Source organism: Lepidochelys kempii, chromosome 1 (assembly GCF_965140265.1).
Source record: "Lepidochelys kempii isolate rLepKem1 chromosome 1, rLepKem1.hap2, whole genome shotgun sequence".
In the NCBI taxonomy this organism is placed as follows: Eukaryota; Metazoa; Chordata; order Testudines; family Cheloniidae; genus Lepidochelys; species Lepidochelys kempii.
In genome coordinates, this window is record NC_133256.1 from 303073566 (window position 1) to 303217744 (window position 144179).

The following is a 144179-nucleotide window of genomic DNA, read 5'->3' on the forward strand; positions in this document are numbered from 1 at the left end:
TATCAGTGCCTCCTTTCCTGGTCTTCTGGGGGGCTTCCGCGTCGGATGGATGCAGCGGAGCTCGAGCCTTTCGCTTCCCCTGGACTAGGGTCCAGCCCTCCATAGCGTCATCTGGGGGTTGGTTAGCAGGGGTTGTGTTGGGGGGCGGAGGCGATGGTTCAGGGGTGCGGGGGGGTTGTGGTGAGGCAGCATGAGGGGCGGGGGTTTCTCCTTGGGGCGGGCCCTCTCCTATACCCGGTAATATCCTTGCCACACCCTCCTCCATAGGCTCTGCTGGATTGGTAATAGCAAGGGTGGAACTCCCTTGCTCGCCCGGGCATTGTAGGGAAGGTATCTCGTGGGCCCGAACTGGAGCAGCGATGGATCGAGTAGGAGGAGGGTTGGTTTCAGGTGCCGGGCAGCCAGGGGCATCGGCAGCGAGGGGGCCAATGTCCTGCCGGGTCTCGGGGGTTTCGGGTGCCCCTCCCCCCCGGGCCAAAGGGCAGTCTCTGCGGACATGCCCCGCTGAGCGGCAGAGGTAGCACCGGGCCTCTCCGGTGGAGTAAAAGACCCGATAGCGGGCTCCCTGGTAAGGGACTAGGAAAGACTCCTCGAGCGCCTCTCTGTCACGCGCCCCTGCCGGCGGTAGAAGCTGCACTTGCCAGCGGAACGAAAAAACGTGATGGAGGGTGGGGTCCTTGCAGCCCAACGGGAGAGGGCTGATGACAGAGACAAGTTTCCCCAGAGTGGAGAGAGCGGTTAACAGGGCAACATTGGGTAAGAAGGGAGGAACGGAGTAATGTTTACTGGGGTTTCTCACCTTCCCTCTCCTAACTCCTTAGTTTTGTCTTGCTAGAAGGTAGCTCCCTACCTCCTGAAGAAATTAAACAGCTACATCTGCCACAATGAGACAGCAGAATTTCAACAACTTTATACAGGCTTCTAACACCTAACAGGATGGGCTGACAGAAGATCCCTGCTACCCAATTACAATGGCAGTAGGAATATAAACCATAAATTATATGCCAAAGTATGTGAGTTCACTCTTCAGTCTCATCACTCCAATTCTACACAGGTAATCCCCCCACGATTATTTGTTTTTTAGCCTAAGCCTTGAAGAGAATGACATTCACTTTTTGAATTACCACATGTACTTCACTTAAACCTTGCTCTCCGTGTCATATCTTAAGCAGCAACTGCATCACAGAACTTTCAAACGTTCACCTATCTAGAAAAATATTATTCCCCCCCCTTACATTGTTTCTTAAATCTAATTCTGCCTTCCTGGTTCATAGGAATAATGTTTATGGGGTTGGAATAGTCTAGCAATAAATAGCTCTTGCAGTTACCAATGCCTCAGTTCTACTTCAGCATTTAATCACCCTCAAACTCCATAATTGCCTCATATACACCACCACCCTGAATGTTATCCCTTAATCAAACTGGATTAATAAGTTTTAGAGACATTACACATTTACATACATTTGGTGGGTCATGAGAGTGATGAGCCAGATGTAGTGGTGATGTAAATGGTGGCATAAGTTAGACATCAATTAAGTTGCTGTAACTCTTATGAAAGCTGAGAGGAAAGGCAGACATGTCTGTAGCAGGAAAAACTATTAACAGGATTGTTCAAGCTATGTTTATTTTATACCACCATTTAAATTTGGCCCAATGTATTTATTCTGATTCAAGAGCTAAGGTTATTTCTTGCCCCAAATAATAGCTATGGAAAAATTGAGTGTTTTTAAATATGGACTTTCTTGATACTGTATCATAGTTATCTATATTTTACATCAAGTTGTGATATCTATCAAAAATAGTATTTAGCCTAACCAAAAGTTATAGGGTTAATGCAGGAATTAGTGGTGAAATGTTATGATCTGTATTATGCAGTTGTTCAACTACATGATCATATGGTCCCATCTGGCCTTCACATTTATGAATCTATTAATGTTGTAAGTGTTTTACTTATTGAGATGTAAATAAACTAACACCAAAAGATGCTTATAGTGGGCTGTAGGTGCCCAGGCTATTAATTAAAACAAATTAAATACAAAAATCATTACAACTCAAACAGGAGCACAAGCCTCTCCCCACTTCCCTGTTATACAACATAGCACCAGTCCTGAAATGTATTACAAATCAAAATTACCCACCCTCACCTTCCCCAAACTGTCTGAGCCATCCCCACATGCCTGCTGAGCAGAAAAGTTCTACAGTGTGCCTGAAAGGTCACAGACTTTGGCAATTTACAAACAACATGGGTGGGGACCAGGGTTTGAATTCTGAAGCTGATGAGCCCATAGAGATGTTCTGTGAGAATCTCTCTCTCATATATGCACCCACGTATATCAAAGGCTTCTGCTGATCACAGCCGTGTCAGTATGGCTTATGCCATACTAATTTACACTGATGACTGGTGCAACACTGCTCATAAAGAGAAAACTAAAAGCTTTTTTTCTGTAAGTGTATTCAGTGTTTGTGAAAGGTGCTGGAGAGACAGTGCTGGGAACTGAAGTCTTCTGTTTTTGCACAGAATATAACAGAAGCAGCAGCCGTGCAACCATACTACATGACCAAAGTTCCTTTACCTGAATCTGCCCGACTATCAATCCCCTAAGCCACACATGCCTCACAAAAAAGTAATGGTTTGCAAACATTAGTCATTTTATATCGGTTTATTTTTGAATGTATAAGTCATATGCACATTTTTAAAATGTAACCAAAAGCCAAAGAAGGGAAAAGTCAACTTTTTTTTACTGGTAGAGTGAAAAAAATCTGACAAATTATTTAATTTCATTATTTTCTACCTCATCAATAAAAAAGTTTGCAGCACTGTTTGCAATTCTCAGTGTACAGTGCCACCTTATTATTTTCATTCTGTCAACCTTAACTTACCACTTTCACATGTTTACAGTGGTTCTAGCTCCTGTCATCTGAACTGTCATCTGTCACATTGGTGAAGTTAGGTGACAATTATAGTTCTTTGATGCTACATTGGGGTTGAAATAAGTACCCCTCTCACAGAACTCTTTTTAACTATTGTGTAACAAGAACTTCAGCTCTTCAGCTAATGTTTTCCTTTCAAAAGCCTTTTCCTTTTTAGTACTATAGGTTTGCCTTACTATTACCCTGTCTCCCCTCAGATTGATGAGGATAAAATACATTATCCTTTGCCTCTCATGAGTGCTAGCCATTCACCTTCAAAAATGAGGATAAATATATAATCTCATGTCCTACTGTACATAAGAACATAAGAATGGCCCTACTAGGTCAGACCAAAGGTCCATCTAGCCCAGTATCCTGTCTTTCAACAGTAGCCAGTGCCAGGTGCTCCAGAGGGAATGAACAGACCAGGTAATCATCCAGTGATCCATCCCCTGTCGCTCATTCCCAGCTTCTGGCAAACAGAGGCTAGGGACACCATTCCTACCCACCCTGGCTAATAGCCATTGATGGACCTATCCTCCATGAATTTATCTCGTTCTTTTTTGAGCCCTGTTATGGTCTTGGCTTCACAACATCCTCTGACAAGGAGTTCCACAGGTTGACTGTGCGTTGCCTGAAGAAATACTTCCTTTTATTTGTTTTAAACCTGCTGCCTGTTAATTTCATTTGATGACCCCTAGTTCTTGTGTTATGAGTAGTAATCAACACTTCCTTATCTACTTTCTCTACACCAGTCATGATTTTATCGATCTCAATCATATCTCCCCTTAGCCGTCTCTTTTCCAAGCTGAAAAGTCCCAGTCTTATGAATCTCTCCTCATACGGCAGCCGTTCCATATCCCTAATGATTTTTGTTGCCCTTTTCTGAACCTTTTCCAATATATCTTTTTTGAGATGGGGTGACCACATCTGCAAACAGTATTCAAGATGCGGGTGCGCCATGGATTTATATAGAGGCAATATGATATTTTCTGTCTTGTTGTCTATCCCTTTCTTTATGATTCCCAAAATTCTGATCGCTTTTTTGACTGCTGCCACACACTGAGTGGATGTTTTCAGAGAACTATCCACAATGGCGCCAAGATCTCTTTCTTGAGTGGTAACAGCTAATTTAGACCCCATCATTTTATATGTATAGTTGGGATTATGCTTTCTAATGTGCATTACTTTGCATTTATCAGCATAAATTTCAGCTGCCATTTTGTTGCCCAGTCACCCAGTTTTGAGAGATCCTTTTGTAGCTCTTTGCAGTCTGCTTGGATCTTAACTGTCTTTAGTAATTTTCTATCATCTGCAAATTTTGTCACCTCACTGTTTACCCCTTTTTTGAGATCATTTATAAATATGTTGAATAGGACTGGTCCCAGAATAGTAGCATATCTAAAAATGGGTGTCTAGACAGATATCTAGATAAACATTTGTGTATATGTATGGTAGTCTGTAGGAATACAACATTTCAAATATTGCTAGTTGCATGGTTCAAGATTCTGATCTCATTTATACCACTGTAAAGCCAAATAACTGTGACTTCAGGACTGGTATAAATTAGATCAGAATTTGTTCTACTATCATTTAAAAAAATAATAAACAGCCTCCACTGCTGCTGATACCTTCTGCAGATGACCATTGTTCAAATATGCATCAGCAGATGTCACAGGAAAGAGGAATTTAAGCCAGTTCTTTCCTGGGGGAAACCATATTTTTGGAACTTTTAGTGGGGGCGAGGGGTGAGAGAGAGAGAGAGTGATGCAGGACAGAATCTGGGCCACCACCTTACTCTATTGTAAAATAAAAATCCTTTACAATATACATTAAGTCTTATAATGTGAGAATATTGTAAGTATCAGAAAATGCTAAAGAACTTTACTTGTGTAAGGTTTTTTCTTTAGCCTGTAAAAATATTGGGTCAGATGTTTGAACCGTCCTTATGTGCTCTCAAGTGTTTCAGAACAACCTTTCAATCACTGACTCAGACCACTTCAGTTAACTCTCTCCAACTTTGTAGGACTCTTTTTATTTCCTTTGGTTGTGTCATTGATAAGAAAATATAATAAAGGTAACCTGGAGTCATAAAGGAGACTTTAGATATTTTGATACAGAAATTCACATTTTTCATGCTTACAAAAATCTGCTATTCTTTTTCTTTTTAACTGTAGAGGTATAAAGAAAATCTGGTTAATGATAATTTAGATATTTCTGAAATTTGATTTTTGTGCTAATTCTTCCCAAATTTCATTAAGACTTTTTTTATAACCGATATAGGATAATTTTGCATACCTTCAGACAATATTTAAATTGCTTTTCTTTTATCATTGTCTGATTTTCGTGTGGATGTTTTGTATCAATTACTCTTTTTATTTTTAACTTATGTGCATTTCTGAAAATTTAAATAAAATGAAGAAAACATTATAGCTTTTGGAGGCTGTCTTGATGGATTTACCCCTCTTTACCTCCTTTCCCCAGTTTCTTAGGACAGTTTTTCCTTTGCTATTGATTAAGGACATACACTATGGATATTTGTGTTGAAGCACAAGATGTTGGTTGATTAGTCCATGTTTGTACAGTGCATTGAAAATTTAAACACTATTTAACTGCTTGGTATTATTTTTATTTCTGAAGTAAAAAATACAGGATAAATCACAGAGTGGGGAACGAGCCATCATAATGGTTGCTACCTACCACTCACTGTGACCAACATCTTGTAACCAATGAGCTCTACCTTTCCCCCCAGTAGCTCCTCATAGTTTCCTAAATTCTTAGGACCAGAAGGATGAAAACAGAAGCTTTTTTATGTTAGTCTGTTTTTTCTCTGTGAATTGATTAATAGGGGTTACTGCTGGCTAAACACAGTAGTTACCGCATTCTTGGGTCAAAGTGTATCTCTTCTTTGCGACATAATTGGAGCCCAGTTTTGCTCCCATTTAAGTCAATGGTTAAACTCCTATTGGCTTCAATGGGAAGAAGATCATGCATTTATTTCTGGCCTGAACTCTGACTGTATCCTGGAACCCCAGGCTTTTGAATAGCTGTGGAAACACTATGGCTGGAAGACACAATTCATAGATTTTTTTTTTATTAGTACACCTGCTTCACCAGGAGTGACATTTCTAGATACAAATTGGCTCTTTTGTTATATAACATACAATCCCAGCATGCTTTGCTTTTTAAGAGGCCCTACATCATCCTTTCCCAACTTTTAGTCCAAAGGCTGATCTTCCTGAATCCAATGGGAGTAGGATTGAGCCGCAAATGTTTTTAACAAAATGTAGGCTATAATGCTGTAGCTCTTATACAGAAAATTCTCCAATTGATTTATTTTCTGTTATGTAAACTAATTAAATGTACCAAAATCTATTCTAATCTGACTCCATAACTGCAGTCTGAGCACCTGCCAAGGTTAGGAAGTTAAACCAAAAGACTGTCTGTCTATAGGAATCATGCTGTAACCCCAATTTCTGAATTGCCTGAGGCAAGAGTTAGAGGATTTTCAGCCATCTGCTTTTTGGGCCAAGTGATCTTTTAAAACTCTTTGCCCCCACTACTGTACAGTCAGGTAGGCTGTGCACAAATTCAGGGCCCTTTTTAGTAGTGAAGATTAGGCCATAGACAGTATATGACAGCATTTTTTGGGGCCAGGCCATTTCCACTGGCATAATCAGGTTGCACTGTAGTTGTCTGCTCTGTGCTTGGCTGTAGCTTGTGTTCTGCAGATCTTTACTTTTATTACCATCAAATAACCAATAATAATTCAAAATCAAAATAATTTTGTATGTATTTTTAAAGACCAATGCTGCTAGGATCAACCCTGGAAGGCCACAGAGGAGTATTTTATTTTGTTGGTTGCTGATATTTAAGGTAATTTGAAAATGACTAGAATTTTAAGCATATATGTTCTTCAAGAAAATGAGACACAATAGCTGTGGTGTTGGATTCTTACTAAGTAATCAAATACTATCTTTTTTAATTTGCCTGTTTAAAAAAAAGCCCACCTCAAACCCCCAAATAGCTGCTTGTATAAGTTTACATAAAGCTGTTTATAAGGCTTGATAACATAAAGTTAAATAAAATGATACTTTAACATTACAACTTTTACAGCATTTTCATTAATACTTCAAAAATGGTAAGAATAAAATATATTAGATATAGAGGAAGAGAGAAATGAATGAATTTGTACAATGTAATAACCTTGCCCACTAAACTGTAATGGTAACCATTTACTTTATAAAGGAGAAAACACTAAAATTTCAGTGGTTTTTTTTTCTCCACTGTAACTTTGATAAATAATGATGTCATGACATTTACTTGCTCAGTCTACTATGCAGGATTACCCTCCCCCACATTAACTTAATTTCACTGTTCCTGCTGTATTTGGGGGACTTTCTTGGTTCTAGTTTCTATGTTATGACCTCTTAATTTTCCAGCTGAGGCACTATTACATTTACGTGTGGTTTTATAAACATCTTAGGTTGTTGATATTTGATACTTGCTAGGAATTATTTGAGAGAATGTTAAAACATATTCGAGATACTGTCTCAAAAGTAATATTAAAATTATACAATAGCTTATGGACTACGTATGAAATACTTGTTAATAATAATGCTTATTAAAGTAATACATCTGAACATACTTTGAAACTTCTGCCTGTCAGTGAGGTCACGCTCATGTTAACATGCCCAGTAAACGTACAATTCTAGTTGATTGATTTTATTGTTTGTTACCTTATTTTTAAATTACATTGCCTAATAATAATACTAATAGGGCAATCATCATAATCATCTCCTTTTTCCAACACTAGGGTTGGGCTGGGCCAATCCTATGAGCAGATTCCATTCACATCTGTTTTGATCCACCTGTGGAGCTTGTTGGGGGGTTGCCCAGATAGTTTTGTATACTGTATTATACCACTATCTTCTTGGACATCCACGGCCTCTCTCACCATGCACTCTTACATAGAGAACAATTTTAGACAGTTGGTATGGGAACAGTCTAGCTATGTGGTTGAACCATTGTAGTTACCACCTTTTGATGATTGCAGGCATTCATTGCATTTTCAGTCTTCCATGAATGTCATCATTCCTTAGTTTGTCTAGCCTTGTGAAATCTAGGATATGATGCAAGAACCTCATTTCAAATGCTCCTTTTGCTTCACACGCTTTGTCAGGACACATGTTTTGCATTGTATATAATCTGGTTTAAGATTCCAAATGTTTTTATTCGGGCACAGGCATGTTCTGCTGGCAGCAAGTATGTGCTTGTCAATAGAAGTTGCATGTGTTATGATGGAGCCCAAGTAGCAAAAGCTGTCTGCTTGTTCAATATCTATACAGTTAGATACATGACTACTTTAGCCTCTTTCTTGATATTTGATATTACTATTAATTTGGTGGTTTTGTTCATTCAATTTTAATCCTGTTCTCTGGCTGTAGTGTACAGGTTAATTGCTGCTTCTTGGTTGTAGTGCTTCATTGTCATTATCATTAGGATATGATCTGCAAAGTCAAGGTGACTGATAATTTGCTCTGATATCATGCAGCCTCCATCAATATTCCTAAGGAAGGCGGACAAGATGTTTTCTAAGTATACAGCAGTATGCATCCCTGTTTGACTCCAGTTTTCACTTCAAATCACTCTGTCATCTGTCCATTGATTCTTACTGCATGCCAAGCTGTGCTACACAGACCGCAATATTTGAATCAGTTTGCTGCTAAAAGCATACCACTTGAGCATTTGCCACAGATTTTCTCTGTTAATGGAGTCAAATGCTTTCCTCAAGTGAATGAATCTACAAAACAGGAGTTTGTTGAACTCTGTCGCTATAAGATTTGACGAAAAGCATATTTCTGATCTGGAACATCTAGATCTAAAGCCAGTTTGTGACTCAGAAAAGATTTCTTCTGGTCTTCATACTTCAAAATTTGCTCAAAAACAACAATAAAAACACAAGAGAGTTTATAGTTTGAAGTTTTGAAAAATACAGACACTATGGTGATTTTTTTAGAATACAATTGGTGAACACTTTGCTCCACTTTAGACCTAGAGGGCACCATAGTGGAACAATTCTGGCAGAGGGCATATCACGAATAAGGAGGTTTTAGTGATAGGGTCGAATCCAAAAAAGAAATATTGGGTGACACCAGAGATCAAAAATCTGTGAAGAAGAAAAAAGGAAGCGTATCAAGAACATGTGAAAGTGGAAGACTGTCCTGAGGTAAAAAACAAATAAATACAGCTCAAGAACTAAAAAGAAGACTCAAAAAGGCTAAGAAAGACCGTCTTCAGAGAGAAGGCAAAAAGTTTGAAAGACAATTTCCAAAAAGCAATGCAACAGGCTTTTTCAGAAAGCTTCATTACTATCAAAGAAATTAACACCTGTAGCAAGTCATCTATGTGACACTCAGGGGAATAATATAGCAGAAAAAGGATCAGAAGCTCAAAAGGTGGAAAGAATATTTTCCTCGGCTATTGAACGTGCATAATCTATTTAACTCAGCTATCCTTGAGGCCATCAACTGCAAAGGCAACAATGAAGAAGAACAACACATACTGGAAGCAGAAACTGAAACTGCAATCAAATCCCTGAAAAACAACAATGCACTTGGTCCAGATGGTATACTCCCTGAAGTGTTAAAACATGGTGGAAGAGGAATGGTTATGCTTCTTTGCAAACTGTTTAATCTCATTTAGTTGAAGGATGTAGTACATGGAGAATGACAATGCTACCACTCTAAGAAAGGTGATCCGACAGATTCCTGTAACTACGAATGAATAAGTCTGAATAAGCAGCTATGCTGCTGCAATGCCCCTCTGCCATATATATTGGCCAAACCGGACAGTCTCTATGAAAAAGAATAAATGGACACAAATCAGACATCAAGAAATGTAACATTAAAAAACCACTAGGAGAGCACTTCAATCTCCCTGGACACTCAGTAAGAGACTTAAAAATGGCAATTCTTCAACAAAAAAACTTCAAAAACAGACTTCAACAAGAAACTGCAGAACTGGAATTAATTTGCAAACTGGACACCATCAAATTAGGACTGAATAAAGACTGGGAGTGGATGGGTCACTACAAAAAGTAATTATCCCTCTTGATATTCACCCCTTCTTGTCAACTGTTGAGAATAGGCCACTTCCACCTTAATTTAATTAGCCTTATTAGCACTGACACCCCACTTGGTAAGGCAACTCTCATCTTTTCATATGCTGTGATATATATATATATATACAGCTTACTGTATTTTTCACTCCATGCATCTGATGAACTGGGTTTTAGCCCATGAAAGCTTATGCCCAAATGTGTTAGTCTCTAAAGTGCCACATGGACTCCTCATTTTTTTTTTATGGAGACAGTGATGCAAATACTATGCATTATTTGCACAAGTTTATCATGCTATTCATCTATCAATATAGTAATACTGTCACCTAATTGATCAAAATATTGTATTAGTGTCATACAATTTTATGCTGTAAGAGACGAATTTCACCCAAATGACAGAGCTGGAGTATGAATGCCAGGAGAGAGACAGAGAGAATGTACAGAGAGAGAGAGAGAGCGTGGAAAAATGTTAAGTATGTTTTGCAAATAATTTTGAAATAAATAATCATTACATTCAAAATTTTCCAGTGCATTTTTTATTCTGTTGAAAAGTTGGGTGATTTTTTTGGCTGGTTGGTTGTTGTTGGGTTGGTTTGCTTTTTTACAAAAAATGTTTTGATGAGGTCTATTTATATATGACTTTAATATGAGCTTCTGGCTGCTCTGCACTTTTGAGAAATCAGAACACTTGGGTGCCAAAATACAAACTCAGGAACACAGTTCAGGCATCCATTTTTAAAATCTTGGTCATGGTTATCCCAGGGTGAGAGCAAGAGAGAGAAATGACTGTCTGAAATATCTTGCAGTAAGAAAATAGTTCATTGAATTGTTACAATTCAGAACTGGTTTCAGAGTAGCAGCCGTGTTAGTCTGTATTCGCAAAAAAGAAAAGGAGTACTTGTGGCACCTTAGAGACTAAGGTGCCACAAGTACTCCTTTTCAATTCAGAACTAGTTTTCCTCAACAGTTGCACAGACATAAATAAGAAACAACTCCACAAAATGGCAGAGGTGTCTGAGTGAAAAGCATGAGTGACCAGCTTCTATGTGTATGTATAGTAACTACTTTTTATAAAAGATTTTACTATGCATTCAATATTACGGACTCATAATATGCAAATGCATTCTACTGTTAATACGTATTCACAGCATACACATTAATGGTTCCAAAGGAGCTGTTACAAGATATGCTCTGAATATGTATTAGGAATAATACGCAATATGTAACTAAGAGTATTCTATATTATGAATCCATAATACTGAATGCATAGTATTGTTAATATCCATTCATACCATACACTGTAACAGCTCAGAAGGAGACATTATGGTGTATGTTATGAATGCATATTAAGAATAACACACAAAAAACTTGACTAAATTTTTATGGGTCCCTTGATGTGATATCCTGATGTAACATAGTAATATACCGTACAGTATTCTGTTCCAATGCATTCATTATTCATTCTATTTGTATAATAGGCATATTTTTGATATTTTTCATTTTAATATTTTGAAAGGGTTGCAGAGTCTTTTTTACATGGAAATCTTTGTGTGTGGAGGAGTGTGTGTGTGTGTGTGTAATTCTCTGTATTGTATTTTTACTAGCTTTACTTGATGGTGACAAATTATTAGTATGATACTGTTACAAAACTGTAATGTAAGTACTTATTAAAATTACAATTGTATATGTAAAATATAAATAGTGAGTGACACTGCATCCAAATATCTACTGAATTACAAAAGAGAAAGGAGCACAGTCAACTTGAGAATCACATTTGTCTCAAATTTCTTTTACCTGTTATAGATACAAGTAACACCAAAGATTACTATAACTGGAAGACGTAGGTGAGGAAAAAATTATTTATTCAGTTTGTTTACTTGGTGCATGTGACAGTGCTCTGTGTACAGTCAGTACTCTGTTATGAACTTCCTATCCCATTCACTAGCAATTTTGTGTTGTTGACCATTTGCTCTTCTTTCTGAGAAGATTCTTATAAACATCAGGGGAGCAGAAAAACCTTTAAAAATGTTATGAAGGGATTTAATAAAAAATCAATATACTGTACTGGAAGGGTGCTCTTTCAAAAACCTGAACGTTTATTGAAATTAATGATTCTTATTGATAGGCTCTCTTTAAGGTTGTATTGTAGTGTGAAAAGTTGAATGCTGAGAATATGCTGCAAATAAATTAATTGTTGCAACCCAACTCACCTACTTTTGCTTGATTCTTGAATAATTCTTCTTGACTTATTTGTGGGAATATAGTGAATTGCTCGTTGACCATTTGTTGTGATGAAATGTCAGTTTGCATGCTTCAATATATGATCTATTCCTTTTTTACATCTATTACCTCCTTGAGTAAACTACCTGCTTGAGCTTGCTCAGAAATAACTGAAACTACCATAAACAATGCCATATGTCTGATCTACTTTGCTAGACATGGGATAAAGTTTCTTGAGCCAAATTCATCTCTGGTGTAAATTCTTTGACTTCATTGGAATTGCATCTGCAATGAATTTGTCTCATAATATTTTATTTTGCTTTACAGAGTAAGTTACATTCCTTACATTATAACGTTGCAGAACATGTTATAAGTATTTCTAACCTTCGCTGAAGAAACAAAGATCACTTTATTAAATGTAGAAAAGGGAATGATAAAAAATTATTTTTCAATAAAACTTATTGAAAAGGCCCAGTTTTCCATTCTTATTTACATTGGGTTCAATCCTCCTCCACTGACCTGAGACAGCAAAAAGCATGCAGAAAACTGCCTTAAATGGGTAGCCAAGGATTCCCCCATGAGAGAGCAATCCTCCGGTGGTATCGAGCCATCACAGTCTGCTCTATGCTACCTGCTCCTCCCCTCAGAGGAGCCATGTTGGGGGCAGGGAAAGGCCAAGCCAGCCCAGGCCGAGGTGGCATGTGGTGCCTAGTCCTCAGTCATTACAGTGGGCCTTTGTGGGACTACTTCAGCTAACACAACTTAGAGCAGCCTATAGGCTGCTTTAGGTCACACCTGGTTATTTCAACTGAATAGAAGCCTAGGAAAGGATAGTTTAGGGCCCTCACCATTCTTCACAGCTGCACCAATTGTAATTTCAATGCAGGTGAGGAATGAACCCATTGCATAACTCAATGGAGGTGAAGATTGGGGAATTAGAACTACAGGGCAACACTAATAAGATTACACAGTTTTTTGGCCAAGTCTAGTGGGTGTCATAATTGAATAAAAATGTGGTACCACCACAAGTGGGTCTACACATTCTCATGACATTATTAGGAGTACAGCAGAGATCAACTGCCTCACTTAAATGGAACATATATGATTGCACTGCACTTGTAGCAATGAAATGACTTTATTTTAAATTTTTTCAAGTTAATGTCAGTAATCCATGGGTTGACTGGCTTTGCTGTGTTTTGATTCACTCTGGAGTATGGCAATTTAGGGCAAAGAGCCTTTTAAACAAGCCCTAGAAAAATTTCAGACCATTTGGGGTGGGGAAAAAAAACAAAACAAAAAGCTATGTTGTGGAAACAAGGCCTTGAATACCAAGAGCCAATGGCATCCCACTACCACTGTACCAAGCACCCTTATTCTCCTTCAAATTCCTGTTCAATACCCACTTCTTTTACCTTGCTTTTTCACTGTTGATCTCCACTTATGTGCTGTATACTCCCTATCTCGTACTGAATTTAAAAGAATAAAACATCAGAATGTATAAATTTCACTTGCAACATCATATTCTTTTACAGAATAACATTCTTTGCTTTAATTCTCATCTGTCTATCTCTCTTCCTTACCTCCCCTTTTTTATTTGTACTATTATTTTGCTACATTTGGCTGTTGGTACACTATAAAATTCCCAAGGTGGAGACTACATCCTTATTTTGTTTACGTTTTGTTTTCTTATACTTGAAATAGGGCTGTCTATTAATCACAGTTAACTCACGCGATTAACTCAAAAAATTAATTGTGATTCATCTCAGTTTTAATCGCACTGTTAAACAATAGAATACAGATTTAAATTTTATTAAACATTTTTGGATGTTTTTCTACATTTTCAAATATTTTGATTTCAGTTACAACACAGAATAAAAAGTGTACACTGCTCACTTTATATTATTGTATTACTAATATTTGCACTGTAAAAATTAACAAAAGAAATAGTATTTTTCAATTCACCTCATACAAGAACTGTAGTGCAATCTCTTTATCCTGAAAGTGCAACTTACAACAGTAGATTTTTTTTGTTACATAACTGCACTGAAAAATAAAATAATGCAAAACTTTAGAGCCTACAAGTCCACTCAGTCCTACTTCTTGTTTAGCCAATCACAAAGACAAAGAAGTTTGTTTACATTTATGGGAGATAATGCTGCACAATTCTTATTTACAATGTCACCAGAAAGTGAGAACAGGCATTTGCATGGCACTATTGTAGCCGGCATTGCAAGGTATTCACATGCCAGATATGCTAAACATTCATATGTCCCTTCATGCTTTGGCCACCATTCCAGAGGACATGCTTCCATGCTGATGGTGCTTGTTAAAAAAATAATGTGTTAATTAAATTTGTGATTGAACTCCTTGGGAGAGAATTGTATGTCTCTTGCTCTGTTTTACCTGCATTCTGCCATATATTTTATGTTATAGTAGTCTTGGATGATGGCTCAGCAATCTTGTTCATTTTGAGAACACTTTTGCTGCAGTTTGACAAAACGCAAAGAAGATAGCAATATGAGATTTCTAAAGATAGCTACAGCACTCGACCCAAGGTTTAAGAATCTGAAGTGCCTTCCAAAATCTGAGAAGGATGAGGTATGGAGCATGCTTTCAGAAGTCTTAAAAGAGCAACACTCCAATGCAGAAACTACAATACCTGAACCACCAAAGAAGAAAATGAGCAGAACCTGTCATCAGCATGGATACATGTCCTCTGGAATGGTGGATGAAGCATGAAGACACACATGAATCTTTAGTGCATCTGGCATGTAAATATCTTGCGACGCCAGCTGCAACAGTGTCATGTGAATGCCTGTTCTCACTTTCAGGTTACATTGTGAACAAGAGGCAGGCAGCATTATTTCCTGCAAATGTAAACAAACTTGTTTGTCTGAGTGATTGGCTGAAGAAGAAATAGGACTGAGTGGACCTGAAGGCTCTAAAGTTTTGCATTGTTTTATTTTTGAATGCAATTATTTTTTGTACATAATTCTACATTTGTAAGTTCAACTTTCATGATAAACACTGCACTACAGTACTTGTATTAGGTGAATTTAAAAATACCAATTTTGTTTTTTACAGTGCAAATATTTGTAATAAAAATAAATATAAAGTGAGCACTGTACACTTCATATTTTGTGTTGTAATTGAAATAAATATATTTGAAAGTGTAGAAAACATCCAATAATATTTAAATAAATGGTATTCTATTATTCTTAACAGTGCAATTAATCACAATTAATTTTATCACATGATTAATCATGATTAATTTTTTTATTGTGCGATTAATTGTGATTAATTTTTTTAATCATTTGACAGCCCTAATTTGAAACCAACCAGGGTACGGTTATGCATAAATATCTTAAGAGCACTGTAGTAAATTGTTTTACTGCTACCTAAATCTACCTTTCAAAAAACAAACAAACACCAATATCCAGTAAGGTTCAGTGGCTAGAAGTTGAAGCTTGACAAAGTCAACATAGGAATAAGGCACAATTTTTAACAGTGTGGGTGATGAACCATTAGAACAACTTAATATGAGACATGGTGGATTTACTTGAAATCTTTAAATCAACACAGGATGTCTTTCTAAAAGATATGCTCTAGTTTGACCACACGTTATTGGGCTTGATTCAATGGTGATTCTATAGTCTGTCTTCTGCAGGAAGTCAGACTTGATTATCATAGTGGTCTACTCTAGCCTTAAAGTCCTTGAATAACAAAAAGGAATTCTGTATCTTTTACAGTTTTCACAGAAAAAGGAAATTGATGAAACTCATATAATGCCTCAAAAAAATTGCCTCCTTTCCCAAATTCATCATCTTGATATCAGTGGTAGACTACATCTTTTACACCAGATCTCTATGAGACACAGGCCACTATCTCTGTAATAGTGTCCCCCCATCCCCACCCTCCAGCTGCTGTCTCGATCTGAACAACGATCATGCCCACCTTCCATCTAATCTCTTGAAAACATTTTAAATTCCCCTTCCTACCCATGTCATAGACTGCCATTATGGGCTGCAAGAGTATGCAGGGATTTTATTATCACATAATGAAAGAACATATTGAAATATATATGTGCAACAGCCCAGAGCTAAGGTTGCTGTGGTAACAGGAGTGGGATGGAGGACTTTGTCATATCTCTGCGTCTCATACCATATGTGAAGCATGGTACAGATAGGGAGGTTGATGTTAGAACCTTAACTGAGAACTTCCTGACTATGAAGTACTGCAAATGCTTAATATAACATTTTAGAATTTTTTTTTACTCTACCGTCTACCTTAATTTACATGAACTATGTTTTTATTAGAAGAATTATAGTGTGATGTTACTGAATAGTTCCATTCCCCTTATGTGTCTTATTGCAGTGTCTTTACTTATCCTTGACATATCCCATCAATGATGGCCACAATTGAACCCACTGGGCTCCAGGATTCTTTGTTAATTTCTTGCTGCACTTTCTAGTAAATACCGCACTGAGCTGAATAGGAACTTTTTGCACCCTTGAATTTTAATTATCTTGCTCACCAGGCAAATTTCTTAAAGCTATATCACAGATCAATTAATTACAATATGGCAATCTCAACTGAAAATGTTTTTTGCTTTTGTTCATTTGTTTCAAACTGTTGTAATGGATCCAATCTAAAATATGTAGACTCCCTGCTATCTGAAACTTGGCAGAGTAAACTCATACTATCATCCATGAAGTTTATTGTGAGCATCTTCCAGATAAGACTTGAAAAATTAATGTCTGCTCCACATTGACATTTATGATTCAATGGCATGTTTTGAAGAAGTAGTTTGCCGCAGTGCACTTGGCTAAAATTTTCCTTCACCCACTGTTTTATAGTGTGTGTACTGGAAGAATGAGCATAAACTAGGAGTCAAGAAGCTTTGAGTTCTAATCCCTGCTTTGCCACTGACTTGCTGTGTAGCCTTAGCTAAGTCATTTTACTTTTCTGTCTCAATTTCCTTGTCTGTGAAATGGGGATAACAATACTTTCCCATCTACTTCACAGGAATGTTCGAAGTAATATTTCTACACGATGCTTGTTAGAGGGCTCGTTCCTTCACCCTCCCACTTTCCTGGTCCTTCTCGCGTGAATAGAGAGCAACAATACCTGAAGTCCAAAGGTGCAAACAATTCAATGTTTATTGGGGTGAACTTCCAGCAAGCTTAAATCCAAGTTCCTTTTTTCTTATTTTTGAATCCCAACTTACTTCCTGTTTGCCCCTAATTTATACAGTAATATTCTCAGCTATACCTTAACCAATCATTTTACTGAAATTTACCTAACCAATCCTAACATATTGTAACATGATTAGCTAACCAATTATATCCCACCACTTAATTAGTTTACACCCAGCAAAATTAATTATACAACAGATAGAAACAATCACAGAACCAGACAGAGACCAGGCAAATAAACAATAGAAAAATGGGAACTATAATGACAAAACAATACAGAAGTGAGGATTTCACAACTACATCTATAAAGACATAAGGGTTTCCCAACTAAGTCTATTGATAAGTGAGTTCTTACCAAACAGAAAGCTATCAAACTAAATTTCCTTTTACATCTTCTAGGCTCTTCCCTTTATCTGGAGGTGTCATAAATATAAAGGAAAGGATAACCACCTTTCTGTATACAGTGCTATAAAATCCCTCCTGGCCAGAGGCAAAATCCTTTCACCTGTAAAGGGTTAAGAAGCTAAGGTAACCTCGCTGGCACCTGATCCAAAATGGCCAACGAGGGGACAAGATTCTTTCAAATCTGGAGGGTGGGGGAGGGACAAAGGGTTTGGTCTGTCTGTGTGATGCTTTTGCCGGGAACAGATCAGGAATGCAAGCCTTACAACTCCTGTAAAGTTAGTAAGTAATCTAGCTAGAAAATGCATTAGATTTTCTTTCTTTAATGGCCTGTAAAATAAGCTGTGCTGGAGGGAATGGATGTTCCTGCTTTTGTGTCTTTTTATAACTTAAGGTTTTGCCAAGAGGGATTCTCTGTGTTTTGAATCTGATTACCCTGTAAGGTATTTACCATCCTGATTTTACAGAGGTGATTCTTTTACCTTTTCTTTCATTAAAATTCTTCTTTTAAGAACCTGATTGATTTTTCATTGTTCTTAAGATCCAAGGGTTTGGGTCTGTGTTCACCTGTACCAATTGGTGAGGATTATTATCAAGCCCTCCCCAGGAAAGGAGGTGTAGGGCTTGGGGGGGATATTTTGGGGGAAGACGTCTCCAAGTGGTCTCTTTCCCTGTTCTTTGTTTAAAATGCTTGGTGGTAGCAGCATACTGTTCAAGGACAAGGCAAAGTTTGTACCTTGGGGAAGTTTTTATCCTAAGCTGGTAAGAATAAGCTTAGGTCTTTCATGCAGGTCCCCACATCTGTACCCTAGAGTTCAGAGTGGGGAAGGAACCTTGACAGGAGGTGATAGATTGGATCACCTTTCTAAGAGCCCCAGATTGCCTTATTTCCATGTGACTAGTTTGGAATGTGCGGATGTTACCATAGGCTTCCCAGCTTATGGCTGCCTCTGCTGCTTAGCCAAAGGCCTTAGCCAAAGAACAGGGCCTCAGACTGTCACAGTAAGAGAAGGCCCTCACACAGGCAGACAGTGATTTCGATTCTTTCTTTTATATCTCTAGAACTAGCTAAATGATAAACATATACCTAAATTCTTAAAGTATAGACCTTTACAGACAGGCCTGAATATCTATATCAGAGGTGGACAAACTACAGCCCGCAGGACCCTCCTGCCCAGCTCCTGAGCTCCTGGCCCGGGAGGCTAGCCCTGGTCCCTCCCCTGCTCTTCCCCCTCCCCCGCAGCCTCAGCTCACTGTGCCACCGGCACAATGCTCTGGGTGGCGGGACTGCGAGCTCTTGCCAGGCCACAGCTCTGCAGCTGCGCTGCCCGACCCAGTGCTCTGTGCTGTGCTGCGCGGTGGCGGGGCTGGCTCCAGTCGGGCGGTGCAACTGCCTGTCCCGGTGCGCTGGGTGGTGCAGCTGTAGCACCGCCAGCCACCGGTGCTCCAGGCAGCACGGTAATGGGGTGGGAGCAGGGCAGGGTTGGATAGAGGGCAGGGGAGTTTGGGGTGGTGGTCAGGGGGCGGGGGTGTGGATGGGGTCGGGGCAGTCAGAGGGCAGGGAACAGAGGGGTTGAATGGGCACAGGGGTTCCGGGGGGGCAGTCAGGAAGAAACAAGAGAGGGGGTTGGATGGGGTGGTGGGGGGCAGTCAGGGGCAGGAGTTCTGGGGGCAGACAGGGAGAAGGGGTCGTTGGATGGGGCAGGGGTCCCAGGGGGAAGTCAGGAATGGGAGGAGGGGTTGGATGGGGCAGCGGGGGGCTGTCAGGGGACAGGGAGGGAGGGGTGGATGGGGCAGGGGTCCCAGGGGGGCCGTCAGGGGACAGGGAACGGGGGGGTTGGATGGGGCAGGAGTCCCAGGGGGGCCGTCAGGGGGCAAGAAGCAAGGGGGGTCAGATGGGGGGCAGGGGCTGGGCCACGCCATGCCTGGCTGTTTGGGGAGGCACAGGCTCCCCCAACCAGCCCTCCATACAATTCTGGAAACTCGATGTGGCCCTCAGGCCAAAATGTTTGCCTGCCCCGATCTCTATCCTAAAACTCCATCCCCCCACTTCCCCTTTTTTTTCTTTTGGGATTTTTCTGCCTTGGCCTTTACAGACAGGCCTGAATATGCTGTATAGATATGAAGTTTTATATACTATGCACCAGTTGGCTGGTATCCACTGTCTAGCAGCTGGAAGAAAGTATAAAAGAGGGGAAGTGACATCATCACTTGGACTTCCCCTTCCCCTCCCCATCTCACCTGGAAAAATATTTGTAAGAAAAAGGGTTTGAACTGGGGAAGTTTGGTCCCAGGCTGGAAAGTGGTCTAGTCTGTGTACTGAGGAACTGGAACCTGCTTGTACCATCTGTTAGGGTGAGACATTGCTTGATTCGAATCTTGCTTAGTCTGTTTAAGTAAGAATTTAGGCTGCGTTTCTATTTTCGTTTCTTAGGTAACCAACTTTGATCTATGCCTGCTACTTATAATCACTTAAAATCTATCTTTCTGTAGTTAATAAATCTGTTTTATATTTTACCTGAAACTGTGTGTTTTGGTGAAAGATCTTGGGAAATCTCAGCTCAGATTACAAAGGCTGGTGAATATCCACTTTCTGGTGAACAAGTGGCGAACTAGGTAATGAGCTTACAGGGGCCACGCCTCTGACCAGTGCAAGACGCTACAGTTCTTGGGTGCAATATTGGGGAGTTAGGGGGAATTGGCTGGATCCTCTCTATTGATGGTTCATGAGTGACCAGGAGATCAACTCAATTGTGTGTGTCCCTGCCTGTGGATGGCTGTGTAAGTGCAGTACCAGTCAGAGGCTTGTAGCTTGACATCAGCATCACAGTGTGAGAGGCAGCCCAGGTTGTTGCGTTTGGAGGGCTCAGCAGTCCCACAGTCAAGGTTGTACCCTGGGAATCCCATCACACCCACTGTCCCAAAGGTGACTTTATACATATAGTTTCTGAAGTGCTTTGGGATGCTTCAGGATAAAAGATTCTGCCACATAAATGTAAAATATTATCTGGATTGCTTTAATAAAGTTATACAAATAATTCCATTAAAACTGTATGTATGCAAATGATTATAGAATAGAACATAAATATAAAGAATATCTTTGTAGAAAAACAAAAAAACATGTTAAGAACATAAAAATGGCCATACTGGGTCAGACCAAAGTTCCATCTAGCCCAATATCCTGTCTTCTGACAGTGGCCACTGCCAGGTGCCCCAGAGGGAACGAACAGGTAATAATCATGAAGTGATCCATTTCCTGTCGCTCATTCCCAGCTTCTGTCAACATACTTAACTTCTTATGCATACACCTTTTCAGTTCAGTCATTTTGTTATGAAAAGCTTTAAACAGATATTGTGGGATTGTTAAATCTACTTGAAATTATTAAAATTGAAAGAAAATTGTATACAATCGAATTTAAATTTCACTCGCTGTAGTTTTTCCTTTTTTATTTCTCATCTTGTCAATAAACAATAGAGCGATCAATTTCTCTTTAGTAAGTTTCACTTTCAAGTTCTTTTGCACTAGCGCTATTAATTATTACTTATAGTGGTTGTCATTAAAATGTCTGTATTTTCCAGGAGATACTACAATTAAGTTATTTCCTATTCAAAGAGAGAGAGAGAGAGAGAAATTGTGATGTCTTGGATACCAGTGTGAGGCAACTGATTGCACATGCTATCTTTTCAGTTATGACAATGAATATACAATAGCATCATAGGAATGCAATCTTGTTTTAACTGAAATCAACTGCAAAACTTCCATTTATTTCCACTGAAATAAGGTTGGGCCCCAAAGCTGCACGATACTTTGCAGGCAAATAAGGATGGCTCCTAACCCCAGGAATTTACAATCTACAATGGCTGGTTTGCAAACACTGCAGAGAAATGTTTCTTTAAAATGAAAAAAGAAAAGGAGTACTTGTGGCACCTTAGAGACTAACCAATTTATTTGAGCATGAGCTTTCGTGAGCTACAGCTCACTTCATCGGATGCATGCCGTGGAGCATGTTTCCACGGCATGCATCCGATGAAGTGAGCTGTAGCTCACGAAAGCTCATGCTCAAATAAATTGGTTAGTCTCTAAGGTGCCACAAGTACTCCTTTTCTTTTTGCGAATACAGACTAACACGGCTGTTACTCTGAAACCTTTAAAATGAAACTTCTCTCTAGAACACTTGAGCCATGTCTTTTAGTGCTTACAGTATCAAAACTAGCATCCACCTCTCACCTGCTCTCAAAATTTTATTACTTAGACTATTTTGTCCTTAGTCACATTTTTCCTACTTAGTTGTGTTTTTTCAGTCTCTCAGAGAGAGAGGTGAAAATATGCTTTGATGAAAGATAAGGTTCAAATATGGGGACTGAACCATGGTGTATGATCTGCTAGTGAGTTTAAAGGAAATTACAATTAAATCATACAAATTGCTTTTGTTTTAGAAGTTTGAAATGCTGACATAGAGGAGATTGCTTTATAGGAGCATATTAAGGCCCCCTATCCTGCAAACACTTAATACATGTGCTTCATTTAACTATCAAGCATGGTCCCACTGCAGTCAATGGAATGCTCATGGTAATAAAGCTAAGCACATGCCGAATCAGGGCCTAAGGGCTAGTCTATACTAGAAACGCTACAGCGGTGAAGCACTGCTCGTGCAGATGCTCTATGCCCAACAGGAGAGAGCTCTCCCGTCAGCATAATTTCTCAACCTGCCCAAGCAGCGGTAGCTACGCTGGTGGGACTGCTTCTTCTGCCGACATCGCGCATCCACACCACTGCTTAAGTTGGTGTGTAATTGAGATCACTCAAGGGTGTCTCTTTTCCCACAGTGACTTATACCAAAGTAAGCGCTGGTGTGTACAAGCCCTAAAACTGACAAGAATGTTTTTTCTATATGGATGAAAACAGACCTGCAAGTGAGAGGTGCATGAGATTACAGAAGAGGTGCTGGTGGAAGGAAGTGGTTTAGCTTTCTAGGTATCTGCTCTGTAAAATCTTTGCTCCTTCCTTCTTTATTTATATATCGTACCTGTGCAATCATATGTAAATGTTGCATTGATTTTTTTAAAGTAAATCTCTGCTGTTGATGAAAGGCTTTAGGGCCTACTGCATCTCTGACTTTTGTAAATCAGCCACCTCAACCAGGTTGCTATTTGCAAACTGGTTGAACCTGAAAAGTAGCCTACGTTTTTCAAACCAAAGTGAATAATGTCAGAGTTAGAGGTTAACCCTATTAAAGTGCTACTCTCACCTAGCCCTATGCTACAGCTGCAAGCAATGCTCAGGCATGAAAGCCTCCTTTTTGGAAGTGGAAAGGAGTACTTGTGGCACCTTAGAGACTAACAATCTGTCTCTAAGGTGCCACACGTACGCCTTTTCTTTTTGCTGATTACAGACTAACAGGGCTACTCTGAAACCTGTCATTATTTTTGGAAGTGGTGGCCCCCTTCCCCCCCATTTGCTCAGGGCACTTGCAGGGTTACAAGCCCAGCATGGCCCATACCCAACCCCAGCCACCTGGTAGGAGGATGCTCCCAGTTTGGGCCTGGCTGGTGTCCATGACCTTCTTCTGGCCCAGCCTCCCTGCCCCAGCCTCTGGGGAACGGGTCGGGCAGCGGGACCTGGGGAGCCGCCGCCCCCACGCCTCGATCGCTGCCAGCCACAGCTGGCTGTTTCCAGTCTCCGGAAATGATGAAAAACGAAGAAGCTTTGGGGCGGGGGAGAGAGAGACGAAAAAAGTCCCCGTTTGGTGTGTGCAGCGCGCTGGCTGTAGAGGGCGAGGGCCCGCGCGGCAGCGGGGCGGGGTGCCAGGGGCTGCAGCCGTAGGAGCCCGGGGGCTGCACAGGAGGGAGGAGGCAGCCGCCGCAGCTGGAGAGGGGAGGCGAAGAGGCGGCCGCGCCGCCAGGGGAGATGCTGCTGCTGCTTTGGGAGCCTCGGTAAGTTTCCCTTGCCGGGGCGGAGGAAAGGGACATCCCGCCACAGGAGGTGGAGGAGGGGAGCGTGCCGGGGCCGAGCAGAAGGCAATGCCAAGGTATGGCGGGTGGCTCCAGTTGGCTATGGGGCGCTGAGCATCCCCCGAGCCCCCCAACGCTCAGGCACCCCGGGGGCTGTGCTCCGCCCTGAGCTGCCCGCCAGCACTTTGCGCCTGTGCATCTAAAGGCGCCCTCCGCATGCAGCGGGGAGGACAGGGGCGGAGGGACGCGCCTGCCGCGGAGTTGCAAAGTTGTTGCTTCTTTGGGGCCGGCCCCTCTCCAAGCCCCAGCCCCGGAGCCGTGAGTGTGCGGGGGAGCAACGCACTCGAACGGCCTCTCGTGTGTTTGTCCCTTCAGGGTGGCGTGTTAGGCTGGTCGGGGGGTGGAAGCTCCTAGGACGCGGGGAGAGAGCTGGCAGATGTCCCAAGCGAGGGAACCTCTTCCTCCGGGGCCTGAAGGGCCAGCGCCTGCAGCTCGGACCGAACGCAGCCTTCTGCTCTCGCTGCCTGGCGGTGAGTTGCTTTAAAGTTTCTCTCCAATTGTTGCGCCTCTGATTGGAATGGTACATTCGCTGGTTCATTCGGTGTGGGTAAGGAGGGGGGTGTTGAGCCCTGGTCTCTGCTGTTCCTCTGGACTCCGCTTGTTACTGAAAATGTGTCTCTGCAGTCAACAGAAAAAAAGTAGGTGGGTCTCACCCCTCCCCCCCACCACCCAAGTTCCCTCTTTTTAAAAAACAAGGGGCTTTCAGAGAGCCCCATCATGCTGTGCCTTAAACGCTCCCTTTCTTTCGCTTCTTAGCCTTGTGGTTTTGTTTGTAAGCACGTCTCTGTAATGCCTCTCAAATTCCCAGCGTGTCCTCCGAGCAGATTGCGGTAGGCAGCAGGTCTGTGACCATGACTTGTTCAGGTTGGAGGTCACTTTGTTTTCCCTTTGAGGCTACCCTTGAGATACTGCTGACAAACCCAGTTTGTGCTTTATTAACTTACTTTTAATCCACTATTCAAAGGGATGCATATCATTTGTTTTCATCTTAGTATGACACTCTCAGAATTAAATCTTATTTGATTTTTAGTTTGGCACCCAAATGAGTTGATTTCTGGAAAAGCTGCAGGTAAATTAGTTTGACAACTTATCTTCTGAAGATAAGATACAGGAGGATGTGGTCATTTACTGTACATACTTATGGTCTGTGGCAATCAGGCTTTATCTTTTTTTCTTTTACAGCTGGCAGTTTTGATTTCAAGAATTCTGATAGCGATATAAAATAAGTCTCTGAAGAATAGAAAGGAAGAATCTAATTTAAAATTGCTTCAAGTACCAGCTATGTATAAAGTTACACAGCATGGTAACTCAGTTGTACAACTGTATAATAAAGCCACACTCTCTTCTTTGGCAACATCTTTAAATCAATAGCTACATGGAATCAAAGTTGACATCTCATTTAAGAAACCAGAAAGTATCCGTAGCTAAATAAAAATGATCTGGCATGTAGAAATGTTAAATTGGCTTATACTGATCTTACTGTTTTTTTTGTCCTAGAGAGTGACTCATAACTGCTAAACAGCAATTTTTTTTTTAAATTAGATACAGAAGATCAACCGTGCAGAACTGAACTGTTAGCACCATGTTTTTGCCAGAAAGACCAATGTCTGTAATACATATTTTGAGCATTAAGTGCCACCTTTATTGTGTCATATAATCAAATGTCCATACTGGTTAAACTTTACATGTAGGCCATGCATAGAAATTATTGAAGTTTGGTCAGTGAGATAATTGATTTAGGAACAAGACTTTATTTTTAAGATATGTGGCTTGGAATTGGGTTTTTGTATTTTATTAATATGAAATAAAATCATTTAGCTTCCCAAATATTAGGCTTTTTTTTTAACTACCTGGGACAAAATATGACCCTGATCTGGCCATGGGCAAAATATGTGTAAGAAGAAATTTGAATATCTATTACATGTGTAAGTATCATTTTAAAGGATTATATGATCATATTTTGAAGAGCCAATGAATCACAAGCGTTGTAAGTACTTTGGTTTAGATTTATGCACTGGTTGGGGCCTGTCACACTTTCTGGAGTGGTTCATGACTGTAAATGTCAGCCTCAGGGCAGACACCTGTAACTGGTTGTATGTTCTATAATTAGATTTTACCAACCCAGTCCTGAAGCATTATACCAGTCTTACTAGGAAGTCACAGATAGTCCCCTTGGGCACTCCAGTCTATCTTGCCACCTAGGCAAGCTGGATTTAGTGATAAATGGTCACTTACACCAAAGATCACAAAATATTCAGGTTGTTCCCAGTCCCAAGAGACCAGTCACTCACCCCAGATCAATTTGTACCTTAGATCTCACATCAAAAACAGTGCTGGTAACCAATCCTACAGTAAACTAACTCAAGCTATATTAACTAAGAAAATAAACAAGAGTGTTATTTTCAGGTTAAAGCAAGCAGACATATACCCAAAAATAAGTCTCTGGTTCCAAAAAAGTGACAGAGCTCTAGTAATCTGTCAATTCAAAATGTCTTCCAGGGTTACCCCTAGGTCCACCCTGAGGATCTCTTCTTCAGTTTAGTGTCTATGGCCCTGAGAGAGTCCAGACTCCAAAGATGAAAAATTTTCATGTCAGCTATCTTTATTTTCCTCTTTCAGAATTCAAACTGATGGGACAAGGCCTTCTGCATGTAGCCTGTGTTGACGTAATTAGCAGAGTCTTTGTATCCGCATGTCTTACAATGGCCCATTTAGTCTCACAGTCCTCTTTGGTGGGTGAGGGAAGCACTCCTCCTGTCTGAGCTCTCAAGTTCAGAGCAGGCATTTTTACAGCTATAAAGCAAAAGATACATATTATCTTATAGCATGGGATACAGAGATTACAATAAGATTAATGCATTCAGCAATTTACAACCAATTTATAGAGTCTAAACACATCCTTACAAGTTTTACATCTATCTTAAACAATACTAACATAGAGATGAGCTGGTCTGGTTTTCAGCTATGAATTTGTCAGTTCTCAGCTGACACCTACACCTTGTCAAGAGCTGGCACAGGGTCTACCAGTGTCACAGCCCCTGCAAACTCTTAAGCACATGTTCAACTTTAAGCATGTAAAAAGTTCTATCAATGGATTGGGGTCTTATTTGCTACAACTTTAAAATGTGATGTATTTTGATGATGAACCTAAACTTGAATAGTATTTGTGGATATTTATTACTTTCTTTTAGCCTAAATCTGTTTTTGAAGGGAGGGGAGAAGGGAACAGGTGAGTTTATATCATTGTCAATCATTATTCCAGCGCTTCAATCAGTTTAGCAGTATATGGTTACAAAGCCAGGGTAGTTCAGGAATTACAGAACTGAAGGTTTAGGAAAAATATTTAGGACTTGACTCTTTCACCTTTACACATATTAATCTCCTGTTGCTTAGTAAGTTATTACTCAGTGTTAGGGTGAAAGAACTGAGTTCATAGTTTAGATCAGTGGTTTTCAACCTGTGGTCCGCGAACCCCTAGTGGTCCACAGACTATGTCTAAGATTTCCAAAAGATCTGTACCTCCATTTAAAATTTTTTAGTGGTCTGCAAATGAGGAAAAGGTTGAAAACTACTATTTTAGATTAATAAAATTGTTTTGGGGAATCATAAATAAACTAATGTTATGCTTTTTATAAATGTGATCCCAGTACAGTATGTGCTCTAGTAAATTAAAAACTGAAGAAAAATGACATCTACAGACTAGCCGTGGAAGTATATCTTGTAGATCAGTGGTTCTCAAAGCCGGTCTGCCGCTTGTTCAGGGAAAGCCTCTGGCGGGCCGGACCGGTTTGTTTACCTGCCACGTCCGCAGGTTTGGCTGATGGCAGCTCCCACTGGTCACGGTTCCCCGCAGCCCCCATTGGCCTGGAGCGGCGAACCGCGGCCAGTGGGAGCTGCGATCGGCCAAACCTGCGGACGCAGCAGGTAAACAAACCGGTCTGGCCCGCCAGGGGCTTTCCCTGAACAAGCAACGGACCGGCTTTGAGAACCACTGTTGTAGATTCAGTTAAAGAGATTAGTTGTATGATGTCTGAAGGTATGTTGTATATAATGTAAGGAAAACAAAAACAACGAGGAGTCCTTGTGGACTCCCATCTTTTCATGTACTATGTATAAATATACCTGCTACTGTATTTTTCCACGCCATGCATCTGATGAAATGGGTTCTAGCCCACGAAAGCGTAAAATGTCACAAGGACTCCTCATTGTTTTTGCTGATACAGACTAACACGGCTACCACTCTGAAACCTGTAAGGAAAACTGTGTCCACTTCACCTTCAACTTAAGACCCTTGTGAAATATTTACAGCATTTATTTTAAATAGAGGAAGTTGCTGCTTTTTAAATCCGTATTTAAGAAGAAATATCTCTAAAATACTCTTTGCTTTGTTAGGAAACTGACAGAGGAACGTATGGAAGTGGAGTACCAGTTTTTCCCAATAACTCCAAATATTAGCAAATCAATGTGCATGAATTTTATTTTGAGAACAGGACTTGTGGGGAAATAGCAACGAACATTTGCAATATTCTGTAGCGCGATTTCCTTGTGACTTGACCCTGTTAGGTGCTGCTGAGGACCTATGATTCCACTGACTTCGCTGGAAGTTGTAGGTTCTTGAAAAGCTTTTCTTTAGCGTACTGAAAGACCAGAATGTTTTTTGGAGTAGGTCAGGGGGTTCATGGAAATAATTTGAGTAATTAATTACACAATTCTTGATATCATTTTCTTGAAAACTTCGTCATTTTTAAATTAGGACTCCGTACATTTGCAGTAAAGAGTATAACTGAATTTCTATTTGCCTGAGAAAACTGACCAAGTTTCATTAATTAGATATAATTGGATTCTTGTGTAGAATAGAAAATATTAAATGCACTTCAGTCAGAAAAACTATAATACAACCTTCTAAAATGTTTTCCATATTTGTCCAACTATTTCAAAAGACTCACTTCTTGAGCACATCCATTTCTTCTTCTCTTCCATAATTCTGCAATGCGTTGCAAGGAAAACAGACTCTCCAATGGTGTTCTCCTCACTCAACTAATTGTACTTTCAGTTGCGCTGTCAGATAGATAGCTTAAGCCTAAATGTGCTCTTCCTCTTAAAACAAGACTCTTTATAAGGAAGAACTGTTTAAAGTTTAAATGTCTGAAAAATGCCGCAGTTATGTGACTAAGAAAAAAGAAGTGAAAGAAAATAGCTTCAGCAGCTAGTTGGGCACACCCATGCAAGTTGTGGGGAAAGAAAGATGATGATGCTAGCAAAAGTTATAAAGTGTATACTTGGCCACGTTAAATGTTTTTTACACCATGCTCACTGACATGGCATCGGAGCATCCTCCAATCACCTTTCTTATGAGACCATTTTAAAATTAATTGGTAAATATTTGTGTGAGTAAGGTAATTGGAATTTGGCTCTTCATATTGCTGGGCTTACCATTGGTAGCAAATGAATTAGTCATGTCGTCCCTTTTGAAATTGAGCCATTTTAATGCTTAGTTTTGAATCCTGAGAGCCTCATCGGTACCAGTGAGGTACCTCATCAGTACCAGTGAGGTATACCTGGCACTGAGGAGAGTCCTACGAGTGCACCTTTGATACACCTTTTAAAGGTGCTTGTCCATTTCCTCCCCCCAGTAGTGATTAGATCTGCTTGGGTGGGGCCCTGATCTTTTCTGGACAGGCCCCTTGTAGTTGTTGAACTCGTAGTATTAGCACCTCTCACCTCCTGTGCTCCCCGGCTGCCTGACTGTCCCCTGTATTAGTGTTCTGTGGGATGTAGATTGGACTGTGAAGGACCCCTAACACACCTAAATAAGAAGTCTGACTCTCACCAGTAGCTCCCATTGAAGTAAAATGCCTAAAATGTTAGCACTGACCTGGTGCTGATTATTACTTGTACCCATGGACAGACTTTTTTATATTAAATCCTGTGTATTTAAATAAACTGTATGCTATTAAGAGGTTGATCTTGCACAGAACTCCAGCTGAATAATCAGGCCATATTTTAGACTGTTTTGGAGTCTCATCTAAGAGTACTGAGCAAGCTTTTACCTTGGCCTGTTATTAACTAAAAATAATCTAGAATAACAATTAGTGAACATTGTCTAAGTGTTTGCAAAATAGAGAAACAAACAGTGTTAGTATGAAAGGAAGAATAATCGTATGACAGGAAGAATACTTTAGAGAGTAACAGATATCTAAAGATGATTTAGAGTGTTGAAACGGATTCAAACACATCAGTTGAAAAAATAGAAGAAATAGAGACATTCTGAAAATGACATCCAGCAGCCTCCTCTTTCTCTGCAAAATATACTTCCATATGAATTCAAAATATGAAATTTAATATACTGTTTGAAAAAAGAAGAATTAATGTTCAGTGCCTTGCTCAACTTCAAGCATGTGCTCAAAGTACCATTGACTTTGCATGCTTTAGTTCTTATGTGAATGGGGATTCTTTCCTGAATCCTGGGGCCATTAAAGAACACTGCACCCAAATTGGATTTGGACTGTAATAATCCTGCTTTACGGGGACTCCTAGAATTTCTTAAGGTTACAGCTAGCTACTCCAGTTGCCTTAATAGTCACACTTTACCAGCAGTTTGAGTGTTATGAATAATGGGGATTTTTTTTTTCAACTGTTGGGCAATTTTAGTTGTTTTTTTCCAAACTAGTTAAGTAGTTACTTTGTGTGTTTCCAAATATAAAATTATTTGGCTTATTATTTTTGTGAAATTGGTTTACTTCATAGTTGTCAGTGTTGGTTCTAAAGTGGCACCAAATGAAAAGCAGAAACTCATAAATGCCTAACTGTAGATTTTCCGTAAACCTACTTCTGCTTTCAGTTTCATATGCATAATACCAGTGAAATGATTCATGTCCACAGGGCTGTGATACGTCTGTAAAGCTTTGTGGACAATACCAAGCTGGGAGGGGTTGCAAGTGCTTAGGAGGGATAGGATTGAAATTCAAAATGATCTGGTCAAACTGGAAAAATGGTCTGAAGTAAATTGGATGAAATTCAATAAGGACAAATGCAAAGTGTTCCTTCCTAAGTGGAGTAATCAGTTGCGCACATACAAAATGGGAAATGACTGCGTAGGAAGGAGTACTGTGGAAAGGGATCTGAGGGTCATAGTGGATCACAAGCTAAATGAGAGTCAACAGCATAACACTGTTGCAAAAAAGGAAATATCATTCTGGGATTTATTAGCAGGAGTACGCAAGATACGAGAGGTAATTCTTCTGCTCTACTCTACTCTGATTCGGCCTCAACTGAGGATTGTGTCCAGTTCTGGTCACCACATTTCAGGAAAGATGTGGACAAATTGGAAAAAGTCCAGAGAAGAGCAACAAAAATGATTAAAGGTCTAGCAAACATGACCTATTAGGGAAGATTGAAAAAAAATGGATTTGTTTAGTTTTGGAGAAGAGTAGACTGAGGGGGGCAGAACAGGTTTCAAGTACATAAAAGGATGTTACGTGGAGGAGGGAGAAAAAATTGTCGTCCTTAACCTCTGAGGATGGAACAAGAAGCAATGGACTTAAATTGCAGCAAGGGTGGTTTGGATGATTAATAGAAGAAACTTCCTGTCAGAGTGGTTAATCACTGGAATAAATTGCCTAGGGAGGTTGTGGAATCTCCATCATTGGAGATTTTTAGGAGCAAGTTAGCCAAACACCTGTCAGGGATGGTCTATATAATACTTAGTCCTGCCATGAGTGCTGGGGACTGGGCTAGATGACAACTCGAGGTCCCTTCCAGTCCTACGTTTCTATGATTCTATCAGGGCCTTAGACTGTAGTTAGCTGATAGATCAACAAAGGAATTTAGGCACCTAATTGCCAGTTTTGCTGCCTAAATCCAAGGATTCTAGTGAGAAGGAGGTCAGCTAAAAGTTGTAATGTATAAGTACCTTTGTGGATCTAGTCCTGAGCTCTTTGGGGTAGGGACTGTCCCCCCCCCCTTTTTTTTTTTTAAAGCAGCAGTTCCTAGCACAAGAAGGACTTGATCCTGAGTCAGTACTGTAATACAAATGAATAACCGTAATAACCAGGGAAAGGGTATGATGCTTTTACTGTATCATCTGAAAAAACTTACAAAAGTTTTGAAGAGAGGTTGGTTTTCTGGATGAACGCATTCTAATGAATATCAAACAAAATATCTAGGATGTTAGAGTTTGGAAATAAGCTGGGTTGAACAGTGTCTCTTTTTCCTACTGGCTGTCAATTTTGAGGGTTTATTGCATATAGGCTGAAGAATGTAATGGAGAAGAGAAGGCTAGTATACAGAGAGAGAAATTTCAAGACCGAACTTGTTTGAACTAGAAAAGTGTTATAAGTTCCTACACAAAACCCATGAAAAAGGAGTGCCTGATCATGCCATTGCTCTCATAGCAGCTTTAGGCTCTGTTTGGAAAACTTTCTGAGTAGGTATGACCCATCAACCAAGGTTCAAGCATTTCCTTGGATTGTTGGTAATAGTCATTGTAATGCTTTAATTTAGTGACCTTGCTTTCAGGCATATTTCATAACAAAATGCAAAAATAAAGTAAAACAACAAAATACCTACAAATGCAATTTTTTAAATTGTAAATTATTGCCGCAAATGGAGGCAATGTTCGTCTTCATACATGCTTGGACAGCAACTAGCACATTGTGTCAGCACTTCCGGAATCAAGAAAATAATCATAAAATCATAGGAGTGGAAAGGACCTTGAGAGGTTATCTAGTCCAGTCCCCTGCACTTATGGTAGGACTAAGTATTATCTAGACCATTCCTGACAGGTGTTAGTCTATTATATAATCCAAGATGTCTCCATTATTTGAAGCCTAATAATGCAATCCAAGAAGCCTAAGATCTCAACTATGGGGAAAATTCCCATTTAAAAAAAAAAAAATTAGATAGTCTAAGGCCAGTCCTTGCCTACAGACAGTCCCCCAACCTGAAGCAAATACTCACCAACAACCACATACCACACAACAGAACCACTAACCCAAGAACCTATCCTTGCAGCAAAGCCCGTTGCCAACTGTGCCCACATATCTATTCAGGGGACACCATCACAGGGCCTAATAACATCAGCCACACTATCAGAGGCTCGTTCACCTGCACATCCACCAATGTGATATATGCCATCATGTGCCAGCAATGCCCCTCTGCCATGTACATTGGTCAAACTGGACAGTCTCTACGTAAAAGAGTAAATGGACACAAATCAGATGTCAAGAATTATAACATTCATAAACCAGTTGGAGAACACTTCAATCTCTCTGGTCACGCAATTACAGACATGAAGGTCGCTATCTTAAAACAAAAAAACTTCAAATCCAGACTCCAGCGAGAAACTGCTGAATTGGAATTCATTTGCAAATTGGATACTATTAATTTAGGCTTAAATAGAGACTGGGAGTGGCTAAGTCATTATGCAAGGTAGCCTATTTCCCCTTGTTTTTTCCTACCCTCCCCCCTCAGACGTTCTGGTTAAACTTGGATTTATGCTGGAAATGGCCCACCTCGATTATAATACACGTTGTAAGGAGAGTGGTCAGTTTGGATGAGCTATTACCAGCAGGAGAGTGAGTTTGTGTGTGTGTGGGGTGTGTGTGTGAGAAAACCTGGATTTGTGCTGGAAATGGCCCACTTTGATTGTCATGCACATTGTAGGGAGAGTGGTCACTTTGGATGAACTATTACCAGCAGGAGAGTGAGTTTGTGTGTGTGTGTGTGTTTTTGGGTGGGTGGGGGGGTGAGAAAACCTGGATTTGTGCTGGAAATGGCCCAACTTGATTATCATACACATTGTAAGGAGAGTGGTCACTTTGGATAAGCTATTACCAGCAGGAGAGTGAGTTTGTGGGGGGAGGTATTGTTTCATGGTCTCTTTGTGTATAATGTCTTCTGCAGTTTCCACAGTATGCATCTGATGAAGTGAGCTATAGCTCACGAAAGCTTATGCTCAAATAAATTGGTTAGTCTCTAAGGTGCCACAAGTACTCCTTTTCTTTTTGGAAATGAGAAGGTAAATCAGTGGTTATTACTTTCACTGTGAAATTTGAAAAAAACATTGGGATAGATTTCATCTATGGACATTCGGGGGCAGATCCTCACTTGGTGAAGTTAATGGTGTTATGCTGCACATCTGTCTTTTGATATCCCTTCAGCAATTTAAGAAACTCATTTTTAGATAATCCTCAGATCAAGAGTTATTTTACTGGTTAGTTGTGACACTCCTTTCTTAAATGCTGCACCTTTGTTTTCTTGATGTTAACAATTTAATCACAATTTCAGGAGTGGTTCACAGAATAGCCAATGAAGTAGTGCTGGCTGGCAGCGTACTGTACATACCATCATAGTTTTTCAAACAGGAATCAAAAATGAGAGAATTCAAGTATGGTTTAGTCCTCAGCAATGAAAAGATGTTGGGAAATGAGTAGAAAGCTAATAGAGAAGTAAAATTAAAGGTAATTAATTATGAATTATTCCGCAGACTTCAGATATTGAGAAGATGTCTACTTAAGACTGAATGACAACTGCTGTAGGTGTGGTGACATCTAAGGAAATTTGACACTTACAGTTGGTTCTACGCTCAGAATTCTAGTTCACTTGGCTAAAATTTAATTTGGAATTTTGACTGCCCCAAAATACAGTTATTCTTTCAGTAGGACTGTTTAATATAATCTACTATATCAAGATTTTAAATAGGATTGTGCACTATCACATCTTATACAAAACAGTTACCGCTGCACAGTGAAACATCAATTGTCTTCCAGCAATTCAGGATTGGTTTCATAATCTTCCTAATTTTGCTACTCTGGTTAGTTTAAGAGCAAAATCTTTTAAAATGATTTAAATCGTTATCTGTGTGCTAGAGATACAGTAAATTAATAAAGGTAACATTAAGAATTTCATGCAGTTTCCTCCCCACTATTCAACAGGTGGTAGTTCACTTTATTTTAAAATAGCTTTACATAGCACACGTTATAAAACACATTCCAAAAATGTTATGAAGTAATATTTCAAACTGCAACTTGAAATCTAAGTGCAGTATTTTTATGAACCATTGTAACATGGAATATAGATTCTTAAACTACAAGGAGTCTGGTGGCACCTTAAAGACTAATAGATTTATTTGAGCATAAGCTTTCGTGGGTAAAAACCTCACTTCTTCAGATGCATGGTGATCTATCAGTGACTGGTGTGTTTTGAATAAAATAATTGCCTACGGAAGATACCTATGAAAGCTTTCATTTATTTTGGTGAGTGAAAATATGAGTCAGTGCTTGTGAGCAAGGAGAAACTTCATATGGGAAACTACATCTGAACATATTACTGTTGAATTCTCTAGTACTTGTAAAGAAGGCTTAAGAATCTCTTGGCCAACACGGTGAAACAAGCTTTCTTACATTTGGAGCATGTTTATTACAAAAAGAAAAGCATTTTGTAAATTTGGTTAGAACTTCATTTTAATTCAACAATGACTTTTCATATCTATAAAAAAACAACAACTGAAAGTTCTGTTACCATGGGATTTTCGTCTCCATCAGTTTTGGCTATTAGTCAACATAAGTTGTCTTATTAGTCATATGTTGAATCTCAGACCTTTGGCACAGTTCCTATAGCTTTCATGAAATTCCCACATAGTAAGTAGTTTCTACACAAGAAGCACATCTGCATGGGCAAAAATACTGGATTTTGTGTGTCATTTAGAGGTTTTATCTGAAAATGTTGTTTTGGGAGGTAAATAAACGTTGTTAAATGCCAAACACAGTTTGCCATTAAACTGTTGTCTTAAGGTGTATTTGCATATGAACATGTAAAATGCAAGCGCACTGAAAGACTTTCATTAAAGAACTAGTCTGATTAGATGAGCAAAAATGATGGGAAAAGTGGTTGAAACTAACATTATTATGCATTATTTAAAAGGGGAAAATAACAATACTAATGTTATCAGTGATTTGAAATTAAAATATGTTTTTTCTTTGATTTAGAAAAATGTGATAAAGAGAATACAGCTGCAGGAGAAAGAGACATAACACCACCTTCCAATAACCAAAGCATACAACCAAAGATACAAGACCAGTCTGTCTGGGGAAATCGCACTGATGGTGACCTCATCAGAAGTAAGTATTTCCAGAACAAATTGCTGTCGTTTAGGCTTGCTTTACTAGTGTAATGGGGTACTGACTGTTGACTCAGTTAAATGTGTGTCAAATCAATTATGTTGCAACCATAATGTATGTCAACAGAATTTCTTCCCTGGAATGATTCCTGTCAGCATAATCAGCAAAAGGTTGAAACCAAGACATAAACAAGATGTTTTGGTGATTTGAGTGTCTCTGCATAACAGTATGATAGGGAACTCCTGTACAATTTACCTTTTAAAGACATAATATTATGTGATGTGATATACTTTGCCTATAAGTTCATGACCAGATGAGTTTATGTAGCAGACAAACTAGTTGCAGTGTGCAACTTTACTAGGTACTATCACCATAGATTTATCAAGTTACATGTTTAAGTGGCAGAGTAAACTAAGCTCAAAGCAGCTTTTTTTAAAGCGAGAGCTTCCATTCAGATACATTGAGCAACTGAGGAATTTCAAGTCCTAAAGTAGCATGCTTGCAGAAACGTCTTGCATAACAAAATGTAGCCTCTCCAGACACCGAACTAAAAGAATGTTGTAAAACATACCTTAAAGCTTGATTGGTAAGGGATTAACACTAGATAGACTAGGGTGCAGCTTCTAAAACCTATAATTTATTTTAAATGAAGAATGTAAGGCTATTTTCATTTTCTTTTTCAGTCAATGTTTATGCACTGCCCAATGTATTCTGAACAGTTGCACATGCTTAAAGGTCAAATGTTTTGCTAATAACTGTTAGTGCTAATACTGTGTTTACTTTAACATTCTGTAAATAGTTGAGCTTTTGAAAGTCAAAGGAGTGGTAGCATGGGGAAATGTCTCTAATTATAAGGTATATTCATAAATTGAATAAGCTTAAAGCAGCATTTTGCATCTACTTTCAACCTGAGGAATATGGACTGACCATCCACTTAAAGGTTAGCGTTGCGGCATACTCTGCATGTATTGTCCTTCAGCAGCGTGTCAGCAGGATAAATTTGTGCTACTCTAGTCCTCAGAACTCTCCATAGTTAAGCATTTCTTTTCCCTTGTGTGGTCCCATCTCCTCCCCTTTCTGTAAGCAGCTGAATAAAAGTCTCTCTTGAAATATCAACTTCTCCCTTTTTTTAGATAACTAACTCCATAAATATTTTGCCATATCTTGGATGTATTGTGTTACTGGTTAGGTGTTTCTTAGGAAAGCTTAAATTTACCTAAAGGGTAAATCTGCACATTTTTCATAGTTTGGGGTAATAGTTGTTGTTATATATGGTGACATAAATGTATGTAAAACAGCGTGGTGGGAGAGCTGTGCCACCATTAACAGGTTCCTTATCCCAAAGGACTATCAGTCTAAGGGCATAAGCTAGGGCAGTTCAAAATACTGTACTGGGTATTAAGGTGTGTGTGCACTACAAGATCTACAGAGGCAAACCTTCTACTGCACCCCTGTAGTGCAGACATTTGCTACAGCAATGGGAGAGCTTTTACCATTGCTGTAGGACATTCCTCCCCCTTCCCCCAAGAGGTGGTAGCTAGATCTTCTGTGGACCTGGTGGTGTCTATATTGGGGCTGTGGTCATCATACCTACGTTTTTCAGTGAGTGATGTAGCTAGGTTGACCTAAGTTTGGAAAAAGTGGATGTTAAATGGTTTTGGAAAAGAAGAGAGTGATGTTCTAAATGTAATGGCGACAGGCAAGAAGATGCAGAGTTGAGAGTGAGCAAAGAGAGAGATGGGTGTAGTGGAGGAGATGAGGGTAGAATTGTTTGCAGAAGGAGGGGTCTGGGGTTCCTTGTAGGTTAAGAGAAAAAGTTTGAATTTTATGTGGGATTAGAAAAGAGGCTGGGGAAGAAGGCCTAGAGTTCTGGGAAAGTAAAATCAATTGGTAGCAATATTTTAGATGGACTGAACTGCAGTGGAGAGAGAATGATATAGCAGAAGGTTGCAGTAGTCAAGATTTAAAAAAAACAACTAGTGCGTGGATTCTGTTCTTGGCAGTTGGATTGGAGATGGGAGGATGATTTTTTTTTCTCTTTATGGTATAGGAAGAAGCAGCAGGAATTGGCAAGTGCGTGGAAGTAAGGAGAGTCTAAAATGACACCATGATTGAAAGCCTGAGTAATGGGAGGGATCATCTCATCATAAATATTTTGGTGGGATTTTCAAAAGGGTTTAGCATTGGCCTAATTGTTCCCATTTAAATCAATATCAGTTTTACCATTGACTTCAGTGACAGCAGTTAGGTCAGTGCTGAATACCTCTAAAGCTCCCATCCTTTACTGCTATATGAAACTCAAATATAAAGTGCTGCCATTATGATGAAGCATGTGTGAATAACTGTTGTGAAATAATGAATACTCATTTTTTATTTCACCACTGTTTTTTTTTTTCTTAATTTTCTTAATGCAGAGCAAAGTGATCCTCCAAGAAAAAGTAGTAAAAATCATGATACTAAAGCAGATTTTCTCACTGTTCTTCAGTTGTGGGCATGAGGAGAGACGTAGCTTTTACATCACATTAGCAGTATTTGACTCGATTACATACTGCAAGTGTTATTTGTAAAAGTTTTATGCATTGGTCTTCTCGATAATTGAAGCTTGAGTAACAGAACAAGTATAATAAAGAGAACCTTGTGTGTCTAAAACATTGTTTATCATCTTAATAATAAGTACTTCAGCTAAGCATGATAATTATTCAACCAAGTATATTGTATTATTCAAGTATGTTCAAGAAATATTGTATATAAAAACCAGTCTGGGACTAGAAGTAAACAGTGTTTTGGCATATTGTTATGTTTTAAATAAGAAAATTTACATAACGCTGCCTAGTCAAATAATTAGTTTTTCATGTTTTTAATTAATTTTAAACAAAGGACACATTGTAATTTTTGTTCAAAAGTCTTGCCATCTATTTACCACTGTCCTAATGATTCAGTTTCTCTTTTTCCATAAGGATTGTTTTGTCCACCCACACAGTTGATACATGCTCCCTTTTGTAATAAGAACCTTTTAGTTTTCATATGATAAATGTTTCCATCTGTTAATTTTCCAGGTTTTTCTTTTTTACAGATGTTTCTTATCCTGCTGTGTATGTAACTAAATTCATCCGTCAGTTTTACTGATCCAGATACAGTACAATAGATTAGAATTTTAGGGACTCTGTGTAACGAGTTCACTATTTTTATCATTGCTCATTTGCATTTGTAAATTCATGTTACAAGGCAGAATTAATAAACTGAAATATCTCATCCACTCATTGTCTTATACAAACCCCTTCACACCCCTTAGCTTGCAGCCCGTTCCCCAAACCAGCTGCAGTTTTGCTACACCTTTACATGCTTGGACTCCCACATATCCCTCTTGTTACCACCCCCATCCCCCCAAAATCCCCAAACCCAAGTCTCAGAAACCAGTAATGAACACCATCATACTACCCCTGACAAGTGATCTACCCCCAACGTGCATCTTTCTCCCAGTTGATGATCATTCAGACCATAGTGTAGGCATACTTACAAGATGGGGAACTGTATTCTGGAAAGGAGTGACTCTTAAAAGGACCTGGATGTCATGATGACCATGAGTTCCCTCTACACTGCTGTGGCCAAAAGGGCTAATGCAATCCTTGGATTAATGAATGGGAGAATAGGAGTTGGGAGGTCATATTACATCTGTTTTTGGCACTACCTGAATGCTGTGTCCAGTTTTGATGTCCACACAAGGTTATGCTAATAAATTAGAGAGGGTTCAGAGGAGAAAGATTAATAGGCTGGCCCAGCCAGGAAAAAAGAAACCTTCACAAGCACTCATACGCCCATTCACATACACCCCATAACCATATATGCTGAGCCCAGTAATCTTATCCTGTCCTTGCCTGTTGCTGTGCACCCACACCTTTCAAAGGCTCTGTATGTTTTTTTCCCCACTGTTAAGCTGAAATTAAAGAAGGTGCTTAAGTTTCACTGCATTTGCTTTAACTAGTGTCTGTGGGAAAGGCTATGATGCAACAGCACTGCTTGTGGTAGTGCTCATCTCTCCCAGTCGGAGACGGGGTGTACATGCTTTCACCGATCCCAAACTACAGTGGCTTCTGCAGTTTAATACTCAAGCTATACCGGCACAGAAAACATCTTTGTTATAGTCAAAACAACATTCAAAATGATTAAGTAGATAGATTTTAGACACAAGTCTTATAGAAAGTAAAAAGTCGTCATTAAGGTATGTTTTATGTAGGAAAAAGAATGTGTGTGAGAGATGGGGGAGAGTTGCAGTCACTTGATCGTTATTTACTTGTGAGGATTTAATCTCGTTTCTGGTTTTCAAGAAGGATAGCTTTGTAATATTTAAGAAAACAAAAATCATCTCCAATAGATTCAAATTGCCATGAATAATTGATTAATAATAATTCAATTCTGAAAATTAAATAGCCTAAAATATGCCCATGTTTTACAGATAGAAAGGTCATTGCTATCCATCATTTCTCTGCTTCAATTGCCTCTTTCTCCTCTACTAAACAGCATCCTGTGTAAGCGTTCTTCTCTTCGGAAAGGGATACTTTATCCATCTCTGGGGGGATAAACTACTATGTACACTGTGGTGCCCACTATCTTAATTAAAGAAAAGGAGGTAAGGAAGGTGGTGTGATTACATTACTCTAGGAGGTTTATGATCTTCTCTATTACTCAAATTTACCCAGAGATTTTATTTTCTACAGTTAATGAATGAAAACAACTGCTCTAGGAAAAGGTCTGTTTCGGGATTTGCAATGCAGTATTTTTGTTTTTTGGTAGGTTATATTATACAATTTAAAATTAGGACATTTTTATAACTCCCATTATAGTATCTGATTTTTAGAATGATCCCTTCTGCTTGATTTCAGTCCAAAGATGAATTTTTCTTAGAAATCTTAGAATGTATTAAACCGTTTTAAAGTTATGAGAATGAAAAATCTTGTTCTGTTTAAAAAAAAAAAAGTCTTAGTGCTTGGATTAACTCAAATGGCTGTTTTCAAACTTCAGAGCTGGCAAATCCTCTGTGATGGCTTGTTACTCTGTAAGTCTAAAATGCTTTACAAATTAGATTAACAGAAATGAATGAAAATAGCATACTGATCTTAAATAGTACATCCTCATCCTTAAAGACATAATTGTGCCATGTTCCAAATGGGATAGATGCAGTGCCTGAGCAGGCACGTGACCAGAAGTGTATCTAAATAAACAGTCCAGCTTTGTTTATTTCAATGCCCAGACATTCAAATAAAGGCAAGTAGGATATGAACTTGAATGTTTGATCCCCTTTGAGCCATTTAACACATTTTCAGAGGAAGCGTGTCCAGACAACAGATACAGTAGTTGTGTCTAGGAGCACCTTTATGTGTAGCCATTTCTTGGGACACCTAAGCAATTTCTCCTTCAACCAGATCACCCTAACCTCTGACCCATCTACCAAACACCTCCTTTACTAACTTCTACTTTTCCCTCTAATGTGCTTCCTCTCTCTCAACTCTCAGATCTCCTTCAGTATGTATTGACTGGCCTAATGTCATGTGTATTTTAATTTATTCTTCCCAGCCAGTTGTTTAATTCCTTATCTGAAACTAAATCTATTATACATGATGTTTATTCAAGTGAACTATTACAGTGAAGTGGAGAAAAGAGTTTGGCACCCAAAAGGCTGATGACCTACCAAATAGTGAGATTGCTCATACAGTGATTTCAAAAGTATGCACTTTTATTTCAAACTGTTGAGCATAAGCTAATCATTTCAGCACTACATAAGGATGAATAATGTGACTTACTGTGACAGTTTGCAACCAGTAAGTACCAAAACATTAATTCTGATTATTTAACTTATTTTAAAAAGACAACAGAGGATAAGTTATATGTCTTGCACTATATTGGTTATACATCTTGTACTATATAAAGTTTTTCTGATAAGCTTGATCTTACATTGTATGCCAGTTGTTGTGGGAATTCTGATCTTGAATGAGATGTTTAAGGGCTTAGTAAGCTTGGGGCAGGTCATTGCATTATGTGGTGCTTGTATTCTAGAGTGGGCTCTTAACTGGTTCTTTCTATGGTACTTGAGTTTAGTCCTGATACAGGTGCATCAAGCCTAGAGGAGGAGAATTTAGAAGATTTTAATAAAAGTGCAGTTGCTGGAAACTGGTAAATGCAAGTGAGAAATCGTAAGCCATTACCAGCAGTACACAGACAGAATAACAATCTTGAATATTCCTAATATAATCATCACAGTTCTGAGGTAACACAACAAGTGGAGTCACATTATATTTTTCCATAATGGATACTATTCACCACTACCTCCTGATGATTGAGCTCTGATGGTTTAGATCTCTTTGCCCCACACTTTCTTCTAATTAGAAATGTGGATGAGTTCTTTCCTATTGTGAGGAAGGCTTTTGCAAAAAGGTAGGCTTTACATTGTCCCTGGAAAGGGTCCATATTGGGATCATTCTTATTTTTTACTGTAAGATATTCCAAGGTGCCTCAGCTGAGCATGCTCTGCCCCTTACTCTGGAGAATTTCACCCTGGACTCTATCAGCTGCAGTATAACCTTGAGTACATTTGTCTTGGTGGCCTTATCAGTTAAGGTCCTTGAAGGTTAGAACCAGGACTTTGAAGTTAACCAGATATCGGAAGCCAGTAGAATCAGCAAAGTGCCAGTGATATGCACTTCGTAGCCTTTTTTGCTTAAAAAGGGGCGGGCAGGATTCTGCATTCTGTATAAATTGAAAATGTCTTGGTTTTTAATCCATAACCCCAGATAGAATGAGTTGCAGTGGTTTAACTACCATGGCTAGTTTTTCATAGTGTGTAACCTCCTGGGTGACTGAATGTGGAAGAAGGTGATGGGTGTTTTTTGTTGTTGTTTTTTGGCTAATCCCACTACTTGTGTATGTAGTAGCAGTCATGATTCCAACAGGAACCTTAGATGCTGTGCTGGGTGATCATAGTGTGATGCACGTATGCTACATATACTAATGGCCAAGGTTATTTGAAACCTTTTGTTTCTGTATTACTGCATGCCTGCCTCAGCAGCACTTTACCTGGTTGCTTGGATGACCATCATAAGTTCTGCATATAGTTTGGGATTTCCAGATAAAATTAAAGATGATCGGGTTTGCCATGTTTTGAATATAAAGTAAATTTTAGCTACATTTCAGAATAGTGTCTGTTGTTGGCACCATGTCAGATAAACTGAATCCAAAACTGTTATATGCTGAATTGGTTTTAAAAATAGTTCACTATAATTGTAATTACTTCTGTTAATTGGAAAATATGTATATTTGTCTTGTGCCTTTAAAGTGAAAGACGAATAAAAGTGTGACCAAATTCAATGAGAAATGGTATGGAGCCCCAGAGTTAGTGTGGCTTCAGTCTGCCATTTTTGGTAATACTCGTTTCAATTAGCCATATTTAGCATTGCAAACAACAAATTACATTCTGTACAAAAACATGATCATACATGGTTTGTACTTTTAGAATACTTTTTGGCCCCCCCCCCCAAAAAAGTCATGAACGTGAACCATTGCAGAAATGGTTAGCCTTTCTCATTTTAATTTCTATGTATTTTTCGTGTATTTTATAGCACAAATTGGTGTAGGTTGCATGGCTGAAGAGTGTTAATGCGTCTTCCATATAATGTGTTTGTGCATGCATATATAGGTTACATACCATAGTGAATTCTCTCTATCACTTAAATCAGCCTCTGTACAGATGACTGGAAGATAGCTAAATGTAATGCCAATTTTTTTTTTTAAAAAAGGCTCCAAAGGTGATCCTAGCAATTACAGGCTGGCAAGCCAACTTCATCTACATGTCTAATAATTCTGTTCTTTACTACAGTTTCAACCAATTTGCCTGGTAGTGAACATGATATGTTGGACTAGAGTCAACACAGCCTTTGTAAAAGGAAATAATGCCTCACCAAGCTATTAGAATTCTTTGGGGGGACTCAGCAAGCACATAGACAATGGTAATCCAGTTTTATACTGTACTTGGACTTTCAGAAAGCGTCTGACAAAGTCTCTTAAACAGGGTAAGCGGTCGTGGGATAAGAATGATCATGGATTAGTAAATGGCTAAAACGTAGAAAACAAAGACTATAAATAAATGGTCATTTTTTAGAATGGAGACGGAGAAATTGTGGGGCCTCCCAGGAACCTGTATTGGGACCAGTGCTGTTCAGCATACTCATAAATGATCTGGAAAAGGGGATAAATAGTGAGGTGGCAGAGATTGCCGTTGAGACAAAATTACTCATAAATCCAAAGCTGATTGCGAAGAGCAACAAAAGGATCTCAGAAAACTGGGTGACTGGGCAACAAAATGGCAGATGAAAGTAAGTGTTGATGAATGCAAAGTAATGCACACTGGAAAACATAAACCCAATTATACATACAAAACGATGGGATCTAAACTAGCTCTTATTCAAGAAAGAGATCTTGGTGTCATTGTGGATAGTTCTCTGAAAATATCAGCTTTTTTGGCTCTTGCTTTACATTGAGCAAACAGTGCTAGGAACTATTAGGTACGAAATCGATATTTTCTGTCTTATTATATGTCACTATGTAAATCCGAGGTATGCCCATACCTTTAATACTGCATGCAGTTCTGGTTGCCCCATCTCAAAAAAGATATATTTGAATTGGAAAAGGTACAGTGAAAGGCAATAAATGTTGTTAGTGTTATGGAACAGCTTCCATGTGAGGAGAGATTAAAAAGAGTGGGACTGCTGAGCTCAGAAAAGACTCAACTAAAGGGTGATATGATAGAGGTCTATATAATCATGATGGCATGGAGAAAGTAGATAGGAAAGTGTTATTTACCCCTTCATATAACACAGGAACCAGGGGTTACCCAATGAAATTCATAGGCATCAGGCTTAAAACATATATAAGGAAGTACTGCTTCATACAATGCACAGTCAACCTGTGGAACTCATTGCCAGGGGATTTTGCAAAGGCCAAAAGTATAACTGGGTTCCAAAAAAATTAGATTAGTTCCTGGAGAGTAGGTCTCCCCAAGCACTATTAGCCAAAATGGTCAAGGACATAATCCCTAAACCTCTGACTACCAGAAGGTATGACTGGATGACAGGAGATGGATCACTCGATAATTGCCCTATTCTATTCATTCCTCTGAAGCATATCACACCATCTGCTAGACAGCATACTGGGCTAAATGGACCATTGTTCTGACCCAGTATGCCCCTTCTTATGTTCTTAAAATGAGAGAGCCAGAATAGTAGTTTACCTCCTAGTCTTTTATAAACACTTTGTGGTTTTGACCTGTCCTGACTGACAAACTAGCAATCGTCTAAGGGAACTTAGGTACCCAATTCCCACTGCAAGTTAATGAGTGATTATGTGAATCTGAATTCTAACAGTCCAGAGGATAGAAGGATTTCTAAACATTATTAATTTATTTTGCATTCCAGTAGTCCCCGCAGTGTGTGAGGCACTGCCTACTAATAATATTGGTCACCCCAGTTTCGAGGGTGATATCAACAATCACAGTGTATACTAATGGGGCTTTGCATGGCTCAGTAAACTAATTTGGAGAGAACATCATTTCCCGGACTGACCACAGAGCCATTTGCTTGCCAGAGTTAATTGAGTTGCATGTTGTTTCCATGCCTGGCTCTGTGCTTCCAGCTGCACAGCGTGGTTCTCCTCAAAGTTGTGGATACTCACACTTAGTGTGGTGCCATCTGATGTGGTCAGATGCCAGTTTATTAAAGATCGAATCAGAAATATTCATCTTGTGCAGATTTTGTCTGAGTATCTTTGAAGTGTTTTATCTGCTCTTCATAGTTACGGTTGCTGGAGCATAATTCAGAATATAGAATTTGTTTTGCTAGACAATTCTCAGGCATACAAATTACAATGCTAGTTCATCTCAGTTGGGTGCAAATCAAATGAGCCTCAATACCAACCAATCTTTTGCCAAGACTTCTGTGTTGGACAGCTGGTCCTACCATTTGATGCCCAGCAGTCGTCATAAGTGTTGCAAATGGAAACTGTCAAGGTTTTTAATGTGCCATTAATAATAGATCCATGTTTCACCCCATAGAGCAATGTCATTAGGACAACAACATTATACACTTAGATTTTGTCTGTTTTACAGAGATTCCATGTTGCTTTCTGATTCAGTGATAAAGGAAACCATATTGCGGCACTGGCTTTCTTTATTTGCATATCCACTTTTTGATTGATTGTCATATCATTGTTTAACATGCTGCTGAGATTACTAAATTGTCTGACGTCTTGGAGCATGGTACCTTCCAGGCTTACATGTAGATCTCGATAAAGTCATTGTGGGGCAGGCTAGTACATAGTTTTTATTTGAATGACGGTAAGTCCAAAGTTCTGAGCTGCCACAGCAAAGCAGTTTGTAAGGTTTTGTAGTGCTGCTTCAGAACGTGCTAGGAAGGCACAATCATTGGGGTAGAGTAGTTCCTGGATCAATGCTTCAATCACCTTGGTATTCACATGTAGGGGATAGAGATTAAAGAGCTTGCCAGTGTGAAAGTGGATAAAGACTCCATTTGAAGAGTCTTGGAGGATTCCTCTAGTATTACAGTGAAGAATAAACCAAACATCCTTGCTTTGCCCCATTTGTGATTGGAAATGGGTTTGTTAGATCACCATCAACATTAACTCTTCCAGATGTGGTTTGTGGAATAGCCAAATGATCATAAAATTTTATGATCTGGACGTCCAAATTTAGAGACCAGTTGCCAGAAGTCAGTGTATTTGACCATGTTAAAAGCTTTGGTTAGATCAAGAAACACAATGTACAAAGGTTGATGCTGTTTGCAACATTTTTCCTGAAATTGTCGGATGATGCAAATCAAGTCAACAGTACTCTACTGAGCATGAAAGCTGCACTGTGTCTCAGATAGAATTTTATCGATAATTTGGTCCAGGAGCTAGTTAAAGAGGATCCATGCAAGAATGGAGAGCAAGGAGATACCATGGTAGTTATCACAGTTGCTCTTTAAGCCTTTGTGCTTATAGATATGACAATGTTGGCATTTTTCAGTTGTCATGGTATGATTTCTTGAGGCCAGATATGTGAGAAGAATTCAAAAAGCTTGTCAGTGTGAACATTTCTTTCATGTTTGAAAACTTCAGCTGGAATGGCATTAGGACCAGATTTGCTATTTTTCATTGCTTGGATAGCCTTCAGCACCTCAGCTCATGGGGTGGACTGGCAAATGCATTAGATGCAGATAGTTTGGGAACATTATCCAGTGACACGTCAGAGACAGTAAATAAATAATTAATTCACGAAAGCATTCACGCTGCCGTTGGTGGATGGCAGTGGGTTCAGTGACAAGAAATTCACCATCAGCACTTGTTAGTGGTATCAAGGGAGATTGAGTAGGGCTATATACAGCTTTGATTGCAAGCTCACACTGCAAGTCAATGCGTGATTATGTGAATCTATGTATTCTAACTGTTCAGAGGAAAGAAGGTCTCTGAATATTATTTATTTTGTATTCTGGTAGTATCCGCAGTGTCTGAGGTAGTGACTATGCATACAGGAAGACAAGGTGCCTACCCTGAAGAGCTTGCAATCTATGAAGATTGGTCCTCTGGTCTTCTAGGAAAGTCTGTGGGTGCCTAGGTCCTCTTTGTGTCTTTGACTACTTGATTATTAATGCTCAGGTTCATTAAGGCTGTATTGATGTGGTGTGTTTTTTTGTGATTTCCAATTAAGATCCAGGTTGTATTATGTGTGTTTGAGATTATATAAAACTAAATTTAGAAACAACCCACTTAGAGTAGCAAAATATGAGGTGTAGCACAATGTTGATCACTATTTGTGTGGGTATATGTAGGCAAGGGAGAGCAGACTGTTGCATCTTCAGATATCAACAGGACTTGAAATATCTATTTGTCTGAGAACATAGACAACTAATCGATTTGCTTGTAAAAGTCTGATGGTAACTGTAGTCATCTGCAGTGCAAGTAATACATTTAAAATAAAATCTGACTGTCATTAGAGGTACACTGTTGGATCAAATTTAGCTCAAACTTTAGCCTATGTAAAAAAATTTTTAAAGGCCAAGTCCCATAAAAATGCTTGCATAAAATAGTAAAATTTAATGAATTAAAAAACAACAAAAACAAATTACCATTCCTCTCGAGTTTTTGGAACCCAGGCATTGCAGCAGTGTGCTAATACATGAGAAGTCAAATGTAAAATTGATAGGAAACAGCCTATAAGCAAAAGGAAAGCTGACTATTCCATTTTAATTTTCTAAGGTAACTGAACTGCAAAAAGTATAGAACATAAATTGTGAAAAGTGAATTCGAGATTAAAAGCTCTCTCAGGTTTAATAAGTGAATTTGATTCAGAAAAATATTAGTAGGGAATTTAGTTTTAAAGAATAATTCTTAATCTGATACAAATTTTGAAGAGAGATACTATCAATATAATTACTAAAAAAAGAAGTTATTTTCACTTTCAGGAAAATATAGCCTGTTCTTGGTGTTAAGACTATAATGCGATTTAAAAAAATTAAAAAGCTATAATATTTGAATAGGACTTTAACTCTAGCCTGCCTGTTGACCAACACTGGGACTACTTTTAACTCAGAATGTGCATTGCTACAACAGAAAAATTTGAGCTGCTCCCCCTGACTGGTACATGTTACTCAACTTGCAAATATGTTTATATATGGCATTCCACATAAGCCGCTAAATTGCTCTCTGGGAGGACTGTATGTGGCAATATTCCGTTGGTTGCTTGATAATGGATACTATAGGTCAGGTTGCAAAACAGTCTGAACTATACTTTCTTGTTATCCCTTACTAGTTGCTGTTTGATTTTAAAAATGTCTGTGCTTGGTCCCTGTGAAAGGGTGTGTGTATATATGGGGGTGTCTCTTGAGTGGGTGGGGATGTTAATTTTTTGGGATGTTAATTAGTAAATCACTGAACAGATTTTACTCATCACTTTTTCACAAAAGTTACTCAAATTGGTTGATCTTTGAAACTTTCATTCGTATGTTTATGACTAAGTTTGGTAGGAGATAGGAATTGTCTGGATGACAGTTTTGATAAGTGACTGTAAAATCACTTCTCAGTCTCGGTTAACATCATAACGGACTTTAAATATTGAAGCTATATCTAAAAGATTTTCTGGAACCTAATGATCTTTACCCAATTTGTAGCATACAATGTATATTTTCTCTGCCCGGATTTTGTTGGGATAAGTTTCATAATGTAGTTGTATATGTCTCTGAAAAATCCTTGACATAGCCCACTAAAAATCCCTCTTTCCCCACTTCATTGGGAACAAGAGAAAATAATGTGTGTGGGGAAAAAATTACAGATCCTACCAAAATTTTTACTGCATTCTGTCACCGGTAAGTTCTAATCAATAAATTCCATGTCTTACCAGCTGAACTATATTAAATAGCTGTAGGTCAATCATGACTTGTCATTAAATACATTTTAAACCCAGAATGTGATTCGTGAAAATATTGTAAATATATAATTCAGACTACAGTACATTAATGAACAATGTTCATTTTGCTTGAATTTCCAAAGAAAGTGGTTAGTGATAGTAGAGGATTTGGGGCCAGTCTGCCATGGATTGAGGGTCTGAATGGTAACACTGAGTGTCCTGTAGAAGTTTCATTATGTATTAGGTATACTGGGTGGTAATGACAGGTGCAGATTTAAGACTTTGAGTGACTCTAAAGTAGACTTCCATATTTCCAGTTTTATATAGTTTCACTATTTAGCATTTCCTGGCTTTTTGGTGTGTAAGTACAGTGTTCTTATAAAATATCATTTGCCCCCCTTCAAAAGTCCATAATACAATTGGTAAATTCTTCAGTGGAGGTTATCACTGCATCTTTATATCCCTAAGTATGTCTTAAGAAAGATTTTTGTCTGGGAAAGGTCTTTGCAAAAGATCTTTACACTAACTCCTTTGCAATGCCTCAAGCAATATGCACCCATAATCTGAAAAAGTTATCAGGTCCTCAGTGTATTTCTTATATATACAGTGGCAGTCTTAATTATAGCCAGATTTAGTAAGGTGTGTCGTACTGGAACAAGACTTGGAAGTGTGAAACTAATGTGAATTTTCACCTTAGAAAGATTACAGTTATTGGAAACAAAGGAGATGCGAAAAAGATGATAAAATATTTTTAACATCCTTTATTTATTTAAAGTTGTTTGAATAATTAAAATAGAAATAATCAAATTCTCCCATCCCTACTTTGCTTTGTCTTGCCTTTCAGTCCCTTTTAATCTGCCTACAATTTCCTCCTTCCCTGCTAATCTTCTGGTTCTTATCTGCCAGGCAGGAATGCTGCTAGTGCGGCTTCCGCAGACTTGAGTTGCCCAGCATTGCAGTTTATTTAATTACAGCCCTTATTATTGGTGCTCTGGTCTCTGATCCTCTGATAGATGGTCATAGAACAGATCAGACATGTTGAAAAGGTGATCAGTTGCTTGCGCAGCCCTTCTCTGCCTCATAAAGTGCTGACCAGGAGTCAGAAACTAAAATCTTGGTAATATAAAAACAACATTTGAATGTTTTGATTATACAGATAATTTTCTTTAAAAAGCATTTATGCAAATTTTGGAAGAAATAGGAGATAGGATATGGAGCATAAACAAGGTAGATGTAGAATAATGGTTACCTTAGTTGCATGGCAGGTGGAGGGGAGCAAGAGTTCTCTCCATAACCACAATCCTTCTAGTTGCTATATGCTCAATCCCAGCCTTCCTCTACTTCCCACAGTTCACTTTGGGTCCTCCTGCATTTTGAAACTGAAATAATACTTTACACCAATCACATTGCTTTAAAATTGTTATTAAGTTTATTTATTTATTTTTGGTAATATTCTGCCATTTAAAAATTAATCACATGCATTTGTCATATGAAGAAATGGTATAGAAGCTATGCTACCAAATAGCTGCTGATTTTGTAAATACAAAATAATTTATTTTATAAAAATACTTTAACTCGCTGCTTCTGTTTAATCCTTTTCTACGAGTGCATTCTTCTTGCTCCCCTTTTGTCTCACTGGCAACTCAGCCTTCTGTGTGCACATGTGAAAATACACATATGATAATTTAAAATCACATATAGACACACACACTGTACACACAATCATCTTTCTTAGTAGTTTCTATTTCCTTTATAAGTCATGGTGTCAGCACTGTTACAATTACTGCATCCAGACTGTCGTCTTTCCCCTCATTTGTTAGCTTTTTTTTTCCCCTTCACTTTTTCTGAACACTTTTTTTTTTTTGCTTCCTCCCTACTATCTCCCACTGCTTTCTCTCCCTTGATCACTGGAAAGTGTTTGTGCCTCTCTTCTGCATCCTCTTCTCTACTTTTGAGAGTTTGAAAGTCTTTCTTTTTTGAAAGTTTCACTTTTTCACTGCTTGCGTGCAAAGGTATGCCGTGATGGGCAAGGAGTGGAGAAAGAGTGACTGGCATTTTTTTAAAAACAAATTGTACAACGTAAAGGCTGTATTGATCCACTTTGGCCTACATGGTATTTTATATCAAAATCTGCTTGGAAGTCTTGTGCTGCTCAACATTTTTATTATAACTGTTTAGACTACTGAGGATTAGAGAACAGTGCATTAACAATTTTATGAAAAAGGTCACCATGCATTCATAGAGTTCTTTTTTCTGGATGTCTCAGCTCCTAGAGTTAGCGTTGCCAACTTTCTAATTGTAGAAAACTGAACACCCTTGCCCTGCCCCCTGCACTGCCCCTTCTCTGAGGCCTGGCCCCCTGCTCACTCCATCCCCCCTCCCTCCATCGCTCGCTCGCTCTCCCCTATCCTCACTCACTCGCTCATTTTCACCAGGTTAGGGTGCGGGGGGTGTGGGCTCTGGGGCGGGGCTGGGAATGAGGGACTTGGCGTACAGGAGGCGTTTCCTGGCTGGAAGGCGGGGCCAAGGAGTTTGGAGTGTGGGAGGGGCTCAGAGATGGGGGTTGGGGCATGGGGGCGGGTTGGGATGCGGGCTCTGGGCAGCGCTGACTTCAGGCAGCTCCCAGGAAGTGGCAACCTGTCCCTCTGGCTCCTAGGTGGAGAGGCAGCCAGGGGGCTCCGTGCGTTGTCCCCGCCTGCAGGTGCCACCCCCACAGCTCGCATTGGCCCCACTTCGTGGAGCCGGTGCTTGGGGTGGTACCTGTGGGCACAGAGTCCCCCTGGCTTCCCTTCCACCTAGGAGCCTGAGGGACATGCCAGCCACTTCCCGGGAGCAGTGTGGAGCCGGGCATTCAGCCTGCCTAACCACTTGTGGCTAACTGGGCTTTTAGTGGTCCGGTCAGCTGTGCTGACTGGAGCTGTCAGGGTCCCTTTTCAACTGGGCATTCTGGTGGAAAACTAGACACCTGGTAATCTTACCTAGAGTCAAGTGATTGATTATGTGAGAATTTCAACTTTCATTAAAAAAAAAAAGTTTCTAGTCCTCCATGGTTGCTGAGAAAACTAGAAAACATGAACCCTAAAGGCTCAAAACCCAGACAATAAGGGGAAAAAACCTACTTTTTAAATCCAGTGTTTTTTAAGCCAGTCTCGTAATTTTGGGGGGATGGGACTGACTCATATTTTTTTATGCTTGGGGTTTGCAATACTGCATAGTATAGCAAATGGCAACAGTTCTTGGTCTACAGAAAAGTCACAGTTGAAAATAGACAGTATAACACTGACTAAATACTGGGTGGAGGCCTGGAATCCAGAAAAGTGTTGGAAAATTTAAAACAGCAGGAGCAGAACGCAAGCCTTGAGGAACTTGGACGCAAAAGATTTTGGTAATTATTTCTAGGGAGATGTTCTAGTACTAAGATAATTCATTCTGTTTATAATCAGGCCCTGTGCATGCCACAACGTAGTGGGACCAAATATTGTGGCAATAGCTCAGAAATTCTGCAGCAGCATTACTTTATTCTCTTGCTATAAAATATCCTTCATTCCCATCCCCTCAATCCCCATGAAAATATGTCCTGTGGTGGTTTATAGTTTAAATTATTCATTGATGTAAATTCTGTTTATGATGATGATTTTCAAGAAAGGGTGATTCGTTATGGTCTCCAGGCAGTTGGCTCCACTCCCCAGGGATTGGCTCCCATTATGGTCTCCAGGCAGCCCAGTTTAGAACTTCCTTGTCCTCATGTGTGCCAGGGTAGGAAGGAAATGGTAGCTGACTTCAACTGCTTACTTCCCCAGCTCTCAAGCCTCAACGCTGCACTGTTCTCCTAAATTGCCAGCCGCCATTTGTGTCTCCCTCTCCCTGGCTGGTAGCTGGACTCCAGTTGTTGCTCCCCAAGCCTCTTCTGCCTACTCGTGTGGTTCAGTGCAGGGAGTGTGCATTATAATCCTATTCACTTCTTCTATGGGGAAAACTGCAGAGCAAGAGGCAGTTTAGGTAGGTTATGGCATAAGAGAGAGGCAGAAAACAAAATGTCAAGTGTCTGGCTTCAGAAAAATTAATTCTGTGTCATCTTGGGAAAATGCCAAATTATGCAGCTACAGAATTGTGAAGTCCAGGAGGCCCTGAGTGAGGTGAATGGTGAATCATACCTTTGATAGCTATAGATTCAGGCTCTCTGCAGATTCAGGTGGTGACATTGCATCTGTTTACACTTGATTCATATTTTTGATGTTTTCTCCGCAAACATAAGGACTAGAAAATCAGTCCTTTTGTTAAAAAAACAAAAGGTGAAATTATGCAGCACAATTCTCTGGCAAAATCCATGGCCACAGAACACATGGAGCCTGGTTATAGATAGATAGAAAGGAGAGAAGGGAGGGTTTAGGAGAGGAGATACTGGTGAGCATGTTTGAAGGTTTAGTGAATGGGGCTAAAGAACAGAGAGATTAGTGGGGAAGAAACAGTAATAGTGAGTTGGAAGGAGCAGAGGCTGAAGGATGAGAAATGTAAGATAGGGCGCGCTTCAGGGGCTGAAATGGAATAGAAGTTGGAGTCGGGGGAGGTAGAGTGAATATAGGAGCAAATAAATGAGAAACAGGAGTTCATGCATCCCACTAACTCTCAGTCTAGCCTGCATGGAGTGGTGAGAGAAGGCATTAAAGGGTGAAATTAAAGATGGAGATTATGGGATAGACAGAAGAGAGGATAGTGAACAATGGTGAAAGAAAGAAGGGGAGCAGGGATAGGTGTGTGAATATGGAAAAGCAAATGGAAGTGAAAATTTGAGAGACACCTGCAGGAGGCTGTTGTAGGGAAAGTGAAGGTAAAAGGTGCTTGTTAGCAAAGACATGGTAGAAAACAAAGGTTGGTAAAATGGCAGGATTCCAGTGGCAAAGGGACGTGACATGGGGCAGTACGGTAAAATTAGAGGACTGGCTACTATGAAATAGTTTAATGCAAAATAAAAATGGTGGGGTTAATTAAAACTGGCTTGACAAGACAACAGTGTAAACGAAATCGCAGAGTATATAAACCTTGAGTGCTGCAGATGAGAAAGTGGCAAGAAGCTGGAGCTCTGTCCCTCTGGCAGTAGTTGCAGTATGGGGCTGGGGGCTTTTATAATTGAGGCCAAGAAATGCAAGGACGAGGGCTGAGATGTCTGATGCAGCTGCTTAGTCCTTTGGAGACAAAGGGAAGGAGGCAACAGATTTGGCTTGTTAAGTAGGAGCCTGATAGAGCAACACTTATTGGTGATGATGGAGTGTTTTTGTGGAGATTGTGGGGGCTTTTATAACCTCTGTAGGGAAAAAGGCTGTTAGCATAGGATGCAGCTGCTTTCTCTGCTGTGGGTAGAGGTTCTGCTCTGGAGCTTGGTCCTGTTGGGTAGGTGAGAGGCAGTGTTTTTAACTCTTGTCTTTTTAGCTCCTGAACTGGACAGGTACAGAAAAAGGAGTTTGACTAAAAAGTTGAGCACTTCAACTTAAAACAGTGTTCCTTGGCTGTGAAATGTTACAGCAGAGTTATAAAATCCTGTAAGCAAGGGTTTTGTAATGGAAATTTTGACACTCTTACCATAGTATCACGAATAATGCTACTATAATAAAGCTTTCACTAATGTGTCTGCACTTTGTGTTAAGAGAAAAATCACTGTTAAAGAGCAGAAAACCAGATGTGTGTTTTTTTAAAGTGGGAAAGAGTTCATACAAGTCTTACAGCATCTGCCTTCTAAACATACTCCAGCCAAGGCATTTTTCAGAAAAAGATCCATGTTACAAGAAGCCCTTGAGTGAGAATCGTTCAAAAATTGAACATTAGCAGATTTTGAACATTAGCTAGGAATATTTTTAAACATGCGGGTCCATTAAATAAGCTGCAGCAGGGCCAAATTAGTTTTACAAATTAAAGGAAAAATCTTCAATATATAATGAAAATAAACTCTGATTTTTATTGCTGAATGCTTTTTATAATGTTATAATAAGACTACTGTAGTCTGTTAGTATGTTAAAGATAAAAAACAGTATTCTGCTGCCACTCAGTTCATTCCATAAGATAAGGACTTGTGAGTGCCACTGGTCTCAGCTGTATTGAAATTGTGTGAGCATAATGATTTCATAGAGATTTATATCTTGTTCCATGAACTGCAAGGAGGATCAGAATTTTAACTTGCTGAAAAAAAATGTTGTATGGGTAATTTCATCCCATTATGGCAGTCTGCCCTACCGCCTCAGTGAGTGTTCTATTACTCATCTTGACCTGTGAATTTGTATTTTTGTTTCTCCCCAGTTTTTGTGCCTTGCTGCCCCTGCTCGTCACTGATGTGACATCTTAACCGGTACTGTATCCTTGCCGCCAGTTATTTGATTCAAATACCAGTGCTGTTTCCCAGATTGTTTGGCACTGTTTTCGAGCATCTTGTGCTTTACTTCCTCTCAGGAAACTGAGTGCGTCACTTTTACAGGAAGTTCAGTCTTCACAGGGCTTGATCAGTCATCCCACCTTCTACAGTCTTGTATAGGGCAGTTTACAACTGATAGTAAAACAGTTTTTGTCTAATAGGTTACAGTTAGTTTTTTGTGTATCATTTCCATGCAATGAATCTTATGTATGAAAGGATTACCAGGATGAATGAGCACTGTAATAGTGCAATGAAAAAAGAATTCTTTCTAGATCGTTATATTTTCTCTGGTAGAGTAGAGTAAAATCAGAAGTAAGAAAACCTACTTTCAGATGTGCTGAATATCAGATTGATCAAATCAAAGTTGTATCTGCAGTTAAATGTCCAGTAAATGAATACTCATAGACATGGCAGATAATTTATTTTTCATGTATGTTTTTCAGTGCTGAAAAACAACATTTGTAAGCATTTGAAACGTATCAAGAAACAGGAGTTTATCTACATGCATTTTTTGCACTCATTTAATTGTATCAGTTTTGAAACAGCTGTATAAGTCAGTACAAAAATTGTGTGGACACCAGCTCCAAGATTCTGTCTTTTTTTTTCTTCTTCCCCCACACACTTGTGCTTTTAGAACATAAAGTAAATATGCTGGGCGAGATTCTGTACTGCAACTCCAGAACATACCACACAAATAGCTGCAGCCCAAGGGCAGCAGGGACAGCCACCGTTTTACCATTCTGATGCTGAGCTGGTGCAGCCTTGACATAACCTAGCCAAGGGAGTTGCTCTGCATTATGACATCCCTACCTGAACTTGCTGTGCATAGTTCCAAAACCCAAAGCTGTCCTGGAGTCCCCATAGTGCTGTTTGCTATGGAGATCCCCTCTTATGCCTGTTCTGGCTCCAGGCATATCTGCTGCAATGGAGCTTGAGGGCGCCAATCCAGGTCCCTTATATAGTACCTGCGCTGGGGAATGTCCCTGGTGAAGGAACTGTAGTAGTGTACAGGGGCTGTCGTGGAGGAGAATTCCTCCCAATATGTCAGCATAATAAGTGCAAGTACATGCTGCTTCTCTACCTCCCCATCCCTTGATTCTTCACCTTAGGAAATCCTCTTCTTGGGAGTCTCAAGGACATCTCCCCCTTCCACTGTTCTCCTCCTTCTCCTCCCTCCCGTTACCCACCCTCATGTCTCTCAAAATTGCATCTAGTCCTCTAGAAGAGGAAGACTGGATGTTAAAGCACCATGAATTGCACCTTGTATCCCCCTCTCCTCCTTTCCCTATCTCTGCCCCAGGTCTCCATTTTATGTCTCCCCACTTGAACACAGTGTGGCTGACTTCCAGCCTGATGATCTGGAGTCAAACTCTGGCCCTGCATAAGAGGGAAGCGTTGTGGTGGTATTAGATCACCATGCTGTTCCAAGTAACCCCTGTTTATTATCTGTGTTTCTTGCAGTGTTAAGCTGACTGCTGACTTATCTTTCTTATTTCCATTGCATTTAAAAATTCTAGGAAATCATATAGCTATTTCCATATAGCTTTTTACATCTTTCAGACTTTTGTTTTGCTTTGAGGGGCTTCTTACAATTGTTATGCTTCTTTTTACCCCAGAAAATCCCAGTGGTTCTGTCTGCTTTCTCTTCTGATACTGTCTTCTCCTGGATTGTCAGGTGGCTGCCACTATTTTCTCCCATTATTTTGCCTTCTCCACAACTCAGGTATCTTGTTTGAATAATGAAAAATATGAAGTCTCTCTTTCTGCTGCTTGTGGTTCCTGACCGCTCTGCTTTCCTCTAGTTTCATTTTCATTTCTACTGTGCTTTAGCTGCATCTTTCTCTGTCCTCTGATACATAAGAGACAAAAAGAAAAGCAGGGAGAAAATCGGTGCAGCAAAGGTGTCAGAAACACAGATCAGAGGATCTACTTCCCTTCCCTCCCTCCCCTTTTTTTTTAAATTTGCACTGATGTTCTGTTTCCATTTCCCCTTCTCTTGGAGGATATTTCCTTTTCTCTGCCTTTACTCTTTCTATTTTTACACTACTTAGCTCTTTCTGAATCTTATTGTTAGGTCTGAGATATGGGCTCCAGTGGTGCAATGGGTTAGCGTACATTACTTATAGAGCAGTGTTGCATGGAGTGATGCTGAGGTTGTGAGTTCAAGCCTCATCTGGAGCACCAGTTTTGGGGGGTGGGATAGCTCAGTGGTTTGAGCATTGGCCTGCGAAACCCAGGGTTGAGAGTTCAATCCTTGAAGGAGACATTTAGGAATCTGGGGCAAAAATTGGGGATTGGTCCTGCTTTGAGCAGGGCGTTGGACTAGATGATCTCCTGAGGTCCCTTCCAACCCTGATATTCTATGATTAAGTGTTGGCTAATATATAGCATTATAGATCTGAGAAAAACTAAAATTGGAAACAATGGGCCAAATTCACCCCCAAAGGGTAACTCTGTTGAAGTCCACTACTGACATGAGAAACAACTTTAGGGGACTAAGTCTAGTATGCGTAGCAATGGTAGAAATCAAGAGAGATACAAATTTTAAAGAAGCTCCTGAATTTTTGCTTTGTTGGCAGTTTTTTGAAAGCGTGCATGCACGTGTGTATTTGTGAAGCCCCAGTCGTATGAAAGTTAAATATACAAGTCACATTGTGAATAAGCCTGATGATCGTTTCTGGAGGGGGTGAATGGCAGAAGTGGGGAGAATATTGACAACTCTGTGGAATGGGATTAGGCTGCCTTTACTATCTCCGCAGTCTGTCCTTGCAGAGGACGGAAATGGCAATTTTCCAAATAATTTTTCAACTGTGGTGTTTTTTCATAGAATCATAGACTTTAAGGTCAGAAGGAACCATTATGATCATCTAGTCCAGAGGTGGGCAAACTACGGCCCGCAGGCCACATCCGGCCCACAGGACCCTCCTGCCTGGCCCCTGAGCTCCCCGCTGGGGAGGCTGTCTCCCTTCCCCTCCCCTGCTGTCCCTCCTCCCCCACATCCACACCGCTACATGGACAGCGGGCCCTCCATACAGTTTCACACCCCAATGTGGCCCTTGGGCCAAAAACTTTTCCCACCCCTGGTCTAGTCTGACCTCCTGCACAACGCAGGCCACAGAATCTCACCCACCCACTCCTGTAACTCACCAGCCAGACACCCAGGAAAGAATTCTCTGAAGTAACTCAGATCCCATCCCATCACAGGCCATTGGGCATATCTACCGCTAAAAGTCGAAGATCAATTAATTGTCAAAATTAGGCTATCCCATCATATCATCCCCTCCATAAACTTATCAAGCTTAGTCTTGAAGCCAGATATGTGTTTTGCTCCCACTGCTTCCTTTGGAAGGCTGGCCCAGAACTTCACTCCTCTGATGGTTAGAAACCTTTGTCTAATGTCAAGTCTAAACTTCTTGATGTTTGGTTGTTTGTGTGTAGGGTGGCTTTCACACAGGGTCTAGCTGATGGAATTACTGATGAGAATGAGAAACTCCGGGCTCTCTTTGGGTGGGGTGATTAGTCCTGTTTTGTACATCCTGAAGTGCAGCTTAGTAGTGACAACCAGCAGCCAATATCCTGTCTTTGGTGTCCTCTGTTAAACACTGTTTTGAGAGCTTCCAGGTAGAATAGCCGGGAGCATCAACATTGTTCTAACTACGTGGTTTAATATGTCTAAGTCTCATTGGACACCTGTGTGTGTTTATGTCGTGGTATGACCATGTGTTGTAATATGTACTAATTACATGAGTGCTGTAATTGTCATTCCAATTGTGCAGTTTACTTTTTGGCGCCTAGTGGTACACTTGCCTTCTTTATAAAAGTATAAATCTAGAAGCATAGCTCTGTTTTTCAGTGAAACAGTTGATCATATTGGTTTGTTAGGATCTTATATTAAGCGTAAATTCTAGAATTTTCCTGTATATTTTTTGGGGTAAGTCTTTTTTCATTTATTACAAATAAATTCTCGATATTTGACTTAGAGCAGTGGTTCTCAACCAGGGGTCCAGGGTCCCCTGAGGGGGGCTATGAGCAGGTTGCAGGGAGTCCGCCAAGCAAGGGCAGCATTAGACTCACTGGGGCCCAGGGCAGAAAGCCAAAGCCCCACCGCATGGGGCTGAAGCCCAGGTCCCTGAGCCTTGCCACCCGGGGCTGAAGCCGAAGCCTGAACAAGTTAGCTTCAAGGGGGGGCCCTGTGGCATGGAGCCCCAGGCCGTTGCCCTGCTTGCTACCTCCTAATGCCAGGCCTGGGTTTTATATGCAGAAAACCAGTTGTTGTGGCACAGGTGGGCCATGGAGTTTTTATAGCCTGTTGTGGGGGCCTCAGAAAGAAAAAGGTTGAGAACCCCTAACTTAGAGAATTTTCAGTAGTGCAGAAACTCACAGAAAAGCTTAATTTCTGTGACCTCTGATTGGTGCATTATTTTGGTCTATCATACATGTATCCTCAAGCCCAGGGATGGGTAAACTTTTTGGCCTGAGGGCCACATCGGGGTATGGAAATTGTATGGCGGGCCATGAATGCTAACAAAATTGGGGGTGGGGGTACAGGAGGGGGTGAGGGCTCCGGCTGGGGGTGCGGGCTCTGGGGTGAGGCCAGAAATGAGGAGTTCAGGGTGCAGGAGGGGGCTCCAGGTTGGGGTGCCGGGGAGTGAGGGGTCTGGGGTTGGGCTGGGGATGAGGGGCTGGGCTGGGCTTGGGCTCTGGGGTTGGGCTGGGGGTTTGGGGTGCAGGAGGGGGCTCCAGGCTGGGACCGAGGGGTTTGGAGGGCAGGAGGGGGATTAGAGCTGGGGCAGGAGGTTCGGGTACAGGAGAGGGGTGTGAGAGCTCTGGCTGGGGATGCAGGCTCTGGGGTGGGGCCGGGGATGAGGGACTTGAGGTACAAGAGGTGGCCCTGCGCTGGGATCGAGGGGTTTGGAGGGCGGGAGGGGGATCAGAGCAAATTTCAGAAGTGAGTACATTTCTACTTTGACTGTTCTGGCTTTGTCTGGTTTTCCTGACAAACTATTGTATTGTGGCTCAGAGAGGGAAAGCCAGTTTCTTTCTGTAAGTAACTTGAGACCTGGCCATTTAGGGCCTTGTAGCAACCTTTTTTTTTTTTTTTAAGGGTGGGGGAGGGTTGGGGGTTGCTATAAATGGATTGACAATTGCTGCTGTGTGTAAACCAGAGATGCATTATGTCTTCAAAGGTCCTCCCTGCTCTGGAGGTTGCTAGCTACTTTGTGCTCTGTTGAGAGCATCCAAGTTGCCTTTAATCCCAGGTAGCAGCATAGTGGTTTAGCCTAAACATCACACAAATGTGGATGAGGGTGGCATAATTAGCATTTGAGAAGGAACGAGAAACCGCTTGGCCAGTTGAAGGTAATGAAAGGGTAGGAAAATATCCTAATGTTAGAATATTAAGACATCGACAATTAAAAAAAATATTAAACTGAATAATTCAGCAAAAGTTCATAACTTGCTATTTTTAATTAAAAAATTGAATAGGCATTTCTTAGATGGCGACTCCTTCAACATTTGAAACTCCACTTGAAGAAAGAGGATTCATAAATGGAATAGTTAACATTATTTCAGTGGGAATGCTGGTCAACTGTATGAACTTGTAGTTCTCAACCTTTTCCATCAATGTTATGGATATATCAAAGAATCTTTTGAACAAGTTCCTGCTGCCCTTCAAAGGAGGTGCAGGATCCTGCAGTACTTCCAGAGGAAGTACTATAGGCATGCATACACATATTTGAGAACCTTTGGCATCTGAAGAACTGGTTGCAAGTGATGGAGGAAATTAAGTTCTGCGAAAGGTTGGAGATGGGATGGGAACCAGGGTGGACTGATTTAAATCAAAGTGAGTTAAATAACTGATTTTAATCATGATTTAAATCAGCAACCAGGAAACCTGGATTTAAATTGTCATTTTAGTCTTGTTTTACATTTGCACTTTTTAGTTATAGCTCTTAAGAAAGATAATGATTGGTATAACTTGGTATTAGTTTTTGCTAACCAGGAGGATACCCTGTATCTATACACATTTATTTAAACAATTAGATATCTTAACACACATTTAGTCAGATTCTTAATTTTTATGTTATATTAGAAAATGGTGACTAGCACATTTCTTATTTACTAGATATTTTTGTTTTTTACTCATAATTTGGGTCAGACTGCATTTGGATGGAAATTAGAATTTAATTAAAATGCACAAAACAGTATTTTAAATTTTGTTTTTATTAGCTAAATTAAACTCCCTTAAATGTGCTAGATATATAAGGAAAAAAATCAAGTTTTTATTAAAACATGTTTAGTATATACAACTGATTTATTAAACAAAGGAAGCATTATCTGTAGTTAGTGAATCGAATGGTCACCATGTCCATTAAGACTTTAGAACTAGTAGATCTCATCCTCACACCTAGTTTTTATTCATAGATGAGAAGAGGAAAAAAAGCTTTTCCTGCCCCCCCCCCCCAACTCTTTTGGTTTCTCAACTTTGAATGAGCTAGTCATTGAACTGAACTAGCTGAATGAACTGAACTGCAGTTAATGTTCTCCCTGCACCTACAAAAGAGAATACTTCTGTCAAAAGCTGGTTTAGCACTTCAACAGACTCTGATTCCAGGTGGTTAGCCAGTGACTTCCACCAGTTCAGTGATTTGACTTTCTTTAAAATTTCAACAGCGAGTACTTGTATTGCTTGATACTGTTTTTTATATTGAATGTAAATTATTTTAATAGATGATAATAAGCTTAGGTCTTAACATAGGTTATCAATTTCAGATTTAATTGTAAGTGGGTTTATTTTTAAAAAGAAAAATGTATTTTAATGTAAATAGAATTTGATTTTTAAACTATTTTTTTAAAAACCTTTTATTCAGCCTGATGGGAACAGGTTTGTGACACCTTTTCACCTCTCAAACGTGCACACAATTGCCAAAGGCTTGTCTTCCTCTCCCTAGGTTGAAAACTGATGTTATAAAATTTATTTTTCCACTCCTATTATGTTTGGTGTTCTGTGGATGTGTTTTCTGACACATTCTAACAAACTGTTCTCAGTTTGGGTCTTGTAAAACTTCTACCAGCAATTTCACCAAAGTATTTTCTTTACAAAGAAATCCTGTTTCATAGTAATACATTGTATTCATTTTGAAGATGCTTCTTGTAAAACATGAAGATGTTTCTAAAAAAAAATGGTTGATGCTGTTAGTTGGTACTTTGTTTTCCTTCTAAAGTCAGCATGGTATAAAAAATTCAGTGTGAAAAATTGATTTTAAAAGATAGATTGTACCTTGATGGTATCTTGTTATTTAGTTAATGTATGCTTTCTTTGATACAGAAGGTGCAGTATATGCTATTTATTTCCTAGAAAATATTCAAAAATAATTGCTGACAAAAGCCACTTCACAGGTTGACTCAAAGGGTACATCTTGTAATCTGAATGTTAATATTCTAGATAGCTATGCAGAGCTACCTATTGATGTAGTTTGAAGATTCATGTAGAGTCTAGTCAGGATTTTAGTTTGGAAGGGAGGGGGGAAGAAGGAGGGGAAACTACTGAGGTCTTTGAGTCCTACAAGCTTTAATAAAATGATATGCTTATGGAAGGCATGAACACACTCAATTTGTAATTTTTAAAATATAAGCTTTTGTGCAACAGTCATTTTGAAATGTTGCCTTTTACATCAGGATTTTCTTAGAAGCAATTGTACAGTCATCTTAGTTTTCCATTAAATAGAGACCAATACAGTTCTGGGATTTTTTTTTTTTTAAATAACCCATGGTTAGTTGTAATGTGTTTTTTGTTTTTGTTTTTGTTTTTTCAAGACAAGGTTTGTGTCATGAAGATGAGCAGGCTAGAAACTAGAGGTCTGACTTTTCACTGCTTTGCTGTTTGTTGCATACTTTCAGCTTGTGCAGAGCAGATGTAAACAGTTACCATACAAAGCGGTGGAGAGCCAGTCCTTTGATGTTAGTAGACCAAAGCAGGACCTTCCTATCTCCTAATAGATGATCACTCCACTTGCTGTATTTAAAGTCGTTGGGAGAAAAACAAGTGACAAGTACACTTTTAAATTGCAATAGTCCTTCATATTTTCTCAGTACCCTCCAGAAGACATCATTTTTTCTTTATTAAAAAATAAATTGGAGAAATCATATCTCTTAGCGTCTCCGTTACATTTTTTTTATATTATTTCAAAAATGTTGCTCCAAATGAGTATTGTGATGCCATGTCCTGAACCACCACACAGTGTTGGATCTTCTTTCCGGATAATAATCCAATGATTCAGGTAATAAACTGGAGGACACTTTTCCTTAGATGGGCTGCTTGGTAAACTCCACATTGTGTCGCCAGCCTTGGAGTTGTTTTGAAATGTAATCAGCTGTCTCAGGTTTTCTTCCTCCTGATGTTGTCGTCATTTGACTCCCTTCAGCTCTGACAAATTTTGTGTATTCTACATATATATTAAGTTTTTGTGTAAAATCCCAAATGTCTTTACACAGATCTTCTTATGCTAAAAAGGGAATTTCCCCATGTTTGCATATATTTTCCCTTTAGATGAATAAAGGTTTAGTCACAGATACAATAAATGTGTATTGTAGTTTTCTAAATCTTTTTCCAAATCATTACAAAAGTCATATTCTTTTATGTGTATGGGGTATGTGTTTATATGTATATTCAAGTAAGCCTTTTTTTTTTTTTTGACCTAGACATCTGGCTTGCATTCAGAATCTGAATGAGAATGCACATAATCACTTCAAAATTATCAAAAGCATAGTAAATGTATTGTAGTTTTCTAAATACTTTGTTACCATTTACTCAGCTTACAATTGCTTTATTATATAAAGTTGGTTAAATAACAGCAGTTTCTGTATTAAGGCCCACTTTGTAAAGAGACTCATGACAGGGCAGCAGTGAAACACGCTAATAGATTATATGTTATAGCAATATATTGCCTTTTTATTGCTTTTCCACAGGCAGCAGATTCATGTATAGTTATTGCTAGCTACATTATCTGCTAGTTTTCTATCAAGAGATTCACTCTATTGAATCATTAATCCAATATTTATCATTCTTATTGAAAATTCACTAGTGTTAGCACTGTATAAAATATTGCTCTAAATTTACCGGTTTTGCTACACACTGAAAACATTTTAACCTAAAAAGCATAGTATTTCTTAGGACATTTGAAACTATTCATTGTGGATATTCATTGTGCAAGGAAAGGTGGGGTTTTTTTTTTGTTTTTGTTTTAAATGTCTTTAACATATAGTAGGTGACCAGTGCCATTCTGGTTTTAAGATACTGAATGTTCATACACCTGCTATTTGAAATTTTGATGTGTATTGCATTAGTTACTGAATATCAAGAATAAAATTTTTGCTCATACATAGAGTGTAAAATGAGGTCTTTTGTAGCAGCACGCGACCTGTTTAGAATGATATAACAGACGCTGAATGTTCACATATCAAACAAAATGCCATCTTTCTGTAGAAAAGAGGTGTCAAAAAGTTTCTTTGTACCTTTAACGCATGTGATTATGTAGTACAAAATGCAGAGTTTGTAAAATTTCTTGAATATACAGGCAAAAAATGAATAATTCAAAACAACTCATAAGTTCTACATTCTATTGTATCTTTTATAACGCAGGCAGAAGATAGCATTGTGTTCCCAGTAGAGCTGAATTTGCACAAGTTACACCTCTGAAAATGCCAGATGGTCTATGGTCTACTTTTGAAAGCTGTCACATATGTAAAGATTTGAAAAAAGAAAGACAGCTGAATGAGAGCAGTGGATCATTAAAGGGAGAGTGAGGGTCCCTGGGTATCACTGTATTTTAAGAAGCATTGTGTCATTTCCCATATTACTTTTCCCATATTCCCATATTATTTCCCATATTATTTTTTAAAAGGTTGTTTATATCTTAAAAAAAAAAAGGTAAAAATATTTCTGTTTTAAACCAAACGATTGTGGCTTAATCTTAAAACTGTCAACTGCTTTTGTTCTTTATGCTAGAATGCAGTCCTATGGTTCCTAATTGGTTTCAAGTGTATTTTAACCATAAGATTCAAGTCTCCCTGGTGAAAAATTATCAATAAAGTTAAAATAAATTTAAATTGAGATAACTAATACATTTGGGGGTTTTATTCAGATTTGGCCTACATATCATATGTGAATACTGTAAAGCCAGTCAGCTAAAAAATTGTATGTTAATGCTAAAAGGCTGAAGTAAGAGTACTTTGGGAACAGAATTATTAAAAAAAAATCCCTAGTAAAAATAAAATAAAACAAATAACTGAGTATAGCTTAATTACCTCAAGACTTCCCATTCATGCACAAATTGACAGAAACAGACATAATTTTGAAGATTGGATAATTTGTCAAGTTATTGTATTGTAATAAAGCTCCAAACATGCACAAACAATTGTAAGCCACCACCACCAATTTAGCTGGCTTGGAAAAGGTCATAACTGTCAATTTTAATAATTTTGTGTCTAGACACACAGAATTCTTTCTACCTTCTCTTGTTTTCATCTGTTGAGGAAGGTTACCCACTCCCTCAGTAACTTCAGGCTATTGGTGTGCTGCTGTAACACTTGGTACCATTGCATCTTAAGCAAAATACTTACTGGCAGAAATTTGAGTGGGCAAAGCAAGTTTTGTTTCCACGGAGAACTGGAAAGGATCACTTCAATTTTCGTAATTATATACATTAGAAATGGAAAAGAACTATTGGGACATAATGGTTAGAGCAACTAGAAATTGAGATGTAAGAATTCTATTTCTTACTTTGCAAATAGTTTGCTGTGGGACCATGAGCAAACCATTTAACTTATGTGCCTCCATTTTCAAAATGGAGCCAATGTCATTGGATAGTGGTTTGAGACCACTGGATGAACTTAGCCGTATGTGTGTACAGTTTTACTATTATGTAGGTGAAATTTATATAGATTGTTCCCTAAAGTATATTTGTAATTCCCTGTCTAATCCTCTTTTAGATGGGTTCTTTCCAAGTTTTCCTTTCCCCAAAAAATGTTTCTAGACCTTTTATGGTTATGAAGACACGTTTCCAATGTTAACAAAATGTATAACAATACTCTCCGGAGTCTGTAGAGAAGACAGCCTAAGTGCTTGTAGTGTTGTTCCTAGATTTGCCAAGCTTCAAAACACGAGTCAATTTCAGTATTTCTATTCCAAATCTGCAGGCAACAGTGAAATGGTCAGGAATCAGGCGCGTTTCAAGTTGCTGCACTTGGCAAAGCTATTAGAGGAGGCAGGGGAAGAAGTAACCAATAAACAAAGGCAGGGTGATTAATAGAATAATAGAGCCTTCTTTGCCTCCACTCCCACCTCCTCTCTGTTGCCACACCAACCAGGAGGAAGGCAACATGTAGAGTAATGAAGGCCTGCCAACTCCACCATCAGGCAGATTCTGGACGGGGGGGGGGGGAAGAGAAGCACGCTCTCTCTTATCTGAAGAAGGGCTCTGTGTAAGCTCAAAAGCTTGTCTCTCTCACCAGCAGAAGTTGGTCCAGTAAAAGATACTACCTCACCCATCTTGTCTTTCTAATATCCTGGGGCCAACATGGCTACAACACTGCATACCTTTTCTCTTACAGCAGTGTGGATGATTCAGCTTCAAATATATCAGATACACTAAGTGAAGGCTGATACAAAATGGAGATTCCAAGCTGGGGACAAAACTTTGTTATCCCTCTCCTGAGTAAGAAGAGGACAGGGGGCTCATCTTCTCACCTGGCAGTGTTCCTGGAGCTCCACTGAGTGTGTGTGAACCTTTCACCCTCTGCATTTTTGGTCTGCTCAGTCTTAGTAGGGTTAGACCTCCAGGTAGTATTTTTAGTGTCCAGTAATTTTTTTAAGTCATGATCTAAAGGACAAGAAAGGGGAGGTAGTTAAGTAATAGGAACAATTCATTGTATTTCTATCATTGAAGCTTTGATCTTGAGTCAGCATAGTGAAGAAGGCATGTATCTGAGATAGGCAGAACATTCTGAAAAATGGGAAATGAAATTGTAAAGAGAGGAGAGAAAATAAACAACTCCCCCTCTTTTTTTTCTGTTTTTTTTTTAAATCACCCCAGCAATGTTCGTTTAGCTATAGTATGTTCATTTGGGATTACTATAGAGGAGAACATCTGGTTCAGGGGCACATTAAAATTATTCCCTGATTTCAATCTGTATGTTTTAGTATAATCTGTTTGCAACTAGATGAAATGTTCATAAAAATCTGATAAACTGCTTTCATATTATAAATCTGTTGTTGTGATTTATTAAATGCAAAATGGCTGATTTGGTGCCTGAGTGAGATTTAATCTGGAAAAGACTGAGTCAGTGTCAGTAGTTTAGGGGAAGCAGCTAAAAAACCTATACTGGATAAAAGGAATCTGTCCACTCTTTATTACTCAAGATTGAAATTTAGGAGTATTTTTAGATTCTGCAGTGCTCATGTATGTGCATTCGTGGCCTCGAGCTGGTGCTTTGTATGGGCTCAAACCTCATTATGTCACTATAATGTGACTTCATCCATTTTAAAACTCCATAGGTATTGATTTTTTTTTTTTAAGGTAAAGTGACTAGTCCAGACTGGGGACTACTATTTCTATTTAAAAACACAAACTTTTTTTTACATTAAGAGCATAAAAAGCATATTTAAAAGCCCTAATTACTCTTTTCCTTACATATAAACTTAAAAATTCTTGGAATAGATATTGTCCAAAAATATTTCCTACTGCTTTGAGATATTGTATGTCAAGTTTCAGACCAGAGAGAATCTTTAATCAGAGATAAGGACACCCTAGTAATAGGCATTTATAACAGAAGTATTTGTATAATCTTAGCCAGAGCATTGTGAACTCATGTTAGTATGTCCTGGACACAGTTTAGACAACTGTTCTTTTGACTGTTTAAATTTGTAGCTGTTAGCATTTGAATTGATTCATTAGAAACATTTTTAAATTGTGACTTTGAATTGGGAGGATTTGATTTTTGCATGGGTTGTTGGTTGCCATACAAATCAGTTGGCATATTGCTTTTGAAAATGCTGCTCCTGTCAGTTGAACTGACTGCCCTGCTCTCCAAAGCCTGTGTCTTAGTCCTTCCCAAGAAACATTGGCCTTCATGGGTTCCAGCTCAGAATTTTGCTGGCTGTCTGGCCTCCCTTTACTTGTCATCTGGGATGACAGCCAGCCTAGGTGCACTGCCTTCCTCCTATTTCACTTCTGTACTGTCATGCTTGTATACTCTTCTTCATTCCGCTGCTCTCCTTTCTTTCCTGTTCTGTCTATTTGCCCAATTATCTTCCCATATCCTTTTTACTGTTACAACATTCTAACTCCTTTTCTCTCCATTCCTGTATCTTCCTTCCTTTTCTGCAGCTTCCTGTTCTCCCTCTCTCTTCCCATTTCTTTCCATCTGCACACGTTTTCTCTGCTTTCTTCTCTGTTCTTCCTGCTGTCTCCCTCTAACTCATGCTGAATTGTAAACTGTTCAGGGTAAGGACCATGTCTTATTCTTGACTTTGTAAGTGTCATATATTTATGGCATTATATGAATGTTTAAATTGCACTAATCTCCATAATTTTTAGTCTAGAGATTCTTCTCATTAATTTCTACTCTTCCACTTTTTCTCTCTGGTCACTGAATAAAGGCAATAAATAGTTATGTTCCCTGTCAGGTCTCAGTCTGTTCAGATACCAGTTGACAATTGTATTAACTATTTCTCTTTTTCATTTTAAGCACAACCTCAACGTTTGCCTCAGCCAAATATTTCAGCATTGGAAAAGAGCGAGGAAGAAACTGGCAAGATACAGAATGGTCATGCAGGTCTGAGTAATGGAAATGGAATTCACAACGGGGTCAAACATGTAGCTACAGATAATAGAAAATGTTCAGTTCCTGTTTCACAAAAAATGCACAGAAAAATTCAGTCCAGCTTGTCCGTCAACAGTGATAGCAGCAAGAAGAGTAAAATAAGCTCTGCATATTCTCAAAAACCAGGTTCTTCTCCTGAAGGTAAGATGAAATTCTTATTATAAAAACAAACAAACACAAAAACCCACACCAAACCAAACACAGACTAACCAAAACCCGTTTTCTCTCATAATTACACAATCAACTAAAAATAATTGAAGAGCATGGCTCATGCTCCAGAAGGAAATAGAAATCATTATGATAAAACACAAGTTACTTCCCCAAAGGAAAATATTAAGTATTGGAGGGAAATTGAAGCAATAGGTGATTTCCTGCTTTCAAACATTTCTCTACCATAGTTGGATAATATTTTCAGACTGAATAGTTGCAATTCTAAATTGGCAACATCCTCACAAATACACCACAAACAGTGTACAAGCATTGGTTTGGGAGATTGGTACAGTGTTAATTCCTGTAATGGCAGATTCTCCCAGGGCAAGATTTGTTGTTGAAAATTTGCTGTTAGCAGATTTCCTGAGTTCCTGTGTGGTCTGAAAATCAGAAGTTAAAAATGGACCAGTGATTTTGTTTTATTAATTATTATTATTATTATTATGCATCATACTATATTTAGTCTGTAAATAGTTTGCATGGAACAATTGCTTCTTACGCTCTCTTCCCTATGCCCAGCTTAAATGAATAAAAGTAAAATTTTTCCTTATGTTTAGCTGTGTTTTTTTCACTCCCCACAATTACACTAATGGTCCCAGAGTTCCTGAGCCCATTTTCAATCCATTGTCTTTCCATTAGTACTAATATACTCAGAAAGCTTTGCTTCTGCCTGTTACAGTAGGAGCTACGCTAGAAGCTCTCTTACTTTTATTGATGGTGAAGCAGGCTTTCATGCACTGTTGTGGGGAGGAAGGTGGAACTGGCTTAAGCAGTCTGGGAACACAGGTGAAAACACAGAATCATAGGGGACAGGGACTGGGAGGTAATTTTGTTCAGAGACATGGGGGAGACTCTCAATCTGGATGGGAGGAGAGGAGGCATAAGGAGGATTAAGGAGAAGGGGATCAGAAGATAAGTACATATCAGGCCTGAACCAAAGACTATTACAGCAGTGGAATGATTCCCATTGACTTCAGTGGCCTTTCCTTTTGAGTGGAAATGTGTAATTACTGTAGGGGTAGAGTCACTCATACTGGTACTGTGGGGCTCATTCTGGTTCCTGTGGATTTATTTTCATATGATATTTTCAACTACCTGCTATTATTCTCTGGTTACCCTCTCATTTTTTTTCAAATTTACTTCCAAATGCACCATCTTTTGCTTTGCTAGACCCCTCTATTGCTTTATTTCATTTTAAAGCCACATCACCTCCCTACCCAATATTTTCCTCATACTCACTTATTTTTCATATTGTCTTTTTATGTGGCTCATGTGGGCTGAACACATGGCTATTCATGTGGCTCATGTGGACTGAACATTGCTGAGTTTAGAAAATCCAGACTCTTAAAAGGATATTTTAGTATTCCTAAAAACTGGTGCTCCTGTTGGTGGGTCGGGGAAAGTGTACAGTGGGAATTTGTAAGACTGTAACTGCTACTTAAGAAGTCACTTTATTGGCAAAAAATTAATCATGACTGGTGTTCAGGGGAAACCTGACTGCTAAGAGAGGCAGGTATAGCTATAAATTCCAATTCAAGATTTAATATCAATCGTGAGACTAAAAGCCACAGTCATATTGGCATGATAACCAGCACCCTTATTGACAACCTCAGCAAAGATTGAATGAGGTTAGATACTAAATTATTCTCTTATCCCTGGCAGTGGTAACCCTGAGTCAAGGTTGAGGCACATTCACAGTGCACTGTGAGGAAGTTTGCTCTGCTTCTGCCTGTGCTCTGTAATTCCATAATTACTTCTATTTGAAAGTCAACACATTGATACAAGTGAAGAATCTGACTCACCACTTATAAACATAGAGGATGTCAATTTTTTGTTGTTCAATTTTACGTCTCTAGGTTGCTTTTCAGAGATGCTAAACTCCTGAGACTCCACTGACCTAATTAAGATGGTGAATGCACTTATCCCCTCTGAAAACCAGGTTCAGCATGTCTCAAATTAGGCACTCAAATTAGTGGATATTTATCATGCAAAAAATAAAAAGAACAATTGGATGCAAGTCAGTGTGCAGCAAGTCAGTGGCATAGTTAAGAACATAACTGGGAAATCCTTTCTCTCAATTCTGTCTTCAACAGCTAATTGTAAACATTCAAAATAAAATTGGCAGAAGTATTACTTTTTTTTTAATTGAACACTAAACAACAGCAATTCAGGCCCTGAAATCTCTTATGAACCATTGTCTTGTAACAAGAGTCCTATATGCAGGCACAACTTCTCAGTAACTTAATTCTCTTTTCAAAATCAATTACAAAGCAAAATAATCCCTTTTAGATATGTGTTTAAATTGAGTCTGATTTTCCCTTCACTCATTATGCTCCCATTTCTTTGGCCCAAATGAAAAATCAGGAGGTTCCCTGTGGATTTGCTACTTTGTAGTTCGACATAGACCCTCCATACGTTGTAAACACATGGAACATGGAAAGTTTCAATAGTGACACATACTATGCTGTGTATGCTTAGAAATGACACTTTATAGTCAGGACTGGATTGTGCAGTTTGCACAAAGGCCTGTGTAGGGGTGGCACTGAGCAACACTGCCGCTGGGGCAGCACCAGGAACATCCTGCCTCAGCTATGCACAGTCTGTCCTGGGGAAATCAGGAGTCAAGTAAGCCCTATCGGCCTTTTTTTTCCCCCCTAAACGCCCCAAGTCCACTGAACAGATCAAATTGAAGGGTCCTCCTGCTTACCCCTTGCTTCCTCTATTGTTTACTCCCCAGGGGAAGCAAGGGGCAAGCAGGAGGACCCTTCTGTATGATCCGTTCATACAGTGGGTGTTCTTTAAATAAAATAAAATAAAATAAAAAGGCAGATAGGGCTTATTTTACTTCTCTTATTTATAGGGATCTCCCGAGTTACTTCGGGCTTAAACAAATGATCTAAGCCCTACCTGACAGGGTTTAAAGTATAAAGTAATTGTTTATATGTGAAAACATGCATCTAAATGAGACCTAAAAATTGCTACGGAACTGTTAGCAGGTCCTTACTGTTTTCATTGTTTGAGTGATTCTGATTGATACAATTGTGGCTTCACTTTGTGTCATCATTTATAAATTGAGGTAATTTCTTACTTGTGTCCTGTAAATTAAAAATACAGTACACTCCCTGTATAGTCACAAATAGTACACTGTCACATATAATCTCTAGATACAGAATTATCCAACAGCTAAAATTAGACATGTTTAATTTGGTGCTTAATGCTATGGTTTTTGGAGGTGAGAAAATTTGTCTTGGCTCTGAATAGTATGATCTAAGACAGCTGCTGAAATTGTTGCTCAGGTTCAACTGTTTTCAGTTTGAGTGCAGCATAGCTTTATTGTGTCGTAATTAAACTGTATGGAGGTATCAGGTGATGAATACACATCTGTGGAAAATGTTATTTTTCTCTTCAGTAACTTGGTTTATTTTGCATTGTGGTCCTATGGCAGGCACTTCTGCATCTGTGTCAAAAAATAGGATAAACCTGCTGGCAACTTTTTCAGCACTTGAGTAGTTTATTCTGCTGGAAGTGGAGGTGCAGTTGTGGAGACTGTTGGTGATGTTTGTATAAGTCCTTATCATGCAGGAAATATTCGTCTTGCTCTCTCATCACTCCTTTTGTTGATTAAACCCCCAAGTGGACACACTGGTACTGGTCATTTGACCTAAATGAAATAATGCACAGGGACTAAATCACCACTCCAGAAAAGAACATTTATTTAGAACAGTTCTCCGCTTTATTTGCTCATGATCCCCTTCGTTGTGTGTGAAGGCAGAGCTGGGAGTGGTGGCCAGACGCCCAGCTCTGAAAGCAGCACTGCCACCAGCAGCAGTGGAGAAGCACGTCTGCACTACGGCTGGCAGTGGCATGGCCTTCAGAGCTGGGTGTCCAACCAACAGCCGCTGCTTTCCAGTGGTCCAGCTCTGAAGGCAGTTAGGAGAATGTTACCCTTTTGTAACTTCTTATAGAAGGCTAATTTGCTTATTATTAATCAAATGCATATGCAATCTTCTTTAACTATATTCAAAGTAACAAATATAGTTAGCTGGACAAATATATAGGTTCACACGCCTCAGTGCTGTAACTAACATTATACATTTATCCACCCAGCAATGATGTGCACAAATTTTGGGCATAGTTTCTAAAACCTTTTTCATATTGTGAACCTTATCTTCCCTAACAAAGAGATTGACAATCACATCACAATGATAGCAGTTGTTTACACAGAAAAGTAATGTTATCAGATTGTGTTTCAAGAGCTCACATTATGAGCTTCCTTTTGTTGCGCAAGGTTATATGCCTGTTTATTTCAGGTAGCTTTTTAATTTTCCCGAAGAAGAGAAATGACTTTTGTCAGCTTTTAAAATGCTTAAACTATCCTGTGTCTTCTCGTGTTTCACATTTTTATATTTTTTCCTAAAATAGGGAGAACTGTACTGTTTGTGGCCTGTTTGTGTATTTAAAATTTTAGTTCACTATTTTGCTTAGGAATATTGAATATTTTCAAGGTGATGTGCACAGCAGCTGGAGAGGGGGTTGATCACATAGATAACAGTTTTTTTAATCTGTTACCTCTTGTACACTGCTTTGTAAATGTAAACCATATCTCTATTTAATTTAATTATTATCATCATCATCATTATTTTACTTTTGTTCAGCTGGCTTCTCTTCAGCTTGTCTCTTGTTTGTCTCAGACTGCTGTGCTGCTTTGGTTGTGGCCTGTCTCTTCTGACAGTGCTCTGTGTTCATCCTTGGCTTTCTCCAGGTCTGCTCCTCCGATCTGCATGAGACCTGTAACACCTGCTGAGACTTCTGTTCATCTCTCTGTATGGGCCTTGAGCAAACCCCTGCTGAGGACCTCAACTGCCACTTTGATTGCGGTTTTGCCCTTTTTGATTCTTGCTGTGAGACAGCAGAGTGCTTGGGAGATCTGTTTTGAGTTGTCTGAACTGTGTGAATATAGTTAGCTAAAAAGCTGACCAAGGTCTGCATTCTGTAAGTGAGCTTATTTACCATTACAGACATGAAAACCTTTTATTGTATATGACCTGCCTGCCTGGTATGAAAGCTTATTGAGTCAGTTTGTGACAGGTTAGTGTCAAGTATTGTAAAAGAAGCAAAGATCAGCCTGCATGTGTGTTTTTGCTATACGTGTTGCAATTTAACTTTGGCTGATCTTGTGCAGTTTAGATGGTCATGTAATGGATCTCTTAAAATCTGTTTGTTAAACAGATCTACCCAGTTTAAATAAAAGAAGTGGGTGGAGATAGCAGAAGGGAAGCTAACCTTGTTTCAAAAAATGCTTGTTTCAGTCTTGCATATTAAACTGGGATACTGAGGAATTGTTAATGTGTGTAAGGAAGATAAAAAATGTTATGCTAATACTGCTAGTTATAATAATTATTGTGACCCTTAAAAACAAAGTGACATTAAAATATATAACTAAAAACGAGGAATGATTTGGCAAACTTTGGTTATGGAAAGTTAAGTTTAGGCAGCAAGGCTTTACCCTAACTTAGATCCTTGCTGTTTGTTGTAGTTAAAGTGGCTTTTTTTAAATTTTTTTTTGAGGAGTTATCATCCACTTGCAGCAATGTGCTGCATGTGTGCAACCTCTAAGATACTGAACATGTTCTTAAAAGAAATAGTGATAAAGAAAGGGACTGTTAGTTTTCAGAAAGTATATTTCAAACAGAGAAAGTTGTTTTTAAACCAAAGTTTGCTGTTAAATACAATTTTTGCGGGACCCTGGGAAAGTTTTGTTCATTTTTGGGTCTTTTGCTCCCTAAATTGTGAGCGGTGAATCTCTCATTTGGCAAAAATAAATAATAGTAAGAAGTTAAGACTGCTAGGTCCAAACCTAGGTTGGATCTTCCCAAATCTACCGAAAGTAACTTTGTGCATATGCACTGTTTGAGCTGCAGAACCTTGACTAGCTTGTGGTATTTATTGCCCATTTGTTCTGACACTGACAAGGAGTTTTTAGAACCCTGTCCAAGAAATCTTAAAATACAGAACTGAGAAAAAAAGTTAGTAGTGTGCTAATAGTTAACAGAAGCTCAGTGGAATGACCTGGGTAACTTCAGGTTGGTTAGCTTAATGTTGATCCCAGGCAAAATCATGGAAGGGTTGATTTGGGATGCAATTAGTAAAGAATTAAAGAATGGTATAATAATTAATGCCAATTGACATGGCTTTAGGGAAAATAGGTCTGGTTGAACTTGATATTGTGTTTTGATAAGATTACAAGTTTGGTTCATAAAAGGAACTATGTCATTCTTAGTCTTCCGTTAGACTTTGTACTACACAATTTTCTGATTACGAAAACAGCACTATTCAAAATCAATGTAGCACATACTAAATGGATTAACTAACTGATATGTCTCAAAAAGTAACTGAGCAATTGTTGTTCAATGGCAGTGTTTGTTGTGGCATCCCACTGAATGGCCCAATGTTCTTCAATATTATTTTCAACGATCTGGAGGAAAACACAAAATCATTGCTAGTTTGCAGGAGACAGTTACATTGATGAAGTAGTAAATAATGGTAAGGACAGGTACGCTTCCATAGAGCAATTTGGATCACTTGGTGAGCTGGGCTGATTTGAGTAATGTACGTTTTAATACAGCCAGAAGCAAGTTCATACATCTAGGAACAATGAATGTAGGTCACGCTTACAGGATAGGGGATGGTATCTTGGCAAATAGTGATTTTGGAAAGGGCTTAAGGGTTGTACTGCATAAACAAGAGAAATGAGCCCCCAGTCCAGTGCAGAGGCAAAGAGAGTAAATGCAATCCTAGGATGTATGATCAGGTATTGAGTAAGTGGAAGGAGGTGGTGTTACTTCTATATATTGCATTAATGAGACCATTACTGAAATACTTTGTCCAGTTCTGGTGTCCACACTTTAAAAAGGATGTTGAGAAATTAGAAATTGTTTTAGATTTGTGGGGAGGAGAGTGAAAGAGAAAAGGTCTATGTAACAGGGCTCTCTCTCTGCCCCTGTCTTCCTCTGTGCACCCAGACCACCTGGAGAGACTCTGCTAGTAAACAACATGTGATTTAATTGGTGCTACAGTGATCAGAGTGCTGCATAGTTGCTGTTGCCCAGCACTCTGACACAGTCTGTTATAAAGAGCAAGTTCTACACCTGATCAAAAATAGAGGAAACCTGATTACCAAAAGTGCTGCACCATTAACTTTAAGGCAAATATATCTTGGTTTATGGTGAAGGGGCACTGCTATGTGGGATGGCAAACTGGGAGATGAAGAACTAAAGAATGCTGTTGTGACTGTGTGGGCCCCAGTTTCTCCAGCCTACACTATGTTAGGAAATGTCCAATTTTTAAAAATGGATGAATGTTTTTTCTGCACAAAGAGAGATTTTTTTGAAGTTAGCATGTCACTGAGGTGAATAGTGGCTTTAGTTCAAACCTTTGGCTGTTGTGGTTTATCAGGAGACAGTTTTAGGCCCAGCAACCCTACTTTGTATTACAGTATAAAGAGGAAGACTGTATTGCAACAGAAAAGAATAGGTGTTTAAAAAGTTGCAAAAAGATACACTCCACCCCCAGGTTGCTGGCTTTATTCTTTTTCCATGATTTTTGCTCATCTTTGGGAATGTAAAATGAAACTCATGTTCCAGATAGTTGGCTTAATGTGTTCCACTTCTGACTCATCTGTAGCACCTGCTGTGTTTTTTTATGTAAGTGGAAATAAACTCCATTGGAAACAATCTTTCATACAAGCACTATCATCAAAAATATTTGTGCTTATCCAAGATCTTCTAGTTAAGTAATCTGTAGGACTTGGTTTTGGAGCCTGGGAAAAAGTGTTTCAGAATCTTATGAAAGGAGTAGAAACATAACTGTCTACAAAGGAGTATTGAAAAACCTGAAATTATCTTTTTGACTGAATCCTGTGTAATATACCAGTGGTGTGTGTCCTGTTGCCTTTAAGTGACTGACTTACAAAGAATATAAGGGACCCTCTACCACCCACTAAGAGAGAGATCAACTAGGCCAAGTGACAGACACACTTATAGTTTTGGAGATGGAAGAACTAGGATACATCTGCCAGTACCACAGCCGGGCATGTGTGTGGTTTCTGCAGCACATTGATCTGTTGCATATGCTCGTAAACCCAAGATTAAATCTCAAATATTACTTTGGATGTGAGACTTGTCTCTTCCTTCTGCCTCCCCTTATGTGTCTTTTTCTTCCCCTACTTTATTTCTTCTCTTTCCGATCCTTCTCTTTTCTCCAGCAGTGACAGAAGCTGCACTTCAATCTTTGCTGGGGGTTTTTCTCCCTCCTTTTGCAAGTGTTTGTCTTCTTTTGTCTTCTACGAAACAGATCAAACTTTAACAACAGCTTGCTACAAACTATCCCTACAAACTTCTCTTTTCCCCAAAAGGACAGTTATCTTTAATGCAATCTACGAGTCTATCAAAGAAGAGGATTTTCCCTTCTAAAAATGCTCCCCAGCTAAGGGGAAAGGGAGCAAAGGAAGGTGATAAAATGAAAACCGTATTCAATGCTTTACATTTCAAATGCTTTAAACTGCTTTTCCTTTTTTTTTTTTTTTTTTAACTTTCATAAAAGGTTGAAAGGATTTCTAATAGTGTGCTTGCCATGGTACTAACCAGGCTGAGGTCTCTGTATACCAAATCCTGAACCTTGTTTAAAGTTAAGGAGTACTTGTGGCACCTTAGAGACTAACAAATTTATTTGAAAATAAAATAAATTTGTTAGTCTCTAAGGGGTGCCACAAGTACTCCTTTTCTTTTTTGCAGCTACAGACTAACTACTCTGAAACTTGTTTAAAGTTGTTTAACATTGGACAGTGACTTGGTTATGTTAATACCTTTGGCTCATATATTCCATCTAAATTGATACAACTAGAACTCTGCTCTTACTAGTGTGTTCTATTCAACATAACCTCCGGGTCAGTTGTACTTTTGGCTATGGTACCTCTGGTACCAACCAAAGTATAGAGATTTTGGAGAAACTACTGAGAGTCACCAAAAACCTGAGGTTAGGTGGATGTGGTGATAACAACTTGCTCATCACAACATATTCTATAATCTTCTAGTCCAACACAGCTGTTCAGAGTCCAGATTTAAAATCAATAGCATGGGCGGGGAAAAGTTTCATTAATGTTTCAACTTTGCCCTTGAAACATGGCCCAAAATTCTTGTTCATCATACAGTTGAGTCACTGGTCACTGAAAGGATAAAGAAAGTAACACAGATGTTATGCCTTTTTTTTCTTTTCATTCTCTGAAGTCTGTGTAGGCTAGTAAACCTCATAGGAAACTAAGGTTTCAGAGTAACAGCCGTGTTAGTTTGTATTCGCAAAAAGGCAAGGAGTATTTGTGGCACCTTAGAGACTAACCAGTTTATTTGAGCATAAGCTTTTGTGAGCTACAGCTTCATGCATCCAATGAAGTGGGCTGTAGCTCACGAAAGCTTATGCTCAAATAAATTGGTTAGTCTCTAAGGTGCCACAAATACTCCTTTTCTTTTTATAGGAAACTAAGTATCTTCTGAGTGGAGAATGTGTGAGTTTGCTACGTCAGGGCAGCTTAGATCAGAATAAACAGTATGTGCATAAGTTTCTGCTTCACTCCTGTGAAGAAGAGATGAAAGAAAAAACATCCATAGTGACACCCATAATAGAACCATCAGCCAAAATTAACAGTGCATCATTTCTTTGTGTAATTGAGCATGCATGGATAGCTTTGGCCTTTGATAATTAGCCAAGAGTGAAGTAGCTTTATGTAGACCAACACAATCGGTCTGCTTCAGTAAATATCTACATAATGGAAAGCTTTGCAGGTTCCACGGAATGTCTTTCTCTACACTGAGAACTGAAAAGTAGACTCTGGTGAGTTTTTTGCTTCTTGCTTTAAAAGCCAGTATATCAATGTGTGCTATATCCTGAGTGTGTCTGTTTGCCTCTATCTCTGATTTACACATCGCTGGAAAAGGAGGCAGTGATGAAGGTTAGTGTATGTGTTTCTGTATTTTGGCCTTTATCTCTCTGTGTAACAGTTGTGAAATGTCCTGCAGTCTACTCAAAATCATTACCTGTTTTCTTTCGTTGTTAACCTCTGTCTATCTGCCTGTTTTGAGGGTAGAGAATAATAAAAATAACAGTTCCTCAAATGTGGACATTCCATAGACTCATGTGACTGTTGTCTTCTACCTCTAGTTACTTTACATCAAAAATGAGAGAGGAAATTGTACCTGAACAAATCTATGGTCCCCAGCTAATTCCATGACATGGTCTCCATGACAGCAAGCTAATTAATCACAGTCCCTGTGGCTTTGGTCAAATTCACTTAGCTAATATTTCCCAACTTCATTTCACATATCTGCAGAGTTTTGGATGAAGGTCACTTATATAGGTATAGGATTTTTTTCCATATAAAGAAGCCACTTTAACAGACATAAGCAAAGTGGTTGTTTTTTTTTTTAAAAACTGCTAAAGCTTATCAGCATTTGCGTCTCGCAGTTCTCCTTACCACACAACGCTAAGGAATTTCTGAGAGAGTTGTTTTGTTTTTCTCGCTCTTTCTCTGGCTTTACTGCATCTTGAGGGTTTATTCTAGGCCACCTCTATTTATTATTTATATAAATTCATTTGTTGGCTTAAGTACTGCACCTAACCTAAGATATTTATGTATGCAGATGACAATGTTCTTACCTACTGCTCCTGATAATCCTCTTGTCAACGCTTTCCTGTGTCAACTGGCTCAATGAAATCACCTCATTCATTTATTTTTTTAAAACATGAGAACTGCAACTTTGCTGTTTCCTACCAGAAATTCTAATTCGCCTTTAATGTCAAAAATACACATTTATAATTTTAATTTCTCAGCTATTAAATGTATGTAAAAACCCATAAGTCTTGCTTGATCACAATCACTCAGGGTATATCTATGCCGCAAATGAAGATGTGATTGGCAATATGGGCTTTGGCATGGGTTAGCTGCGCCAGTACAAGCCCGCCAGGAACTCTGCGTATGTACTGAGGTTACTGAGTTGTGAGAAATTAAAGATAGTATGGATGTACTTATAGTCACCCCTTTTTTTACAGTGTAGACGTATCTTTAGTACGTACACTGACTTAAATAAGATTTCTTCCAAATTTAGTACATCAGTTTGGACTCTGCCTACTATAAATAAGTTAGTAAGCTCATTTATTATACCACATCTGGACTTCACAGATATAGTTTGGTCACGTTTTTCCATAAAGCCTTTCAAAATGTGACATGGTCTACAAGTGAGCATCTAAAATTGTTACTGTATTCTTGAGTGCTATGTTATCATCACTGTTGCCTCTGGTTACATTTGTAGGTTAGCATGAAAATCACCTTGCGATAACTGTTTATAAATAGCTAAACAGTTTGGCATCAAGTGTTTTTGAAAGGACAGACTAACTTACAAGTGTACCAGTAGAAAAAACACTAGGACTATATTTTCTCCACTGAGTTATAAATATTAATCTAATTTATGTTTTAGTCTGTCTAATTTTCAAAACTGATTGCCCATTCTGATCAGATTTGTTTTACGTCCAAGTGAGCCGTTAATTTCTTACAATATTCCACAGCTTTAAAGATGTAACCCTGTAGTGTCCTTTTGCTTTAAAAAGTCTTGCAACTTTAAAAGTTTCATTTGTGTTCTAAGTATTCATGTCTCTTTCAGATTAAATATACTCCTCCCCAAATAGTATCTGTTGCTGAATGATGAACACAAAATCAAACTTGTGTGCATGATATATGGACCTATATCGGGGGGGTTAAGCTGAGCATTTCAGAACATACTGTATGTAATTGGGTTTTCTTTGGGTTGATTTTGATGACAATCTGATAAATGTATGCCTCAGTACTATAATTTTCTTCTCAGTGCTCAATGTTTTGCTGTTCTTCCAATCTTTGTGTGACAATTATTTGATGTGATTACATGTATTCATTATTTGGGTGCCATCTCTCCAACCGATGATGTGTGGGGTAGCAGTCAAGTGCACTTTCTCATTTACCATGTGTGACTTACTGGTGCCCATGACAGCAGGATATTTCAGTTCAGGTTTAGTTCTAATTTCCAGTTAGCTTTAAAAATTAATTAAATCTAATACTAATAAGAGAATTGTGCTGAGGAATAATTTAAAATGTGGGATCAGAACAGATTTTTTTCTTCATTGTTGAAAATGTAGATGTGTGTATATATAGCATGTTGATATGGCTGGTTTTGGGATTACTTTCTCTGATATCACAGAGAAAGCAAAATCCTCATGCTGTGGTGGCATCTCCTTGGCTATAACTACTTTTTTCCATAAACATCAGCAACAAGCAAGCACATAATTTATGCATAAATTATAAGCAGCTGGGACCAACTCTCAGTTCATAAAGTTTCAGTGTTCTGTTTTTGTCTTTGTTTCTCTTATGAATTATGTCTCATGAAGGTGGCTCTCAAAATAGTTGGGTTTGATTTGACTTGAAATGTGGCTGAGGTATGGTTCTTAATTCTATTCCTCCCCCCAGCACCAGTTCTCCTGTCCTTAGTCACACAACTATAAAATTACGTGTAGCAAAGGTCCCCAATACAGTATGAACAGTAAAAGTAAACAGTACATAAATTGTATTGGACCTTTACCACACAAACTGATCCTGCTAGAAGAAACTAACATGTTTATATGCCAGCTCTGTGGTTGGTACCATATATGGCACAGATATAAAATATGGTGAGTTTACAATCTAGAAGACAGATGCAAAGGTAGACCAAAAGGAAGCAGTCACTTTAGATAACTTGATATTTCTTTCATAATCAGGTAATTTATGGGTGTCATGGAAGAAGTAAGTTTGGACAAATTTGAATGAGGAGATGATAGAGATATGCAGGGGGTGATGTGAAAACAAGAGGAGAGAAAGGACATGAAGCCTGGCATCGAGGCTAGCATAATTGACTAATGGAGGGGGACATACAAGATGAGATCCAAGATTTAAGCTGACTGTGTTGTGACCTTGAAGAGGAGGACACAAAATTTGAACTTCATGTTGCAGGGGAGGGGAAGCTTGGCAGATTGTAAAGCAGTGCCAGTAATTATTATGCGACATATTTGCACATAAAATGTAATACTGATTTGTCCTTTTTTCCCCTCTTTTTTTTTTTTTATATGCGGCACGCTACAAAACTGGTACTTACGAAGATTGCTGTGTTCACTGTATCCTGGCTTGCTTGTTTTGTGAGTTTCTCACCCTCTGTAATATTGTTCTGGGACAAGCTTCCTGTGGCATCTGTACATCGGAGGCCTGCTGTTGTTGCTGTGGGGATGAAATGGGGGATGACTGTAACTCCCCTTGTGACATGGATTGTGGCATAATGGACGCTTGTTGCGAATCATCAGACTGCTTGGAAATCTGTATGGAATGCTGTGGGATTTGTTTCCCAACATGAAATATTTGTATCTTTTTTTTTTAAATTCTGTTAAAAACTGGAGAGCTTTTAAAATTACTTTTGAAGAAAAATAAGGTAAGAGTCTCACACAGCAACCTAGTATTTGCACTGTTAATTTGCTATGTTTAAAGAATCTTTAGAGAAAACAAAAAACCTGTACTTTAACAAATGTTTTATGGTTTAGTATGTGAAATTCTAGTTACTTTCCAACCCTCTTTGGCTTTGCAAATGGAATAGTTGGCTGTAATCAACTTAAAGGCCTGATACAATAGGCCTTGCTTGGCTAAAATAGCAATTTGAGTTAAGTTTTTGGCCAGAGAAAAGACTGCAAAGTAGCCTTAAATATTTTCCCCTCACCTACTTTAATGCTTAAATGCTTGAATAGCCTTCCATACCTAACACACTTTTGCAGGAGTTCTTGAAAGCAAAATGTCTTTACTTCAACCTTTTATGGTTTGAAGTAACTTTGGCCTATTATATTTCAAAGTGAATTTAAAATATGCAGTGGGAATCTACAATTGGTCTTGGTGCAGTGGTCACATTGAAATGTTTCTTCTGTTTTGAAAGATTCCATTGGTTTGAGAGAGATTCCCTGTGCTTACCATGGTGAATACTGATAATAGGTGAAATCCAGGTAAATTAAGTCAATGAGAGTTTTGTCATTGACTTAAAAAGGGCCAGGATTTCACCCACCGTCTTCCAAACCACAATAAACTTTTTATATGGGACCTGTATTTCCCTTCAGTGTCAATGTTACTTGAAGTGATCAGTTTTAGAACAAGGTTTTGAAAGCCTAGGCAAACATGAAACATACCATTTCTCAGTTAGATGCTCAATCACTCTGATTATTTTAAGGAATATCATGAAAAAAAAATTGAGATTCTAAACCTACCAGTTTTTGTGGCTTTACAACCACATTTCCTAATTTAATTTTCTCTCCCCCCCCTCCCCCGCCCCCATCCTCCTTCCTCTGCTGTAGGAAAGACCCACACAAACAGGGGGAATGGGCAGTCAGAGGAAATAGTGAAACCAGCTAGAGAGGAAGTACTATCAAGTGTAGAAAGTAAACTTATGAAATATCTTATTCTCAAATATTGGTTCTTTTAAGTGTTACTTATAAACAGTATGTAAAGAATTTTCAAATAGTTACTTTTAAGCTGATTGTGTCGCTTTAAAACTGAAGGAACTGTAGTAATGTCTTTTAAAAACACATAGGATTCAATGGGCCAAATTTTTCTCTTAATTACACCATGTATATCTAGATTTTCTCAGTAAGTCTAAATTTTCCCAGTGTAATTGAGAACAGACTCTGGCCCAACTTAGCTAGTGATTACACAATTTCCAGATGTTGAGAAATAATGGTGCCCATTTACCTTAGCATCTGCTAGTTTCTCCCCTCAATACCTCTGCCTCATTTGTTCTGTTATATAAACTACCTGTACGTCTTGATCTCACATGTTTAACTTTGCTATCTAGACTCCATATTTCCTGTTTGTAGCTTGTTGGTCCTAGTAGATTTAGGTCTCACTACAACAGTCCTTGATGAGTAATATCACATTTCCTTAAAGTGAATTGACCCTAAAACAGTTCTTTCCAATGTAAAGAATTCAATGTATGCAAATGTGACAAACTGAAAGAGCATGGGAATGTGAAATTCACGGTGAACACATTGTTCTTACCTAGGGCCTGGTCGTGTAAACACTGACTAGTAGTGCTTACTACTGTGAGTTCTCACTGAAAATTATAACCTTAAAATAGCTGTATCCTTCACAATTCTGTGGAACTAGGGAGGTGTTTCCTTCTGCCTTGACCTCTCCAGGATTGTGGTATATTCCAGTTCAATGCAGATTTATTCAGCAGGTATCTTTATCTATTTTTTTTTGGCAGTTATTACAGTAGCTTTTCCCATCTCTTTTTGCTACATAGATAGATCCAGATTCTGATCTCACATTAAGGTAAACCAGGTGTTTCTCCACTGTCACCGTTTTCTAATGGTGTACCTTCATTAAGGAAGTGCTCAGATATTATGGTAATGGACACTATAATAAAAATCTACATTGTTAAACTGATAAAATAACTGAGCTCAGAATCAGGCCGATGGGGCTTATTTATGACTCCTTTTAGTCTGAACCTCACTGGGACGGGGGAAGAGGCATGCTGACTGAGTGGCAGTGCCTGGAGGCATTTTGCCTTTGTAAGATATAATGCCTCTGGGGAAACTGGGGGCATCACCGTGAGCAGTAGGACTTGCTGCACCTTGGGAAAGTGTAGACAGTGCTTCCCCCCAGCACAACGCTGATGGATATCACCACGGTGGTGTTGGGGAAATGTTCTCTGGAACCAGGTAGCACTAAAAACTGTGCTAACTGTCCCATCCCCTGTGTTGCTTAGCACAGCCAAATAAGCTACGGCTATCCCTTGTTTTGAATGCGTTTGTGAGTCAGGGGAGAAGGGCTTCCTATGTCTTCTCTTTGTGCCAGAGCAGTCACATTTTGGTTTATAGATTTCTGGAAAACTGAACATCTGCATTATTAAGCTTTTAGTAAATATTGAATTTTAAGAATTGTTTAGTATTGTTCTTGAAAATAAATTACTATACCACAGGCTGCTATAGATGGGCAAACAATTATGGTCTATGCAAACTACCTTTTCATGGTTTAAGGTTTGTTTGTTCACTTAGATTGTTATACACACAAATGGTTCTGCTTGTAGGATGCTTTACAAATGGAAATGTTTTGGGTTCAAAGTAGAAAAAGGTGGGAAATGCACATATTTCATTTTTTTTCTAAAGAGTATAGTCCCAATATTGTTAAACCAAAACCAAGAAGAGCTCTGTTTATAATTTATATATAATCAGAATCTGGATATTTATATATACCTAATTTTAATATTTCTCTTGTGTCCACTTGATTTGTGAAATATTAGGAAGTGAAAATACTAGCAGTTAATAGGACATTTAAAGCCTTCCAATGACTTGGAACTATCATCAGATTATTGCACATTTAATTCTGAAATTTTTAACCGTGTGATTTGTTTAACATTTAAATCTATTCTGCTATTCTTTGTCATAGAAATATTAGCATTTTTGTAATATTTATCTCTGCAGCAGAGAACATTAGTGAGTAGTTTAAAGAACTTTTTTAATATTTATATTCTTAAAATTCTCTTTTGTTATGTCCATTCTGTAGGCAATCTTATGAGCACCTTGTGTAACAAAAACAAGCAGAACTAAAAGTAGACAATGTGAAATGTAGTTTAAATAAAAAATCAGTACTCATCAAGTTTGTAAAATTTCTGGTGGACATTTCACAGTGTTTCAGTTTTACAGTTTTGCAAACTGGCCCTGTTTTTTACAAATTGGTAAGTTACTATTTGTATTTTATATTAACTGGATCTGTGTAATTGTAAAACACTATTTTGAAATAAAAGAACTTTATTTTAAAACTTTGGAATACTTTGTTACTGTCTTGTTACTGTTTTGCATTTTAACATCATGTAGAAGTCTCTGCATACAGACATTGCTTTACGCAAGACTTCCTGCTACAGCTTGTAATCTTTGGCTGACTCACAGTGTGAGTGAACCAATATCACTATGTATAATTTCGCAACGCATAGCAAAGAAATAATATCCGAAGAAATAACTTGGGACTTTGTAATATGGAATACATTTAAAATACATTTTATGTAAGTTAAACACTAGTGGGATAAATTTATCCCTGGTGTAACTCCATTGACTACAGTGGAATCACACTCAGGGTGAATTATTGTATTTTTAATATATTCACTGACATGTCCCTTTCAAATGACTAAAAAGCTACACTAAACATGGAGTAGTCGGTTCACAGTATTATTTAATTGGCAGTAAGATTAATGGACTCACGAGACTGCAAAAACTTAAGGTTCATCCACACAAGAAAATAGCATTGCTTTAATTTAAGGTGTGATTTTTTTTTAAACCAATTTAACTAAACCAGTGCAAAAGGCTGTTTGGCACTTACTGTGGTTTAAACTAAGGTTATTTCAGTTTGGCTCAAATTGAGTGGGAACAGGGTTAAGCTAAACCTAAATAAGCCTCTCAAACTGAAAGAAGAGTGTCCACATGGCCTTTTACAATGGTTTACTAAATCTTTTTTTTTAAAGTGATAACAACCCTCCTGTATACATGAGACCTTAGAAAATCAAAAATAATTCTAAAGACTCTCCACCAAATGTTACTAATATTTTAGTTGCACTGAATGAAATTCTGTGCTTAAAAGGCTACACAATGAAATGTTGCTTTTGGGATAATAGCTAAATTTCTACTAGAAAATAATAGTGCATATAAAAATACTAATAAAAACCTCTACAAATAGCCGTGGTTTGAGGTTTACTCCAGTTATTCAGATATAATAGTAGATGGCTATATACAATAACATTTTTGGAGAACAATGTCTTCAGTCAAGAGGAGACCTGATCCACATTTAGGAACTTTAGTGTGCATAGTAATTGTATTTTAACACTAGTAGTTTATAGTAAAAACTGTTAGTTAAACTCAAAGGGAATCGCCATCTTTTAAGAAAAGAATTCATTTCTAAAGGGAAAAGCTTTTTCATTGTAGGTCTAACTATTTTATTATGTGATACCCAAATAATATTCACAACAACAGAGAGAGAGAGACTGTGTGTGTGTGTGTTTGGAGACGAACACTGTGGTTACACTGAGGCAAATCCATTAAAAGCCCTTAACAGATACGTTACAGCTTTCTGCAAAACTTCTGTTAATCTGAAATTTCTTGCTCCTCTCAGTCCTAAAGATGGCAAAGAGCTCTCTGCCTGTGCTTAGAACTTTTTTAGACATTTGGAAAACCCTGTCAAAATTGTCGCCATGTGCTCTCGTTGGGAGTGAGAGAAGGCAAATCAGAGAATTCTATCTCTGAACCAACAGTGGTGCAGGTATTTGGAATACTATTCAGAGCACCAGAGTTCAGCTTGGCTCAAGTAAATAGTGACCTGAGGGGTCCTACAAAAAAAAATGAGGATTCACTAAGTGGAGACTAATCTTTCTCCCCTCCTCACCAAGCCTTCTGGTACTTGTATGCTGCTAATACTTTCCAATTCCAAAGGTAACAGGATGATTTTGACCCAATCGGGACATGAGGAAATTGAAATGTTTCCTTAAAATAGCAATAAAAGTTATCCTGCACCTACTTGGACTTGTTCAGAGCACTCAGCTTTTTAGAAGATGATGTTGACTACCTGTACAGAGATCTACCTATTCATCAAGGAGCTTTGTCATGAGCATTCACCAAATCTTTGACAGTGATTTTGGCACTGACTAGATGAGAGAATGGTCTTTCCTCCCTTATCAGCCTTTGCCATGGTGAACTATTTCCACCACAGTTTGAGAGGAGTGCCATCTCCACTCTGCAAGATAGGGACAGATGTAGGATTTGATTACAGGATCAGAGCCTGTATATGAGTTGACTTTTTAGTATGAGGATTACCTTTGTTTTTAAATTATCTGCAAGCAGTCTAATTTTGCCCTCTTGTGCCTATGCATTACAGTACAGTCTAAAATTAACGCTTTACTGAAGTACAAAATAGTACACAATATTTTTCTATAACCTTTAATACTCATGTAGTATCTTATTTATTTTTATTCTGGAATGTATTCACTGATTTCATTACCGTAATAGTCCAGGATAATTTGGCATCTTTTTTATATGACCCTCTAAAGTGTGTAGTCAGCAGCCAAACACTATCACAATTTTTTTTTAAACAGCGATGCAGCCTTCCTCAACTACTTCATCCCTGAGTTGCACCTTTATGTGCACTAAACAGACAGCATACCTAAGTTATATACCTAATGTAGGTACACTGCAGAAGATAAGATAGTTACTACTAAGTAAACTTAGGTCATCATCCTGCATACGCTTCTGGGGACAGCTGGTGTAAATTATTATAGCACTGGAACTATGACAGTTTATACAGTTGAGGCTCTGCCCCTTGATATCTATGGTGTTGCACACATGCTTAAATGTTTGAAGAGTCTAGACCTAAGATGGCCTATATATGCTAGCAAATATCACTGTTCTTTGAGTGCTTGCTCATGTCAATTCCATTCTAGGTGTGTGCGCGCCCACGTTCACAGTCGTCAGAGATTTTTGCCTTAGCAATATCCATAGAGTCAGCTGTTGAAGGCCGCGCCCATGCGCTGGTATATTATGTGCCGCCAGCATCTCTCACTTTCTTCTTACCACCCATGATGGTTGATCGGAGCACCTCATCTTGCATTGCAAACGCGTTAGACAATGGGCTGTAAAGAACCGCTGTCTTCTTTGTACATAGTTTATAGGTAATTAGTTAGCCATTAAGTTAGTTTGGTAGTTAGAGTCCTGGCTGGGACTTCGCCCTGGAGCAGGGCATTCCCTGTTCCCCCGCTTCAAATCATGCTCGTCATGCAACAGGCCGATGCCTATTAGTGACCCCCACGACAGCTGTTTGAAGTGCTTGGGGGAGTCCCATAGAAAGGACAAGTGCAGAATCTGTAAAAACTTTTGCCCTAGAACCCAAAAGAAGCAGGATATCCACTTGAGGGCCCTCCTCATGGAGGCTGCACTTCGTCCTGTGTTGGAGCCCTCCCGCTCGGACCCCACGCCAAGCACCTCGGCATCAGTGCGGCACGCTCTGCAGCATGCTCTGCTGGCATTGGGCTCTGCACAGCACTGTTCCTCCTCACCGGTGCCTAAGCAGCAGCAAAAGAAGAGCCCTCAGCTCCAGAGGGGAAAGGGACTTCAGGCAAAGGACCTATGTTAGGCTATGTGCCTGCCCCAGGGCTTCATGGGGGTACCGCTGCAGTCGGACCCCCCAGCCTGGCCAGGGATCGGACTCCAACTCCTGGGAGTGGCAGGGGACCCTGGCTTCTCCTAGGGCACTCATTGCCTGAAGTGGACCCAGCGGCTAAGGAACAAGCAATGCGACTGGCACCGCACCATCCCCACCTGCCTGGAGGAGTCCTCCAGGGCCAGCGGCAGCCTCCTCTTCCCTCCCCTCCCCAGATCCCAAGCCGCATGGAGAAAAGCATGTGTTTTCTCTTCTCCAGAAGAAACTTTTTCTATGCCCCAGGCAGGTTCCGGGGTGGCTGAGCAGGCTATAGCACATACCGCCTCCTCAGCCACCCCAGAACAGGCATGGGGCATAATAAATCAAAAACTTCCCTCCAAACCCTGCAATTGGGGATCTGGTGGCTTCCCTGGCCTACTATACCCACCACCCATGCAGTACCTATGGTACTGGCAAGTCCCGCCAAAGATTGCTGTGGCACAGGTCACGTTCACCTAGACAGTCTCCCAGATGTCAGTCCCCCACCGGGGCAGGATCGCTCGCCATCATGGCACCAATCTACACCTCCCTGGTACCACTCATCGGGCAGGCACCAATCCTCGCCCCCATCTCACTGATCGCTGACTAGGGTCAATCGGTAAACTGAGGCCTCGATAGCCCTGTGTTGGTCACTGGAAGGGCAGTGGTCGGAGTCGGACTGGGAGTTCAGCCTCTCGGCAAGGAGGGGTGATTCGCTGCCGACCCGCGAGACCAGTGTAGCATCTGCAGCATGGCAGCAGGCACCGTGTCCTGCTCAATGGCCATGCTGGAACCCGTGGGGCCTGCCCGTAATGCCAGTCCCATATTCCCACCATTCCTCCCTGGCTGCCTTGGAAAAACCGTCTCCAGCACCGCTGCACCAGAGTCAGAACACGGCACTGAATCCAATGCGGGGACAGTGCTGCAGGCTCCAACACCCAAGGAGCCAGAGAGGGAAGGGGAACCCGCCCCACGCCCGGTGGTGCAATCATCGTTGTCTTCAGACGAAGTGCTGGCGGGTCCCTCCCAAATGGGCAGTCCCCCCAACGACTTCCAGGAGCACCAGGCCCTCCTTAAAAGGGTGGCTTCCAATTTGAACGTAAAAATTGAGGAGTTCATGGAGGAATCCAATGACCTCTGTCATGTTATATCCTTCTCCAGGGCCCGTCCACGCAGAGGTCCTTAAGATTGCCAAATCGCTGTGGCAGATGCCCTCTCCATTCTGCCTATTTCTAAGAAGGTGGAAAAGAAGTATTACATTCCTGCAAAAGGGTTCAAATATTTGTACACGCACCCTCCAGTGTGTCTGTTGTTAATGAAAGGGACAGGCAGGGCCAAGTCAGCGGCATGCCAAAAAACAAAGATACCAAGAGACTGGATTTGTTTTTCAGAAAAGTTTATTTGATGGCAAGTCTGCAATTTTGAGTGTCTAACCACCAGACCCTGTTAGGCAGGTACAATTTTAATCTGTGGGACTTACTTAACAAATTCAAAGGGGCCCTCCCACAGGACTGAGCCCAGAAGTTTGCCTCTTTGGTGGACGAAGGCACAGTGGTGGCGAGAGGGGCCCTCGAGATAGCCTGGGACGCTACAGACTCAGCGGCTAGGGTGGTCGCCTTCTTGGTGGCCATGAGGCACAGCTCCTGGCTGCAGTCCTCTGGGTTATCCCAGGAGATGAGGCACTCCCATCTCAGGGGATGGGGCTCTTCTCCATGCTCATGGACTTAAGGCTCCACAGCCTTAAAGACTCACATGCCACCCTCCACTCCTTGGGCCTTCATAGCCCTCAGCAGGACAGGAAGCGGTTCCATCCTCCACCTCTTTCACCCCCCAAGTCTAAGTCCTGGGGGAGTCCTTGGCTGAGCACCTACAGGAGAAAGGATAGAGACAAGGGTCCTCAGCGACGACACCCATCGTTCTCCGGTTCGTCTGCTCAGCCTGGCTTTTCCAGGAGAAAAGGAAGCCAGAAGCAGGCATTTTGAGGTTGTGCTCGAGGACGGCGCCCCAGTCACTTGCCAGGATCCACCCTCCCACTCTTTCCTCGACTGACTGTGCCCCTTCGGTTGGGTTGGTATCGGCTGACCTCAGACTCTTGGGTGCTTGAAGTAATATTTTCAGGTTACACCCTGCCGTTCATGACCAACCCTCGCTCCCACCCACCTTCCCATTCCCTTTCCAGGGACCCTTCTCATGAGCAACTTCACGTTCAAGAGGTCGAGAACCTCCTGCAACTGGGAACAGTGGAGGAGGTCCCTTGAGACATGAAAGGAAAAGGGTTCTACTCCCGCTACTTCCTAATCCTGAAAGCAAAAGGGGGCCTCAGACCCATTTTGGACCTGTGTCGCCTCAACAAGTCTCTCAAGAAGTTGAAGTTTCACATGGTCTCCCTGGCCTCCATGAGCTTCTCCCTGGATCCGGGAAACTAGTACATTGCCCTCAATTTGAATACTTTCATACTTCCATATTTCCATTTTCCCAAGGCCTAGGGACTTCCTCCATTTTGTGCTGGGCCAGCGCACTTCCAGTTCATGGCACTGCCATTTGGTCTCTCATCAGCCCCAAGAGTTTACTCCCTGTCTTGACTTGGGGCGATTAATAAATGAGAAAAAGTCAACCTTCAGTCCAGTGCAACACATAGAGTTCATTGGAGTGGTCCTCGACTCTACTTGGAGCAAAGCCTTCCTCCCGGGGGCTCAGTTCCAAGCCATGATGGATCTCATCTCATCCATGCAACCCCACCCTCTCACCACTGTTCACAGATGCCTGCAATTGTTGGGCCACATGGCAACCTGCACTTACGTGGTCTGACATACACAGCTCTGCCTCAGGCCCCTGCAGACATGACTTGCGTTGGTCTATGGACCGTGTGGTCTGGGTCCCAGACCTGTACTGTTGTCACTCACCTGGTGGCAGAATCCTGAACTGGTGTTGGAGGGAGTTCCCTTCGTGGCTCCATCCCCGTAGGTGACCCTTGTTTCCAGTGCCTCAGACCTGGAGTGGGGAGCCCACCTGGGCGATCTCAGCATGCAAGGCCATTGGTCATATCATGATTGCTCCCTACACATCAATGTCAGGGAGCTCAGAGCAGTTCACCTGGTCTGCCAAGCCTTCCTACCTCACATAGAAAGCAGGGTGATCCAGGTCCTGATGGACAATACAGCAGCTATATTCTATATCAACAAGCAAGGCAGAACCAGATCGTCTGCCCTTTGCCAAGAAGCCCTCAGGCTCTGGGACTTCTGTGTGCAACATGACATTCGTCTCCTAGCTGGACACTGGGGCCATGAACACATCGGCAGATCACCTCAGCAGGACCTTCTCATCTCGCCACGAGTGGTCCTTCCATCTGGAAGTGGTCAGCATCATCTTCCAGAGGTGGGGGACTCCCCAGGTGGACCAGTTCACACCCAGGGAGAACAGGAAATGCCCCATTTTCTGCTCAATTCGAGGGATCAACAGAGGCTCCCTGTCAGATGCTTTTCTACTCCCGTGGTTGGGGCCTCTGTTGTATGCCTTCCCCCCCAGTGCCGTTAATTCACAGGGTCCTCATGAAGATCCAGCAGGACAGGGCGAAGGTGATCCTCAGAGCGCCGGCCTGGCTGCGCCAGCACTGGTTCAGCATGGTGCTGGACCTCTCGGTGGCTGCTCCGTTACAGCTACCGCTGAAGCCGGACCTGCTGTAACCAAAATCACAGCAATCTTCTGTAGCAGAACCTGGCAGCGCTGCACCTGATGGCTTGGATGCTGCATGGTTAAATGCCGGAGGAGCAGGAGTGCTCAGCTGGTGTCCAACAGGTCCTGTTGGGCAGCAGAAAGCCCTCTACCAGAGCAACCTACCTGGCCAAATTGAAATGGGTTGCTTGTTGGACCTCGGTTAAAAGCATTCTGCCCGAGTGGGCCTCGCTGTAGTTAATCCTGGACTACCTTCTTCATCTCAAGCTCAAAGGCCTGTCCCTTTGATCTATCAAGGTCTACTTGGCTGCGATCTCGGCCTTCCATCTGCTGCATGAGGGTAGGTCGGTTTTCGCCCAGGATATGACTTCCAGGTTCCTCAAGGGCCTCAAGCACCCTACCCACACATTAGGGAACTCATCCCTCCATGGGAGTCTCGTGCTGTCAAGGCCCTTCCTCATGGGGCCTCTGGCTTCCTGCTCTCTCCTTCTCCTTTCCTGTAAGGTCACATTCTGGGTTACAATAACATCTTCTCACCGGATCTCTGAGATTAGGGTGCTTACCGCAGAACCGCCCTATATGGTCTTTTACAAAGACAAGGTCCAGCTGCGGCCTCACCCAGCTTTCCTACCTAAGGTGGTCTCAGTTTCATATGGGCCAGGACATGTACTTACCTGTCTTTTTATACGTTGGAGGAAGAGCCTAGGTTGCATTTCCTAGATGTCAGGAGGCCGCTAGCCTTCTACATTGAAAGAACCAAACCATTCCGCAAGTCGACACAATTGTTCGTTGCAGTGACCAACTGGATAAAAGGTCGTCCAGTGTCTGCTCAAAGAATTTCTTCTTGGATCACTGCCTGCATTCGCTGCTGTTATGATCAAGCGAAGATGCCACCTCCAGCAATTATCACCGCCCACTCAACCTGGGTGCAAGCCTCTTCGGCAGCTTTCCTAGCCTAAGTGCCTATCCAGGACATCTGTAGGGTAGCCATGTTCACCTCCCATTACACACTTGCCCAGAGGGCCCAGGACAATGATGGCTTTGGTAGAGCAGTACTGCAAGCCGCTAGATTGTGAACTCTGAGCCCACCTCTGAGGATCCTGCTTGCAAGTCACCTAGAATGGAATCAACATGAGCAAGCACTCAAGAAAAAACTGGTACCTACTTTTTGTAACTGTTGTTCTTCGAGATGTGTTTCTCATGTCCATTCCATTACCCGCCATCCTGCCCCTCTGTCGGAGTTGCTGGCAAAAAGAAACCGAGCGGGCATAGCGTCAGCTGCCCCTAACGTACCAGCACATGGGCACGGCACTCAAGGGGGCACCACAGCTGACCCTACGGATACTACTAAGGTGAAAATCTCTAACTGCGCATGTGGGCGTGCACACACCTAGGATGCAATGGACCTGAGCAATACATCTCGAACAACAATTATGTAAGGTAGGTAACTGCTTTTTTTTCTGTATGTGATTATTTAGTCTTTAGTATGCTGAGTGAAAAATCAATTTAATGGTCTATTTGTCCTGCACAGGCAGAATAAAAATTGTTCAGAATGGAACTTAAATTATTGGGGGGAAAAGTATATTAGTTGAGAAATAGCATGTGATCATGTAATGAGATTATATTTATATGTAGAAAGAAGCAGAGTAAAGCTTTTATTGTGCAACGAAGCTTTGGCATTTTCTGACTTTTGTGTGCTTAACCATGCAACTTTACCATTCTCATTCCCCCTTCTTTTTTCAAAAGAAAAAATATAGAAATTCTATGTTGTCCAATTCTGTGGCTGAATACTACTGAAATGCCCCACCCAGGCATCTTATTAGGTCTTCAGGAGCATCCTATTAACCTTAGCAAATCTTTTTAGACCCCCCCCCCTCTCCTGCACTCCTTGGGCGTGTATGACATTTCTATGAAGTTTTTGCCTCCCTCGTTATGCACCTCCATTAAAGTTTTCATTGTGTAGCTAAGTTAGCCACGCTCTGTCAGCCATGCATTCATGTACACTATGGTCTTTTTAGTTGCATCGTTAGAGAATTTATGGTTCGATCCAAAGATTTCTCTTGATTTCATTGAGTTTTAGATCAGACACCAAATGAGAGACTGGGCAAAATGTACTGAGGTTGCAGAGAGTGTAATTTTCAACAGCTACTAACTTGGACAAATTCATTAAGGAATTTCCACCAGAAAACTTCTTAATGAAGGCCACATTTCAACTTTGTACCCTTGTGTGTTTTGGTGTTAGAACTGGATTAAAAAAGAAATAAGGAACTTGTGTGTACTCCAAAATGTCTGAACTTTTCAAAGAAAGATTAAACTTTCCAAAGAAACTTACCTTTGGGCAGAGACCAAACCTGTAAAATTATAGTCCAAATGATCAAATTTCCAGAGTTAAATAATTTAAAAACAGTGGATGAAAATACAAATGTATATACAACTTTAGTTAAAGCACACCAATGCAACTTTAAATAGAACAAAAGCAAGCTTCAATACATAGAACAAAATGTGTGTTAAACATTCCAACTCATCTTCCTGGGTTTTGATATTTCCCATTCTTCATCTGTATGTATTCTATTTAAATGATAAATTCAGCACGCAGTTCCATCTTTGGGTCTTTTTCAAGTGATTAGCAAACTTTTGACACTATATAATTATAAAATGTTTCACTGCATATTAAAACTGTGTTTAAAAATGCTGGAATCAACCATACACAAAACAAAACAAAAATAGCATGATTTCACACGTCAAACATTCCCCAGTGCATGCTTTTGTTTAACCTGATCTCCATCTATTTTAAATATTTGTATTCCAAAGAAGAGAACAGGTAAAGACACATTCTTCCTTTGTAGATGTCTTGGACCCTTTTGACATGTCAAGGTTTTTGTCCTATGGTAGATTAAATTCTTATATTTTCCATATTTGGTACTAGATCCAACTCCAAGAAAACAGACTTCTGAAGGTAATATATTTGGAGATCTCCAGCTTAATCTCCATTAAGTAACCTACTATGGGTTTTCTGCAGCAACTGTAACTCAGCTATATTTTAAATGTAGAACATGTAACGGAGAAAATGTATCATCCATGTATAGTAATAGATAGTGCTACTGATGCATAGGACCCTGAAATTATGTGCACTTGAATAACTACACTCACTTGAGTAGAATTGCAGCATTGGATCCATAATGGATTTCTTCTTTCTATGACCGCATTTGGCCTCCCTTACTCCTGCTGAGTAGTATCCCACTGCATGAGTGGTTTCTTTGAAATCAGTGGGATTAACCATGGAATAATGGACTACTGCTTCCTGAATCTGGGCCATACTGAAGTTGTCACATGGAGGGAAAAAATTACTTCATTTTAAGAGGTTTCCACTGTAATAGTGTATTTGAATTCAAAATATGCTAATCCATCATTATCATTGATATTTTTCATATGAAATTACTTCAAATAAGTGCCAAATAATAAATAGTACTCTATAAAAATCTTGGTTAATCTCTGCTTGATTAATGTGTCCAATTAAAGAACCAGCAGATCTCATAATTTGAGCCATGCTCTATATAATTTTTATAATTTTTATATCATTTATAATATAAAGTTGACAATCTTGAAACAGTTTCTACTGTGTGGCCTGCACATTTTTCTAAACTTGGTAGATAATACAGTGGAATGATGTAGTCTAGCTGCTGAATTCTATAATGCTTACAGCTGTTGAAAACTGGTAAGTGGAAGACCTGCAAGCAGAAATGTAAGAGGTGAGATATGATTAAAAGACAAGGTTTTGCTAGCCTGCCTAGAAAACATAACTCTTCATTTGTCTGTTTCTTGATGTGGTGGTAAGACACCTTGATTACATAATTAATGAAAGCTTCAAGTGATGGCTTAGAATCCACAATAACTTGAAGGTCATCATGAACACTGTCTGAAGGATAAAGAGAACCACCATAAATGACAACTAATATCTTTGTATGAGTGATCACTTTTTGGCAAGTATGCTTTGGTGAAGTTAAGTTTGAGAAAAGGGACATCATCGATGACTGAAATTTATATTCAATCTTGTTGCATCAGAAAGAATAATTTAGACATATTTACGCAATTACATTTTAGTAAACTATTGTGCCAGCTTAACTGTAACACATATTCCGGTAAAAGTACATTAAACAGCAATCCAAAAGCAATTTAGCTGCTGAAGGCATTATTTTGTATCTAATTATTCACAAATTAATGAAGAAAATTAAATTCCAATCACTGAAAAAATGAAGCAATTGTGAGAATCAGAACTACAGATTAGTTAAAGCAAAGCTATGCAATGCATAACATAATTAAAGCATTCTTTTATTCAAATTCAATGCTTAAAAAAGAACAAATCCGTCATCTTGAAATTTGACTTGTAGCTTGACATTAAAAATAATATGAGTAGAATTTTCAGTGGGGTAAGCACAAAACTAGTTCAAGTAGTGTCACTCTCAATTAATGTACTCAGGTGGTGTGCCCATTAAAATTCCCACTTGTGGGTTCAGCTCTCTATGCAAATGGGGTCATTACCTGGAGAATTTAATTGGGTATGACACTGGGAGTAGGAATTTTCCTTTCAAAATAAACCCACTTGCACACATTTTCACTAGAAATTTGATTGTTACATATACTTCATATTGTTTGGCTCTATAAATATTTACCAAAATCCAGAATGTCTTCACTTTATTTATTTATTTATTTATTTATTTTACAGGTGATTCATAATTCATCAAATGATTTTTAAATTGCAAGACTTGTTAGAAGAGGCCTTTGGTAAATATCTATTTTTTTGTTGTTTGTTGAAATCATGTTTTTATTTTACTATCCTTTAAGAGTTGTATCAATTTTTTTTTAATATGTAAAACCAGAACTACTTGGTTTCTAAAATATGAACATAAAAATAAGGACAAATTGTACTATCGGGTATGTATTAAAACATTACAGAGATTGTTTCATATGTGCTTAAATATGTTACATTTCTAAGAAGCATTATTTATTACTTTTATTACTGTATGGAGCAGAAGAGTAAGCTTAAATGAGATTAGATAGAAAAAATTAAATCCCAAAATACTGTAAAAAATAATATACAATGGTATGAAAATAAACACATCCCGTAGATGTAATGTACCGTGAGTCGTAAATGTTCCACATTCCTAAGTGTCAAAACTTGGTCTATTGGAACCAAGCTGACAGAAATAGGCCTCAGGTAGGGGACATGCTTGGTGTTGGGAGTTAGAACTGTTGCATTTTGAATGGAAGAGAGGAGCCTGGGCGGTGTATACAGGCACAGAAACACTCACTTGGAAAGCTGAATAGGCCTTTGTTAGAATGAAACTAAAACAGTAATTCTGTTGCACTCTTACTTTTGGAAGGGCTGGAAGTAGTCCTAAGACCCCACATTATTACTGATTTATGTATACAGCTCTCAAACACAAATCACATTGCAGGCTTTCTGGGGGCAGAAACATATATTATCTAATGGTTGGGGAAGAGAAAGTGTATGTGCACAATTTTTTATTTTATCCCATCCCTATTTGTCACTATTCTATTCCTGCCCAGCCCTAAAGCTTCTCACTGTTTTTACCTCTTCTATATTTTCTTCCTTACAAACCAACCTTCACCTATTCTCCAAATGTCTTTACCCGTTTTTTATTGCATGGCTTTCTACTGCCTTATACCCATTTGTGCATAAATGTAATTGCTAAGTAAGTGTGTCAGTGTAAATTTCAGCCTTATGATGTGGTTGCAACAGTTTGGCCAATTTGATAATTAAATTTATGATTGTGAGGTATGTTTCTATTGTAGAACTTAATGTTCCAAAAAGATTAGAGTGCCAGGACTGTGCCAATATTCAAAAAGGGCAAGTGGAATGCCGCAGGGGAGCCTGACATCCATTTTGGACAAAATAATGGAAAAACTAATATGAGATTGATGAAGAATTAAAGGATAGGAATGTAATTAATATAAAAAATCAATATGGTTTTATTAAAAACAATAGGTCTTGTCAAACAAACTGGATTCCATTCTTTGGTGAAACTACAAATTTGGTTGATAAAGGTAACTGTAGATATATACTTAGACTTTTGTAAGGCATTTGACTTAGTACTGCATGACTCTCTGATTAATACGTTAGCACTATAAAATATCAATTAAGCACACATTAAATGGATTAAGATACTGGATAATTGACAGATCTCAAAAAGTAGCTGTCAATGGAGAATCATCATGGAATGGTGTTTCTAGTGGGGTTCTGCAGGCATCATTTTAAGCTGCATGTTATTCAACATATATATTCATGACAGATGTGGAAGCAAATATAAAATCACTGCTGATCATAGAATCATAGAAGACTAGAGTTGGAAGAGACCTCAGGAGGTCATCTAGTCCAACCCCCTACTCAAAGCAGGACTAACACCAACTAAATCATCCCAACCAGGACTTTGTCAAGCCGGGCCTTAAAAACCTCTAAGGAAGGAGATTCCACCACTTCCCTAGGTAACCCATTCCAGTGCTTCATCACCCTCCTAGTGAAATAATGTTTCCTAATATCCAACCTAAACCTCCCACACTGCAACTTGAGACCATTGTTCCTTGTTCTGTCATCTGCCACCACTGAGAACAGCCGAGCTCCATCCTCTTTGGAAACCTCCTTCAGGTAGTTGAAGGCTGTTATCAAATCCTCCCTCACTCTTCTCTTCTGCAGACTAAACAAGCCCAGTTCCCTCAGCCTCTCCTTGTAAGTCATGTGTGCCAGCCCCCTGATCATTTTTGTTGCCCTCCTCTGGACTCTCTCCAATTTGTCCACATCCTTTCTGTAATGGGGCACTGAAAACCGGATGCAATACTCCAGATGTGGCCTCACCAGTGCTGAATAGAGGGGAATAATCACTTCCCTCAATCTGCTGACAGTGCTCCTACTAATGCAACCCAATATGCCATTAGCCTTCTTGGCAACAAGGGCACACTGCTGAAGCATATCCAGCTTCTCATCCACTGTAATCCCCAGGTTCTTTTCTGCAGAACTGCTGTCTGGCCATTTGGTCCCTAGTCTGTAGCGGTGCATGGAATTCTTCCATCCTAAGTGCAGGACTCTGCACTTGTCCTTGTTGAACCTCATCAGATTCCTTTTGGCCCAATCCTCCAATTTGTCTAGGTCGCTCTGGACCCTATTTCTACCCCCAGCGTATCTGCCTCTCCCCCCAGCTTAGTGTCATCCGTGAACTTGCTGAAGGTGCAATCCATCCCATCATCCAGATCATTAATAAAGATGTGATAAAAATCTGTGGATGACAAAAAGATTGGAGCACTGATAATTTATGATGAGGGAGGTCAGTTAAGATGGGCTCATTCAAAGGAAGTATGTTTCTGGTATGTTTTTGCCATACACGTTATGCTTTAGTGAAACACAAGTTATTGGGCTGAATACAAGGGTGCTACAATATCAAGATCTAGAGATAGACTGTGTCTGAAATGTGAATTGTTTCTTACCTGATTTACTCTAGTGGTTTCTACAATGTCTTTGTACTTTCCCGTTTCCCTTCCAACAGTAAATTATATGGGCCCAGAGAATATGAGTTCTTCAAGTGCTTGCTCATGTAGATTCCATTCTAGGTGTGCACGTGCTCAAGTGTGTGGCTGTTGGAGGTTTTTTCTTTATCGATATCTGTAGAGTTAGCTGTGGTGCCCCCTTGAGTGCCATGCTCATGCGTCGGTATATTAGGCACCGCCGGCGCTATGTCCTCTCAGTTCCTTCTTACTGCCTGTGGTGCTTAGTCGGAGTGCCTTTTCCTTGCCTACCAACAGCTAGCGGTTTTTGTCTCTTCTGACTTCAAGACTTGGGGCCATGTACAGTTTGTTTACAGTAGTTACTCATTGGTGTTGTTAAGTATAGTTAGAAGTTAGAGTCCCAATGGGGACGTTACCCCAGGCTGGACATGCCCCATTCCCCAGGGTTTAAGCCCTGCTCTGACTATAACAGGGCTATGCCTGTTAGTGAATCATAGAATCATAGAATATCAGGGTTGGAAGGGACCTCAGGAGATCATCTAGTCCAGCCCCCTGCTCAAAGCAGGACCAATCCCCAACTAAATCATCCCAGCCAGGGCTTTGTCAAGCCTGACCTTAAAAACTTCTAAGGACGGAGATTCCACCACCTCCCTAGGTAACGTATTCCAGTGCTTCATCACCCTCCTAGTGAAAAAGTTTTCCTAATATCCAACCTAAGTCTACCCCACTGCAACTTGAGATCATTACTCCTCATTCTGTCATCTGCTACCACTGAGAACAGTCTAGATCTATCCTCTTTGGAACACCCTTTCAGGTAGTTGAAAGCAGCTATCAAATCCCCCCCTCATTCTTCTCTTCCACAGACTAAACAATCCCAGTTCCCTCAGTCTCTCCTCATAAGTCATGTGTTCCAGTCCCCAATCATTTTTGTTGCCCTCTGCTGGATGTTTTCCAATTTTTCCACATCCTTCTTGTAGTGTGGGGCCCAAAACTGGAAACAGTACTCCAGATGAGGCCTCACCAATGTCAAATAGAGGGGAATGATCCCGTCCCTCCATCTGCTGGCAATGCCCCTACTTACACAGCCCAAAATGCCATTGGCCTCCTTGGCAACAATGGCACACCATTGACTCATGTCCAGCTTCTCGTCCACTGTAACCCCTAGGTCCTTTTCTGCAGAACTGCTGCCTAGCCATTCGCTCCCTGGTCTGTAGCGGTGCATGGGATTCTTCCGTCCTAAGTGCAGGACTCTGCACTTGTCCTTGTTGAACCTCATCAGATTTCTTTTGGCCCAATTCTCTAATTTGTCTAGGTCCCTCTGTATCCTATCCCTACCCTCCAGCGTATCTACCTCTCCTCCCAGTTTAGTGTCATCTGCAAACTTGCTGAGGGTGCAATCCACACCATCCTCCAGATCATTTATGAAGATATTGAACAAAACCGGCCCCAGGACCAACCCTTGGGGCACTAGAAATGCCAACTAGACATGGAGCCATTGATCACTACCCATTGAGCCCGACAATCTAGCCAGCTTTCTAACCACCTTATAGTCCATTCATCCAGCCCATACTTCTTTAACTTGCTGGCAAGAATACTGTGGGAGACTGTGTCAAAAGGTTTGCTAAAGTCAAGGATTAACACGTCCACTGTCTTCCCCTCATCCACAGAGCCAGTTATCTTGTCATAGAAGGCATTAGATTAGTCAGGCATGACTTGCCCTTGGTGAATCCATGCTGACTGTTCCTGATCACTTTCCTCTCCTCTAAGTGCTTCAGAATTGATTCCTTGAGGACCTGCTCCCTGATTTTTCCAGGGACTGAGGTGAGGCTGACTGGCCTGTAATTCCCAGGATCCTTCTTCTACCCTTTTTTAAAGAAGGCGCACTACATTAGCCTTTTTCCAGTCATCTGGCACCTACCCCGATCACCATGAGTTTTCAAAGATAATGACCAATGGCTCTGCAATCACATCCACCAATTCCTTTAGCACTCTCGGATGCAGCGCATCTGGCCCCATTGACTTGTGCTCGTCCAGCTTTTCTAAATAGTCCCAAACCACTTCTTTCTCCACAGAGGGCTGGTCACCTCCTCCCCATGCTGTGCTGCCCAGTGCAGTAGTCTGGGAGCTGACCTTGTTCGTTACCCACATAGCAGCTGCCTGAAGTACTTCGGGGAGTCACACGTGAAGGAGAAGTGTTGCATTTGCAAAAAACGTTTAACCCAGGACATAGAAAGTGTGTGACATCCATCTGAGGGCCATCCTCATGGAGGCTGCTCTCTGCCCGGCTTCCGAGTCTTCCTGGCTGGACTCTACTCCAGTACCTCAGCCTCGCTGCGTAGCGCACCCCCGGCACTGGGCTCTGCCCGGCACCACTTTCCATCACTGGTGCCCAAAAAGAAGGCCAAGAAGCACGGCTCACCAGCACCAGGGAAGAAAGGCCATGGGATTTCAGGCAAAGGATCCGGTTTGGGCCGCCTGCCCACACCAGAGATACATGAACCTGCCTCCCCAGTCGGGGCCTCTAATCCCCAAGGGATCCGCAACCCACTCCCAGAAGCCTCCACAAGTGTGGCTAGCATCAGTCTATATCCACAACAGGCACAACCTGTGGTAGTCAGGGTGCCAGATCACAACCTGTCATCCCTGGATTTATGGTTGGACCCTGAATCAGTGTTGGATGGAGTTCCCTTCACGGCCCCATCCCCGTCGCTGATCCTGGTCTCCAATGCTTCAACCTGGGCTAGCTCAGCATGCAAGGCCGCTGGCTGCGGGACGATCTGGCCCTCCATATCAATATCAGGGAGCTCAAAGCAGTTCGCCTGGTCTGCCAGGCTTTTTTGCCCCACCTGAGGGGCAAGATAGTGCAGGCCCTGATGGACAATACTGCTGTGATATATTACATCAACAGGCAGGGTGGAGCCAGGTCATTGGGCCTTTGCCTAGAAGCTCTCTGCCTTTGGGACATCTGTGTATGGCATGCCATTCTTCTGGTAGCCGTGATTCTGCCCAGGACCAGGAACATGTTAGCAGATGACTTCAGCAGGACCTTCTCATCTTACCATAAGTGGCTGCTCCATCTGGAGATGGTCCATACGTTCCCCCAGAGGTGGGGGTCTACCTAGGTAGACTTGTTCGCGTCCCATCAGAAAAGGAAGTGCCACGTGTTTTGTTCAATCCAGGGAATGGACAAGGGCTCCCTATCAGATGCTTTTCTGCTCCCATGGTCAGGGTCCTTGATGTACGCCTTCCCACCAGTGCTGTTGATCCACAGAGTCCTTGTGAAGATCAAACAGGACGGGGTGAAGGTTATCCTGATAGCCCCTGCATGGCCTTGACAGTACTGGTTTGGCACGCTGCTGGACCTTTCGGAAGCCACCCCGTTGCAGCTACCTCTCTGGCCAGACCTGCTGTCCCAGAACCCCAGCAGTCTTCTGCACCCAAACTTGGCGGTGTTGCACTTGACTGCATGGCTTAATGAGGAGGAATGGAAATGCTTGGCCTATGTCCAACAGGTCTTGTTGGGTAGCTGAAAGTCCTCCACCAGAGCAACCTAACTGGCCAAGTGAGAAGAGGTTCATGTGCTGGTCCTCAGACTGCAGTATCCGGGCTGCAGGCTTTGCTGCAGGTGATCCTGGACTATCTTCTGCACCTCAAGCTCCGAAGGTAGTTCTTGTCATTGATCAAAGTCCACTTGGCGACTATTTCTGTCTTCCACCCTCTGCTCCAGGGCGGGTCGGTCTTCACTCATGATGTGATGGTCCAATTTTTGAAAGGTCTGGAGCACCTCTACCTGCACATCAGGAATCCCATCTCTCCCTGGGACCTGAACCTTGTGCTGTCACAGCTCATAGGTCCTCCCTTTGGGTCTTTAGCTTCCTGTCCCCTTCTCCTCCTCCTCCTCGTGGAAAGTTTCTTTCTTAGTCACAATAACACCCGCCCCCGTCTGAGATCAGGATGCTTACTTCAGAGCCGCCCTATACTATGTTCTACAAGGATACGGTCCAGTTGCGGCCACACCCAATGTTCTTGCCCAAGGTAGTTTCACAGTTTCATGCTGGCCAAGACACATATTTACCGGTCTTCTTTCTGAAGCCTAATAAATCGGAAGAGAAGTGCAAATTGCATGCCCTGGACATCAGGAGGGCACTTGCTTTTTACATCGAAAGGACTAAGCCATTTCACAGGTCAACACAGTTGTTTGTTGCAGTGGAGGACAGGATGAAAGGTCACCCAGTGTCTGTGCAGAGGATTTCATCCTTGATCACAGACTGCATCCATTATTGGATGAGGTGAGGCCTCATCTGGAGTACTGTGTCCAGTTTTGGGCCCCACACTACAAGAAGGATGTGGATAAATTGGAGAGAGTCCAGCGAAGGGCAACAAAAATTATTAGGGGTCTGGAACACATGATTTATGAGGAGAGGCTGAGGGAACTGGGATTGTTTAGTCTGCAGAAGAGAAGAATTAGGGGGGATTTGATAGCTGCTTTCAACTACCTGAGAGGTGGTTCCAGAGAGGATGGTTCTAGACTATTCTCAGTGGTAGAAGAGGACAGGACAAGGAGTAATGGTCTCAAGTTGCAGTGGGGGAGGTTTAGGTTGGATATTAGGAAAAAATTTTTCACTAGGAGGGTGGTGAAACACTGGAATGCGTTACCTAGGGAGGTGGTAGAATCTCCTTCCTTAGAAGTTTTTAAGGTCAGGCTTGACACAATGCCCTGGCTGGGATGATTTAGTTGGGGATTGGTCCTGCTTTGAGCAGGGGGTTGGACTAGATGACCTCCTGAGGTCCCTTCCAACCCTGATATTCTATGATTCTATGATTACTGCTATGACCTGGCGAAAGCGCCTCCACCGGTGACCGTGACTACCCACTCAACTAGGGCACAGGCTTCGTTGGCAGCCTTCCTGACCCAAGGGTTGATTCAGGATATCTGCAGGGCCACTACCTGATCATCTAGCCACACGTTTACCTCGCATTATATACTTACCCAGCAGGCTGGAGAAGATGCTGGCTTTGGTAGAGCTGTGTTGTAAGCCACACAACCGTGACCTCCAAGCTCATCTCCAGGTATCTGCTTGCGAGTCACCTAGGATGGAATCAATATGAGCAAGCACTCGAAGAAGAAAAAACTTTACCTACCTTTCGTAACTGTTGTTCTTCAAGATGTGTTGCTCATGTCCATTCCATTACCCACCCTCCTGTCCCTCTGTCAAAGTTGCCAGCAAAAAGGAACTGAGAGGTCGGTGGCACCTAATATACCGAAGCATGAGTGGGGCACTCAAGAGGGCACCACAGTCGACCCTAGAGATACTGCTAAGGCAGAAATCTCCTGACGGCTGCGCACATGGGTGTGTGCACACCCAGAATGGACTGAAGATGAACAACACATCTCGAAGAACCTACAGAAGCTAAGTAACGTTTTTTTTGCAAATTTTTAATCAATTTTAAATTACACCTGGAATGGTATATAATCTAAGGTAGGTGTAAGTCCACCAAATCACAGACATGTGTCTTTAAGGAGGCTCCCTGGGATAATAGGACAGAGGCAGATGTTTTCAATACTAATATTCAAATAGGATGGGTATAGGATATCGTTCTGGACTAATAATGCAAATAAAGATTAATTTCTATTGCAAAAATGTAAAACACATAAAATGATCATTTCAAGGGCAATGCTAAATTGAAATCCCTGAGAAAATACTCTAAATTAGATGAACTACCTGTTAAACAAACATCATAGATAAAAAGTGAATTTACTTAATATACAAAAGTTAATAAAATGGGAGTGAGGGGGGAGAAGAGGAATGGCAGTGCACTGCTCGTTAAGCTAAATAGTCCTCTCTCAGTGAAATAAAACATGAAAGTTCATCCATGCTATAGGGGTTTATTGAAAGTTCACAAGACAAAATGCAGCCTGATGTATTAAAGAGAGTTACTGGGATTTCAGTCTCAGGAGCTGTCAGCATGGCTTCACTCACAACCTTTACAAATATATTCAAAAATTGTAAAAGAACAAAACTAGGTACTAGCTAGTCACTAGTCCTGTGTGCCTATGCAAAAGAGCAAAGGGATATAAGACACTCCCTTGATCTCTTTTGTGAGCTACTCATACCTCATGATGCAGCACAGGATGGGAAGAAGCAGGGAATATGGTGGTGAAAGGGGGGTGGGACAGTGTTTGGGGCTGGACAGTTACCCTTGAATGATGGAGTCAAAAAGCTATTTGGAAAAATTAAAAAGCATGAATGCTTTTTGTCAATTTTCTTATTTACAAAATTTGCAGACTTCTCTAAATATTTCAAATCTAAGGTGTCTCAGTGTAGATATTCATTTAGGGCTAGATTGTCACTTTATGATTTGACCCTCTCAAGGGGCGGCACAGAGTTTTGCTGTCTCAGGAGCATCCTGAGAAACAGATTGTGACTGGTGCTCCTGCTGCTGATTCAGCACCGTGTACTTTCTCCCTGGAGCATCTGGAGACCAACACTCAGAACCTCTCAGAATCACAGTCCGTTTCCAAAGCAGCTTCTGGATTCTGTCATTCAAGAGTAACCGTCCAGTCACAAATGAGCGGTGAGAGGTAGTGAAATAGAAAGTTTGACAGGGATTGGGGGAAAAAAATCTATTTCAAATTTCTCAGGCATGTAAATTGAGTGAGAAAAATAATTTTAGTAAACATAAAAAATTCTTCTTAAGTGTCTTTGTAGTAGTAAATTTTTCCTCAGTATTTACTTTTAAAACCAAATCTTTTGCATATATATATAAATAAAGTACCGAAATACTTTTTTGCAAAAAAAAAAAGTTGCCTAATTAAAAAATGCATATCATAATTACATTGAGACTTAGCATTAATACATTATTATATGTGTAATTTTTACAGCTCAAACTAGCACTGTGGTTGTCACATATAGTACACACCATTTGATTGTTGCAGAGTAGACATCTGCCAGAAACATTTCTGTTTAGCATGATGAATTTACCCTAGCCCTGTCAAGAATCACATCACAATGCCAAAGTATTGCTTTGAATATGGGTTGAAAAACAGAAATAAATTTGTTGAGGTAGGATTTCAGATTCCCTCAGAATCATGTCATTGCTGGTATTGTGGCTAGGCGCATATGCGCTCCTATTGTTCCATGGGGGATTCCCCAACAGCAAATGTCACTCATTTAATCAGTATGGTGAAAGGAAAGATATTGTTGACTGTGGGTGATACAACTAGGCTATCAGCACCTCATCAAGGATTCTAGCACACAAAGGGCATTCCATTACATGAAAGCATAAGGACTTTTTAAAGTGCAATCCATTGTTGAGCCTTTTATAGAAATTAGCATATGAAGTGCATATCCTCTGTTTATCAGTGGTCCTCCATGGTGAGTGTAATACAGAGATGCTTGATATAGTACTAATTATGTATGAGGTGCTACCAGGCTGCACTGTTTGGGTTAATGTGCTAGTTGGGCCCAGTTCTGAGCTCAGATACACATGAGGCATAATATGAGTGTCTGAGGGGCACATTGCTGTCTACACACGTAACTGTAATTCTCTGGGACCTTGACGTTTTGAAAATGACGTATGAGGAAAAGAAAGTGTGTTTTCTGCATCTGTGTTTGAAGATTCATCAAAATGAAATGTGATTTGAATAAGTGTGGGATGTCTTACTCTTTGCTCAGGTGAGTTGTTGTTTTTTCAGTAGGAGTCAGTGGTGTGCTAGGCATTTTCCAAATAGACAAGAAGCATGATCTGTGTATGTATCACATTCATATTAATGTATGTGTTAATATATCTTGTATAAAACAGTCTTTCTATCATGTATTTTTTACCAAGTTTGTGTATGTATTTAGCTGTATAGTTAGGCCAACTATCTGCCTACCCACCTGAATGGTTACGCATCTTTCAGCTAAATCCTGAATGCCAGGGCATCATCTGGATATTTTATTCTCTTTTTAGATTTCTCATCTGTTGTTATTATTAGCCACAATATATATATTTAGTAAATCAAGTGTAATTAAAGGAAGGTGTTTGTTCTGTTACAAATATTCCTCTTTTGTTAATCTGGTTCTGAACATCACATGTGAAAGACTACAATAGAGTGGCAATTGCTTGTTATGCAGCATAGGATACAAGGTTTCTGCATTTGGTGGGATGCAAATTGTATTGTTAGTGACTTTCTGCCCTTTGGTCCTCCAGCGGCTACCTCCTGCCTCCTACCTTCCTCCCCCAAGTCACAGCAGCAAGAAGAATCAATTTTAAAGCCATTTAGATCTTGCTCACCAAAGCATGATGACTAGCCAAGACTCTCAGCACTCTGAGGTCCGGTCATTGACTCTCAGGATATGATGGAGTTTCCTTAGCAGCTGGATGTGGTTGAAATAGTTATTCCTAAGTGTTCAATGTTAGGGAGGAATCCTGGACCACTCCTGAACTATGAATTATCCTTTCAGAAGTCCACAGCCCCTTTAGTAATTTGCATAAAGAACATCCTCCATCCTCCCCATGGAAGGAAAAGGCCTGGGTAGAGACCGTCGAATCGTGGAAGTCAACGGATGGCTATGCAGGTGGTGTTGGAGAGAAGGCTTTGGCTTCTTTGACCATGGGATGGCCAAGAAGGAGGAGTGCTAGGCAGAGACGGGCTCCACCTAACAAAGAGAGGGAAGAGCATCTTCGCAAGCAGGCTGGCTAACCTAGTGAGGAGGGCTTTAAACTAGGTTCACCGGGGGAAGGAGACCAAAGCCCTGAGGTAAGTGGGGAAGTGGGATACCAGGAGGAAGCACGAGCAGGAGCGTGTGAGAGAGGAGGGCTCCTGCCTCATACTCAGAAAGAGGGACGATTAGCAAGTTATCTCAAGTGCCTATACACAAATGCAAGAAGCCTGGGAAACAAGCAGGGAGAACTGAAGTCCTGGCACAGTCAAGGAATTATGATGTGATTGGAATAACAGAGACTTGGTGGGATAACTCACATGACTGGAGTACTGTCATGGATGGATATAAACTGTTCAGGAAGGACAGGCAGGGCAGAAAAGGTGGGGGAGTTGCATTGTATGTAAGGGAGCAGTATGACTGCTCAGAGCTCAAGTATGAAACTGCAGAAAAACCTGAGAGTCTCTGGATTAAGTTTAGAAGTGTGAGCAACAAGGGTGATGTCGTGGTGGGAGTCTACTTTCTTCTGGCAACTCACAGAAGTTACTAGATCGCAGGCCCTAGTTCTGATGGGAGACTTCAATCATGATGATATCTGCTGGGAGAGCAACACGGCGGTGCACAGACAATCCAGGAAGTATTTGGAAAGTGTAGGGGACAATTTCCTGGTGCAAGTGCTGGAGGAACGAACTAGGGGCAGAGCTCTTCTTGACCTGCTGCTCACTAACCGGCAAGAATTAGTAGAGGGATGCAAAAGTGGATGGGAACCTGGCAGGCAGTGACCATGAGATGGTCGAGTTCAGGATCCTGACACAGGGAAGAAAGGAGAGCAGCAGAATACGGACCCTGGCCTTCAGAAAATCAGACTTTGACTCCCTCAGGGAATTGATGGGCAGGATCCCCTGTGAGAATAACATGAGAGGGAAAGGAGTCCAGGAGAACTAGCTGTATTTTAAAGAATCCTTATTGAGGTTACAGGGACAAACCATCCCGATGTGTAGAAAGAATAGTAAATGTGGCAGGTGACCAGCTTGGCTTAACAGTGAAATCCTTGCTGATCTTAAACACAAAAAAGAAGCTTACAAGAAGTGGAAGATTGGACAAATGACCGGGGAAGAGTATAAAAATATTGCTCGGGCATGCAGGAGTGAAATCAGGAAGGCCAAATCACACCTGGAGTTGCAGCTAGTAAGAGATGTTAAGAGTAACAAGAAGGGTTTCTTCAGGTATGTTAGCAACAAGAAGAAAGTCAAGGAAAGTGTGGGCCCCTTACTGAATGAGGGAGGCAACTTAGTGACAGAGGAAGTGGAAAAAGCTAATGTACTCAATGCTTTTTTTGCCTCTGTCTTCACAAACAAGGTCCGCTCCCAGACTACTGCACTGGGCAGCACAGCATGGGGAAAAGGTGACCAGCCCTCTGTGGAGAAAGAAGTGGTTTGGTACTATTTAGAAAAGCTGGACGAGCACAAGTCCATGGGGCCAGATGCGCTGCATCCGAGAGTGCTAAAGGACTTGGTGGATGTGATTGCAGAGCCATTGGCCATTGTCTTTGAAAACTCATGGTGATCGGGGGAAGTCCTGGACTACTGGAAAAAGGCTAATGTAGTGCCCATCTTTAAAAAAGGGAAGAAGGAGGATCCTGGGAACTACAGGCCAGTCAGCCTCACCCAGTCCCTGGAAAAATCAGGGAGCAGGTTCTCAAGGAATCAATTCTGAAGCACTTAGAGGAGAGGAAAGTGATCAGGAACAGTCAGCATGGAGTCACCCAGGGCAAGTCATGCCTGACTAATCTAATTGCCTTCTATGACAAGATAACTGGCTCTGTGGATGAGGGGAAAGCAGTGGATGTGTTATTCCTTGACTTTAGCAAAGCTTTTGACACAGTCTCCCACAGTATTCTTGCCAGCAAGTTAAAGAAGTATGGGCTGGATGAATGGACTATAAGGTGGTTAGAAAGCTGGCTAGATTGTTGGGCTCAACGGGTAGTGATCAATGGCTCCATGTCTAGTTGGCAGCTGGTATCAAGTGGAGTGCCCCAAGGGTCGGTCCCGGGGCCGGTTTTGTTCAATATCTTCATAAATGATCTGGAGGATGGTGTGGATTGCACCCTCAACAAGTATGCAGATAATACTAAACTGGGAGGAGAGGTAGATACGCTGGAGGGTAGGGATAGGATACAGAGGGACCTAGACAAGTTAGAGGATTGGGCCAAAAGAAATCTGATGAGGTTCAACAAGGACAAGTGCAGAGTCCTGCACTTAGGACGGAAGAATCCCATGCACCGCTACAGACTAGGGACCAAATGGCTAGGCAGCAGTTCTGCAGAAAAGAATCTAGGGGTTACAGTGGACAAGAAGCTGGATATGAGTCAACGGTGTGCCGTTGTTGTCAAGAAGGCCAATGGCATTTTGGGCTGTATAAGTAGGGGCATTGCCAGCAGATGGAGGGACGGGATCATTCCCCTCTATTCGACATTGGTGAGGCCTCATCTGGAGTACTGTGTCCAGTTTTGGGCCCCACACTACAAGAAGGATGTGGAAAAATTGGAAAACGTCCAGCAGAGGGCAACAAAAATTATTAGGGGATTGGAACACATGACTTATGAGGAGAGGCTGAGGTTACTGGGATTGTTTAGTCTGTGGAAGAGAAGAATGAGGGGGGATTTGATAGCTGCTTTCAACTACCTGAAAGGGGGTTCCAAAGAGGATGGATCTAGACTGTTCTCAGTTGTAGTAGATGACAGAACAAGGAGTAATGGTCTCAAGTTGCAGTGGGGGAGATTTAGGTTGGATATTAGGAAAAACTTTTTCACTAGCAGGGTGGTGAAACACTGGAATGCGTTACCTAGGGAGGTGATGGAATCTCCTTCCTTAGAAGTTTTTAAGGTCAGGCTTGACACAATGCCCTGGCTGGGATGATTTAGTTGGGGATTAGTCCTGCTTTGAGCAGGGGGTTGGACTAGATGACCTCCTGAGGTCCCTTCCAACCCTGATATTCTATGATTCTATGATTGTTTCTTGATTTGTACCACGATTCGCATGGGCCCTTTTTTATAAATCAAAATAAATATCCTTGTCTAGAGCATTCACAGTTGACATCTTTTTCTGCAGTGCTCTTGTGAATAGCCCAGTATACAGAGTGACTGACAAGAGAGAGACCCTATTCTTCTACAGCTGAATTAGGACTGATACACATGTTACACAGTGTGCTGCCTGACAAGTTGAATCAGCTACTCCAAATTCATGCTGCCCTATTCCAGAGCACTGGAAAACTCAAAGGACATCAAATTGAATTACACAGATAACAGAGTTCACCCTGTGGTTTTGTGTCACAGAGGAAATCCCATTCCACATTAGGAAATTAATGGAAGAAGAGCTAATGCTCCCAGGGAAGCTCAGAACTGAACATGTGGAAGGCCCACATATCTCTCCTACTGTGATAGCTCAGAAGCCAAAGCATTGGGGAAAGAGCCAAATCTATGCTGACGTGCAGCTCCCAAACAATGCAAGAAAATGTAAACCATATCATCTGTCCCAGGGACAATGTAATTCCAGTCCTAAATGTAGCCCAGTTTCCTTTTCCCAAGCTAAATCTCACAGCAGGATACCACCAGCTAGGCTTCCGTCCAGACATATAACAATGAAACTACATGTAGGCCTGCATCTTTACACATTATTAGATCTCAGAATATTGTCAGTCACAGAGATAATTGAAAACATAATCTAGAAGATTTTACTACAGATATCTGGACTTTGAATGCCAGAGTGATCCATTAGTATTGGGCACATAACACTTGCTTTCACATTTTCAAGCTTTTCCCTTCAACCAAGGGGGCTAGAACCTTACTTTAAAAAAAAAAAAAAAAAAAAGCTGAGATTCTCCTGAAAACTCTTGATTCCAGCAGCTGGGTCTTTAAATTAAAAAAAAAAAAAAGCACCAAACTTTGAAACTTTTAATTTTACTTCAGCACAAGGACCTGATCCCATCCCCACTGAAGTCAGTGGAACAAATTCTGCACCTGGCTACACAAAACCTAGAGCATCCGCCCATCAACTTTAATTTACACTGGTGTAATTGAGCTCAAAATTTTGCCCAATGACTGCTATGCAGCAGGAACAGGCCTTAGTTGGGTGTTTGTGGCTCTCATACTTTTAGAATGATTTTCGAACGCATTAAGCCTGGTCCTTGATGTCTTCTAGTTTCTGTCCATTTTCAGGTACATTTCCCGATTTGTTTTGTGAAGTTGCTATTTTCTGTTACATATTGTGAGCATAAGATTAATATTTTTCAGGTTAAGTTTTCAGTTCTCTTGGCTCTCACATATTAGATATTCTATCAATTATTGTATTTCCTTGTGTTGTCAATGGGCAAGATATACAGCACTGAAATAGTTCAAGTTCCGTATTTATTGTCTATATAGATGCTGAATACATTCAAAAGAGATGGCTCTGTCTTGTCTCTCATTCTTTCTTTCGGAAATTATTCCCTTTACTTGTCTAAGTGTATACAGAAGATTCATTTTCATGTTTATTTCTCAAAGGCTGGATATAACTCTATTTTTTTTGTATGTGCCTTGGTGCTGAACCACTCATAACAAATCTATTTTTATTTAAATCAAAAGCTCTCTTATAATCAATGAGTTCCATACACAGTGGTAGATTACGTGTGCATATTTAGCAGCTTTGTTCATCATATATCAAGATTGTCTATTATAGAGAATTTCGATTCAAGGACAGATTATTCTCTTGATTGGACTTGAAATCTATTATTTCTGTTGTTTGATGTCAAAATGTCATGATAAAATCTGTCCATATTACTTACAAGTGACTCATAGGTCTGTACTTTCTCAGGTCCCTTTTGCCACCTTTTTTAGCTTTCTTGTTTTGAAAATGACAATAGCAGTATTTGAGTTTTCTGGGAATTTCTACAGAGTGGTGCACACTGTGAACAGATTTTTCTAGTTCTGCTTCTGGGATCCCTCTGATCTTTATAATGTTCTATGCAGTGCTTTCTTCCCCAGGCACTCCTCTTACCACTTTTTTAACTTATTCTATTCCTAGTATAGGGAGAATCTTACAGAGCTGTGCAAAAAACATTCACACCACCAGCCAACCAGGTGAAAAAAAAACCACATTTTTGAGCAGTGTGCAAAGAGAGAGACAGTCAATCAATTTTTGGTTTTGTTCTTTTGCACTTTTCAGCAACTGCCTCCAAACAAAGTCAAGTTTTGGAGGTCAAAAGGGTAATATTTCTCTCTGGGAATGGCTATGTTTAAAACTGGTGATATTCATGAAGTTTCATGATTTATTCAATGACAGGTTTTTCAGGCAAACAAAAACCAAAACAAAACAAACAAAAAACCTTGTTCACTGGCAGAAAGAGTAAAATTTCACTGTTGACCAAATTTGTAAATCCCCTTGATTTCCCTCTCTCCATTTGCCGTATCATAGGAAGTGCTGAAATTTACCCTCCCTGTTTAGAGAGTTGGGGTTTTTTTTCCAGTTAATGTGTTTGCCTTTTATCTTCCTTTTTTCTCTTGATGTTCTTACATATATAGGGCCTGAGTCAATGTCCATTGAAGTCAATGGGGTGTCAAATCCCAAGAGATGAGCTATCAAAGTGTTTTAAAAAGAGGCTTTTGCAAAAAATCTCCTCACTAACTTGTTCTAACCCTCATGTACTGGGGGAGAAGGTGCTTGTCAACATGATGGACCACGAAGCTGGGCAATCTTTCTGCAAAGTTTTTAAATATACCTGCCCTTCGATGTCATTTGTCAGTTCCTACGGTAAAGATTTGCTCTTCAGAAATATTGTTAGAGCCCTATGAATATTTCACCTCTGGCAGGAGTGACAAAGCTGTATCCAAGCAGGGTGAATTCTATCAGAAACAGGAGATCATCCCAAACCTTCTTTGATTTTACTGACAATTTTAGCAAGGGCCTTAGGGAGCCCCTTCTTGCACATAATTCTATATAGAATTTATCTAAACTATCTGTCTGTTGCACCTCTAAAGCACCAATGATCCATGCCAAACAAGAAGCAGTGAGCATACCAACAAAGGGTTTATAATCTCACTCTTCCTGTCCTTTCCCAGTGGATGTTTGGTTGTCTGGTTATTTTATTTGTATTGTTAATCTTTTTTGCTCTGTTCACCCCATTTTCCAAATGTTTTGGCTGCTGCACATGATTGTCCAATGTCTACTTTGCAGAGTTTTTGCCTCTATTCTAGTTACAATAAGCTGGCCAGCCAAGCACAGGTAGAGGATAACTGGCCCTTCCTTCTTTTTCCAGCTGCAGTAGACTAAAGCAGTTCCTCCCGTGACCAATGTCTGGCAAAGAATAAATGCCTTCTCACAGCCAGCTTTAAAACAAATAAAAATATAAGGCTTCCTGCAGCTGGAATCTTAATGTTACATGAGGTTTCCTGCAGCCAGTCTTCCAATGTGTATTTAGTGCTGCAGCCCGTGTTTCTGAAAGCGCTCTTGCCTTTGGGATAGTGATGCTCCATTTCCAGTTAAACTGAGTAATGACTCCTCAGCACAGACCTGCCAAAAGCCCCTACTTTCTTGTGCAGCTTCCTTCTTTCTGGAGGGCTGATGGGGAAATCAGCAGAGCCCGGTCCTATTATTTCACAGCAGGGTTTCTCTGCAATTCATGCAGTGAGGGCAGACACTCTGACTCTTCCTTTAACTGCATTGCTCTCTCTAGCTTTGTATTTAATTAGATGTTACATCACTGAATTCTGTGATACCTTCCTTTCTGGCACTGGCTGAATTTTACAATATTGGAATAATATAGTTTGTCAAAAGTATACTAATCTCATTTTAAAAGCTGGGCATTTCATGCTCATTTCCTAGGCTGCTCTTGTGGAAAGCATGACAATCTTAAATCCTTATCAGAAAATTCTATGAGCCTGTCATTTTTTCACTCTTGACTTTCATATCAAAGAGATCTGGTTCTTTATATCATCCTGTCTACCTTCCCATTATATTTTTACATTATGATATTGAAGACATCTTTGATCGTTTTGTAGTTTTCTTAGATCCTTGTGTAATATGTACACTTGCTTGTCTGGTAGCATGTTCACTTTGCTTGTCTAGAACGCTGCATGTCAGGGAGACAATCTGCACAAGCCTAATCTTGTCTGTCTTGGGTTTTGAGTAGTTGGCATATTTTGTCTGATGCACTACATAAGTTGTCTTAGCATTTTGGCTGAGCCTTTGTTGATCATTAATATATTTTCTCCAGGGACGTTAATGAATATATTTCCTCCAGTGTTTTATTCCTTCTTTCCTTGATAGTACAAAATAAAAACCACTGTAATTTTTGAAGTGCCTTAGGGTTTCTCCCTCCCCTGCCTACACCTTACAAAAGTGGTTCTACTACATCAGTAATTCATTTAGGGTCTATTATATCACTGATAATGAGAAAATTAGTTTACTGATATAAGTAATATTCACTCTTCCTTAGCACTTGCATTATATTACAGAGTTAGCATGAAGTGACTGTTAGTTGTTCTTATAGATCTTTGTAGATTCAGAAAGCTCCTGTTATATTGGCAAAGGTCAGTTCCTCAAAGGCAGCCTGTTCAAACTGAGGGCTAGATTCTGCCACCATTACTCACAATGCGTAGTATCTGTACTTCTTAAGTAGCCCCATTCATTTCAGTGAGACTACTCAAGGAATAAGGTACAACAAGGCAAGGGTGTCAGAATCCAAATCTAAGTGATTATTTTCAAATGATGTTCCACTTGTTTTTCTCATGTTAGATTGTTATTCTGGAGCAAAATGGAGCTTTTGGTCTGGAGGCAGGTAAAGTTCACTTTTGACTATTCAGACTGGTGAGTAGTTCTGGTGCATCTTTCATTTTTGTCATGTATGAGATACATATCCCAGCCTCTAGTTGCATTTACAATGGATGTAATAGAAAACACAATATAAGGTATATTGCAAACTCCTTGGGGAAGGGGCTGCCTTTTTGTTCTGAGTTTGTACAGCACTAGCACAATGGGCTCTTGGTCGATATCGGGATCCCTAGGTGCTATTGCAATACATATAATACAGTAATATGAATAATAAGGTGTCGCTAAACAAACCTTTGTTATTTAGCAAACACAACAAAACTGCTTCTCCAAACCAATGAAAAAGTCTGAATAAAACCAGAGGCCAGTTGGTCACCACACACAAAGATGGTGGGGGAAGTAAATTCCAAAGTTAAGGGTTGTCATCTACTAGCCCCTGAGAGATACCAGCTGGAGGACTGTCAGAACAAGAGAGTCTCTGTACTGTACACAGTCATCCAGGGCACTCTGCAGTAATCCAGTCTGGAGGGTGATAAAAACAAGGCTAACTATGAGGAGACCCATATCTGGTATCTTTAAAAAAGAGATTACAACCTCCTGACCAGCTGCAAGTTAAAGAAAATGTGGCCCTCAATACTATCAGGCAATCTATATAATGCCTCAGTATTTAATCCTCAGTTTATTTGGAGTAGCCTAATGTAGTGTGGGACAACCCAAGGTGTTTTCCTCATTCTGCCACTTAGGAAAGAAGGCCATTGTGCTGAAACATCACTTGGATCAGCTATCATGCTGATATCCAATGAGGCCTTCGTACATCTAGGAAAAAAGGTTTGTGGATTCCACCAGCTTCCTGAGGATGGAGCTGGTTTTCAGTATGTGCTGCCCTCTCCTCCCCCAACCCATTTAATTATAAGCTAATAAAAGTTACATTGAAACTCCTTCATTCAGAAGACTGAGAAGTACCACCATCTTGTTTTGTTGCACTGTGTTCTGGAGTATATATAATAACAATGTGCATCACAGTAGGAGGAAACTGCTGAAAAATAATTACAATGAGATATTTCACTGACGGTTTATGGGGAGCCTGCTGGGAATTCCTCATGTGCCTTTATTTTTAATAAGAATATTTACTGTAATAAACACTGTAGATCTCTATTTTTAGTTTAATAAAAAGGTTTAAGTCAAAAATTATGAATTATATTACTCAGTTGTATCTCTTGAATCATCTTAACCATATGGGGCTGCTTTTAAAATTAAGCAATTTATTATTTTCTAAAGAGCAGCTTGGGGACCATTTAATACATATAACTGAAAGTGATGTAATTACAAACAGAGGGGCAGAAGTCATGTTATGCAGTCACAGTTTATAAATTGAACCTTGAATATCTTAATATACGTCTACATAAATTATTAGTATTGGTTTGGTACTGCGCTTGTCTCAATGCAATGCTTTTGTGACTATGTGTGTATTCCACCTGTTAGTAAGCCAGTAATCCACTGTTAACTCTGCCAGCAGCTATATATATTCTTTCCTGCAAATTTGATTGGTTTTTTTTACAACTTGTTTGCAATACAGAGTGCTTATTTCCACAATCAAATAAGAATGGGTCAAATCTCCAGAGATGGTGAATACTTTTGGAAAGGATCTTGAGAAAAGTATTCATTTTGGGGGAAAAAAACTGTTACCAGTATACTATTATTTTTAATTTTTTAAGCTTGTGTATGTATGTGTATTTAAAACTTTGAAGCTGTACTGGCAACCCCATGGTTGAATTTAGTACTGAAACTTTGTGTGTGTGTGTGTGTGTTTCCGTTCAGCTGAAAGTTTTTGCTCACTTATTTCAATAACAGATGAACTTAGCCTTTTTGCACCTACCTACCAATCTAAGTAGCTCAAACAGATTTTAACTATAGATCACGGCATGTGCATTTTCAAGGTTCTAGCTCAGCTTTTTTCGTGAACTCAGAAGTAAATATGAACCAAGGTAAAAGTTTAGATACATGGGCTCAATGTACTGAGTGGAAACCATGTCTGATTAGCATGCCTTAATGTTCTTACATGTTCTGAGATTACTATGTATTTTCTGTACTTTTCCCTCATAGTTAAGAAGAAAGTAGACCCTCCTCCCCCCCAAAAAAAGAAGGAAAAAGAAAGAGGAGGAGTAAATCTAATTTCATTTAATTGGCTCTGGTATGCCAAACTTGTGGCTAGGTCACTTAACTCCTCACTTTCATTATGCTATTTGTTTCCAGGGACTGGTCACAAGTGTCCCCAGATTACACCCTGAAGACTATGGTTCTGACATAGGGATGGATGAGACACAATAATTACTGTCCCTCACTGTTTCTGCAAATGCTCTACATAGGAGATATTGCTATCAAGTTTACAGAAATATGTATACGGTCTGGTCTGGAGAGTTTTCCAACATTGGTGTGAAAACAATGACTGTTGGCTATTTTGTCCTCCTTGCTGGAGGATTAAGAGGAGGAACGCCGTGCTATTTTCTTAAAGGCCTTAAGCAACATGTTATATAAGGGCTCCACGTTACTACCTGCAACCATATATTGTTAGTCCCCTGGTGTCTGAAAGGGTTAAAATTATAGCGAAGGATGCCTTTTTTTACAGTAGATGATCATGATTTTAAAAGCAAGGGTCATAGCTGTAGAGCTCAAGGATTTATTCACATTTCTTAGCAGAGATAATTCTGTACCAGTCTCATAAATGTTGCTCTTCTGCATTATTCAGGATGGCTCAGAATAGGGTGCTTTGAACTGATTTTCCCCCCCACTTTATTAAAAAATACTGAATTCCTGTTTTCCTTATTTTTTGAATGTTGTACATTTTATAGTGCTTTCTAATTAATGCCTTTGTTTTAAATATGGGGCATAGAGACTCCTATCTCAGCAAATATCTTAGCGAGTATACTTTTGCTTTGGGGCAAGCACAACTTAATATTCATAAATCTTGGAATGCAGAGGCATAACGTGAAGAGAATCAATGTGGATTCTCAAGCATTAGGTATTGGGGCTAAATATCTGATGTGAACAACTTATCAGAGGATTGGCAACATTATTAAAGTATCATGTAAGAACCAAGATATCTCTAAGTTTCAAAAATCCATGGAAAGAAGAACTCCAGTACTAGTTGACATTTCAATAAAATATGGCTAAGAAGAAAATACCATGTATAAAGAGATCTCAGTTGACTCGGTTGAATGAAACAATAAAGTAGAAGACAAAGCAATAAAATAAAAATAGATCCTTATGGATGAAGCTTGAAATATGAAAATCAATTAAAGCCAGTTTTTAAAATGAAATGCAATTAGACAATTTTATGAGAGGCACGACAAATTGCATCTCTTTGTGGATGGGTGCATGGGTGTGTGTCTTTTTAAAAATTAATATTTCATTTATTTTTGATTGCTAGAAGTTTCAATAGGTGTGCACCTCAATAGGTGCTCTGGGTGCTTTTTAGACAAATTAGCATTAACAATATCAATCATGCAATCTAATACCATGAATTGTTTCTCCCACTTCAAGGAACAGATAAACATCCATGAGCAAATATAGTATAAATAAAACAAAACAGCCCGTAGCAAACATAATAGATCCCTCCAACCCAAGCCCAACCCCCTTCCCAAAAACCTAGGGGAAACTATGGGCTTTGCAACATAACCAGAAGGTTAACACATCCAGGCTGAGGCACAAAGGGGCAAGTTCCAAAGTGGACGGTCTCTTATGGAAAATGCCCTGCCAGCAACTACCTCTCTTTTGTATTGAGGGGCCTCCGTATCAAGCATTTTGACTGAACTGAACTGTGACAGCATCAAATGGGGAGAGAAGCAATCTCCCAGGCAGCCAGACCCCAAACTATTTAAGACTGAATAGGCTAAGGCCTAAGGAATCTTCAGTTCCACCTGGAAACTTACTGGGATCCAGTGTAGATTCCTGGTGAGGCAGCATTAGGGACAGCTTTAGTTTGGGCTGTTTGAGGTAGGGGTGGAGCCTGAGTAATGTGGTTGACCTGGCAGTCAGCATTAGTGAGAAACAAGACTATTTCGGACTTCTACAGGTTAACCAGGTTTACTCTAGAACATATTCTGAACCCAGAGGAGATCCTGAGCCTGCTCTACTTTACCTTAAGGACTGTCCTGGTGTGACTGCATGGTGAAGCCTGAGCCCAAGCCCTGTTCTAGGGTTGCAAATAAACTGATGGGCTGGAGTCATTCTGGCCACTTTGCACCACTCAGGATTCTGGAAATAGCCAATGAGAATTCCTAGTGCAATCCCATTGCAATTAGTTTGCATATATAACTGCTGTTCAACTTGTGTTACGAGTTCCCTTCTGTGCCTGATCCACGAAGGATATGGGTTTGCTACAAGCAGGGGATAATGCCACAATCCTGCAAACATATAAGCATGATTGAAGCCTTAGCCCTTTAGCTTAAGTTCATGCTATGGAACTTCTGAGTTCAATCTTCCCTGACTACCAAGATTATGGTTGTTATACACAAGCATAGGTGATTGGAATTTTAAAGAATTCTGTTGAAGATGAACAAGGAGGAATAGAATCTTTCTTTCTCTCCTAGCTGTGTTCATTCTGCAGGTCCACTGCTTAAAAATGAGTAAAAGCTTTTTGTCACTAAAGTCAGCAGGTACAACTCAGAAAAGGAACAGCTCCATGAAATACAATAACTATTTTTACAGAGTCATGGCCACTTTTCATAGTAGAAACAAAGTTTAAGAAGCGCAAGACTTATCTGTTTTTTCAGGCCTTTTAATTCTGGCAGTGGTTTATCCATGTTAGCTGAGGCAAGGTTTTGAAGGTGTCTGCTCTTTTGGCCTGTGCTATCTGTTTTTTGATATCTGATTTTAGTTGCTTGTATTTGTGCATAGATTTGGTTTTGGTATGTGCTTTATAAAGGAACATTTAAATAAATATACATCAAATAATAGATTTTTTCATGCCACCTGCTTCACAGATGTTGGTATTATTAAGGTGATAAACTGTAATTACTCTGTGAAGGCAATATCTGGATGTAAGTAGGCGAAACATGACTCGTAAATGTGTGCACAGAGCCATTTTACAATCCTGGTAAAGATCATATTATATTTGATTCAAAATAAGGTAGGCAAAATCTACACCACCTTCATCTTTTAAATCAGTGGCACTTAGCTATAGAATGGTGTCCCAGAGAGGCAAAAAAATGAATCTGTGGCTCTCTTATCTGCCTCTCTTAACTGTGATACTCAGTTTTTATTTTAAATTATTATTTTTCCTTAGGGCACTACCACACCATTGTGAAACTTTGGAAGAAAGCCCCATACAATGTAAGAGACTTGGCTGACTATTGCTGCTTCAAATTATTTATGAGTAGACATTTTGGATGAGATTTTGAGAGGTATGTCTAGAAGCACAAAACTCTCAACCCAGCATGAGGGGAAGCTCAGCTAATCTCCTGATTCTAATCTAAGCAATTGTCAGAGCTGATGTGACCCTCAAGTAACTTTAAAAAGAAAAGGAGTACTTGTGTCACCTTAGAGACTAACAAATTTATTTGAGCATAAGTTTTCGTGAGCTACAGCTCACTTCATCAGATGCATTCCGATGAAGTGAGCTGTAGCTCACGAAAGCTTATGCTCAAATAAATTTGTTAGTCTCTAAGGTGACACAAGTCCTCCTTTTCTTTTTGCAGATACAGACTAGCACGGCTGCTACTCTGAAACCTGTCAAGAAACTTTGACTGCCAGCAGCCTGTCCCCAGCTGCCTCTGGAATCCCTGCTGTGCTGCAGCCTTCCCCCTTCCTGATGAATCCCTCCCATCCCCAGACGAGCCCCTTGTGCCAGAATTTGTGGTTCAGGGACAGAGAGCCGTGAAAGCTGCCTTGGATAAAGCTTGTACTCAAGGAAGGTCTCCCCTGGACAAATCCAGGGTGCTACTGGTTCTTTTATGCTCTCACAGCAGCATAAATAAGCCATAGTGGTGGGGATAATCTTACCCTTTGCGCATATATTCTCTGTGCCAGGGACCACTGTTCTATTTTAAAAAGAATCAAAATATCACTGTGGGCAAAATTCTGCCCTCAGTTACTTGTGCAAAGCCTCCAGTTGAGTTAGTAAGGAGTTGTGTGCATGTTTCAAAAGGAACAATTTGCTCTTTTGTGAGACAGACAGATTTGCTGAATTTACAATGTAAATTATTATTTTAAAATAAATAAAATACACATTTAGTAGATTAAGACCTATAAAAATTATGATTTCAGATCTTTCAAAATGATGGTTGTGTGTTGAGGAACTAAGAATTACTGTAGGAGGGAAACAACGTATCAAAATCTTTGTATGCATAAAATATGTAAATGAATTAATAAATATCATATGCTTGTGATATAAGATTGGTAAATTTCTAACTGATTACTGTGCTTTCTGTGTTGCATTACCTCTCACTCATCATGGTTTAAGCTTCTTCCAAATTAAAAGTGCAGCAATTTGGTGCTCTTTGAGGGTCCAACATTATGTTGTGATGACCAAAGTTGTAAGACATGTAAATAGGATTGCTCACCAAAAAGTTCTAGTTCTTAATGACACCAGGGGCAGCTCTACCAATTGTGCTGCCCCAAGCAGTCGCTGCCGAATTGCTGCCGCCGCAAGAACAGCGGAGCTGCCGCTGAAAGCCGTGGCGGCGGGAAGAGTTGCTGCCGAATTGCCGCCGCGGGACATGGACTGTCGCCCCATTCTAAATGCCGCTCCAAGCGCCTGCTTGGAAAGCTGGTGCCTGGAGCCGGCCCTGGAAGACATCATGCCATTTGCCTGGCATTATTTGTCTTTGACATCATATTGGTAGTTATTCACTGAATTTATTTCAATATTTTGTCATAGGGTAGTGTTCAGTAGTCCCCCAAGTGACTTAGGAGCCTATATCTCATTTTCAAAGCTGACTTTAGTCTATTGTTTTAAACCTCCAGTTACTGGTTTTAAGCTCCTACGTGTCTAAGTCTCTTTGAAAATGAGACTTAAGTGACATAGGCCCGGTCTACACTATAAACTTACATCCGTATAACTGCATTATTTAGGAGTGTGAAAAATCCACACCCCAGGCAATGTAGTTGTACTGACTGAAACCCCAGTATAGACAGAACTGTGTCGATGGGGAGGCTTCTCACATAGCTACCACTGCTTGTGGAGGTGGATTAACTATGCCGCTGGGAGCTGCTTTTTTCAATCTACAGAGTAGCGTCTTCACAGGGGCACTACAACGGGGCAGCTGCACCAGAGCAGCATTTTAAGTGTAGACCTGCCCTTAGCAGCCTGAGCTTTTGAAACTGTTACCCTATACACATAGCAAATAAGTAGTTTTTACTGTTGTGAGAATTGTCCACAGAAACAATGCAGTGTTCCATAATTATTTATGCATTTCCACCAGACACTAGAGCTTTTGTTTTATTATGGCACTAATGGAGAAAAATGTCAAGATTGTGGGCATAGGTTTCCTGTTTTAGTGCAACGAACTGCAAAATTTGCTTGAGCTGTGTATTGGAGGACAGATTTGACTGTAGCATTTGCTGACTAAACTCTGCAAACCCAAGATAATTCTTAGTATTTTCAATATATTGACTAAAAATATTTTGAATTCTGAAAAATTTTGATGAAAAGGGAACACATTTTTCAGAAAAATTTTCCCTTTTAACCAGCTCTCGTTCTCTGTGAAATCTGTACAATTCTTATCATGTCTACCAACCCACATGCAAAATTCATGGATAATTTTTTAAAAAGCAATGTAAGTCACAGAATCCATGAAAACAATGAAGACTTATGAATCTCATAAATAGACTGAGTCTCCTTTGGAGAAAATACAACAGATTGCCTTGATGGCAATGCAAAGGTGAGTAAAATTTGTACAGTGCAATCCAGATATAATGGGCAGATTCTTGGCTAGTATTAATAAGCATAGCTCCACTGAAATCAATAGAGCAATGTTAATTTGCACCCATGGAGAATTTGGCACACCAGTTAGTGATTGGAATCAGGTAAATAAGTCAAAATCAGTATTGCTGATTGTTATGATTGATCCTTTTTAGGAACTTGAAACTAAGTGACATAGGTGCTGGAACTAGAAGTGCCGGGGGTGCTGCCACACCCCCTAGCTTAAAGTCGATTCCACTATATACATGGTTTATAGTTTGGTTCAATGTCTCTCAGCACCCCCGCTATACAAACTGTTCCAGCACCCCTGCTAAGAAAGTGTAGGGAATGCTCCTGAACATTTAGGAAATTATTTAAGAATAGTTTCTTAATTTAAAAACATTATTCCTGTAATGCTAACAAGGCCAGAATAGGTCCATTATCTGCCAGGCAAATGCCAGTCACAGATATATGATAATGGTGAATAACTTTTGAAACATAACCCAAAATGTTAAAACTACTACATAACTTTAAAACAATCCTGTCTTCAGAAAAGATGTCAGACTCCTAGGTCCATAGAAATTTCATAGTTTTAGATCCCTTAGTCCTAGAGTTGTAAATCATTAAATAAATGGGCCAAATCACTTGTTTTCCTTTAGTCAACTCTAGATGGCAACATAGAAATAACACAATTGGGAGCAGTATCTGAAGAGAACACTGGATGGTCTTCTATAGCTGGTTCATAGGTTATTCCTTGTTGCCTCCCAGTCCTCACCCCTTGATCTGCTTCCAGCCCCTTCTTTGCTAGTGTTATGTTTGCGCAAGTACCTGGGATAATCCATATTCAGTCCAATTTTCAAAATCATCTTTAATGTATTTCAACATATGAATTTTATGCATTATTTACAACAGAGGGTTGTATACAGGGTTCATCCAGTGTAAGGATATCCCTTTTCTCAGAAACATGTTCTATACATTCCACTGACTCTACACCACCTGGGAATTCTTCTTACACTAGGGGTGCCAGTTAAACCCACTCTCTGATGCCAGAGCAGACCAGAAAACCAGGCCTAGGGCGTTTAAGTGACTTACAAAACTGTACGTATGCAGCCTCTTATCTGTTAGGTCACAGCATGTCTCATACACATTGGTTCAAATTTCTGTAGTTAATTAGGTCAGTGGTGAAATGAAGATAAGGAAATCTACATATTTTTGAGATCTACAGATGGAAAACACTAGAAAAAGGGAAAGCACGAGTAACAACATTTTTCAGAAGAGGTAACAGAGAGGGCCAGTAACTTAGTTAGGAAACACTATAGCCTGGAGGCTATATGTGAGAGCTATACAATAGCTTCTAGTCTGAAAATTTGCATTTGCTTTGTAGTTCTTCTTACCAACCTTTGGGGTGAAGACAGGTTGCACTGTGGCTGCATGTATGGCATACCAAGGGCACATGTGTGTCTTGTCACACATGCATCAAATGAGTTCGGGGTCAATGGGTGTCATTATCAGTTTACTCAGCCCTTCACTGTAATAGTCTGGTAACCCATCCATCCTAGTTACTGACGGCATCAACAAAATCTAAACAATTGAAAGCAAGGAAAGGAATAATTAAGGACATAAAAAGTCTTACGCTGCCCACATAAGCAAATACACTAGCAAGTATTAAAAAATGAAAATTTTATCAGAACTCAGAGGTTTCAATGAAAATGTCTGGGCCTATTCCTGCAACCATTAATCAGACAAACAGCCTTTATTCACAGGTGTAGTTCTATTGACGTCAACTAGTCATGTCTTTAACTGTCGAAGGATTATGCCCTACATTTATCTACAGTTTCAAGTTCCTAGAAAGGATCAATAATAATTTGCTACAGTGATTTTGAAATATTTTCTTAGTTGCCTGATTCCAATCACAGGCAAGTTTTCACTCAACATTTAGAGATATCTTCCTCTTCAACTTAATTTTGGTTTTGTAGAAGAAAAAGTAATAGAATGAAAATATAAAAAGTCATATATGTTTGGCATTCTCTATTTTCTTATTTCATAATCTCAGGGATCCGATGGATAATACCTAATCTTGTTCCACATAGACTGTTTCTTATTTGGAGGACTCTACTTCAAGACATAAGGGTCATGTCAGCAATCAGCACCGATTCCACCAAAACGCTGTTGTGGCCTGAAGCTGCATTAGCTTTTCCATAAAGGTCCTTCCATGCTAGGAAGTGTCCACATATCTATTCAGGGGACACCATCATAGGGCCTAATCACATCAGCCACACTATCAGAGGCTCGTTCACTTGCACATCTACCAATGTGATATATGCCATCATGTGCCAGCAATGCCCCTCTGCCATGTACATTGGTCAAACTGGACAGTATGTAAAAGAATAAATGGACACAAATCAGATGTCAAGAATTATAACATTCGTAAACCAGTCGGAGAACACTTCAATCTCTCTGGTCACTCGATCTCTGACATAAAAGTCGCAATATTACAACAAAAAGACTTCAAAAACGGACTCCAACGAGAGACTGCTGAATTGGAATTAATTTGCAAACTGGATACAATTAACTTAGGCTTGAATAGAGACTGGGAGTGGATGAGTCATTACACAAAGTAAAACTATTTCCCCATGTTTATTCCCCCCTGCCCCCCCACTGTTCCTCAGACGTACTTGTTAACTGCTGGAAATGGCCCACCTTAATTATCACTACAAAAGGTTTTCTTCCCCCCCCCCCACTCTCCTGCTGGTAATAGCTCATCTTAAGTGATCACTCTCCTTACAGTGTGTATGATAACACCCATTTTTTCATGTACTGTGTGTATATAAATCTCCTCGCTGTATTTTCCACTGAATGCATCCAATGAAGTGAACTGTAGCTCACGAAAGCTTATGCTCAAATAAATTGGTTAGGCTCTAAGGTGCCACAAGTCCTCCTTTTCTTTCTGCAAATACAACCTAACACGGCTGCTATTCTGAAAGGTTTAACAAGGCTTCCAGGGCAGTGAGAGTCCTGGCAATACAGCATAGACCTGTACCTAGGGGCCTAAACCAGAGGTTAGGGTCCCCAGTGCCAATATTAAGGCACAGAGACCTCATACGGGTGGTCTTGTATCCTTATTAGACCCTTTAAAATTAGCATGTCTCAAGGGATCTGAGGTATCATTTAGTGGTATTCTCAGGGTAGAAGTGCTGCCAACTCTTCAAAGAACAGGCTTGTGGATGGGATAGCAGGAAATCCCATTTCCCCAAATGGAAAACTCCTTGAGGATAATGTTAATAATTTCCTCCCCTAAATCCACCTCCTGCAATCTGGTCCAGGGTCTTAAAAAATTACTGGAAACATAATTTCTTAATTGTTTAGGGTTTTTTCAACAAAATACATTATATGTTCAAAACCCGTTACCATAATATTCTATAGCCATCATTCTTTTGATCTGGACATCCACAGTAATATATCCCCAAACACAGTTCATAATTCTTTCTTGAAAGAAAGGTTCAGTGACTCCAAGACTTGCAGGATGGCTGGTTCTGCCACTCTCTCCTACCAAAATGTGACAGGCACAGCAGGATTGGATGGAGGTTTGGCCTTTGGGTAATTTTCTAGCTCTGCTCCTGTTCCTTATTTTCCAACAGCAGCCAATAATTATGATACTATTTTACATATATATAGACCTTTTCATGCCAAAAGATCACAAAGTGCTTTACAAACTCGCACTTGACTGTGGCAAATAACCAGAGGTCTGCCTCCAGGGTAGTGGGGAGCTCACTACTCCAAGAACTCCTAAGAGCTTTGGAGAATGCAGCATGAACCTGCTTGCTGCATCACCCGTGGACTGGGTGTGGTGTTTGTTCCTTATCTGCTTGGCTAGTGCCAAGGGATGGATTGAAAAGGACCCTGACTCAGCATCCTCTCCCTCCCCTTTACAGAGACTGGAGCTGATGGTGGAGTTAGCTCAATGAAATCCTTGGGCTCCCTGAGGTCTGGCACTCCCATTTTGACCAGCTCAATGTAAGGGATACAAATATTGGAGGGACATGTAGAGGAGCTACAATATGGCTCTAAATGCATCCAGACCCACTGAAATACAGCCACCTCTGGGACAGAGAGCTTTAGTCAACTGGTGCACAATAAGTGCTTGATGGGATAGGTCTCCCAGACCTTAGGTTGTAAGTACTTTGAATCAATGACTCTGTCTTCCTCTGTTTGTACAGTGCCTGGCACAATATGGCCCTGATCAGCATCATGGTAGCTGGATACTATAGTAGTATAAATAATAATAATAATAAATACATGAAATCCATATTCAACTTTAAATTGATTAAGTTCTGCCCAGCTGAAGATATAAAATATTATTATCTGTAGCCAACATACCTGTTCAAACATGTAGAGAAATTTCTGTCATTAATAGTATTGATTGATAATTTTAAAAGCATTTTGTTTGTATTGTGTGTTTTCTGGTCAGATAGCACTAGCAGCACCTACAATAATCAAGGTATTATGTGGTATCCGTCTATTATGTGGTATCCGTCTATTTTAAAATTAATGTGGGGTTTAGGCTGCCCAAGCTGCAAATAATACATAGTGGATCTAATAAGTCTTCTATTGTTCTTGTAGCTTGGCCAGTTACGTAGTTTTAATGGCAATGGTAGAATAAGTATCACGGTTGTATTTTACTGGAAGCAATTTTCATCATGATGTATTTAAATCAAGTATCTAATGATGACATTTTGGAGAATAAGTTAGTTACATGGTATGATTTAAGACTGGCATGTTGATGACCGCATATCAATTAACATGTACATGTTTCAAATAAATCAATATAAAAGTTTTCCCTTTATTGATCTTTGAAATCCTGAAAATTATTCACCTAAATTCTTGATTCCCTTTTGACTGCTTCTGTAATTTTAAATATAACTTTAGTCAGCTGGAAAGTGTCTGTTAAAGGAGAATAGCTCAACTGAAACAAATTCCCCTTGCTTTTGTCTCCAAGTCAACTGCACTGTGAAAGGACATGCGATGTGCGTGCGCTGCCTGAGAGGTTTGCAGAAGAAGAAAAGGTGCAATCTGACGGGTAACTAACAACTTCTTCATAGTAGAGCAAATATTCCGAATGGGAAAAGGCTGTTGGTTGAGAAACAACAAGTAAAACAAGACTTCAGGTTAAAAAAAAAAAGTATATTAATTTTTCATGTGAATTGTCCTCATAACCTCCTTAAGAGCTGCTATTAGAAGGTGAATTCTGCTGCATGAAGAAACTAATGGTTACTCAGGTGTATGAAATGATATTCAATGGCAGTATGTGTGAGAAGAGGAAAAAACACCTCTCCCTTTAATCGGTGATGATATTAATTATATTTCTGGTATTAAGAGTAATATTTCAATATAGTAAGGGACATTTTCTAATAATTTACAATCTAATGTTTATGCTGATTTGTGCTCAAAAACAAAGTTTATTTATGTATTTATTTTGTGCATTGAGTTTGAAAGCTTTGACCATATGCTGCATATTAAAAATCAAATTAGGGATATGTTCCTGTTTTCAATTGTATTAAGTGTTGCCATGCATCTTACCCTTATAACTAAATATTGGTAGATAATGCCAGCTTTCAGAAAAGTTCCCAAATTGCAATCAGGTTCTGAAAAAAATAGGCCACAAAAACTTGCTGTATTCAGTCTTTGTTTTCATTGTGTTGTTTTCTTATGGACCACATTTTCAAAGACACAAACTAATTTATGAAAAATTATGCACGTCTACATGTGTGCATATAATTACAACAGACGCTTTTGGTTATAGGCCTGATCCCAGGACCACTGAAGTCAACGGAAAGCCTCCCATTCATTTCAGTGGGCTTTGGATCAGGCCCTATCTGCATACACAAAATACTGCAGATTATTATTATTAATGATTTGTATTACCATGGAGCCTACATTAATACTTGCATGTATAAACGGATGTTTAAGCATCTAATTTCTCACTTACATGCACACATTTGTGGGCACAGTGGCTAGGCAAATTAGGCCTGTAGTTTTGTGCAAGGACCAGGGCTCCTGGGGATTTGCTAACTGGACCTTTTCAATAATTTGGTGCTATATTTGTAAAAAAATTGTATTTAAGTTCCCCAGTTGGTCCTCATAAATTGAAACTGTTGGTGTGGCTTGGGCAGGAGAATAACTTGGGACCATGCTGAGTTTTCCGATTTGATTAAATCAAAAAAAGCCTATTTTAAAGGAGCAATTGCAAAATTTACATTTAAGAAATAATGCTCCTGAACTGTATTCTGTTCATCCCATTTTGACATCAAGGACCCTTTTTTCCCCCTCTCAAAATACAGGGATAAGGAAAAGACTATACAGATTGAACTATAGGGAAAAAAATTAGTACTACTGCTGTCACCTGCTTACTCTACAGATTAGGTTTGGTGCATCCTGAACAGGCCTCTGAAAACTTGAGTGTTCTGTGGTCCAGTATGCAAATTTGTTTTTGTGGCAAATTTTAATACCTGAATGTAATGTGCCATAAAGTACAACTGGAAATGGCCAAAGGATCAGACCCTGATTTCATTTACATTGATCTAAAGCCACTGATTTCAGTGGAGTCACTCCAAATTAACAATGCTGTAACTGAGATGAGAATCTGCACTACATGCTATTTTCTTCTTTATACACACATGTAATTTCAGGTTTAATTAATTAGTGTTGCATAATGTATTAAAAGGAACATATGCCATGTCAGTGTTTTAATCCACTGACCCAAATCAGGGGTGCTGAAAGAAGACTCATTCAGAACGAGTCTTCTTTATGCAATCTCATTCGAAATATGACTTTGGGTTTTTTAGTTTTCCAGAAGTGGTGGCTGAATGGGGAGAGAGGTGGAGAAGAAAAGTGACCAAAAGTCATTTACAGTTTGCCTCAGTTTAGCTAACTGTGCATATAGTTCCTAATGGACACCTGACAACACCTCCATGAAATATCTTCATTGTCTAAGCAGAGCAGCAGGCCAATCAATCAGTGCCCAAGATGATTTACTTACACTCGTGTCCCTATAGGTGTTTCTCAAGAGTAGGAATGAGGTATGTTGGCCAGCCAAACCTATTGCTTATGTTGTACGTGTTCTATGGATAAATAGAGCATTTCAGTTTGCTGTGCTGTTAATTCTTTCATCTATTGAAGAATACTATTTTTAAACAGCCCTTTGATATAGATGTTGACTTAATCTAAGCATTTAGTCAAGTTCCAGACACAAAAATAAATTACAAAAGAACAAGTTTGCTTATAAAACAACTTATAAATCACTCTCTAGTTAGTTTAGATTAGAAAACCTCCAGTAACTGAATTAGAGAGCATACGAAAATGTCTGCTGCTGTTACTGTTCTGTCCAGAGTCATCAGAGAACTGCCAGTGAAACACCTCCTGAAGAATAGTATGTGATCAGTGCAGAATGCTAACAGGAGAATACCAATGATATTAAACACCACCACGGGCCAACAGTCCATCCCTCATCCTCTACTTAATGAATGAGCTGTGAAAAGCTATTGTACAACTTACAAGAATTGAAAAGAGGAGCCACTTTCATTCAATTTTTCCTCCTTTTCTAAATGCACTGTAAATCTGACTACTGAACAATCAAATCAGTAGAACATACCAGAGGAACCAGCATGACATTCATTTATTGCACTGATGTGAACAAAAGCATTAGTTTGTTTTTCTCAGCAGATTATTTATTTTTGGAGAATAATTCATTTTAATTATGGGTGCACTATAGTAGTGACTAAAGGAATGGAGAAAGTATAATGAAGTACCATAAACAAAGTCATGAGTAGGGCTGGTTGAAAATTTTCCATCAAACTGTTTTCACTAGAAAATTCGGTTTTCAATCAAATGCATTTTTTCATTAAACATGTCTGCTTTCTATGGAAAATTTCAATATGTTGTCAAAAAACAAGATGCTTGAAAATTGAAATATTTGAATTCAGATACATTGTGCATGGTGCCTTATGAGAATTATAGGTCAGTGTCATCATGTCCCCATTTTCCCTGATGAGTAGGGCTCCCCAATCAGTCTGGATCTTCCACAATGCACTAGAGCAAGGCTCTAGAACTTCCTCCTCTCATTATGAGGGGAGACCATGGTTCATCATTGGAGATGTATTCCGACCTGGAAACCGGCCTATAGAGGAAATAGGAACATGAGGCATCCAAACTACAAACTCATCAGGCATTTTCTAACTGAAATATTTTGTTTTTTGCCAAAACATTTCAGTTTCTGATATTTTGTCAAAAACTTACAATTTTCCATGGAGATAAAAGGATATTTTCTGACCAGCTCTAATATGAAATTTATTTTTGTCAGACATCTCTAACTAGTACTCCTCCTTTCCTTCCTAGCCATCAAGAAAGTAAATAAAAAATAGATTGGATTATAACAAATCTCACATGTCCACCAAGAATGTCATTTCTGTCCTTACTGGCATTTAGTAAATACTGAAAGCAGGTCAACATAAATGATCTTATTGTAACTATTATTGTTTTCTGACAAGAGACACAGAAGAAATAATTCAATATAAATAGGTCTGGATGAAAATACGTCTGCTCTTCGATGAAAGATTAGGTTTCTGAGTAAACTATTTTTGGGGGGAAAAGTGTCTTTCTTGCAGAAGATTTCACATTTGCTTAAAAAAAATGAAGCGAGCAAAAAATTTTGGTTTTTGACAAAAAGTCAGAATTTTCTCCAGAGGAAAACACATTTTCCAAACAACTCGAAATATAAACTCTTGTAAATAAAAATGAACAGCCATTTTACATGAGAACTGAAGAATCATGTCTTCCTTTCTTTCTTTCTAACCCACTGCAAGTTGCACTACCGAAAACTTAATTAGTTTATTTGATTAACTTTAACTGAAATTAATCGGACTATTTTACATTTAAAGCAGTAGAACATGTCTCATACCTTAATTATGTAACCCTTCTGCCTGTCAGAGTTGGCAGCAACAAGGGCCGGGTTCAGTATCTAGGGGTTCCATTCCAATAACACAGTGCAAAACCGGCTCAAGCCCCCACCCAATGACCTGGGACAAATATATACCACCCCCGCTGGGCGCCTCCAAGGGGCAATACTTCCCCTCTCGCAAGCACAGAGTCTGAGTGTAGCAAAGCCTTTTAATAACAGAGAGAAACAATGTGGCATTATGTTGGGAAAACACCACCAACAGGATTCATAACACAACCCATGAGCAAAAAACCCACCCCAAGCAAATCGGGGCATGTCCTTTCCCTTTGGTTCTTGAGTCCAGCAACCCAAAAAGTCCAACACCCCAAGAGTCTCTGTCCCTGGTCAGGGCAGCCCCAGAGTTCAAAAGTTTATCTGTAGAGTTTTACCTCCCAACCTGGGTGGAGATGGGGTGGGGGGGTTAAGGGGCACCTTACGTGGTCCAAAGCTGATTGCCCCACCTCTCCATGGGGCTCCGCTCCACCAACCGTTCCACAAATGGCTCCGCTCTGCCAACCGCCCCCAGGAGTTGCTCCAGGCATCCCACAAACTGCTCCACTCCACCAGCAGCTCTGCCAGCCATCCCATGAGCCGCTCCAGCCGTCCCACAAACTGCTCTGCAATATATCTTCAGGCTCCCCATACTTAACACAACATTCAGTGATTTCAGCTTGTAGTAGGGGAGCCTCAGTACTGGTGCACCATTGGCCCAAAATTAATTCAGTTCAGCAGCCTGCAAGTAGATTCCTAATGGAATCAAAATTAGCTCTGATATTCCACAGGGGAGAGAGAAGGAAGTGCAATTAGCATATAAGACCCTCACCATAGGGCCCATACCACCAGGTATTAATATCTATCCCCAGCCTCTTTCCATTCACTGAATTTTGGAACCCATGACCTTTGCCTAGCGAGTGCTGCTTAGTTGATGGTGAATCCCTCCATCATAACAAAAGACCAAGTACAGTTCCACTGTCCTTGATTCACAAAATCAGGATAATAACAGTTTATTCCAGCCCCAATAACAGAGAAACTGGGGCCTATTCTGACCCAAAGTGACCATCTAGGCAGGATGGGTGTGCCTATTCAAATGAGATCAGCCCCTGAAGTTCTTTTCCACAACCCACCATGACTCGCCACCAGATGTCAGGGTAGAGCTCATCCTGACTCTGCTTACAATTAATTCCAGTGCTAGAACAGAATTGCCACAGATCTACAATCTTTCATATCATACAGAAAGTCTGCTCTTCCCTCACTGAGAAAGTCTTTGTGTCTGCTGATGAACTTGGAAAAATATCAAGATATGCATATAAAATACTTAAGTAACTGCGGGCCTTACTTCTCTAATATATTTTATTCCTACTCTCTCCATATTGTTCAGTTTTCTCACTTGTGTTGTCTGCAATTTAGACCCTGATCCTGCAATAAGCTCAGTACAGGCAGGTCCAGGTGTGTCTATACAGAGTCTCATTAAAGTCAAGGAGTCTCTTTGGAGGACTGAAGATGATGGAAAGCCTCCCATTGACTTCTGGTCAGGTTGGGCCCAATCAGATTAGGTAAGCACTATGTAATGTATGCATTCATGATAAGCAGGTATTTTAATACCTGGAATGTGAGTATAAAAATCCACATAACCATTTGGTGTGCAAGTTACATCTGCCCTTTTGTGTTGTTGTCTAGTGCTTTGTGTTGGGCTGATTGTGTCTCTCCCCATTTATGAGTCTTTATTTTAGTCTTGCTGTGTTTTGAAATTGAGAATCTCTCAGTGCTATTTACACACAGAAGTAAAAGCCCATGTAGTGCCCTGAATATGTGAGTAAGGGTTTCAGGATTAATCCCATGCTTTCCACAGCAAAAGTAACATACAAGCAAACCCAATTGTACAGAAACACTTTGAATAACAATGCTAGGGATAGTGCTTTCAATTTTTAAATAGTCTGGGATTTTTTTCTGTGATAGATCTATTCTTTTTGATGTTAGCTACATATATCGCTTTGCCTCCCAGGTGAGCTGGTAAAGTTTGAGTACGTGTTGGTTGTATCTCTATTGAAAAGCTGCTTATAGTTCATCCAAGTTATTTTTGCTACACTAATTTATCCCTCCACAAATTATCCCTTGTTAGGGGGAAGAGGGGGAAAAACACAGCTAGTGAGGAACATTTTCCACTGGTCTTGCCAAACCTGTTAGGGAACGTTCCACTTATTCTTCCAAAGCTAATGTTTACCTTTTCTAATACTCCTGACTCTTTTCCTCTGAAGACCTAATATTTTAAAAGTTTTACTTATCACGTTAAAAGTATTCCTATGCCTGTTTGTGTTATGTATTCATCGCTTGCTCTGATTTCTAGGTTAAATACGAAAAGGCGAGAAATCATTTGAAAACATAATGATAAGAATGAAATGCTTGCCAATCTCTTTTAGCATGTGCCTGCCTTATGCACTCTACCTTATTATAGGATACGTATGGAAAAAAAATACATATTCATGGAAATATATTGCTATTTTTTAATTGTGACCTTTGCTTCATGAACAAAGATTTTACTTTATTCAGTAACTATATTCTCCAAATCCTAGTTTTAAAATTATTAAAGGAAAATGAAGTGCAGTGTTTGGGATTTTTGCATAGTCAATGTTACTTTTGCAGGCCATTAGCACATAGTGGAAACTATTTTGGGTAGAAAAAATAAACATAACCCAAGTTATTTAATTTCAAAGTGGTTATTGTGCACACACAATCTCTCATTCTCAATATAATATTCACATGCATTTTTGATATATGATTGACTTTCCATGCACAGGCATTCAGCAGGAAAGCATATCATAGAATATCAGGGTTGGAAGGGACCTCAGGAGGTCATCTAGTCCAACCCTCTGCTCAAAGCAGGACCAATCCCCAATTTTTGCCCCAGATCCCAAATAGCCCCCTCAAGGATTGAACTCGCAACCCTGGGTTTAGCAGGCCAATGCTCAAACCACTGAGCTATCCCTCCCCCCAAATCTCCCTCTCCCTCTGCAAAAGAAAGATCCTATTGCAAAGTAATCTAATCTTAAATATTAGAAAACAGAATTGACCTCTAAAGACCCACTATGGTCTAATGAGTAAAAAATTTCCGTTTAAAAATAAAATCCTATTTTGTATACCTGTATATACCTCAAACTGCTCTGTGCAATCTCTCTGTACAACTATACTGTTTGATAGACAAAATAAGTAAACAATTTATTTAAAAATCCATAAATGAAGATATATATGATAGCCTATTATACTTCCAATATTTCTTATAAACTATTATAAAACTATGCATTGAAAAGAAAAAAATTAAACATGAAATTTATATATGAGAATACCTTAGTATTATAAACCTTGTAACAAGTAAAGGTTGGAAATTCAGAGTTAAGTCTCAGACTGTTCCATAACTCATGCTATTCGGATCCAATAGAGTACAATATCGGGGGTAGCTGTGTTAGTCTGTATCCACAAAAACAACAAGGAGTCCAGTGGCACCTTAAAGACTGACAGATTTATTTGGGCATAAGCTTTCGTGGGTAAAAAAACACTTCTTCAGATGAATGGAGTGAAAATTACAGATGCAAGCATTATGTATTGACACATGAAGAGAAGGGAGTTACCTCACAAGTGGAGAACCAGTGTTGACAGGGCCAATTCGGTCAGGGTGGATGTACTCCACTCCCAATAATAGATGAGGATGGGTCAATTTCAGAAGAGGCAAAGCTGCTTTTGTAATGAGACAGCCACTCCCAGTCCCTATTCAAGCCCAAATTAATGGCGTTAAATTTGCAAATAAATTTTAGTTCTGCTGTTTCTCTTTGAAGTCTGTTTCTGAAGTTTTTTTTGTTCAAGTATAGCTACTTTTAAATCTGTTATGGAATGTCCAGGAAGATTGAAGTGTTCTCCTACTGGCTTTTGTGTGTTACCATTCCTGATGTCCAATTTGTGTCCATTTATTCTTTTACGTAGGGACTGTCCAGTTTGGCCAATGTACATGGCAGAGGGGCACTGCTGGCACATGTTGGCATATATTACATTAATAGACATGCAGGTGAATGAGCCTCCGATAGTGTGGCTGATATGGTTGGGTCCTCTGATGGTATCACTAGAGTAGATATGGGGACAGAGTAGGCAATGAGGTTTGCTACAGGGATTGGTTCCTGGGTTAGGGTTTCTGTGGTGTGGTATGTAGTTGCTGGTGAGTATTTGTTTCAGGTTGTGGAGCTGTCTGTAAGCGAGGACTGGCCTGCCTCCCAAGGTCTGTGAGAGTGAGGGATCATTTTCCAGGATAGGTTGTAGATCATTGATAATGTGCTGGAGAGGTTTTAGCTGGGGGCTGTATGTGATGGCCATTCTTAAAACTACAATAGCCACCTGGGGAAGTGAGGAAACAGATTGACAGAGTGAGACAGGTACGCAGAAATCACCTACTACAGGACAGGCCCAACAAGGAAAATAACAGAACACCACTGGCCATCACGTACAGCCCCCAGCTAAAACCTCTCCAGCACATTATCGACGATCTACAACTTATCCTGGAAAATGATCCCTCACTCTCACAAATCTTGGGAATTGGCCCTGTCAGCACTGGTTCTCCACTTGTGAGGTAACTCCCTTCTCTTCATGTGTCATTATATAATGCCTGCATCTGTAATTTTCACTCCATGCATCTGGAGAAGTGTTTTTATACCCATGAAAGCTTATGCCCACATAAATCTGTTAGTCTTTAAGGTGCCACTGGACTCCTTGTTGTTTTTATAGAGTACAATAAAATTTCTAAAGTGCCCTTTGTGCTAATACCTTGGCAGGGGTGGCAGGTTTGTATAATTTTTGGTGGTGCCCAGAATCCACCCCTGGCTGGGGCTGGGGGTTTGGGGTGTTAGAGAGGCTCAGGGTTGGGGCAGAGGGTTAGGTGCAGGGGGGATGAGGGGTCTGGCTGGGACTGGGGATAAGGTGTTTGGGGTGTTGGAAGGGCTCAGGGCTAGGGTAGAGGGTTAAGGCTGCAGTGGGGGGAGGGTGAAAGCTCTGGCTGGGAGTGTGGGCTCTGGGGTGGGGCAGGGTGTTGCCAAGAAGGCCAATGGCATTTGGGGATGTATAAGTAGGGGCATTGCCAGCAGATGGAGGGACGTGATTGTTCCTCTCTATTCGACACTGGTGAGGCCTCATCTGGAGTACTGTGTCCAGTTTTGGGCCCCACACTACAAGACGGATGTGAAAAAATTGGAAAGAGTCCAGCGGAGGGCAACAAAAATGATTAGGGGACTGGAACACATGAGTTATGAGGAGAGGCTGAGAGAACTGGGGATGTTTAGTCTACGGAAGAGAAGAATGAGGTGGGATTTGATAGCTGCTTTCAACTACCTGAAAGGGGGTTCCAAAGAGGATGGATCTAGACTGTTCTCAGTGGTAGCAGATGACAGAAAAAGGAGTAATGGTCTCAAGTTGCAGTGGGGGAGATTTAGGTTGGATATTAGGAAAAACTTTTTCACTAGGAGGGTGGTGAAACACTGGAATGCGTTACCTAGGGAGGTGGTGGAATCTCCTTCCTTAGAAGTTTTTAAGGTCAGGCTTGACAAACCCCTGGCTGGGATGATTTAATTGGGGATCGGTCCTGCTTTGAGCAGGGGGTTGGACTAGATGACCTCCTGAGGTCCCTTTCAACCCTGATATTCTATGATTCTATGAGGGCTGGGGATGAGTTTGGGGTGCAGGCAGGCTGCTCCGGGACAGAGGCCAGAGAGGAGGACTCCCCCCAGCCCTTTCCCTGCCAGAAGCAGCGAGCTCTGCGGGAGGAGCCCCCCTTACCCGCCCCCCGAGCAGCTCACTCACCCCCACCACTGTCCCTGCATGTGCTCCTAGGGCCCCTCTCAGGTCCAGGAATCTCCCTCGCCTCCCCTGTGGTGGGTGCCAGGGGGTGCTGCGTGTGCCTCCTCCTCTGCTGTTGCCCCTGACTGTAGCCTCACTGGGGCTGAGGGATGGGGCTGCCTCCTTGCCCAGCATGGGGCAGGAGTGGTGACTGCGGGTGTGGGGGGGCCCTGTGCTGGTGGAGCATCCCGCCAGAAAAGGGAAGGGTCTGAGGTGGAAGGGCAAGCTCAGTCAGTCTGTCCTGACAGGGAAGATGCGGGGTGCTAGGACCATGCGGCAGCAGTTGTTGCAGGGAGGCAGCATGGAGCTGGTCGGAAGAGGCAGCCAGGGACGGAAGAGACAGAGGCAGGGACCCTCTGCTCCGGGGTATGGGGAGGTGCGTGGGGGCAGCAAGCGGGGGCCGGGGGACACTTGTGGGGGGAGGGGTGGCAGGTGGGCCGGGGGGGCACACCTGGCCCCAAATATTGGTGGAGATGGGCCCCTGGGCTCTAAATATTACTGGTGCCAAGGCACCATGTGGAGATATAACTCGCCGCCCCTGTACCTCAGAGCACTTTACAGTGGATAAAGTTAAAATTAGCAACATAGCACTCAATTTCCTAAAGACATTTTAGAAAAACTAAGTAAAATCAATGCCTTAAATCATAGAATCATAGAATCATAGAATATCAGGGTTGGAAGGGACCTCAGGAGATCATCTAGTCCAACCCCCTGCTCAAAGCAGGACCAATCCCCAATTTTTGCCCCAGATCCTTAAATGGCCCCCTCAAGGAAATGTTTGAATTTAAAATCCTAATGACTGGAACTCTCTTTATTTCAACTGGCAATGTGTTCCAAATCTAGTGAACAAAATGGCTGAAGGCTTTATGGATTTATATCATCAGAAAAATGATAGTTTTATCAGTTACAAAATTCAGGGTGCATACGGATACCAACAGAGAGCAGATCTGTTAAGTAGGGAAAGCCATGCAATGCCCTGTATGTCAAATAATAAAGTAAGACTGTTTGCATTTCTATAACATGTTCCATATAAGGATGTCAAAGTGCTCACTGTATTAGTTCCGAGGGAACAAAACAAAGCATTTACTAATTTGCAGTAATGTGCTGAGAAGAGAAATTTTGTGTATGTACTCAGTGCAACCTTTTGCTAAACCATCCGCCAGTTAGATATGGTAAGGAATGGCTTGTATAGCATGGCTGTGTGCTAGCTAGGCTTGTTGTAAGTGCTTATGATAACCTCCTTCCCTTGCTATCTCGCCTGTGGGGCCCAGTCTGGTAGTCTTTCTCAAAGGCTGCCTTAGAGCATGTCTACTGGACCAGATTCCACACAGAACACAGCCAGAGAAGGAAGAGGTGGTGCCCCCTTTGTAACTTTAGCCCAGCGGGTAGAGCCATCGTCGGCTATCCCTCGATACGAGGATGATGTCTACCAGGAGGAAAAAAGTCATTGATGGACTTAAGATAGCTGAGGAGTCCAATCTGTGCTCTAGGTTTTTCCACATATATAACAGATGGTTGCTTAGAGAGAACACAACTGATGGACGGGATGCTGTACACTTTCCTTCCTCCTCTGCCATTTATCAGCCTCTTGAGCAAGACGATTCACTTCAAAATGGGCTGATGCTTGATGTATGATGCAACACCATTACAGTCTATTGCCAGCCAATTCTTCCCAATTCATGGGGTCAATGAATGTACATTTTTAAGATGTACTTTCAGGGTGTCCTTGTAGTATTTCCTCTGCCCTCCATGAGTCCTCTTACCATGACTAAGTTGAGAAAAGAGGACTTGCTTTGGAAGACAAGTATCAACCATCCACACACAATGGCCAGCCCAGCGAAGTTAATGTTTCATAATCTTCAACTCAACACTGGTGATGTTAGCTGCAGAGAGAATGTTGACCTTGGTGCGATGGTTTTCCCATCTGATACAGAGAATCTTCCTAAGGTAGCGCTGTTGGTATCACCCCAGACACTTAAGGTGGCTTTGGTATGTCACCCATGTCTCACACCATAAAGAAGAGTGGGGATGACTACTGCATTGTAGACCAGAATCTTCGTTTCCATCTGCAGATCTCTGTCAATAAAGACATGATGGAGCAACTTTCCAAAGAATGCACTGGCACAATGGATCCTATGTTCAATCTCCACATCAAGATTGGCTGTCTGGGAGAGGTGGCTACCAAGGTAAGGGAAATGCTCAGTGTTTTCCAGGAGTTCACCACTGATGACAATTTGTGGGAGAAGGGGGCAACTTGTGCTGGGGCATGCTGGTGAAGCATCTTAGTCTTCCCAATGTTGAGGGAAAGTCCCAGGCTATGATAGGCATCTTCTAATGTGGATTGCAAATCAGCCTCGGTGTGTGTGAGGACAGCACAGTCATCCACATACTGAAGGTTGGTAATAACAGTCCTGGTGACCTTAGTTTTAGAATGAAGACACCACAGGTTGAAGAGCTGGCCATCCATGTGATACTCAATCCCAATTCCAGAAGAAAGGTGGTCATGAATAAGAATCAAGATCATGGCAGGATGGATGGAAAAAAGGGTTGGGGGAATAACACAGCCCGGTTTGAAACACCAGTATAGAGGGTGAGTGGGTCCAGCTCCAACCCACTACAAAAGATGGTGGTGGTCATCCCACCATGAAGTAGCCTGAGAACGCAAATGAACTTCAATGGACAACCAAACCTAGACATCACAATTCCATAATGCTTCATGACTGATGGAATCAAAGGCCTTAGTTAGGTCAATAAATGCCATAAACAATGGCTGGTGGTGTTCTCTACACGTCTCTTGGATCTGTTGTGCAACAAAAGACTTGTCAGTGGTTCCCCAAGATAGACTCTGAAATCATGTTGGGATTCCAGAAGGACATCTTTGGCAAGAGGGAAGAGATGCTTCAAAAGGATACAAGAGAGGATCTTCCTGGCAATGGAGAGGAGTGCAACGCCTTGGTTCCCTTTCTTAAAAATGATCACAACAAATATTGGCATTCTTTAGGTTGGACGGTTAGAGCACTCCTCCAGGAGGCAGGAGATCCAGATCCAATTCCCCCCTTCTGCCAGATACGGAGCAGGGATTGGAACCTACATCTCCAACCTCTCAGAAGAGTGCCCTGGCCACTGGGCTTTGGAATACTCAGGGGTAGGGTTCTTTCAATCTCTTCTGTTGAAGATGTTGCACTTTGTATAAATAATTAAATAGTTATTAGCCCAGAGAAAATATTAGAATGATTAAGTTATGAAGAGTTAGAATGACAGAGAAAGAGTGTCCAGTAGTTAGGATACTCTCTTTGGATGTGGGACACCCAAGTTCAAGTCCTCATTCCACTATTTAGAAAGTGAAATTGACAAGAATATTCCAGGTGGTAAGCTGAGCAAGTTGAAAAAAATTCATTCTGGTTTGCCTAAACCAGATTTTCTGGAAATACTGTCTCACAAAAGAGTTTGCTTTTCAACAATTGGAATGAATTTTTTTTTTTTTAAAAGTGAATTTTTCATGCTAAAGGATTTCTATTTCTGGTCAGCTTTATTAAGGACTATTGAGGCATTTTACAAGTGGATACTGAAGGAAAT

At 40.2% G+C, this 144179-nt stretch overlaps 1 protein-coding gene and 1 long non-coding RNA gene across 5 annotated transcripts in view; both read left to right on the plus strand.

Moving 5' to 3' along the window:
* The first annotated feature begins 23538 nt into the window (after window positions 1-23538).
* Window positions 23539-99126, plus strand: MDFIC (MyoD family inhibitor domain containing). 4 transcript variants are annotated; one of them, XM_073328136.1, is made up of 5 exons: window positions 23539-23781; window positions 24175-24329; window positions 35847-35978; window positions 69569-69844; window positions 83123-87206. In XM_073328136.1, exons 2-5 carry the CDS (start codon window positions 24236-24238, stop codon window positions 83368-83370), a joined length of 750 nt encoding a protein of 249 aa, XP_073184237.1. In that variant the 5' UTR covers window positions 23539-23781; window positions 24175-24235; the 3' UTR covers window positions 83371-87206. The 4 variants fall into 4 exon arrangements, with proteins under 4 accessions (XP_073184237.1, XP_073184239.1, XP_073184240.1 ...); XM_073328138.1 differs by lacking the exon at window positions 83123-87206 and adding an exon at window positions 79750-79793 and having other exon boundaries at window positions 23542-23781; XM_073328139.1 differs by lacking the exon at window positions 83123-87206 and adding an exon at window positions 98605-99126 and having other exon boundaries at window positions 23546-23781.
* Window positions 99127-131527: 32401 nt separating this feature from the next.
* The window catches only part of LOC140905235 (uncharacterized), a 23778-nt gene continuing 11126 nt past the window's right edge, over window positions 131528-144179 (plus strand). The window contains exons 1-2 of the long non-coding RNA XR_012156800.1: window positions 131528-132819; window positions 136143-136288. This is a non-coding gene — a long non-coding RNA (uncharacterized lncRNA). The remainder of the gene's footprint in view (window positions 132820-136142; window positions 136289-144179) is intronic.

What these genes read in the sequence shown, in the direction of transcription:
- MDFIC (XM_073328136.1), top strand. Translation starts at nt 24,236, where the DNA reads ATGTCCCAAGCGAGGGAACCTCTTCCTCCGGGGCCTGAAGGGCCAGCG. An exon ending in TGATGGTGACCTCATCAGAA is followed by an intron (nt 35,979 to 69,568) that starts GTAAGTATTTCC and finishes TTTCATTTTAAG; the next exon opens with CACAACCTCAACGTTTGCCT. An exon ending in ACCAGGTTCTTCTCCTGAAG is followed by an intron (nt 69,845 to 83,122) that starts GTAAGATGAAAT and finishes GTACTTACGAAG; the next exon opens with ATTGCTGTGTTCACTGTATC.